The following is a 144179-nucleotide window of genomic DNA, read 5'->3' on the forward strand; positions in this document are numbered from 1 at the left end:
TCTCAACTACTTTCTATTTAAGTGGTTACTTTGCACTAAAATAAAACATTGAATTTATATCTTTAATATTAATTTTAAAATACCATTTTTTAATTGTAAGAAATCATGTGTATTAAATAATTTATTTTAAATTTAGAAAAAAATGTGAACTCTTACCGGGGTATGTTGTTAATGACAATGTCTATTTGTATCATGTTAGCACTATGATTTATTTGTTTTGATTTGTATGAAATTAATTTTCTGACTATCAAATGTTATATATTGAGACATAGTATATATAAAGCTCCAGTATTTATAATGCAAAATCATATTTGAATATATTTTTACGTAGCACAATATGTCATCTGTTTGAGTATCACAAGTGTGATATCAGACACAGCTCTATAAGTATTTATAATACAATTGTTGTAAACAATGCTGAACTTGAAATGAGTTTAATATGCATATTAAAGTTGAAGTCATAGCTCACCAATATAAAGTGAGTAGTGGAAAACACCAGGAACCATAATTCTTGACAAGTTCTTTCACTTTTTTAGGTCCTTTTTATTTTGAGGTCACTAGGTCAAAGGTCAAGGTCACAGTGACTCAAAGTAGTAAAATGGTTTCCGGATGATAACTCAAGAACGCCTATGCTTAGGATTATGAAACTTCATAGGTACATTGATCATGACTCGCAGGTGACCCTATTGATTGTCAGGTCACTAGGTCAAAGGTCAAGGTCACAGTGACTCGAAATAGAAAAATGGTTTCCAGATGATAACTCAAGAATGCTTACACCTAGGATCATGAAACATCATAGGTACATTGATGATGACTGGCAGATGACCCCTATTGATTTTCAGGTCACTAGGTCAATGGTCAAGGTCACAGTGACTCGAAACAGTAAAATGGTTTCCTGATGATAACTCAAGAATGCTTAGGCCTTGGATCATGAAACTTCATAGGTACGTTGATCATGACTGGCAGATGACCCCTATTGATTTTCAGGTCACTAGGTCAAAGGTCAAGGTCACAGTGACTCTAAAAAGTAAAATGTTTTTGGATGAGAACTCTAGAATGCTTAGGCCTAGGATCATGAAACTTCATAGGTACATTGTTCATGACTGGCAGATGACCCCTATTGATTTTGCAGCTCAATAGGTCAAGGTCACACTGACTTGAAACAGTAAAATGGTTTCCGGTTGATAACTCAAGAATACTTAGGCCTATGATCATGAAACTTCATAGGAACATTTATCATGACTGGCAAATGACCCCTATTTATTTTCAGGTCACTAGGTCAAAGGTCAAGGTCACAGTGACAAAAAACGTATTTACACAATGGCTGCCACTACAACTGACAGCCCATATGGGGGCATGCATGTTTTACAAACAGCCCTTGTTTCAATATGTGGTAGAAATGTGGCATCAGTGATATTGCTAAGTTAACATGTTCACATGGTATGTTTTCTATTCCTACAGAACCATTCAATTCTTTGCAAAGAGTAGTTCTACCAATATCACTGTGTAGTGTGCTGATATAAGTTTTTGGTGAAATGTACAAAAAATTATCAGGGAGAGATTTGCAAAATTATGTGCTCAATATCAGAGCTTTTTTCTATAACGTCAATAATGAACAAGACGCCATGAGCAAACAATCTTAGGTAGGAATGTTTTTATGAAATATACAAAATTAATCAAATAACTGGAGAATTTAATAGATTTTATCCATAACAAAACCTGTTTAAGTGAAATCAGTACTGATAATGCGGAAATCACATGGGTTTTGTTGAGGAAGCTCATGATTGTGGTTATACATGTATCAATGTGAAGGGACTTTCAAATGGCATTCTTTATACACCATGCAGTATGAGTAGAAATTACTAATGTTTGGAAAATTTGTCTCTAAGAGCACTAGTCTGGGAACTTGTACAAATGTTTTGAAAACTCATCTAAACGAGTTTGAAAGTTTGAATGTTTTGAAAGTTTCTCTATTACATGTATGGCAAAAACAGGTTTTATTGAACAATTCTTTAGGAGCATTTTAGGTGTCTTGCCATAAAATGCAGTATATATTATTGTTATATGTTCGCAACACTGTATTATGTGAATTTGGAATAAGACATCAAACTGGGAATGGACATCATTTTGGTGATTTTCTCAAACAAAACTATTCATTTCATGATCTGAATTTATTTTTGTATAATTGTATCTATACTTCAAGCTTAATAAGCAATTTTCCATGACTTTTTCATTAAAAGTGATTGCATTTTTATCCTTTTTACTGTACTTTTAAACTGTGTTCATGCGCCGCATGGACACAGTTTTATTTTATGAATATTTTTTTAAAATTCAACAAAAAATCCAGTTTTGTAGTAAAATCAATTTAAATGATGCCATTATATATGGACGTATCTATTTTAATTATAATATGTCAAACTAAATAAATACAACATGTAAAACTGCATATTATGCACTGTTGAAAAAACACAATTTATTCCCAAATCAATGTCTTCTTCCAACTTCACATAATACTGTGTTTGGCTTACTTATACTCGTGCTATATTTTCCGTCTTTGCATTTATATTGTTGTTTATCTTATTCTGTCCATGCAAGTTAAAATGTCACCTAACCATGAACAGAGCTTGGTGCATTTCTTTGTTATGTTTACAACCTAAAAGGAATTGTTTTGGTTTGTTATTTGTGTAGTAGGGATGGGAATTAGGAGAACTTATACCACCTTGCTGTATGAGCTAGCTTTTATAGCGATGGGGTAGAGTGTCTGCCTGATTTGGAACCTTGAGGTCTCGGGTTCAATGCCCATTGTGGTCCCGGATTTTACTAGCTGGGTTACATTACAATGGGCAAGGTTTCAAAAAGTAGCTGGATATTCGTCTTTTTGAGTGCTTCCTGTCAAAAAAGGCAGCATTTAGCAGTCACACTGTCCGTGTATGTGTCACATTGTCTGATTTGTCTGATGTCTTCAGTAACATAACTATACTAATATATTGATGGGTTTTTTAATAATGTGGCACAAAAACAAACCATCATAACTACATGTTGCTAGTAATTCCTTTTTCTACACCTCAATTTTAGGTAAAGATTACAATTCGATGTCAAAGGTCAAATTTCTCCATGAGACAGCTAGTCAAGATTCTACATGTAACTTATGTCTTTAATAATACAATTTAAAATAACGTACTGCAAATGACTACCATGAAATGGCATGTCCACTTTCCATACCTTGGTCAACATCACACTTATAAGCCACAGGTCAAATCTATCTATGAAACAGCTGTTAACCGCTCCTTTCAACAAAACTGTGTTTTTCACTTCTGGCTTATTTAAAGACCAGACCAGACCAGACAGTTTATTCAGACTTATACATAAGTACATCGTCTTCATACACAAATATATACATTGATTTCTGTCACGTAAATAGGTTAACAATATTACATTACATAACATAACAAAAATGGTCATTTAAGAATACAAATATAAATAAACACAATCAATTACAAGAATACGTAAATTCTATCAAAGCGGTAATGAAATTTCTTTTTTAAACATAACATTTAAAGCTGTTGAGGAATGACATATTAAGTCAGGCATATTAAGCTTGGCTGATTCATACAGTGTTTCACTTACATCTTTTGCTTCTTTTTTTGTTACTGACTACAATGTGAGTTTAATCTTATTTGTCAGATTATCTGCAAAACAGACACAATGTTTTGTAAAACACTTGCCTTATACTCCAAGGTAAGACAACTTAATTGCATGAATTAACTGAAATGAAGAATGTTTGCATAAATTATGTGATTTTTGATGCAAATGTTATTTAAAATAAATGACAGAATTATACGTTTGAAAACTATAGATACCGTTAGTATGGGATTTTTTTCTCATGAAATCTTAATCCTGGAATTGTGGTTTTTAAACATGGATGATATCGACAAATTTTGATTGTTGTAAATTGCAAATTTGCCTTGATAATCGTGCAAATGTAATCATTCACATGTTCTAGACACTTCACTTGTTTTTATTTTTAGATTTATTGTTTTTATTATATATGTTTTTAAGCTATAAGATATATTCAGTTCAAATGTGTAATTGTATGATAATAAAAATATAAGATATTAAGCAGAAACATTTATTTGTTGCACTAAATTTGGAACTTTAACCTCTTGAAACCTGTTTTCTTATAGGCCTTTCCCCAGGATTTTGTTTCAAATTGGTGTAGACCACATGTATACTGGGAGTTGCAAATGGGTGCGATGTTTTGGGATGTCCTATATTCATGTTTTATATTTCTCAAGATCTTAAACAAGCACACAGTAATATAAAGAAGTGAAACTCCAGATGCTGGAGCAGTATTGCATTCTTATTATATACAATTATTTGCTCCTTTATTTAAGGCAAGTGACCAATGGCTTAACAGAAAAAACAGCACAATACAAAACAACATGTACACATAAAAAAATAAAACTGGGGTCAGCGCCTTGGAATGGTCAATGCAAATCATTGGGGGTTTAAACCGGTTTTAGAGCGCTCAACCTCACAGTCACTTGGAAATATATTCGGAAATATATTTTGAAATTTGGGTAATGGGATGTTCTAGAATTGAAATTTCAGGTACAAGGGTACCTGTTTTTAAACATTTAGACACAGCGGTTCCCTGAATTGGACATTTGTTGAAAAAAATTGCACAGGAGTTACATATTGCTTAAAGCCTTGGTCGAAAGGCTGTCTAAGTACAAACAGTGCAAAAGGGTCTTAGAAGATTGTGGTGTTGAACAATTATTGCATTTACAGACCTCTTAACAGCCGTTTATTCTTTATCCCGACTTTACTCGCTGCGAATTTTCTAGGTGGGATGACCTAATTAAGCTCCACTAAGATAGTTTGCGGGGAGTTAAGTCTAGATGTACAGAGAATTTTAATGCAAAATAAACGCTTATCACATGTTAACTGATATGGCTTGAAAGTGAGCGTCATTTAAAAATTAAACAAAAGTTATAAAGGGTATAGACCCTTTCAGTTATTCGCATTTACTAGTGTAAGAGTTGTGTTCCTTAGCCGGATGTGACGTACTAAGATGATACAAAATCCCCCAGAGAGAACATTGTACAGTGTCGTTGATGATGAACATGTTTCATTTTAGCACGTTGAAGCATGTAAATACATTAAACATTGCGTTCAATAACTCTGTGTGTCGCAAGACAAATCCCGTACTGTTACTACAGGTGGTTAGCGTGTGGCTATAATATTAATTAGTGAAAACATCATTTTGAATGATAAATAATCATATTATAACGCAAAATCAATGTTTCTGAAAAAAATGTTCACTATCATATATATATATATATATATATATAACAAGGTATTCAACTCGAAATCACTATAACAACGTATTCAACTCGAAATCACCCGAAAACAGGGTGGGTCGCTTTGAACAACCATTGCTTCAATTTTGCAGCGATTTTCACGATCTCGGTCTTATTCAACGCATATCATAGCCACACGCTAACCACCCGTGACTGTTACCATTAAACTTTAAACATATATAGAAAAATATAAGTATATAATATATATATATATATAATATAAGTATATATAAATATAGAAAAAAAAGCGCCGAACGTTTATATTTTAATGGTATTGAGTATCGGCATATGATTTGAGCGTTTTTTTTCCACTTGGGAACATGAACTTTACAATTGAAAATGGGAATTGAAGTGTCAATTCACCCCACCTGCAAAGTTTAGACTCCGCCAACTGGTTGGCAAAAAGAGGTGGAATTTATATAAGCGCATATAGGGAAGGTTGACAAAATTGTCGTTTGTAGTGATAATCATGCAAAATATCAAATAAAATTTACTAGTTATGTTTGAATAAAATATTTATATGCAAAGAAATGCATTTTTGAGACGATTATATTGTTGTTATTATTTGTTTTTACTACCAATGAACTCGGGAGTAGAACACAATATAAGAGCTCGGTATGTGGTTATGACAAAAAAAAACTCCATACTTGGCACTTCTTCGCGACAATTTGGTGGTTAAAAAATTGTCACCTATTGAACTTATTTCAGAATAAATTAAATTTAACGAACGAAAACAAGTAATGATGGAAACAAACAACAAATAGATCGATTTTATGTACGCAACGGATCGTACGCAACATATATATTGTACCTGATTTGAACCTTTATTTGTCTGAAAAAACTTACCTTGTTTCACATAAAATGAATGCTCTTGATAAATGTAATTATTTGATTTAATTGTTCACACCAATGTACACTCTTTGTTGCAGTATTTTTATCCCGGTGTTTTATGTCACCTTTGTTGATCACAACTCGATTATCTCGATATGATCGGATACTGCCCAGACAATTACAAAGAAAACAAGGTGTCATTAACCCAGGGACCTATACTTGGGTCCCTGCACAATCCACATGTTGCAGCCTAGTGTCTGGTTAAACACAATTTATGATACCCCAATGTCATCCCCCATTGGCATATTAAGCAGACATTTTAGCCAAATATTAAAGCCAAAATACTGAACATTTGCTTCAATAAAATATTTTAACATTTAAAAAAATTAAGACATTATCGGAAATGGATTTACAGGAACTAGTGTATATATATATTTTTTTTATGCTTTCCGTTGGTTTATTATAGAGAAATATCAGTGAATTAAGGATCATAGAACTCGTGATCATAGAAAATATATTTTTTCACTCGTGGCTGCGCCACTCGTGAAAATATTATTTTCTATGATCACTCGTGAATTAAAATCGATAATCCACCGAATCCAACAAATACCCTCTCTCTCTATATATATTACACCTCAGAGATATTGTCCTTCTACATCTATATGACCGGTTTCAGTCTGTAAAATGCGATAGAGAAACACACACACACATATATATATATACTAGTTTATATATATTAGCCAGTTTTATGATAATGATACAGTGTTTAAATAATAAAATTTTAAATTTAAAATATTGTGCAATTTAACTGCTACGCAATAGAGGTATTTAACGGGTACCGGCAAATGTAAACTCCGGTACTACATGTATATATTTTTACGTTATTGCAGTGTACGAAACACCATCATGAAAACAAGCAATCACAAAAGGGTAAACAATATTTGCGTTAAATAAATTAAATGTATAGATTTATTGAAAATAAAATGCTAGATTTGTATCACTCCTTATTATTAGTAAAGAGATTTCAATATACACGCAAAGACAGTTCAATTTGCATAATATGCAGAGTTCTTTTCCGTATGTATGCTAAAATTTATTAATATTGTCATTCGATGTAAACGAAACGAAAATCCATTCAAAGGAAAAGAAAATGATAAAATTTAACAATTGTTATGTATTCCGCTTTTTAGGGCTTTGTTTTATTGATTGAATGCATCTCTTACACGTTCGAACAACAACAATATACACACCACTTATAATTGTGATCAAATAAATATATGTTTCATTATTTTTTAAACATCATTTATAAAAGACTTACTATAAGAAAGAATACGGCTTATTTAGTTTGTTTGTTTTGTGGGATTTTCAGTATTTAGTCTTCCAATCACGTTCTCTGGTGAACAATACCGCTGCTCTACAATACCGCTGCTCTATATACAGTATATATCCGAATATCAAAATTTCATTAGAAAATAATACATTATTAACGATTAGGTAAGTACTAATCTTTGCATGCATAATCAGTTCATTTACATCGTTGAAAAAAACATTTTCTAACAAGATCTCTGTTCTCGTTTACAATTGATACACTCGATAATCCTCGAATGACGTCACACAAGGGAGATATTTAAAAACCGGCACTAACTGAAAGGGTCTATAGTTCACCACTGGTACACTTCACTGTGTGTATCTAATCAAAAGTGTTTAACAGCTTGTAAGACGACATTGGCCAGTCTTGTGTTTTTCATTGAAATCTGTACATATTGGCTGATTTCAGGGAAAACGGGGCTTAATGCATGTCATATATGATAAGCCTGTGCACACTGATTAGCATGTGCTAATCAAGGTCGACACTTTCTGATTTTATGGTGTTTTTCGCTGTAAGACAGCCTCTGTTACTGGGATGACAATTAATGCATATGCATTAAGCCCTGTTTCCCAAAATGAAGCTTAAAATATATTTTTTATTTATGATTTGCAAAAAAAAACCGGTTAACCTTCATCTTGACCTGTGCTTTAAAGGGGTCGTCAAACATATTTCACGTTTTTGTAAATTGACAAAATTAAAAACAGTTGTTTCAGATTCGCAAATTTTCATTTAAGTTATCATATTTTTGAGGAAATACTAATACTGACCATTTACCATGCTCTAAAATATCTATTATATGCATCTTTTTATGATTTGAAAACCTGAAAATTGTATATAAAACGTCGTGCGACGCGATACGATTGAATAATTTGGAAAATTCTGTTGTTGTCGTTTTATTTTGGGATACTACTACGATTGCTTATATAGGTAAAAAATACATCCGCTATACATGAGCATGGATGGTCGAGTGGTCTAGGCGGGAGATTTTTTTACTCAAGAAATCCAGGGGTCAGTGGTTCGAGCCCTGTTGAGCGTTATTTTTTTCCTTTTTTTAAATTGTATTCTTGTTTTTTTACTGGAGATTTTTAGTTCAAATGTTTAGATTTATCAATTTAATGCATTTAATGACAAGCTTCAATACATGCCAAAATCTGTTGGACGGCCCCTTCAAGACACACTTTTTATAAATTTGAATGGGTTGTGTTCATTTCAAACTTGCGATATAACATAATTTTGAAAACTGAGTTGCGTCTAAGATTATATAACAGCGAACAACTTTAGTGCCTTCAGCGCTTTGATTTAATATTGACCACGTAAGTATAGTCTGCAAACTACCAAGACCGCGTAACTGGCACTGTATTATAGTATATATATATATATATATATATATATATATATATATATATATATATATATATATATATATATATATATATATATATATATATATATATATATATATATATAGTTATATATATATATATATATATATATATATAGTTATATAGTTATATAGTTATATAAGTAAAATGTAATAATCCAGATTGTGAATATTATATAATAAAAGTAAAAACACGTGTCTGGGATTTTAAATATATATTGATTTAGCCAACGCGTTTCGCATAGCTCATCAGGGCATAATACAATATATTACAACGTCAAAATGTCATGGAGATAACGTCATATCAATTATGACGTCATAACGTCAATAAATATTAAATGAAATTTAATTTGGGTTTAAATACATGTATAAAATGTTGTTCTTTTGCTAATCTAGCTGAAATATTGTTCGAAAATAGCTTATAAAATGGAAATATTTTAAATTTTGGTTCATTATGTGAACATTCATCTAAATGTTTACTTAAAGGCATCTGTCTTGTTGAGGGGTCTCGCATTTGTTGTTCATGGACAGATCGCCTATTTCTAAGTTTATCGCCAGTTTGGCCTATATAATATTGTTTGCATCCATTGCATACTAATACATAAATCACATTTTGTATATCACATGACATATTAGTTTTTATTTTGAACATTTTGCCATTAAAATCAAAAGAATTCCCTTCAATAATATAACCACACAGGGCGCATCTAGGGTCATTACATTTGGATACTCTTAAAAGAACAACATTTTATACATGTATTTAAACCCAAAGTAAATTTCATTTAATATTTATTGACGTTATGACGTCATAATTGATATGACGTTATCTCCATGACATTTTGACGTTGTAATATATTGTATTATGCCCTGATGAGCTATGCGAAACGCGTTGGCTAAATCAATATATATTTAAAATCCCAGACACGTGTTTTTACTTTTATTATATATATATATATATATATATATATATATATATATATATATATATATATATATATATATATATATATATATATATATATATATTTCTTTATTAACAATTATTCCAATTTATATATGTATATATATATATATATATATATATATATATATATATATATATATATATATATATATATATATATTAAACAAATTCCTTGGGGGTTCGAACCACGAACCGTTCAAAGAAAAGGATAACGCTCTACCATTTTGCAACGCATAATTTTTAAGTATCATGCTTATTAAACGCTTTGATAGTTTATTTATATATATTTTATGGTTTTATTATTTTGATTAGTTTATTATATTGTAATTATTTGTCTTCAAATATAAAGCATTGAATCGTTTTGAAACTTTAACGACTTTTTAAAATTAATTTTGTCATTTTGAAAATGTTAGGTAGTCCATTTTATTGCCTTCGATATAAATATGAACATGATATTCAAGCCATCAAATGCAACTTGATAGTGATGAATTACCGAAAATAGTCAATATTAATGTATGCTACTGGTTATACAAACTGTATGTGGTTTCTTAACAATCTGTAATGTAACGTCATGTTTAAAACAAATTGCCGTTATTATAACAATTAAGTGGATGGTTACAAATGACCAAATTAAGAATTGTACGCTGCTACGCATTTTATGATCATGCATTATATTAAGTATTTCATTGTCCGTTATAGTATTATATAGTATATAAATTATAATACTAGTAAATATGCATATAGGTCTGTTGCTTATCAGTAGATAAGCAATAATGCATCTGCATGCAATGGTATTCGTTAAATGTACACTTGCTAATAAATCATGCATTTGAGTCCAATAATTTATCTGAGTTTAAAACATACCCTACTGCATTACAAAAGCGACCCACATTTTCATTCTCCCATTTCAATACATCTAGTAATCACGTATAATTATTTCCATTTTCCCATTCCATTACATTCATTAATCACGTGTAATTATTTTCATTATCCAATTCCATTACATTCATTTATCACGGGTAAGCATTTCCATTCTCCAAATCCATTACATTAATTAATCACGTGCTAATATTTCCATTCTGCCATTCTTTTGCATCCATTAATCACGTGTAGGTATGAAAGCTTTAGCGCTCACTTGTGGGCCATTAAATCAACGTTAACTGAAAAGGAAATTAATTCAGAGTAATAATATGAGCATTGGCCGAAACATTGCATAGTTTAATACTAAGGCGGATATGTTCATTGATTTTTATGATTTTTAAGGGAATGGATTTCAGAAAATAGAGAATGCTCGATATTTTCTTACAGAGAATTATAAGCAAGGCTTAAAGCATTTCCACTTCGAAAAAAGTAATGCATCTTCCAAGATCCTGGAATTTATGTACAAAGCAAGGACTAATGCAACCGATAATAAGCTATATCAAAGTTAAAAATAGCTATTGAGTAAGACAGTTCAAGCAATATGTAGAGTAGGTTTAAAATAAATTGCCATCGAACACAATTCACTTGTGTGGTTGGGTAAGATTGCAATCACATGTTAACCTGTCATGCACATCGTTAGTCTTACTTGTTTGTGCATCAGTAAGTTGAACTTAAATAGAACAAGGTGTTAAGAGTTATGTTTACACTCACATCTTGATATCGGTGTATCATGCTTTGATTACATTAATGTTTAGCATTAAGAACATATGTAAATATGTCATGCGAAAGTTTGCAGCTGCTATTGTGTCATTTTAAGCGATACGAGTAAGCAACAGTGGCGTTAAATATAATACGCATAGAATATTAAATTTAGTTTAAATATATAATGCACTTAAAATGTTATACATTGCATACTGGGATTTGCCGACAAATTGCCCATTTAGTTCCAAATTTTGCAAATGATTTTTGAAATGGGTAAACTTCTGATACGTGCCCCCGTTATAAAGGTATATCGGTTATCAGCAAATTTATGTTGAATGCAATCCTACCTTACATTATATTACTATTTTATTAACATAGTGCTTATTAATAAATGATGCTATTTTATATTTTAATAAAACAATGTAATTTCAAGCATGGTTTATTTCGTACACCTGCATGAATATCTTTGATATACATTCTTTGTGTTCTTGCTTGTTTAATGCAGTTTAATTTATTCATATGGAAATATATTCGCAATTTTATAAATATAAGAAAATAAACGCATCACAACTTGTTTCATATTGTTTTTCTTTCCGACCAAAACGTTTTAATGAAATTATAATTTTTATTTCCGCATACCTCGTGTTAGCGATATGAATCTCACACAACATTACTGTCATGTTAAATAGCTGCTGATTTATGCTAATTATTTCGTTTACAGTCGCTTGATAACATCTCCGTTTATTCTAATGCGTGTCTAAAAACCGATGTGCTTAGTTATCTTAAGTGTAGTTATGCTCTTGTTCACAAGGCATTCACTCAGTAAAAGCATTATTGCGGTGACACTTATATACGTTTAAATTGATCTCTAATGAGATCGGACCATGTTTATTTTTTTGTTTATTTTCGTTTTATATATTCAGGCGGTTTAAACTTACATGCACATCAACACTGTTGTTGATGTTTGTGCAACATTAATGCTGATTAGTTTGCGTAGTTTTTACTAAGACAGCACATATCAGCTTTTAATTTATAATTGTATCATTACATTCATAGTGTTGTTTACACGTTTATTCGATGTCCCAAAAAACTCAAACATTAAAATCAAACTTTAAACCTTTAAGACAACAGATCGAACTAATCATCTGAAACTCTGCTTGACATTTTGAAACACGCAGTATATATATATATATATTAACAATAAACTTAACAGACCTTTAAGCTGACATTCACGTTTGTTAATAGTGTTTTTAATAACCCATTTAAAACTTGAATTGTCTGAGAACTGATCACTTAGCGATTGACAATAACTACTAGGATTTTATAACTAATCAACGATCATTTACAACACATGGTGTAATAACAAACCTAACAATGTACACCACAATAGAAAATCGCAACAATTTACATTTCTAGATCTGGCTTGGAACATATGTCAATATTAAACAGTCATATACAACCAATCTTGATCGAGTAACGAGAGATACTTCTTAATGCAGCTGGAATGTATTATGAAAGAGCTTTTGATTACTTGCACTGAAACATCCTATTAATCTCCCTGATTTTTATTTGATATCCCTCTAACAATATTTAACTCAGGTAATTTAATATATACATATAATTTCAGTATATTAAAGCTCATCAATTCGGTTTTATGTTCATTAATCAATATTATAAGACACAAATAGGGACATAATCCCTGCGAGTACTTTGAGGTATATGTAAGTCAATTTAACAATGTATTTACCATTGAAATACATTATTACAAAATGGAGAATAGTATGTATCCACATGTAAAAGAATAATTGTCCATTTCAATCGGCTATTGGTACCCTTTTAAATTGTGATCTTACGATTGCATTATAAGCATGATTTACATAAATAAACTTATTGTACACATTTGTTGTAGCAAAAAACAATTTTAATAAATGCCAGCTTCAAATCTTTTCGTGTTTCATATAGAAAGAGTAGTATTTGATGCTGTCAACAAAGTTCATGATAAATCAACTGCCACCACCTTGATAGAGTAAACATATATATGCAATTGAATTTTGTTGTAATTAAACTGATTTAATTCATATGAAACATACTATGATAATATTTGTTTATTTGCACGTTTGTGATTTGATGTATTTATTGCATGACCTCTCAAAATTATTTTAGCTCCGAAAACGGCATTTTTTTAATTTGTTCAAAGTTGGTAATTGCACATGTTTATACCTGACAGGGATTAATATTAGTTCTTGTAGTCTGATGTCAGAGTTGTTATTGTTTTTCAAAGCAGAGGTAGAAACTAAATCCTCTTTTAATAAACTTTGTTATATTCGTCTCTTAACTAATTTAGTGAGAATAAAATGTTTTTAATGATACAATACATTTATATGAATAAGAAAAAAAATCCTAAAAACTTCAAATATCGCCGATAAAAAAAACAATATTAAACCATATTAAATATTAACAATATAAAAATGTGGACGTACAGTTAAAATAACCCATGTTATGAGCATCAATTTAATATCGTTTAATTAGTTACATTAAATTGAAGTATAATTGTCATGGTACCCATCCTTGAAAAAATATTAAGAGTGTTTTCACCAGGAAGCTTTTTTCTCTCGAATAATAAGACATCATAACAAATAAATGTCAGCTATACGACTCTACGAAGTGAATGGTTAAGGATTTGTGCCAGGATATTCTTTTTAATGAAATTCAAGTTCACGAACGGCAAAAGATCTGACTTGACATAATAATCATTATAACTTTTATACAAGATATTGAAATACAGTGTAGTGTTCAGTTGATAACGATGTAGATGAATCCCGTATTTATTTTCACAGTTGTAAAATATAATTTAAGACGAACTCTATTGTCTATTGTTTGATAAATGTCATGATCCGACATAATACACAAATGTTGCAATAAATAGCAATGGGGAAATACACAAGTAAGCGGATTTATAGAATAATGCCAGTACAACTTATATATAAGTTAAAGTCTCTTTCCGAAATATCACTGTGATCTTTGTTGAGATTAGGCATACTATTGTTAATATTTGAACATCATTTGGCGCATTAATATTCATAACTTTTCCCAAGAGAATTATAGTTTTTATATCAACGTTCATTATCTTGTTTTCTCAAGTTTATAAAATGCATGAATATGAACGACATACAAGTATGTTAGCTTCTATTTACTGATACAATAAGATAAATTGTTAGTTCTTTTAAAGTTTGGAAAAACAAAGTTTTCACCAATACAAGTTTACTCGTATGTGTTGCATTAACAAAAGACTTGCCAATGTTACGTATGCAATAGTGTGGATCGTTCGTTCATCAACTTCATCATCTGCATGTTTTTTAATGATGAAATAGTGACTTCCTTCTGTACAACCAACGCAGTACCATAGGCAGGTGTAGATACCTTTAGTTTCCTTACTTATTCAGAACCACGTCTTATGAACCGTTTTTATAGTTTTGTTATTAATCAATGTGTGCATTTGTTTTGTTATGACCCCCTTAAACAATTAACCACTGTCATTCCCGTAAGTCTCTTAAATAACATAAGTGTATACTTAAGATATTTGTGTTATACGCAAAAAAATGTTAACACCCTTACGATAATTTTGTAGTTAGAAGGCAGTATCTTATGATACATATAATGTGCCTAAAAGACAATGTTTATTAAACACGATGCAAAACGCAGTGCTATACTGTCAAGTATATTAACTTTTACTTTTTAAAATAATACTCTCAAAAAACGTTAAATCTGTAATGGTTTCGTTAAGGATTTGCGTAAATCATGTATATACATTTTCAATTGTCTGTCTATGAATATGTTCTTGTTTGGTTTGGGTAATCTCCCGTATGCGCATGCGTCTGATTTTGTAATCTTAATTGCACGTATTATAGTTGCTCTAAGAACGAAATGCGTTGATAAGCTTACGATACAAGAAACACACATAGCACATGTTTATAAGTTGACGTACATAAATACGTTTTGTAACCATTGAACAACAACCAATGTTATACATTTCTATCGAATAAATGTACCATACACCCCAGGAAACCCGATACCTTGCGGGTCGTGTAATACCATAGGGTACAGTGCTGTGTATTTTGGCATGAACTTACATAGGGTAAGTAAATTGGACAAATTAAATTTTTCAAAGTCCAATTTGAAACAACTGTGTATTAACATTGATCACAAAAGTATCGGCCTACATGTAGAACAAATTCTGACAAATTTTCTTAAAAAATGATCGAAATGTGGCTCCCTGAAGTATAAGATCGGGCAAAACGGGCCATGGTCAGGCATTTAGGGGAGAAAAAACTGCTTTAATTTGCAAGCCACTACAATAATTAAAGGATTTATACAAACTTTCATATGTCTGCCATAATCTCTCAGCAGGGTTTCTCCAGAAAACTATTTATTGTGGAGAAATTTGTGTTTTTAATGACCATGTTGGGAAAACATTGATACCATCTGGGGTTGACCAGGAAACCATATGTGGGCAGTGACTTTATAACTCTTTTTCAGCCATTTTGTTGCAATTTCTTTGCTTTGTAGAGGCCTACAGTAAGTGTATGTGGGCACATATGCATTCAATTGTACTTTTAATGCCTTATATATGATCAATAGTGCCTTTTCAACATTCTCGAGTTTTATTTTTTTTTACCAACACTATTTTGGAAAATATAAAGAAAGACTTGACTGCTTTGTCTCATAACATTAATTGGTTAGGTACATAAAAATGATGTCTTAATAAATGTATATGGGGTTTTTATGAACAATATTTATGTGGCGTGTTCTGAGACTTTTGGTGATAATTCGGCAAGTGTCATGAGAAAAACTTATGTGAACTGAAGTCGCTAAACCTGCGCTTAATTTTGTTTAGATTGCCTTAAGTTTTCTGTGATTTTACTGTTAAGCGTATTTAAGTTACATTAAAATCGGCACAGACTGGCCTTGGAAAGAATTGTCTATCAAACAAAATATTAGTTGAATTTGACCTTTTAATTTCAATGAGCTGACTTGTAACTCCCCTTTTAACGAATTTGGCCACTGCTTGTTTATAGCCGCAAACAAGACTTCAACACATGACGTTGATACCAATTTTATACATTTAACCACACAAAGTACAGTTGATTAAAAGAATAAGACCTTGTTCACAGACAAGTTTAATCATTGTTATGAATTCTTGAAGGATATTTGCTAGAAAACTTTACAGATAAGTTATTAAATGATTAAACTTTTAGTCATTTGTTTAAACATAATGTTTTTGTTATTGTAAGTGTTTAAATTCTAACGTAATTCTCTATGTGTTCGATAACTGGTTCGTCCACCATATTGTCAATAATAACCGCAAGGGGAGTTTGACAGTATTAATAGATAGATAGATATCTGACCTTCTTGAGAAGAAGTTTGATAAGTTATAAATACCACACCGCCAGAACACACTAAGCATGTTTGCTAAATGCATGTGATATATTAAGAGGATGAAATGGAACACTGTGCAATGCAAAAGCAACTTGTCCTGTCTATCCCACTTAAAGATGTAATAATGTTAGTTGCCAACCAAAATGGGACTAATAAAAGCTCATTTTACAGCTAGTTGCTGTAACAAATTTACAATCACAAGCAGTCTTTGATTTTGTGCAATGACAATGATAGATTTTAGAGTAACAATAGCTCTCATGTTGATATAATATGTTTGAATGTTGAAGACATTTTACCTATACTCACTTTATTACATTATGCATTTTCAATAATTTATATTCCATTCCACCTGTGATCATAACGGTATGTGTTGCGCAAAATTCATTGATGCATCTACATAGGAGGTTTTTAGAACCCAGGAAGGGCCAATGTAATGTTTCTTTATCAGAGAACACAGTGTAGTGTGATAATGTAATACTCAATGAGGTCAGGTGTATCTACATAGGAAGTCTGAAGATTGCAGATGGAAGCATTTTTGTTCTGAAGACAACATTAAAGTTTTCTATTAGAGGTTGAAGTGACATTGATATTTGACCTTGTGATCTGACACTGGATTTTGACCTGTAAAACTCTATGAGGTGCATCAATATATGAATTTTGAAGGCTGTAGGTGGAAGCACTTCCATTATACAGTCTATGATAAAGTTTTCTATAAGAGATTTAAGTGACCTTGACCTATGAACTAGTTACCTAAAAGAAGGTTGGGTGTATATATAAAGCTAATAAGGTTGCATCAACATATGAAGTTTGAATGTTGTATGTTCATTTGTTCAAAATTTATTTCATGAAAAAAATCGGGCGCACAAACGGACAAAAAATTGGGACGGACGTAACATACTGAGACAGGGACGGTCGAGACAAACTGATTCCTATAAAGCTATATAGCCCCCAAACAGACTTTGTGGCGGGTGTAATAATGTGTGTGTGGGGGGGGCAACATTAGCATTGTGATAGCTTTTTTACATATCTTAAGTGGACATTGAATAACCACATTATATATAAGACAAAGGATTCACGTTTCTGAAATGATGTTGGATGAAAGCCGAATAATATCATTGAATGTATTAAAAAGCATTAAAAGTACATGTGTTTGCATATGTGCCCACATACATTTACTATAGGCCTCTACAAAGCAAAGAAACTGCATTAAATTGTTGAAAATAAGGTTTTATGTCACGAAACAGAATTATAAAGTCACTGCCCATATATGGTTTCCTGGTCTTCCCCAGATGGTATCAATTATTTCCCAACATGTTCATTAAAAACGCAAATTTATCCACAATAAATAGTTTTCTGGAGAAACCCTGCTGAGAGGTTATGGCAGACATATGGAAGTTTGTATAAATCCTTTAATAATGGTAGTGGCTTGCAAATTAAAGCAGTTTTTTCTCCCCTAAATGCCTGAACATGGCCCGTTTTGCCCGATCTTCTACTTCAGGGAGCAACATTTCGCTCATTTGTTAAAGAAAATTTGTCAGGATTTTTTCTACATGTAGACCAATACCTTTGTTATCAATGTTAATACACAGTTGTTTAAAATTGGACTTTGAAAAATTTAATTTGTCCAATTTACTTACCCTTTGTAAGTTCATTCCAAAATGCACAGCACTGTCCCCTATGGTATTGCACGACCCGCAAGGTATCGGGTTTCCTGGGGTGCATACGGAAAACGAAAACAAGCAGATGTTATCCATAACACCTTCAAAGTTGAGATTAAATTGTTGTAGTAAAACATTAGGCAAGTGTTTCGGGAACTTTTGAGACACAATGATTAAGTTTGACCTTTCTCACAGTGTCACTCTTAAACACTAGTGCATAACAACACGGTTTCGTCCAACATATTAATGCATCTACATGTATATTACATTTCATATCACGTGAGGATGTTGAATCATCTACTGATGTCCGCAGCAATTCAAAGTGATGTATTAGGACTAATTGAAGTGCATTTCGAAAACTTATGTAACATAATTAGATAGTTACTATTTATTTATGTTTAAAATTATTATGGTTTAAGAAACGTTTTCCTGATATCGTAAAGAGAATTATGTGTTATCTTGAAATGGTAGTTATATCATTAACACTTCGTATGTATATTCAATGCTCAACTAAATATTCCATAGACTTCATATTCTACGTGTTCGCGAGTACAATCCTATAAATAAGAATCACGCGTACGAGAACACACGAGTACAAATATAATGACTTTCCGTCACGAGAACGTTATCAGCAGTTTTAACGTCCCTAACTATTTATAATATATCAGTATCATACAAAAAAAATCAATCATGGAACGAAATATTTGATAAAGTAATGTTATTCAATCGTAGCTTATTTGCTAACAAAACAACAGAAAAATAACAATAACCAGTCAACAAACAAAATAGCATTCAATAGAAAGCACCAAACACCATCTATACGTGTGAGAGGGACAGAATATGGTTAACAGCCGCTTATGTTACATGTATTTAACGCATATAACAATTTAAAAGGGTAACATAACTGTATTAACGACACGAACATGTTTTCAAATTGTCTATGCTGCAAACCAAGTGAAATAAAAAGTTCAAAATGTCGTTCTCAATATAAACCCATGTTTACAAAAAAATAATTTTGCCAAGCCACGATTGTCTATCGTTTTTGATAGTACAGGCAACGGAATTTCGTCTTTGCTTGAGGCAAGTTACCGACTTCCTACGAAAAAAAAGAAAGATGATATCACGTGGAATGTAAGAATGAAGATGATTTTGCTATATACACATGTATTTGAAATGTTTGCTTACAAGCGTTTTTTCAGATAAGTATTTTTATTTGTTGCAATTCAATGGCAGCAATACATAATGAGAAAGAATCCACGAGTAATACTATCGATTAATTGTTGAATAGAAGTTGTGTTCCATTTTGTCTATAATTAAACCTATGTCTATAAATGGACGTTATAAAAACAAGAAAGGTGAACACCGTTTTGAATCGTGAAAAGTCTTGTTTTTGTTATAAGTTCCTAATTCCGTTAAACACTCAAATAAATAACAAAATAATTTACTAATTTCCGCAAAGCCATGATACAGGATCTCATAAGGAGATAATTGGTCATCAAATATATTAAATAAATCATACAAATTAATAACTAAATCTCATGGAATCAACATTTAAAGAATTTATATATGTTTATTATTCCAATATGCATGTAATTTCATCATCGTAGCCGTGTCGTGTCCAGCTATCAAACTCATCAGAACAAATGTATATACTTGTTTGGCATTAGTAAGATGTTAATTGGAAACCGTCCAATATAGTGTACAGATGTGCTGACAAAACACAAGCGTCACGCTTTTGTACTGTAACAAAAACACATTTCCTAAGATCTTTCAAGCGATTGCACAATATTGGTTTAACAAAGGTAATTAAAGGAACGTTTCATATTGTTTAATGTTAGGCTATTTTTCAATTGAATGTATTAATTTGTATTTGTTCATATTTTGATGTTCCTGGACATCATACAATATTGCCATTTAAATGGTACTTTACCTTTTTCCAAGAACTGTGTCTACAACTGGTAAACAAATAAGAAATTTTAAACAGATCTTTTAACAAGCTCCAATATCATACCGTTTTGTTATCGAGTTAGTATGTGCCTAATTATTAAATACGACATTTAATACGGTAAGAGAATGTTTCTTTTTAAGTTGATTACTGTTCAGAGTTCTATGTAGACAATCGTTCATTTCATCCTCTGTTAAAGGGAATGTGTTGCAAATTTAAACTTTTTGATGTAAACGCGGTATGCTGATTCGATGAAACGAAAAAATACACGTTTTTCATTTCCCACTGATTCAAATCCGTTTGCAAATTAAAACGTAAATATTCCATACCTTACGGCTTTTTTATATACACGTTTCCAAATAACGTCAATATTTTGCGTACATCGTATGTGCACTGCGTCGATAGCGATATGGCGTCATAGTTTGGAGGACAATAAATACAACCAAAACTTTAACTAGACAACAACACAAGCGAATAGAAACCCGGTGATTTAAGAAGACTGTTAACAGTAAATGGTATCGTGTGTGTTCTTGAATAATGTTTAACTGCATTTATCGGTGTATGTACCGCCTGGAAAATCGTTTATAAACATGAGGCGTCATTTTTCCGACAGACAGACACCAATAAATGCAAACAAATGATGTTAAAGTCTAACGTTATGACGCTTCGAGTTTGCAAATGACAAATGCTTTTGATCAAAGGAAATGTTTCTCGTTCAATTCCAAAAAGCAATACATAACACACATACTAGATTATACAGAATGGGTCATGAGACAAATTTATAGAAATAACTATGAAAATTAAGTCGTAAGAATGGAGTTTCCAAACAAATCTGAGTAGTAATTTAGTAGTTGGCAGTATCTCAAAAACAAACATGGTGTAAATGCAGCATTTTCATGAATAATGGTAATATGTTCATACAAAATTAGAAAACCGAATTGAAAGATTAAACTAGAGCTTAAACATACATATTAATATCCGATTTTAAATCGGAATCATAGTTTAAGTGATGTAAACATTCCCATCTACAAAATGGCCTTCTCTAGATTAAGTGTACATAGGCTTAAAGTTGACATGGGTAGATGGCAAAAACCAATAGCTATTCCTAATGAAGAAATAAAAATGTACTGTATATACGATTGTGAAAAAAATACTATTCAAACCATATTTTTACATAAGATCAAATTTGTAAAAGCTTATAAATTTATTGACCTCCCAAAATAGAAATATTGTTAAATAGTTAGCTATGTTTATTTATAAAGCATGGAAAATAATAAATACCTATAATACATATTACAAGTAGGGTAGGTTTATATGTATATATGTATGCATGGCCTTTCGCTGTTTATTGTATTCTCTTAAATACCCACTATTTGTTATGTATTTTTTTTACTATGTACCGATTTATTTTTTATGTTAATAATTTGAATGACCTGTGACTTTGTTTTATGTATATTTGACATATCATGCATACTCATGTGCTTATTGCCTACTGTTTTATCAAATAAAGTAAACTTTAAAAAATCACATATTTTAATATTTAAAATGTGTTATTATTATATTTGAAAAAAAATGTCTTTGAGAAAACACATTTTAAGAGTTGTATGTGCATGTGTTGCTGCTATACATTTGCGCGCTAACAACAACGGGTTTTTGTACAAAACAACCTCTCATTGAAGTCTGCTATAAATTTGTTGTACGCGTGCATTTCAGTAGATGCGTGTGAAGATATAGAAACAAAAAGCAACATGATTATTAAGACATAAACACGATTAACAATATTAACCCTAATTAATATTAATTATAAATGCAAAAACATGTCAAAGCAATGAAACATGCACAAATAAACATGATACAAAACATCGAAATGTAGAGGTACGCCATTGACATACCATACTGTATCAATTCCTCAGTTTATATTCATACCCTTTATTTATATATATGAACACATTTTAACGACGTTCCTTTTTAAGGTGCGTGACTTATTCGACACATTTTAAAGCCGTTTTTATTTCTTTTTGAAACGACTGATTAAAAAATGCGTAAATGACTGGGTTCGTTACATTATATACAAAGTAACAATATAACACAATCATGTTCGGGGGAATCAGTTTTGTTGCCATCAACCATCCGGGCAGAAAGGCGACGATGAATACAATAGTCACGATAAGTAAAATCCCAGCAGTTTTTATGTTAGCGATCCGATGTTTCTCACGAACAGACTTTCTGGTATCTTGACGATATACATTACAGCTTGACAGTTTCGGCGATTCTTTGGCATCGGTAAAGACGAACTCCTGTTTATCACCGATGAAGAAAGTGTCTTCCCTAGGTAGGTCGGCATCTTTGTCCGGTTCGGACATCACGGTAAAAGAAGTCATTACCACCCGACCGTTACGGCCGTTTCGATGCTTCCGACTTGCTGAGTGTGGATGTTTTTGATCGTTCAGATTGTTAGATGACAGACATTCTGAAGTATTGGTAAGCTCAATATGATTTCGTTGTTGGTCAGTTGGCAGTAAGTGTTCGTTTTCGTTCTCTTCCCGTATTACACCATTACGGGCAATACGTCCGCGCTGGCTCTCGCCATCAATTATGTTAAGCTTCGAAATAGACTCTATCTCTGTGCTTTGGATGGATTCTAAGCCTGGGGTTGTATCAACAGAAAATTTACTTAAATCTGCTTTATGCGTTACCACGCTTTTCGAATTGGGTCTGGTCGTGGTACGCGAAAAGAACGAGGTCAGTAATTTGTAACGTCGTCCGCTGGACACTAAAGAAGTTTTGAGACGTTTAGACCGACGTGTTAATATTGATCGATATATAAGTGCGTACAAAATCGATACTGTGATAATTGCGATAAGGAACAGAGACGCATACATTTTTTGATATGCTCTTCGAAACGACGTGCTTAGTAGAACTTCATTTGGATGACAAAAGCCGGTAAAATCGAATTCTTCGTCATTTACGTCTGAATATATTTCGTTTACGTTTTCATTTTTTTGACACCCATTGATGTTTGTGTTTCTGTTAAATGAACAGTTAGACGACAAACGCAAATTTATTTTCCAGACGGCATTCAAAGCGTTGTCATGTGTTCCAATATTATTATTAGTGGACTCATTATAAAGGAACGGTTCAGGCAAACTGTTATTTCGTATAATCCGTACAGAGCTTTTGCGATGATATACACCGTATGCGAGACTGGTTATTAATCCTAGAGACAGCGAAAACACCAATAACGACAGTATTATGCGCTTAGCGAGTCGAATGTTAAGAACTTTCAACCACGGGCGGCAAATGCAGAAATATCTATCAAAGGCGATGGCAACCATGATTAAAGCGCTAAAATGGACGTTCGACGTTATCAGAAACTGATAAATTTTGCACGCGATGTCACTATTAACCTTCTTGTAATTGAACTCTACATACATTGTAAAGGGAATTAGTAAAAGGCAAGTAACAAAGTCAATGGATGCAAGTGTAAGAACGAAGAATGTAGAAGTGTTTTTGTCCTTCTTTCTTGAGAACACGTAGAGGACGAAGGCATTTCCAGTGGTCCCTACGACGCTGAACATCGACAGCAGGCAGGTGATGACTATGATCTCGGGTTTATCTGACGGGTTCTCTGTCAACTCGTCACCATTTCCGGTTTGATTCAGCATGACGACTTCCTCTAGCATACCTAGTGGCTTGACTCTGAAATAAAAAGAAATACAAAATACTATAAATAGACGGGTGAGTATAATAATACCGTGACATATAAATCTGTTTATTTAAAATATGCCTTTAAGAGATTTGACATTAGAAAAACATATTCAGCAAACGTTAACTTTACCAAACAAATATTTGTATAATGTAAACGGTGGTGAATGTAATACTATCATGAGCTTACAAAAAAGCATGACATTATTTTTATACAATGATACTTTTAAATTGCACAAGGTGAGCTTCCTTAATAGTAAGACTAGTATACGTCTTATCTGTATTAATAATATTTGTAACGGTCTTTAATTTATAAAAAAAATAATGTATACAAACACATGCATAGCACTATTAAACAAGTACATTAATTATAATATATATTAATCATATTAAACATTGTATTTTGCAAATAAACACAGTGCAAACGCTTAAATACGAACACGTGTATCCTCGTATATCGGAATCACATGTCAGAGCATTTTAAAATATAGGATAATTACTGTCAAATATGGTAGTGTTTCCTTTTGTTCATCAAAAAAGTTCATACGTTTGTTCGTTATGAAAAAAAAATGACTGAAAGAAAGCACCGATATTTTTTATTTTCGGCCTGCATTAACCAGTAACCGAAATAAATTTAAGTTTAAAAGGGCTCCTATTTTCAATGATTTGCAACACTTATGTTGCATATACTAATGTAAAGATATTATTTAGAGAAATTGCCTCTTGGGTTCTCTCTGAGGTAGGTTAGGTATCTTTTATTTGAACTATGCGATGCTATAATTATTAAGAACTCTTTTATAAATAATCAGGGATTTTGTTTCATATGGCATTGGCCGTTTAAATTCGGTAACTACAGCTAGCTGCGCATACACACATTGTGAGCAATGGAAAACTGACTTCGATACATGTACACATTGAATGCAAGATGCGTTTGCGATCCTATTGATTGAAAGGTATAATTATGTAGTTTGTGTCTTTTTATTATTTTTAACAATTTTAAAATTATGTCATTGGCTTTTATAATATATGTCATTGCCGGATTAAAATTCAAGTAATATAGATCAATACGAACAGACTCAGTTTATTAATCTATACGTGTATTTATTTCACGTAATTAATCAGAATAAACATATATATGTGTTGACAGATGGAAGAGAAGATAACCGTTAATTTTGCATCATAACAATCTCAATAATAGTACGATTACAACCAGGCGCCATATGCTCTCATAGCTTGTATAATTGATCATAACTTATATAACATGTTGCCAAAACAGATTCATAATTACGACACTTTACCTATTATAAGTTAGAAGCTTTAATTCACACTGTTAATCCCCATTTTTCTAATTAACCTATGTACAAACAGTACCATAGTAAAAACTTTGTTTCGATCATTTCAACAGTCACAATGCCATGTTATAGATAACAACGAATTGCGTCAACAACAAATTGAAAGTTTTAAAACTAACGATTCGACAGACACGAAGTCTTAAACACATCTACAGTTGTTTCCTCAGTAGTAAACGTCGTCTATCTAATAACTCTTCCAAAGCGTACTTTTTGGGAATTTGATTAACGACTTAATCATTTTACGTTTCGTGTTAATGATCCATTTCAATCCGCCGTGTTTTGGTGATGTACAAACCTTTATATTATGTATTCTAATTGCTTGAACAAATTTGTTATGTAATGAAGAACATGTAATAAGCTTCATTCTGTTTCTACAGCTGTCCTAGTGGCAATGGCAGGGGTTAAACATTATGACTTCATTCCCATTCAGATCGAAATAAACACACACATCTGTTATATATCTGTTTACAATTACGTACTAAGTGCGATAACATATGTATAACTATTAATATAACACCAAACTGCCGATAGTATGCGAACACACAAAACATGGCATAATATACATGCTATTCACAGAGGATTTAGATTGTCATAAATAAAATGTACGATGTGAATCTTTAAATTAGTGCAGTTTCGTCCATACGACACATGAACACTAACTCCGATCCTATTACAACGACAGTTCCGCTCGGCTTAGAGGACTGGGTGAGTCATGTAAAATATTGAATATAATATATATTTTTATAAACAACTGGTAGCAAGACGATATGGAGATAATTGGTCAGTTACCACATTTTTACTAACTCTTTTGACCTGTTAATTCTTTTCAGCTCAATTTAACAGTGAAAAATGCCCATTATATCACTTTAATATTTAAATGGCATTCATACATATCTAAAACAACACAATGATCGTTAATATTATTAATCATACCTCATCATAATCTCATTTCTCTAATCTAATCATGCTAATCGACGCCTAACGAAATTGTCAAGCAACATTTAAATAGCAGAACAACTTCTAAATATGTTTATAACAAATGCAAATTAAGATAATCAACTCAGCCGTAATTGATCATATTGATATGTTTTCAATTGAAATATATTAAAATTATAAAGTTTATCTTAATTTGCCGGTTCTTGAAGCGTAAACAGCTGCACGAGTCGTTATATAATTATTTATACATAGATACCGCGCGCAATTTATTTAAGAACGATTCCCTTATTACTCATAAAATATAATGCCTTTTACAGCGCACACTTCACTGGATTTTAAAATAACACGCTAAACAAGTACAAAGGCCCCATAAAGTTGTTTACTATTTCTCCAATTTATGAGAAATAGAAGAATAGAAGAACATTGCTTACCACGCTGTAGTTTGTGTTAGTTGGACATATCGGGGTACGAAATTAAATACCACTTCCGCTTATAAATACATGGGATTATTGTTAACACCCAAATTATCGTGAAACGCGGCGCAAGAAAAACTAAGTTCACAAGCTCAAAAAGCAATATTCTCAATTTATAGTTATAAGGGAGCTTTTGGAAACTTCCCTATTAAAGAACTCTTTTTACTTTTTGATAGCATGGTAAAGCCAATATTGTGTTATGGCTCACAGATATGGGGATATGAATATGTAAATGCCATTGAAACTGTCCTAAACTGTCCAAAATAAATTTTGTAAACGCATTTTGCATGTAAGAAAAAATACTAATACATGTATCGCCCTTGGCGAATGTGGCCGACTACCCTTATCTGTTACATATTTTGTTAATTGCATTAAATATTGGTGTAAACTGTTAATGATGCCTTATAACAGATTTCCTAAACAATGCTATAATATGTTAATATCAATAGATAACGCCGGGCGTACTTGCTGGGCAACACATGTAAAATCTTTAATACATAGATATGGTTTCGGATTCGTCTGGATCTCTCAGGATATTGGCAACGTAGACTTATTAGTGCGTAATTTTAGTCAGCGTATAATTGATTGCGTCACACAAAATTGGCACAGTGACATAAATAATGCATCTAGAGGTAACCGTTATAAGAACTATAAATCTCTACTTAACACTGAAAGATATTTGCAGTTGAAAATTCCGCTAAAATATCAGATAGCCTTTGCCAAGTTAAGTTGCTCCAATCACAAATTAACTATTGAAATTGGTAGGCAGTTGCATCTTGAATATAATTTGAGGATTTGTAATTTTTGTTTTATCGAGAAACATTTATCTATTATTGATTGTGAATACCATGCGTTTTTTCAATGTAGTAAATATGACGTTGTCCGTAGAGAATGTAATATGTTGACATATTTTAGTATTAAGATGATGTGTTCGCAACTACAAACATGTGTTATATTTTATATCAAATACTGTGTATTTTGGGCCAACGGCCTTTATTTACTTAATAAACTGAGTTGAGTTGAGTTGAGTTGAGTTAAAATAAAACAATGAACATATGAACAATATATGCAATATGTATTGATGTTTGCTCAACAATATCAGTACGTATGCATTTTCGTAAGTTGGAAAATTCCATTTGTGTACATTTTCGCTGCTACAAAATAAGCCTAATAAAACTAGTTCTTACATGATTTAAATTAAGCTATTTGACTGTAACGCCGGAAAAAAACAACACATATACAGTCAAAACTGACCTAACGGTCGCTTGAGAATAACGATCGATTGCAGACTAGGGTCAGATCACCCCCCCCCCCCCCGACGAAAATCAGAATATATTACACTTTAGAATTACGGTCAATTGTCAATAACGTTCGTGGCCAGTGTACTTTACTCCGAAAGTCATGTTTGAACTGAATACAACGGTCATGCGTCAGTCGTTTCGAGTCGCGAAAAGTAAGAACACAAACAAAACAGTTGTACGTAACAATAAAAATGCGTATTATAGCAATGAACGGATGCATTCTTTACGACAAAGCATGAGCGGCTAAGAAAGTCCATATATTGCTATCGCTGATAAAATGTTAAAAACAACACTTAACGAGACTCCATGTTGTTATAAGAAGGCGATACAATGATAAGTGATCGTCTATTAAGGAAACACAGACATTGAAGTTGAACGTTTTTATCAACTCAGTATTTCTAAACAAGAATTTTAGCGTGTTTTTCTTTGAAATAGAAAGTACAGTTATACCGTACTTTCGGATTATAACAGCGAATCCGCCTTTAAATTAGTTTGGACGGGACGTCAATGACACGTGACAATCCTTATTTAAAAATACATCGCAATGAATGTAATGCAAACTTTCGGATTAACTGACTGAACGAGATGCATGAGCCATCAAAAATGTTATCGTAGAAAAAGTCGTTTATTTGGTTTAACAATACTTATAATTAAATCAATTTATAAGATATTTTTCTGTATTATCTAATAGAATTGTTTATGTGTGTATGCTTAGTTATCGGCAATGGGCCTTTTTTACACTGTGTGCGAGCAACTGGGTGGGGCAACGAAATAGCAATACTACCAACTGACCAACCATCTAAAAAGTGGTTATCCGAGAATAGCGGTCACTTGTCGACAACGGTCACCTTGACCAATGTCCTTAACTGACTGTTCTAAGTTTTGGCTGTATGTTTTCATTAATCTAATTTGAGTTCAGGTATGGACATGTATACTAGTTAGCATTCACTTTTGAACGCAGCATTACACATACTAATCTTACAATAAAATTGTTAGTCTGAATTTATTTAACTATATATATATAAATATATATATAAATATATATATATATATATATATATATATATATATATATATATATATATATATATATATATATATATATATATATATATATATATAAACCACAACACTTCTTGTACTATCTTAATGTATCTTATGTTTATGTTCTATATTTCACATACACATTCACAGACCCAGTACTTCGCGGTTCGTTGGATTCATACACGATTGTGATAACGAAACCACAAGTGGTTAGCGTGTTGCTTTGATATTAATTAGTGAAAATACCATTTTGATTGATAAATAATCATATCATAACGACAACTTTTCTGAAAAAAATAATTTCACTATCAAATATATATATAACAAGGTATCCAACTATAAATCACCCGAAAACGGGGTGCATCGCTTTGAACAGCCATAACTTCATCAATTGAGCAGCGATTTTCACGATCTTGGTCTTATTAAACGCAGAAATGAATTTCCTTTCTGGAAATGTACATGTCTTGCAATATTTTTACAAATGCTGGGTCAACTTTTAAGAAATAACACGATACACAACTCGCATGGCCTACTTAACATCGATCAAACAGGTTAAATAAATGAAATCTTCACAGAGTAAAGGGCATTTTCCCTGCAAAGTTCACGGACCTCGATACCATAATACAATAAAACGTATAAAAAAACATTCTTATCGTGCTTGCCGTTGCATTATGCATCAACTAACTGTCCAGCGCCGTTTGAAACCTTTGTTTGCATGCATTTCAACTAACCGACATTTTAAACACACGAGTGATTTCATTGGTACCAATGCGAAGGTGTGCCTTTACAACTGAAAATTTCATTCATTAATTCTGTCTGATCGGTGTCAAGTAGATTACGCGAGGTGTGTATCGTGCTATTTCTTAAAATTTGACCCAGCATTTGTATACATATTACAAGATATATATATTTCTAGAAAGGAAATTCATTTCTGCGTTGAAATAAGACCAAGATCGTGAAAATCGCTGTACTGGACTGGGATTTCAACCCACAATAAGTAGGCTTAATCATCACGTTATGTTATCTATTAAAGTTATAGCTTGAACAGACATTAATAACGATGACAAAGGTTACAAAACAATCATTTTTTTGTATCAAATAACATTAATTAAATATGATTTTTTTACGGATTAGAGTGCAAGGTGAATAATTTTTCATTACACAGAAAACAAATATATATTTATAACAAAGATTCCAATTCTATTTGCGGGGATGTAGGTGGGAATATCGCGGGCAAGGTGTGCTGGAATCCTTAGTGGGTGTTTACAAGTGCCAATGACGACAGGCGACTATTTGTCATAGACGCACACTGGTAGTGGTGCAGACGCCCCAGTGTGTTAACTTGTAAATAAAAATCACGCGTTATCTTGGAAATGACTTCATCGAGAAGTTGATTATATGGTGACCTGCCGGTAGCCCATTGGATTCAACATTATTGTAACGTTTAAATACAAAGTCTCACTAGATTCCGCGAAAAGATTAATTATCGTTTTTGCGTCAAATGAAGTTGGGTGTAGCTTATAGTACATTTTTTTTAACTCGTCGAAAAATGTTGGGAGCGAACGCACCCAACGCACCCCCGGGCTACGGTTATGATTGGCATACTACGCAAGCTACATTCAAAGATCTTTAAATACCGGTACATGTCTATTTATAGATATTTGTTCTATTTACAATTTAATAAAAATCTGGTCTAAAGTGGAATAAGTTATCACACAAGCCGTTAAATAATTATTTATTTATTTATCTTTATTTTCAACAGGGGCCCATACATAGATCCCTGATCTCACAAACTTCCTGTATAGGCATCTGAACACAAACTGCTCTTAGAAGCGTGCTTGATTTGATATGTCGTTTTAAAACAACAAACGGAACAGAGCTTGTAGTCGTTGTGAACATTTCAAGCACTGAATAACCACGATCAGAAAATGATAAGTTATTATTCCACCTCAATCAAGATATATTATTGGGGCGTGTCTATGAATATGACCATGATGTCACTGACAGTTTGTACCTTACATAAGCTGGTATCCGTACGATAATATATGATAGATTATTGGGGCGTATCACATGACCATGATGTCACTGACAGTTTGTACCTTACATAAGCTGGTATCCGTACGATAATATATGCTCCCACACATGTCGTTCATATTAAGTACTCTTGAAACCAATTTGCGATATGATGGATTCACCTCTTTTCCAAGTCACGTGTTCTATAAATAAACTTAAGGTTGCATTAGTGTTGTATAAAACAGTACTTTCGCAAGTTCTGTGATTTATTCAAAAGAGCGTGATATTATTTGTGGGTTTCTAGATATACAAAATGACTAAAACCGCGAAGAAGAAGGAGACTAAGGTATGTGTGGCAGAACCAATGTCAATGCTGTGGCCGTTGGTTAAGTTGGTATATTTCATAGTTAAATTATCGGATTGTTTCAATAGAAATAGTGAGTGTGGGCTATATCTAACTTAAGTATTTTGGGATTGTATTTAAGACGAACATGAATACCATTTGATGAGTAAATACTCTGCTTGATCGGATTACATAAAGTTTTAAACATTTTGCAAATGTGAAAAAAAAAACACAAACACTTTAATTTTAAACACTGAGTCACGAAGACAAGACTTAAATCGTTTGGAAATTTTGCCATTTGATATTGTTGTTGTTTCATTATTGAAAAATCCTATACGAAAGCTTGAACTATTCCCGAAACAATGGACAACTTGTCAACGGTGACTTTCAATACGACTACAACTATCAGTATATTATCGTCCTCGGAGTCTTTTGCATGGACATAGCAATAGTAGCAATTCCTAACGACACTCAATAAACATTATGTTCAATTGTTTACATTTGTAAAGTGCGTGGAATGATTCCATCTGCGTAAATGGGCAATAAAATAGTTCCAAAGAGTTGCATTAAAACTCGCAGGTTTTTGCACGATTTATCGTATATTTAAAAGTCATATTTCTTAATTTAATGCATGCGATCTTGAATATCCAATCAAATATACATTGAATGCGTTTGTTCGGTTTTACCTATTTTATAGACAAAATGGCGTGCTGAGCCTTTCGCAGAGTTGTATGTGAGAGCAAGGAACGGCAACTCTGCGTGGAGATTGGGACGTTGTATTTTTCAATAGGAGCGGTCTGGATTCCGGGGTTAATCTGTAACCTTATTGCGCTAAAATTCATAATACGAGACATCCGACAATCTGTCTCTCCCGCCAATTTCCTGCTTCTAATACTCGTCTGCTGTAATATTGCAGGCGTCATTTTCTCCGCTATGAATCACATCTTTTTATTTCTCATACCCACATTGACGAACCCTTTGTGCATTTTCTTGTCGTCAAATTACACTTTATCGCGTCAGTCGTCTGCAGTTATTAACCTCATTATGGCTGTAGACAGGTACATGGCCATTGCCAAACCGTTTTACTACAAGCGTCCCGTTACCGTCCGAACTTGGAAAGTCGTCTGCGTTATCGCCAGCCTATCGATAGCAGTTTACTGCACGTTTCCGGTAATGGGACTAGGTGACGCCAGAGTAACGATACTCGGCGAAAGCATGAAATGTATATGGCTGAATTACGTGGAACATCCACCCCGACGAGTTTTCGGTATGATATACCCGTTGACTGGGTTGCTGTGTAACAATTTTCCTGTGTAACGTAATTGTTATACGGGAACTTATCCGATTAGACAATCGCAAAGTTACTGTTATACCCCCGCTGGAAGGAAGCAACGCAGTCGGCACTTTCGGTTAAGGCTCATCAACCCCAATGGTGACGCGTTTCGAAGTGGCCTTTGCGAAAATGATGACGTCGCTTACCATCGTGTACCTTGTATGTGGATTGCCTTACCATGTAAGTACTTAACTTTATTGAGTCAATATACAATTATGTTTTTGATTCACACCAATAAAATGTAGTCCATTTTTTTAGTATTTAAAAAACAACAACAAACAATTTATTTAAGTGAAATATATCAGGATAAGGTAAGGTTTTTTCTGTATATTTTAAATTTTATCCCTACTGTATACAAAACTGTGTAAAATAATGAATAATATGAAATATATTAACCCATTTATGCCTAGCGTCTAGAAAAAAAGGCCTTGGCAAACAGCGTAGACCCAGATGAGACGCCGCATGATGCGGTGTCTCATCAGAGTCTGCGCTGTTTGCTTAAAGGAATTTCTGTAAGAAGTATTATAGATATAGAAATAAATATACTAGACCCCCCTAATTTTGGAAATAAATTGTTCCAATTTAGAAGTATGGGAGAGTCCACTAAGCATAAATGGGTTAAGGGCGGGTTAAGGTGAAGCGGCTCGAATAAGAGCACACACTTGGTTAGCTCAGTAGCTAGAGCGTCGTGAGGTCCGTTGGTGAAGGGTTCGGGCGTGGCCTGAAAAGTGAATGTTAGAGGGAGGGTGGTGCGCCGGTAAGAACAATCTACTAAGTAAACGCAGATATTATAGACACCGAAAACTAATCATTCTGTTCTGATATATGTATGCTAATCAGTGACTACACTTTCCGCCTGAACTGGATTTTTGCAAAGATGAGACTTTCTTTAAACAGAAAATGTCATTAAAGCGGAAAGTGGTCGTCCCTGATTAGCCTGTACGCACTGCACAGGCTTATCTGGGACATTTTACGTACATGCATTTAGCCCCATTTTCCCAGAGCAGGGCGCTTTTCCAAAACTACTCAAATGTTTTACTTCTATAAACATTGGACAATTTATTTGAGCATTATTGTCGGCACGTTACACTTACATGTGTATGTTGCAACATGTAGGTTATGCATATCGATAATTGATATGAGGGGTTTTACCCGTCTTAAACTGTGTATTGCTTCCGCTGATGTCAAAGTCATGGTTTATCTTTTTGTAAAACGGAAGATGATCTAATGCTATTTTCACCTCATTTTAAATTATTTGAAGTACCCACAAATGACTGCTTAGGTTATACTACTTCGAAAATGATCTAATATGGAACAATATTTAAATAATTTCAAAGTACAAGTAATGTTATAGCATAATTAATGCATAACTTACAAACAAAATCAATTTTTTCAAGGTGTTATAGCTGTATATGTAAGACTACATCTTAAATGGTCATGAATAAATATTATACACTTTTTTGAGTAAGCTAAATTAAAATGAACACTGTCGGTGAATTTAATAACGTTTTAAGGGTGCAGGCTCAACGGGGTTCACAGGGGTTTACACACGGGCTGGGCATAATCAATGTAAACACACCGTTAAGAACTTAATTTTTGCAAATATCGCAAGTTATTGAAATATATATGCAAACATCTTAAGTGCATAAGAGGCAGTTTTTCTTGCAAGAATATTTTAAGATATAATAATACATTATTCAATACGCATGAAGTCGGTGCCAAAAATTACACCTTCCACGCAGCACAACCGTGTATATGAATTCATTACACATGAATATTTCACCAAGAACACGCGCTTATTGAATAAATCTCGTAGTTTCACAAAATATAACGACAACAATAGAACTCTCCAAATTATTCAATCGTTTCGCGTTGCAACGCAATATAATTTTCAGGTTTTTAAATCGTCAAAAGAGGCATAAAATGGATATTTTATAGCATGGTAAATGTTCAGTCTTGCTGTTTCCTCACAAATATCATAACTTAAAATTTGCGAATCTGAAACATTTTTTATAAATATTGTCAATTTACCAAAACGTGAAAAGGCAACTTTAATCACGGAACGTGGTGGCAGTCACATTAATAAATCCACATTTTGTTTCAGACATTGGTGTTGGTCCAGCAATTTGCCGTTCCGGTAAATCCGATGATCGAAGGTATAGTTCACTTCAATGCGGCCACCATCTACATAGTCGACCCAATTGTCTACATCCTGATTCGCAAGGCCAAACGTCTGAAAAAACTGTTCTGCGGATTGTGTCTGCGTGAACAGCCGCATGGGATTTGAACAATTTCATTAAAGCGAGATTATACGATTTTGTCAGATATTTATTAATTTATATAAAATGTGTAAAAACCTTATTAAACATACATTTCAATATAAATTGAAATAAAAGTTAAGAAGAACATGTGTCGAATAATGCGAAATAAGCCAGATATTTAATTCTGAAATCGTAATATCTGTACAGTCGAATTCGCCAGTATGTAAATCATGCATGCACGATGTGAATCTAAATTTAGTTTAACGGTTCATTTTAAATTCCTGCAACGATATCTATTTAAACGACACACGAACACTAACTAAAAAGACGAATGCTTCGGTTATTGTAGGAAATATGTACGAAATATCTTCGTCACAATCGGCTCGGAGCGCTTATTTGTCTTTGCTGCATTGTATGAAAATCGTCTTTAATGTATATTTTTTTCTTGATTATTTTGTGATATTGTAACATATTTTATCAATATATTTCAATTAAACACATATGCAAAATCTTATAATCTCGCTTCAAACAAATGAAACGCATCCGAGATAGCAAAAGAAGAATCACCTAAAGAGTTTACCAAACCCAAGTTTTTCTAAAATCTTGTTTCTTGCGCCGTTATGTTTATGTTTTTGTGCTGGCTTTTTATTCGAAGTAAAATTACATTACCGTGTGCTTGTTTATACAGTTTGGCTTCGTTTTCCAATGTTTCCGCTTTCTCTTAAAAAGGTGTTCGCTTGTGTGTGTTCAGGATCAGTCTGTTCGTGAAATAGGGTTATATAAAAATCTATGACTATCTCGGATGAAAGACTGAACATGTTTGAATATGTGTGAATTCTCTTCGTATGACCCGTCTTTGACACCGAAGAAAAGTAGTAGTAAAGTTATGGGTTGAAAACTGGAGACATTGTCAAATAGGATTGCTCTTTTTTCATTATAAATTTGGCAAGTGTAGAAAAAGTTGTAGTGTCTTCAATCCCTCCACATTGACGATATGGACTTTCCGAAATGTTTTTCGAGTACAAATGTTCATTTAAGTTGCTGCAATGCATTCGCAGACGTGCGTGAAGAACATTCAGCGTCAGCTCGCCATGGCAGTAATGCGTGGAGACTTTTTGTTCGTCTTTGTTTAAATTTGCTTTGAAGGTAGAGAGATAAGGAGCAAATCTAACAGATTCAGGTAGGGCGTTCCATCAGTGTATCGTTGACGGTAAGATCGGGCGTGAAAAACGCTGTTATTTACCTCGAATGCTGCGTATATTATCGGAATTACGAAGTAAATATGAAATTGTTTCACCCACTCTAGAGGGGATAAGTGCAGACACATATGGGGGTGATAGAGAATTATAAATCTTGTAGAGAGTCAGTTTATGTTGTGTTCTCCTATCATTTAAGGGTTCAATAGCCGTTTCATTATATAAATTCTGCAGTGATGATAGACGTGTCCCCCACTAATTATTCTTGCTGCTTCCTGTTGAATCTTTTCAGTTTTATCCTGTGCGGTTATATTATCCCAGACTACATCAACATATTCAAGAATTGGTCTAATGAATGTCGTATATACAGTTAGAAGGGACATTCTATCGAGGGTAAACTTAAAAGATCTCATTAGATTTATTCTCTGCCATGCTTTGTTTTAATGGTTTCAATGTGGTCATGCCAAGAGCATGAGTTAGAAACGTTCAGGCCTAAAAGTGTATGAGACGAAACCTCATTTACTGTGCAGTCGTTAAGGAAAAAAGGGGGTGGGGTAGGATCGGGCGCTTGAATTTTCTTGATAATACTTATGACTCGGTTTTAGATGGATTGTAGGTAACCAACCACTAATAGGCCTAGGAATGGATTTTTACACGATCAGCGTTGAGTGGCTGCATCAACAGGATTGTCGACAATAATATAAAGCGTAGTATCGTCTGCAAACAGACGAACTGGGCAGAGAATATCTCGCACAATATTGTTTATGTATACAAAGAAAAGGAGAGGCCCTAATATGGAACCTTGGGGAACACCAGCGTTGATAGGCAGTGAGTCAGATTTACAACTGAAAATTACAACACACTGTCTTCTGCCATTAAGATAGTCCTGTAACCAAGATTATAGATTGCCAGAGATACCACTGAGTCTTAGCTTATGAATTAGCCCTGCGTGTCATACTTTATTGAAAGCCTTAGAAATGTCACAAATTACCGCTCTTGCTTGCTTGAGTTGCCGTGTATTGAGTTATATTTTATATCACACGTTTTCTATTCGCCGCGCATGAAAACACTACTATGTACAAGCAGGACAAATTATATCCCACTTCCTGAGCGTTGTGGATGTGAGTTGAATTAATTCAAGTAACCAGAGAGACTTACCTAATACCCTTTTATCTTGTGGCATATCCATAACTCGTATTTCGACTGGCTGTAGCTCAACTCACCACGGATTTGAGTCGCGCTTTAGGTAAAGGGGCTTTATGCATGTGCGTAAAGTGTTCTCAAACATTGGCATGTTCAGTCCGCACAGGCTTGTAAAGGAAGAAAGTTTCAGATTTTCAGTTAGTTTTCGTTCTTAATGAAAATCCAGTCTTGGCTGAAAGTGTTGTCCCTGAGTAGCCTGTGCAAATTTTACAATGCTAATCTGGGAAGGCACTTTACGTACATGCATCAAACCCCGTCTACCCTGCGCGCGGATCAGTTTGGGTTTGGTAAAGTCGTCTATTTTTTGTAACATATTTATCTAGCTTTCATGCTGAGTTTTAACTCCAAATACTGATTAACCGATACTTCCGTTACCACAACACCATTCTTCACAAATTAAGCAATTCTTTGTGACTAAACTGTCTTTATCAACTAACAAAGAAAACACTTCTTCATTCAAGAAATGATCATTAAATACGTCAATTTTCTTCTAAAAGTAAAACTAAACAAAAACTCAAAGAAGACACCATTGTGTCTCTGTTTCGCTCACATGCAGAAATATTCCGCCTCGAACCGTTCTATGTGGCAACAACAGATCAACTTTGGCCAGAGTTTTCCATGAATCAGAACGGTCGCCTTGCTGTGAAGGTTTGTGTTATCTATTAATTAAACAAATGCACTCAATGGTTTATATTTTTCAATCACGTTACACATTAACTTACGGATGTTGATATTTTGTTGCTAAATTGAATAGCAACTAAAATTTCAATGCTCACTTTGTACGGCTCATATTTTATTTGAACGATCAGTCTAAATAACACATTTCAAAACAATACTTTGCTTAATTTAAACATGAGTGTATATAAATAGAAATACGTTTTAGTGACAGAGGTGTTCATAAACATGTATTTCGTAGTTTTTAGCACCATACCTTTGTTGCTACTTTATCAGCTATGTTCTGTTTTGTCTGTTTTGAATGTATTTCTTTATATACCAGGTAATTGATGTAATTGGTTTATATATTGCTATTGCGACGATGACTGTGAGTTCTACAATGACTGCTGCTTCAAAAGCGTAAACTCTAGATATCGATAAGGGATGAAGAGTGTATACATCCATTGTCAGATAAAAAATAAATCAACATTATAATTGATAAGTCTATGTAGCGTTTTACATGGTGGCCACAACATAGTAGTCTGCTATGACCTTCAGCAAAATCCCTCGGACCCTCTCCTGCCAGTGTTTTCGCCAAGTCGTCAAAAAAATCTACTCAAATAAGTAATGCACTAGATGCAATTGGGTTATGGACGGCAAAAAGTGGGATGTTGACGTAGTATTCGTCAATTCTTGTCCGTCGGATAGTGACACAATCTTCTCCGCCCACATAACCTTTACAGCAGACTGTCATGCGCATTTCCCCTTACGATGATACGTACGCGTTGAGAAAATTACAATGCTATAAAAAGGCACTTATAGATTAGTTACATATTTTAATGGTCTATCTCAGGTTAAAATAGACTTAAATGTATAAGGCCTTGATTGGTTGTTTCTCTTACACATTTAATTTAGAACATTGAATTGCCATGTATTATTTTACCAATATATGCTTTAGTAAACGTATGTTTTAATTGTCCAATATAGCCGTGTGTGTGTTTGGACCTGAATTATTCTAGGGTCATCTTGTATATTTATCAAATGATAAAGTTTGGTATGGCATGATATTTTAACGGGTTTTAAATCGTGTTTATACGTTTATCCCAAAGAACTAGTTGTTCACTCCCCTCCAACAAATCATAACAAAACATCAGTAACAACATAACTTTCACATTCCTTGGTAAGACTATTTTTAAGAAACACTATCTTTAAAAATGTTTATCATTATCAAGAAAAAAATCTTGTCTTCGCACATTTAAAATGTAAGCAAAGGAAATATTTATTTTCACGAAATGTTCAACGCCTTTATTGTTTGTTTCTATAACACATTTAATTTAGAACATTGAGTTGCTATGTCTTATTAAACACACTTGAATCGCCTTCCGTATCATATTGAAATGTATTTGCACGATGATGATCTGAACTATTAACGATATGATGCTATCTTTTTTAAAATCTTTTTCTAAAAAGAAGGGATGTAGTTGACACTTGTTCGTAATTTCATTTCATCGTTCCTCAAAAAGTTGTAGCTCTGTTGCTCTGGTCTCTTTCCTACCATTGAGTAATTAAATGGTAATTAAATTGAATGCGTTCTAATTCCCTTTTATTATTGTTTAATTTGAGTTGCAATGCTAAAAGGCTAATTTTTATATACACTTATATGTATCATGAATATTGCTTGGCCAAGTGCGAGGTTGAGCGCTCTAAAACCGGTTTAAACCCCCAATGCTTTGCATTGACCGTTCCAAGACGGTGACCCCAGCTTTATTCTTTATACATGTATATGTGTATGTTTTTTGTTCATCTATTTTTTGAAAAAAAATTATGAGCTATTGTCATCACCTTGGCGTCGGCGTCGGCGTTGGCGTCGGCGTCGGCGTCCGGTTAAGTTTTGCGTTTAGGTCCACTTTCTCAGAAAGTATCAATGCTATTGCATTCAAACTTGGTACACTTACTTACTATCATGGGGGGACTGGGCAGGCAAAGTAAGATAACTCTGGCGTGCATTTGACAGAATTATGTGCCCTTTTTATCCTTAGAAAATTGAAAATTTTGGTTAAGTTTTGTGTTTAGGTCCATTTTATTCCCTAAGTATCAAAGCTATTGCTTTCATACTTGCAACACTTACTAACTATCATAATGGGGACTGTGCAGGCAAAGTTATGTAACTCTGACTGGCATTTTGACAGAATTATGTGCTCTTTTTATACTTAGAAAATTGAAAATTTGGTTAAGTTTTGTGTTTAGGTCCACTTTATTCCTACAGTATCAAAGCTATTGCTTTCATACTTGCAACACTTATTAACTATCATAAGGAAACTGTGCAGACAAAGTTATGTAACTCTGACTGGCATTTGGACGGAATTATGGGCCCTTTATACTTAGAAAATTGAAAATTTGGTTAAGTTTTGTGTTTTGGTCCACTTTACCCCTAAAGTATCATAGATATTGCTTTCATACTTGGAACACTCGCAAACTATCATAAGGGTACAGTAAAAGGACAAGTTGCATAACTCTGGTTGTCATTTTTACGGAATTATGGCCCTTTTGTAACTTTGAATATATGTTTAATTTTGTGTTTCGATCCACTTTACTTCTAAAGTATCAAGGCTATTGCTTTCAAACTTCAAATACTTTCATGCTATCATGAGGTTACTGTACCTGGCAAGTTGAATTTTACCATGACCTTTGAATGACCTTGACTCTCAAGGTCAAATTATTAAATTTTGCTAAAATTGCCATTACTTCTTTATTTATGATTAGATTTGATTGATACTTTGACAAAACTACTCTTACCTGACATACCACAATAGACTCCACCCAAACCATCCCCCGTGCCCACCCCCCCCCCCTCCCCCCCCCGAACCCTCCCCCCCTAGATTTTTTTTAAGATCATCTCACAAATGACCACCACACCCTCACACTTTAACCCCCCCCCCCCACCCCACCCCCCCCCCCAATTTTGTTTTAAACGGTTAAAAAACACAAATATTTATTTTTATTATTTTATTTTTGAAATACCGTCCAACCGTCGCACCCAAGAATCCCCTCCCCCCCCCCCCCACCCACACCCCCTCCACCCCCGAATTTTTTTTTTTTCACATTTTTGGAAGATAATGTAATAAATGTCCACACCCCCACACTAAACACCCCTCTTCACTTCACCCCTCCTTCCTTTGTGATTGAAATTGAGAGTCCCTTCACCTTTTAAAAGAAAATAGATGAGCTCTCTGCACCCGCAAGGCGGTGCTCTTGTTTTGGATTGTGCTGTTTCGGACTGTTTTGACAATTGGTCACTTGCCTTAAATAAAGTACCAACTAATTGTATATAATGAGAATGCAATACTGCTCCAGCAGCTGGAGATTCACTTCTTTATATTTGATATATGTAGTTTGAAATAATTTTTTGTTTTAATATATAAATTAAGTACTGATAAATGTAATATTTGTTGCAAATATAAAACAATGATTGACATTATGTGGTCACCAGGTATTGCCATTCTCACAAAACACGTTTAATTCTTGTTTATGTAATTGATCTGCCTTCGAAATAATGTATGGGTTGTGTTTACTTAAAACGTATGGTGTAACTGTATGTGTATGTAAACAACAACAACAAACGAAAATGGTCTTACAAAAGTAAAGAACTTTTACTGCAGCTTTGCGTTAAGAACTAGAACGATACCCTACATCTATACATATTCAACACTTTATCTAAATTATAACATGTATACATAATTATGTAATACTTTTTCCAAATTATTAGATTTAAGTTCAATATTTTGTAATAAGATAAGACTTATTTGATCGAAAAAAGTATATGGTTCATTACTATTTTAAGGGAAAAGGTACTAATAACGGGCATAAAGGGTGCATACATTTGTTTTAATTAAGGTTTTAGTGATGCATTTAAATATTGTCTCAACGCATTTCTGACTACATGTATACGATGTTTTATTACAGCAACGTATTGCATCGTCTCTAATGCTTTAATTAACCATATATAGATGAAATTTACAAATTTGTTTTATCCGTCAATTGCCTTTGAAAGACTTTGAATGTGATTTACCACCAAGACTCGTCTCGCCTTTGACTGTCATTGGATTGTTTAAGCACAACATCTCTTCGATGTGGTTTAACTTCCACATGAGGATAGGGAATGTATGCTGTAATACAGTCCAGATAATGGGGATAAATCTCACTTTTTCACTATGTGTAATATTTATACAGAATTACGAAACCGCTTTCGATTAGGTTTTATAAATAGACCGTATATGTTTAAATGCATAAAAGATAGTAAAATCCCAATAAATCTTAACTTATAAGGCGTCCTAGTATATCTATTTTTCAATAGAAACCACATATTTAATTAAAAAGAATAAGTTACATGTACTTTTATCGTTAAATGTTGTTATTCATCATACTTTTTCCTGCGATGTGCATGCAACGATTTTCAAAGCAAATGATGCGGTGGCCCCAAACTTATGTTTATAGATTGTGGTCTGTTATAAATGAAGAAGAGAATAATAAATTGCAATTTTCTGCTGATAGATTTTCTTGTAATTGATTGGTTGCAATATTTAAAATCGTTTATTTAGTGTATATCGTAACTTTAGCAAAACTCAAACTGCGGAGACATCATACACGGTGTAGATGCATATCGGTGGCTTTTCTGTCAAAATGCTGCCTCTCTCTTCATTCTCGGCTGCCTTTTTGCTATAAACATGAAAAATGGATGATCGTAATCGGCTGACTTTTATGGCATGGGAAGCCTATTCGTCGGTTAACATTGTTATTTTTCTAAGTAAAATGAGTTTAACACTTGTTAAAAGTATTGATAGTAAAAACTTAAATGTCAGAATATTGGATGCAAATATCAAAGGCGATAGGGGACTTTTAACGTAATTATTTGGACTAACGCTATCGTCTACATATAATCGACGAATAGGCTTTCCGTGCCACAACGAAAGCGAAAGTAGGCATTTTAAGTAAAATTGACGAAAATTACTATATAGCGTACATAGAACGTAAAGTTTTCATCATAAAGATGATATCAATGACATTAGATATTTGACATATTACGAAAAAGCTATGTTAACAAGTCATCAAAGTGGCATGTATTCACGATTGTTCCACCAACCTCGTCATCATTCCATCTTCGATAGAGTTTGTGATAAGTGTTTGGACCTGCGGAATACTGTGAACCTGTAGCTGGATATATGCTTCAACTCATGGACCACCTCTTTTTATGCACAAATGTGCTTACGGGTTTTCATTTTAGATTTTCTTATCTGTTTTGTGCATTACGATCATCCATTTTTCATGTTTATAACAGAGAGGCAGCGAAGAAAGAACAGAGCGGCAGCATTTTGACAGAGAGGCAACCGATATGCATCTACACCGTGTCATAGGAGACTATATGTGGATGCCGGTCTTTTATTCAAGTGGTCAATGTATTTATATTAAATAAAAAAAAAATAATATAACAAACACCGATCTAAACGCACTAAAACATTGAAAATATATATTGTAACAACATCGTGGATGCTGAGCAGTGAGGGCTTTAGCTTGTCGAAAGTCCTGCAAAAGCGAACACTTACCTCCGAGTGTATCACTAACACTAAACTCATTATCTGGATCCTCTCCCAGAGTATTTAACATAAATTGCTATAAAAATACATTACTTATAGTTCAACAACACAATTAGTTAGTATAATATATACAAAGATTAATAAACATGGAAGAAGGTAAACAATTGTTAACTTATTGAGAATAGTTATCTGCTATTGTATGTATGTTATTGACAATTGCATACAAAATTAAAAACCTATTTGAGCCTGCTATGAATACCTGTACAGTTCAGAACTAAACTGATTGCAGTACAAAAAAACAGCAACAGCCTCAAATAAAAATGTATATTAGGAAGTTTAATAATTTAATTGCTCTTGGGTTTATTTCACCACAACAACATAAGCATTACAACGAGTGTTCCAGAAGAAGCTTATGTGAGAACATGTCAATCTCCATATTTTTCAAATCATCCCAGGAATGAAGCCTATCAAATACCATCGACATCAACCATTTGACATTCAAATGTTTCACATTTTGGAACCAGATATCTGTAAGGACTCTACGAATACATGAAAATGTTCTTTGCTCTCATTTATAAAACACTGACACAAGCAGTCACAAAGTAACACATTTTGATGTAATATTAGGAATTATAACACAGAGAAATCATGTTTCTACTAAGTATTAAACTATGACATTTTCCATATGCCAGTTTTAGCTACATCTAACCCTGCTATTATATACTGCCGTATCACGGTTTCTTAAACAAAATAACACCTTTACATGCATTCTTTGGAATTATATAGAGGATATTTGTTGGATTCAGTGGATTATTATTATTTGAATTCACGAGTGATCATAGAAAATCATATTTTCACGAGTGGCGCAGCCACAAGTGAAAATATATATTTTCAATAATCACGAGTGAATTAAAATCGATATTCCACCGAATCCAACAAATTTCCTTTTTATTTTATGCTTTTTTCACAGTTTATATACATTGTTGAAGATTTTTACTAAAGTATTTCGCTGGTATAATGACGTCATTTCGTAAAAAATGACGTAATTTCACAGTAAACAGTGAAAATTATGGATAATTTTCACTGAAAATTTTTATTGTTTGAAAGAGTGAAATTATCAGTTTTAATTAACTGATATTTCTCTATAAACCACCGGAAAAGCATAAAATCAAACACAAAGAAATCATGTTTCCACTTGATATAATACTGTGACATTTTCGATAAGCAAGTTTCTGCTTTGTGTCACCTTGTTATTATATATTGCCGTATATCGTTCCACCAACTAATGAATCAACGAGAATGCCACAAATGTGATTAGCTACAATGGAATGACGTAAAATAGAAGTCCTACTGATGGATTTTTTTTTTCACTTGGGGCTCAGATATTCCCTGCGTCGCAGATTTCTCGCAATTTCCCTCATTTCTCGATTACCCATAGCAACTGTTTTTTCACACTCTTCAAAGAAGACCAGTAATCGTGATAAATGTCCAGCTGTGAAAGGGAACTATTTTCTCGCCCAAAGGAACTATATTTTTGCCCTATAACCTAGCTGTTATTGGCATGGTCAGGGAATGATTACACAATCTGTATTCATGTGTTTGCCCAGCCAGGTTCCAGTAGCTTAACATAGTAACACATTTGCTTCGAAAAAAACAATTGAACTTAAATAATTAATGTCAAGTATTTTCAAATCTTTGATAAAATAACACATCTATTATGCAGTCTACAACTGTTTACAAAATTTGAATTATGAGTTCTATGGTTGCATTAGAACATTTTGTATATATGCATGACTTGTACAGTATACAAAGTCCGTAAATATTGCAACTGTTACATCCTTTCCAGTGGGGTTTTGTTGCTTGATTTTATAGCTGTTTCTGAAAAAAGCCCAAATGGTAAAATGCACCTTACTTTGCAATTTTGAATATGATCATAAACTTCCTATCAATGGTTTGCAAAATAAACGTATTCAAGAAATAATTCTTTTTTATTTCATTCAATTATCATCAATATGTTTTCAATCTTATCAGTTAACCAATAAAAAAAAATTACAGTGTAAGGATGATTGACACTCAAATGCCCATTTGTTTTGGTCTGTATCTTATTGCAAAATTTGTGAAAAAGCTCTGTTAAAAATTAACCCTTTACCACTTAGATACGTATTTTGCGCATTTATAGTCCTTTAGAAAGGTTTATTTAATTAAAGACTTTTCTTACTAGATTCAAGTTTTAAAGGCTTCATTTCCAAACCTACGATACTAATGAGCTGCAAACAGCATACAACCTGAATAGACTGCGACTTTCTCGCTGGCTGTTCTGGTTTTATGCTGGTTGCAAAAGCCATTTTTCCTTTGCTTCTAATGGGGGAAATGCTTAAGAATTCCAATGCTCTTTAGTGTTCACATGTATTTTCATTCCTTATATAACTTAAATATTTCTTAGTTACAGACCTGCGATTTGTGTCTTGTATTATTTCATTTCTTGTAATGCATAATCTTTAAAAGGGGAACTTTAAATTGCCAGATTATGACTCGAGGAAAAAAAAGCAACACTTTAGATACTTCTTTCACTTAATCAAAATCAATACCACCAAAGAAAATCTCTATAACAGAACTAATTTCAGAGGGAAATAAACCCGTTATGACAATTGTTTGAAGCATATAGCTTTCTATCCAATTTGTTTAATTGCAAACAGGTTAGAACAGCAAGTGCCTCAGGTTAATAGCGATAATTATGTTTGAAAAAATTGATTGTGGCTTTAAGCATTTTCCTTCATAAAAATGCTCATTTTCAGAGGATAATTCAATTACAATTTCAATAAATTCTACATTTTAACTTTCTTTTCATACCCCGAAATGCTAAGTTAGCAAATGGTTAAAGCCAAACACATATGACACTTTCAGTTTTACGAAACCCAAAGTAAATTGAAGTTCATTCACTGTATAAGCAAACCTATTGACAAAGTCAAGCTTTCTTTGTAAAAAAAATTAATTAAGACAATCATGTGTGTATACATTTTGTTTAAATACTATACCGACATGCATTCAATTAAACTTCCCTTTCATCGTTCATATTTCCTAAAGAAAAACAAAATCTAGAGGAAAAGAGAAAATGCCATTGGTAGCCAATCCATTTCCATTCTATATACTACTTAAGCACGCTTAATAAAGCCTCAATTGAATGATTTCTCGAGAATATAGGGCAGGCAATTCCAAAAATGTGGTACCAAGTGCTTTAAATTCTAAATATGCGGTACCATTTGCTTTAATTTCCTAGTCTGGGTCACTATGTTCTTTAATTTAAAATATGGTTTACCATGTTCTTTCATTTACAAACATGGGGTATCATGGGCTCAAATTTCCAAATTTGATTTCAACAAGCAAATTCGTTGAATTTATGTCCCCCGCCAAATATATTTTGTTTATGGGTGGGTGTAGAACTAAAATTGAAGGGTTATGCCTTTTGTCAATTATTTTTTAACTCATTTGTACCTGTGATGGGTTTGCAGACAATAAAATGCAGATAGTATTTTTTCATGAATCAACTAACATTGATAGTATCATAACAAAATGAGATATTGCTTGTTATGAGTATTTTCTTACATAGAAATCTTACATAATGAGTTATTGCCCCGAAAAGTAACATACAAAAATAACAAAGGACAATAACTAAAAACTAAGACAGATGAGGATTCTTGAGCGTCAAAATAAAACTCTAAAAAAAAGGGTGATAACTCTGCTATTAAAAGTTGGTGTGAAATGTCAATTGCTATGCCTCATTCAAAAATGTTGGTCTGCATTTGTTGATTATCTATTTATACACTCACACCAAGTTTCATTGAAATGCACACAAGCAGTTCCACAATATGCTTCTGGACACAAAAGTGTTTTGGATGGAAGAACCGATAGATAACGCCAAAAATATCCTAGTTTAAATTCAATAAACCTAAACAGTATTGAAAAAAAGCTCAGAAAAAAATTATCTTAAGGATCAAAGGCTGATTATTCTGCATTAAAAGGTGGTGTGCAACGAAAGTTGGTGTGCATCATTCGCTTATATATACATACACTCACACCAAGTTTGATTGAAATGAACGAAAGCAGTTACACAATATGCTTCTAAACACAAAAGTTTTGTGGACGGATGGACGCCAAAACAATCACTGACAGATAAAAGGACGGATGGACATCGGTAAAACCTAACCTTCCTCCAGATTAAATAATGAGAGAGGGAAGGACAGACAAGTCAGCGACTATATGCTCTCCCTTGTTGGAGCACAAAATCCCTAACCTGTAATTTCTAAGGACACATATATGTATACATAATTCTGGAAAAAATTCTGGTCCGTTTAAGGGTTTAGCGTACGGCCTTACATGAAGCACTTATGTAACCTTTACCCTTGATGTGAATCGTATGACCTTACATGAAGTATTTTGTGTGACGTTGACATTAACCATAGACGTGAACCTTGACCTTAACCCTAGACATGAATCTTATTTATGACACACAGCAAGGAAGAAGATAGAGAATAATGGAAGGGTATTGCAGAAGCCACTGATGCATAGTAAAATAATGGCTAAATAATACATATTTCTACAAATGTGTGACCTTTGATGTATGACCTTGACTTTGGTCAAAAACACATAGGTCTTGCACTGCCTGATAATTAAGAGCAATTATATCAGGACGTTTTGAGCATCAATTTTAGTAAGGTAGAATCCTTACCGAATAATGCATATTTAATCAAAATGTGTGATTGCGATCTTTGTGTGTGACTTTGACCATGACCCTAGCAAACTTGATCTTATATTTGACACTCAGCTAGATAATGGAGAACAATTGTGGACAATTATTACAGAATCCCTTGATGCATAGTAAAGGAATGACTAAATAATGAATAATTCATCAAATTTGTGACGTTTGACCTCAGTGTGTAACCTTTACCTTAGCCCCTAGGATGATGGGTGTTTAATGTGAAGCATCCCCAGATGATTGAGAACAACTATGGTAAGTTTCATGGCTCTGGCTCATGTGTTAATAGATATAAAGCGCTAAGCTTATATTAAAAAACATTTTTCCAAGATACAAAGGGCCATAACTCCGTTATTTACAGATGGTGTACAATGCCATTTGGCGAGCATCATCCTCTTATCCATATATATACTCATACCGAGTTTTAATGAAATCCGCCAATGCACTTCCAAGATATAGCTCCGGACAAAAAAGTGCCGGACGGACGGCTGGAATGACGGACGGACGGACAACATCAAAACAATATCCCTTCGCCTATGGCGGGGGATAATTAAATCAAAGCTTGCCAAAACGTAACAGTTCATGGTGCAATAGACGTAACCACCCCATGATCAAGAGATTGCAGCTTGTGCCAGAAGTAAAATGGCTTTATGGAGAAGTTGATCAAACACATCCTCCATGGCTATTTGGAGAAGTTGACCAAACACCTCCTCCAAGAATTTAGGGACCACCAATCACTGAGTGAAATTTAGCGGACAGAGACCAGTGTGTTTTTTTTTAATTGTTTGACCTGTACTAGGGGACCTATTACCAATGGAAACAATATATATATATATATATATATATATATATATATATATATATATATATATATATATATATATATATATATATATATATATATATATATATATATATATATATAAGGTGTTTTATTCAAGGATAGGTTGCTGACGGTTGATAGAAGTGTTAGAATTTCAGTTCACATTTGGTGAGTTTGAATTTCGACACCATTTCCTAATTAGAGAAGAAAAAGGTCATGAAAGTTCGTATGCGGCCTTTTCCTTTATCTCTGTTTCAGTAGGTCATGAAAGTATTTCTACAGCCATTCCCCCGTTCCTCTGATCAAATTAGGGCAGTTCTCAGTTATGGTTTAGGTAGGTGTGCGTATTACTTGTACTGCTTAGTTTTCGGTCTTTTCTCCGCATCATTTGGAGTATGAAGATGAGGATTCCACCTGTCCTTACAGCTTCTCTAGCATGCTCACAGGTTCCAGTTTGTTTTCATCATTTTGGGAATGGTGCCCTCCCTTTGGATTGGGAAAAATCATTTTGGGAAATTATTTATGCTGTCTTTTTATTAACACATGCTTAAAAATGAGAATAAGGGTGATGTGAATACGAGAGGAGAGAGAGAGAGAGAGAGAGAGAGAGAGAGAGGGGAGAGATGGGGGGGGAGAGAGGGCATCCGATCGCGCTCTCGTCGCTCGATTCATCCTCTCGCTCGCTCGCTCTCCTCTCTCTCGCCGCTCAGCTCTCCTCCTCTCTCTCGCTCTGCTCTCTCGCTACTCGCTCGCTCCTAGAGAGAGAGAGATCTGAGCATGTGTTCAATACCCTTTAACAAGTTACTAAAACTGTCAATGAAAACCATTCAGCACCAATTGGGCTTCACATGTATATATATCGGTGCTTCACCGTTTGCAAACAGATACACATTTTGATCTTGGAGTCACAGACAAAAATATTTGAGCACAGGTTCAATAAACTGCCAAAAAACTCCGAATAAACCCATTAACCACAACTATGAAGCTTCGCACATTTTACAGATTTTGCTTGATCTTTAGCAACCATATACCAGTCATGATCTTGGTGTAAAAGACGGAATGTAATTACTTGGAAGATGACATTTAAGCATTTTCTGTCAAGACAATAATCAGAACAAAGACTTTTGTGAAATAACATGACCTAAAATATTGTATTTAATTCAGTAAAATTGATATATGCGGACTGCACTGGCTTATGTGGGACATCACTTTATACAAATGCATTAAGCCCTATTTTCCCAGAACGACGATTATTTCAACCTATTTGCTTACCATTGCTAGAAATAGTGAATGGTGCTTTATCGCTGACAATGCCATAGCCTCATATCACACTGTTCTCTGGATCCGTGCCACTGTCTATGGCTTTAACCTACATAAAAACAGTTCAATGTTGAGATTTGTACACTGTAAAACTAATTTAACGCACTCTGTTTAAAAACGGAATTTAATGTAACACAGGTAGGTCTTTGTTCCCGTTTTGTCTCAAACTATCCATTTTCTTTTCACATGTTTAAAAGCATACATTTTCCTGACGTAACTACAGGTATGTTCAACGGACCCATTCTCAACGCAAAATGATCCCAATTTGAAAAAAAAATCAAATTATTTTTATATATCAATTTTATTTCAATTACATCTCACAAAGTATATGACTATAATTTATATAATTTAATTCGTATAAATTAATTATTTCTAAAGTTATATCTAAATATGTTTTCCCAATACCTTGATTGTTTCGCAAAAGAAATCCACCTCCAGACTTTGCATATTTCCCAAAATGGCCTCAAAAAGTCCTGAGAGAAACTTACAAAATAGCAGCACTCATGGTCCTGCATTACTCATTTCTCTATTAAATTAATATGAGGCTTACTCGTGATGGTAGCATTTGACATTTAAGTGATATCCACCCCCCGCCGAGCCGTACCCGAGTAATGTTCTATGACAGGACCCCCTCCTGTAGGTCATCGTTGTACGTGGTCTTCTCAAACACAGGGGCAGACCTGTCTGCTGCCACCACCTTACATTAGAGTGGTTATACAGATTTTCTTTTGTACAGATCTTAATGCCTCTATGTATATTGGCAATCAATTGTTCTTTCCTACCTTGACTTTATCTGACTCGACTTATTAACAATTTTAAGAGGCGAATTGGATGTTAATTCACATTTATCAAATCAAGGTATTGACAGTACTGGTGTGACGATGCTTTTGAAGAGGATTGATATAAAAGCATCTATTTGAGTTTATCTACATCACCACAATTGTGTATGTGGGTACGAAAATTTTTGGTAGGAAAAAAATGAGTACGCAAATTTAGGGTACACAAATTGTGCCAAAACAAAATTGGGTACGAAAAAAGATTTGGTTACGTAAAATTTTTTGGGTAGGATAACAATTGGGTACGAAAAAAAATTGGGTACGATCAAAAATTTGGGTACGAAAAAAAATTGGTTACGAAAAAAATTGGGTACGAAAAATCTACGGTACGAATAAACAATTAGGGGTACCGGAAAGTAGTACCCGTGGGGAACTTGATCCATTCGGCGAGACTGGGAGGCGGGTTACATACTCGATCAAATATAACAAGAAATATCTTTAAAAAGATATTCGATGTGAATTTTCTGTACCACTTATCTTAAAAAAACGTTCTGCTACAGTAAAACGTTTGTGGGTTATAACATTACGTTTCAGCATATAAATTCAAAACTTGACATGCTCTTTATTTACACCATGCTCTTTAATTTCACATGTATATCATACCAAACTTTATTTTTTGTTGTTTCGTTTCCTAAGTTAATGATGCTATGTGTACGTACGTGATTTCACATGCTCATGTGCATGAACATATAATTTTTCACTTTTTATTATTGTTTTTTTCTCTAATTCAATAAGCTTAAGCATGTTTGTTCGTTAAGTACGGCAATAATTTCATGACGATTCCCGAAAGTAGGTATGAGCACATAGTCGTTAGAGTACTTGAATACGTGAGTTCGCCCATTAACACATGGTAAAGTTAACTAAATCTCCGCGATATGACCTAATATGTGTTTAAAACAGAAAACAATATCCAACAAAAGAATGAATTATCAAACATAGTATGTGCACTGATGTGGCTCTGTAATTTCTGTTTGAAAAGTTTATTAAATATGCAAAATGAGATAGCACGCACAAGAGCGAGTTTCACAGATATTATACGGCTATTATGCTGTTTATATACCATAGTCGCTACAACGTTTACAAATGGCAGGTTCGAAATAATTCGTTTTCTTTACACTCATGATCGCATTGAAAGTTAATTATACACTTTTTAATTCGCAATTTATTTACTGAATCACGACAAAAGTCAAATACAATACAGAAAATGCATAGTTGTTTCATTGATCTATAAACATATAATGGATTGAATATAACTGATTTAAAATGAACGTTTTCGAACTATTATTAAATCTTTTTCCAAGAATATGCTGTCCTATTTATAGCTGAGATTCCTATACCTTAATCAATGATAATCAGCGAGGTATGCCGATTAGAAAAATCGAGCTATCTCAATCGGACTGGCTCGATCTGTTAAATAGGTCGCCATTGTGAAGAATTTGTTCATGGTATGATAACTTAGACGATGCTTCGCAGCATCGTCAAAAAGTATGACTCCCCTTAAGAGTTTTTCCAGTAAGTATAAAGCACATATAGTTAATTTTTCTTCTTAGTTTGGGTATAATAATTCTAAGCAACTTTCACCTAATAGCAAAACAGAAGGTTTCATATTAATCCTGTGGTTTCATTTACTTATAACAAAGCATGTTTATTTCTCTAACACTTTGTGTATGTCAGTCAATATAAATATTTTCAGTCCTTACAATTAAGAACACAATTATTTACAAAAGATGTTTTCTAACACAAAGTACATTGAGTAACTATAGCTAGGTTATTAACAATACAATGCAAAAATATTTGATGGTGTTTTTGAAGCTGGTATTTGACTATTATACATATGATGTAAGGTGGAAATGTATGAAATTTACCTGGAAAAAGTATTTACACCATTATTATGTTCCAGTGAGTTTCTGGGTAACCGGCGATAAATACAGTAAAACCTGAAACTGAAACATAGAAATAAGCAAGCATTGTATTATAACATGAGCAACCCTTCGGGACAGTGTTTAAAGCCACACACCTTATTTAGCGTAGTCAATTTAAGTATAAATAAGAAACATATTTGGTTGATGCTAATTATAATATATCTGGTAGCAAAAAGGTAGAAATCCGTCTTTTTACGCTTTAAAACTCCAAAATAATCGCGTTTGTCGAAATGGACGTATACGTATAGAAATCCTACTTTCGGTTTTAAAATTTAAAACAATAATAAATTACTTGCTAACTATGCTATAGATTTAATTTTATCTATGCCAATCAGAATATATCTGGTGGTTACAAGGTAGACATCCGTCTTTTTATGTACTTAAAAACTTAAAAATAAACGCGTTGGTCGAAATGGACGTATACGGATAGAAATCCTACTTTCGGTTTTAAAATTTAAAACAATAATACATTACTTGCTAACTAGGCTATAGATTTAATGACAATGTTGCATACTTTCTAATTTCATCTATATGTATTAATTAACATGTGTTTCATTTCAAGGAGTGTGGCTTTAATGAATGTGCATAAAGTGTAAATCAAGACCAGCCTGTGCATTCTTCCTTCGGGAAAACAGGGTTGAATGTAAAGTGTTACTCGAGATTAGCCTGTGCATTTTCCGTAAACTGGATTTTCATGTAAATGTCAAAAACCATAAAAGCACGTTATCACAGAGTAGCCTGTGGACTTCACAGACTTATCAGGGTCAACTCTTAACGCACATACATTAAGTTGCAAAGAGCAAAGCTCACATGTTGAAACTTTTCACTTTTCAGAAAGGTAGCAATATAAGGAATTGACCACTCTAAATAGACAATTTTGTCAATAAATTTGACAATCAAACATATATTTCCTGCCTTCCTTCACCAGGTTACTTGTTAAATATTCTTCCCTGAAATGTTCTGCTTTACGTCTCAATGTTTTTAGTTCAATTACATCTACATCCTTTTAGATGAAGACCTCACTTTATAGCGGCATGTACACATGTTGAGACATATGGTGTCACAGACAATTAACACTTTTTATCCACCAGTGGGACATCGTCTCCCACTGAGGGAATGCTTTCGTTCGTCAATCACAAATAGTTTTTTTTCACCAATATTTTGCTTAAATTGACAATCAGTAGTTAACGAACAGAAACATCAATCATTGAGTTCGTGTTTTAATAGTTAATTTAAATCTTAACTTTTAAGTGAAATTTTAAGAAAGAAATTAATACGTTAACGGAATGAAGAGAACATTATTGGGACTATTTAAGTTTACGTATGGCTACATATGTGTAATGTTGAGCATTTTTATCGAAAATTTAGATTTTATAATAAAATAAAGTTAAGCAAGAAATAAGGGCATGCACGATCTTGTCAAATATTTATAAATGTATATAAAATGTGTAAACAACTAATTATACATATATTTCAATATAAATTAAAATAAAAGTTAAGAAGAACATGTGTCGTAAAAATCGAAATTAGCCAGATATTTAATTTTGAAATCGAAAATGTCTATACAGTCGAATTCGTCAGCATGTATATCATGCATTTACGTTGTGAATATAAATTTAGTTTTACGGATCATTTTAATTTCCTGCAACGATATCTATTCAAACGACACACGAACACTAACTCCGATCCAAATAAAAAGACGAATCCTTTGGTCTTTGAAGGAAAATATGTACAAAATATCTTCGTCACAATCGGCTCGGGGCGCGAATTTGTCTTTTCTGCGTTTTATGAAATTCGTCTTCAATGTATAATTGTTCTTGCCTATTTTGTGTTATTTTAACATATTTTTATCAATACATATTACAATTTATAACATATAAAAATCATGCATACCGCTTTAAGTAAATATTTAGAACAAGACAAACACAGTTTATTCAGGCTATAGAATTCGATTTTAACAGTAAAATGTTATTTAAATAATTATTGAAAAAGCAAAAGCAGATATTTACTTTTCACTTATGAATATACCCTGGACTAGTTCATTTAAAATCACAAAACTCATTTTCGGCTCGAGGTTTTTGTTTAAGCTTGTAAACGATTTTTTGATAAAATATATTTAAAAAACTAAAGTTTTAGACTAAAACATATACTTTTAAATTACCAAAAAAATGCCTCTACATGAAATCTTACAACATTTCGATTATAAATATAGTTCAAATCACAAACTTAATTACGGCTATAGATTTTTTATTACCTTAAAAATGATACTTAAATAATAAATAATAATAAATCTTTAGAGAAAAAAGATATGTACTATTCAATAAAAAAAGTCTGCCTCGGAATTGAATCTTATACATTTTCTTAATGAGTATATTTGCAATTATAGAAGTTTTTATAAAGAAATAATAATGTTTTAAACAAAAGCAGATATCTGGTTTTCAAAGAAATTGTATATCTCGGCCATAAATCTTAAAAAATTTCCGCCTATAAATATCTCCGAAATTGTTAACGCTTAAAATCACATAGTTTACATCAGACTATATGCGGACATGACTTTTATAATTATCTTCGAATAAGAACATTCAATAATGAAAATATTGTGTTTTATTGTACACGAGGTGATTATCAGCAAGATTTCTGGCGTATACTAACCTTTTTATAATACAAACCAATTTTAATATCTGGTGTAGAATTTCTTATGCTTATATACCAGTCAATAGTTCTGAGTACTTTTGTTTTGTGCGTGCAAAATCGTATAGGTCACTCGGAATGGCTCCTTCTGGCTCAACATTTTCTGTAGCCAAATTTACCTTTTTATGTATTAATTCTTATTATTTAAGTTTGTTTTTTTTTGGGGGGGGGGGGTGGGTATGCAGAAATCCTTGTAGCCGAATTGATTTTTTGTAGCCAAATTTTCTTTTTTTAGCCATTGGCTAATTTGGCGGACGCAGACTGAGCCCTGACTCTCTGCAAACCTTTCATTTTACACTGAAAGTTTACTAGTTTCATAATTTATATTTACCAAAGCATTTGTAGCATTATCTTTGCGGAGCTTTCTAAAGTAACTCATTCAAACATTAAATATCATCATGGAGAATTTTAATAAAAATCTATATAAAATGTCTATATGTAACGGCTGGTATATTTTGTGTCTTGAATTTGGAATCATTAGTGATATTATAGGCATTTTTCACTGTTGAACAAAATTGTGTCTTTTTGTCGTATGAACAAATCTGCATGAAAACTACATTTGGACTCAAATCTTACATCAAATAATTTCTGTCGTCAGTTGTCAAAACACCTATATACTGTTTGATTCCAATAATGTCGCTTTAATGGAATTACTATTTTTATATATTTGATTCTTAAAATTTAATCAACTAAACTTGTTTTATTAGGGCATTTTTCACTGTTGAACAAAATAGTGTCTTTGTGTCGTATGAACAAATCTGCATGAAAACTACATTTAGACTCAAATCGTACATCAAATCATTTATGTCGTCAGTTGTCAAAACACCTTTATACTTTTTGATTCCAATAATGTCGCTTTAATGGAATTACTATTTTTATATATTTGATTCTTAATATTTAATCAACTAAACTTGTTTTACTAGTAGTACAATTTTGCAGTAGTCCCCCATTAATAGTTTTATTATTACTTTACAGTACCGCCCCTGGATTTTTTTCACGTCATTGTGTCTTCGCCTGTCAATTACGTCATAACTCTTTCTCTGTTCCTGTGTACATGGATTTTTTGACGTCATACGATCAACTTTCCAGTTGTAAGCTACATGCATAGGTCATTGGGTTTATAACGTTCAATTTTATTTATATTTTCTCTCTGATAGGCGTTTCTTTTTTGATTTAATTATTATTAATTTAATTTTTAGCAGTCACATAAACAACCAAGCAATGTAATATGGAATTTTTACACCCATTATTGCTGCTTCTTCCTGTATTTGCGCGATGATAATCTGAAATATTAACTTAATGACGCTATATTTTTAAATATTTTTCTATAAAGAAGGAATGTAGTTGACACTTGTTTGTAGTTTCATTTTATCGTTCGTCAAAAAGTTGTAACTCTGTTACTCTGGTATATTCAATACCATTGAGTACTTAAATTGCAATTAAATTGAATGAGTTTTAATTCCATTTTATTATTGTTTGATTTGAGTTACAATGCTATGACGTTAAATTTTATTTACACTTAAATGTATTATGAATATTGTTGGGCCAAGTGTGAGGTTGAGCGCTCTATAACCGGTTTAAACCCCCCAATGCTTTGCATTGACCGTTCCAAGGCGGTGAACCCAGCTTTATTCATATTTTGTGTTTATGTTGGTTTGTATTGTGCTGTTTTGTACTGTTTGGGCAATCGGTCACTTGCCTTAAATAAAGGACCAACTGATTGTTTTTAATGATAATTCAATACTGCTCCAGCAGCTGTAGTTTCACTTCTTTATATTGAAAGTGTGCCAGGATTTTAGTCCATATACAAATGCTGGTTCAGAACCTCATTCCAACATACCAAAACTCCGTTCTAAATTACGTTTTTTATCCCACTTTTACAGCGAAATCGGTTGATTAAAGCCCCGTTTATTAAATTTCATCTATAATCAACGGCAAGGCTATAATCAATGGCACGAAATGACGTCATCAACTGCCGAACCGGGACTACTTTTTCACACGCACCTCGTCACCTGTGTTTGCCAAGTGCATCAATAATAAAAACAATCTCAAATGTTTGTCAATCTTAATGACCTTAAAACAAAGGAAAGTAGCAAAAAAACGTGTTTTTTGTCATTTATTTTTATTAAAACCTCAAGTATTAGGTAAATTTAACACTATGCAAATAGGTTCTGTTGTTGCTCCCCTTTGAAGAAGTCAGTGCGAGTTGCTCCCCTTTGACCGTAGAAAACAATCGTCTGGACCAAGAAATCCTGTGTTAATTTACAAGCTGTACTTGGATATGCATCCATCTGATTTTTCTTCAAAGCATCTTTTCTACCTGGCAATACGCACAAATGACACTGCATCCCAGTGATTCTTGCGTCAACAATTGGGTGTCAACAAGTTAGGTCAGATGCTGAAGGCCATGGCAAAAGACTCCTGCTTTCTCAAGCACAAGAGAATAACGAACCACTCAGTTCGCAAATTCTTGGTCCAAAAATTTCGAAATACAAATATCCACCCACTGAAACCATGGCAATAACAGGGCACAAAAATGTCCAGTCCTTAACCAATTATTCCAACATATCTGTTGAACAGCTGCAAAAGTGTTCATTCTTGCTCAGTCCAGTAAATGTAACAATCCAACAGTTCCTCTTGTACACCTTCACGCACCGAAACTATGGCCGAAATGCAGCCTAGACAACCACTGTCTACTGTCGAACAAGTTGATCTTGATGTTCGCCCCACCCAGTCACTTCACGGTTCACCAGCGTTCGAACAACTTTGCCTCACAATTCTTTGGTGCCACTTTCAACATTCAAAATGTTAATGTATATAATTAGCTTAAATCCAAGTTATCTTTGTTATTTCGTCACGAAATAACCACATATTATAACAAAGAAGCAAATAATGTGCACCTCGTGATCGACTCGATAGTTTGATATCGAAAGTGAATTGTGTGTGGTGTTAGGCTACGTTGTAAACAAATGTAGTTCCTTGTATATAACAACTTAATGTCATATTGATATCATAAAACTTAAAGATTTGCAATTCAATATGATTAAAATTGTAATTAATAACGCTCGACACTTTGTTACAGAACGATATTCTGATTTAAAAAAATGATTATTTGATCAGCGGTTATTTTTGGAACGCGGAGTAATACACTGACCTTGGTTACACTACAGTCATTATCAAAGTACGACAAACACTCGTGAAAACTTATTTTGTTTAAATAAAAAAAGTTTACTGAATAAAAGTGGGATAAATAGAATAATAGGTCAGTGTTGATTATAGATCAGGTTTATCATGCTCGGCACGAAAACGAAAAAGCACTCGCCAAGGCTCGTGCTTTTTGTTTTCTAAGCCTCGCATGATAAACCTGATCTATAATCAACACTAACCTATTATTCTCTATATTTCACATGACATTGAGCCACATCTTATCAAAGTATGCGTCACCGTGTTCACAGAATGAGCGTATACATTGCCACTAACAGAATGATCTATTCACACGCGTTTGGAATCGGATAGGGCGATGGGAGCATAAAAACAGTGCTCCTTTATACTTACATTGTCACTATCGGTGGGAGTGTCTGGGTCTGTTTTCGACGTGGCCACAATAACCGAGATTAAATATCTCGTCAGGAAGTCGCTCAAATGCCGCCACGTGCCCGGAATGACGTTGAGCGTTGTGAAAGGTAATTGTGTAACGAACCAGCAACAGTACCCTTATATTTTTGTTTTATTGCGTTTGCATTTTCCATAAATGTCGATGGCTTTTAAAATGTAAAGATACTGTGTAATCGAATATTTTATCAATTTGATGAAAACAAATTATAGTTGGTTTGGAAAATCTATATGATTTTGCCTCATCCGATATTCAAGTTGATGGAGCTAACCGGAGTATTTATTTGCCAAATATGAAACCGGGTGTAAACGAACAAATATTAAAATCCCAAGAGATAAATCTTAGTATATATTATTATATTATTATTTTATGTGTGTCAATTGCAGGAGATGATGTGTGGGCGCGTGGTTTCGGCAGCGCGGGCATCTCGGCTGGTATTCCGGTGGACAACTCCACTCTGTTCGCCATTGGCTCCGTTACCAAGTCCTTCACCATGGTACTGCTCGGTATTCTACCCTCCGAGAAAAAGTAAGTCTCACTTAAGATTGAGAAAATGTAAAAATAATAGCATAGATCAAGTGTAAGTAACTAATTTTGCCAAATACAACCAAACAAACACATATTTCATGACTAAAGACTGTACGACACTAATGTTTAAAAGTAAAATTGGTCCTAAATAAAAATAATTGCTTAAAAAACTAACATAGCCGTTGCTATTCACACTATTTTTATGTTTGGACAATTTATCAGTAGCTGTGTTTTAGTACATTGTCGCATTTCGACGATTTAAATATTGGTACTTATTTACACATTTACCCAGTCCTTAAATATGTATATTTCAGCATCGAGTTACGCGCGATTGTCCTCACACGCGCCTCAGAATCATTTGCACTATAACACGCCAATGCTTTAACATAGCCCTAACATTGTAGTCACATGTACTACTTTATATGCTTTTAATATAGTTCATAAAATTTTATATCATAAATACAATAAAAAAAATAATTTGCATTCAGCGTGATAAACGCGCTCTTTTCCGCAGATTTTAAGTACATGGCGGTATAAAAATTGATTATGTGCTCTGGGTTATGCCGTATCCGTAATAAAGTAAGGTAAAGAGGGGTCACCTAGCCATTGGAATGTTGACATTACTTTCCTTATGAATATGCAGGCTAGCTAGCATAAGAAGAATAGCAGTTGTTAAATGATGCAATAATTGTAATGGCATGTAAATGACTGATCATCCATCTTCTTTAACTCCAGACTGGACTGGACGGCCAAAGTGATGGACATTCTGGGTTCCGAGTACGGCTTTGTGGACGATTATCGAACACGGGAGAGCACACTGAAGGACCCTCTCTCGCACCGTACTGGATTAATCTGGGCTTTTTTGGCGGGCATTTCAAATGTTACCAGAGAACAATTATGCAAGTTCGTAAATGTAAAATATCACATTTCAAAAAATAAAAGAAAATAAGAAGGGTTAAAGTAATGAATTGAATAGGCAATGATCGTATAAGAGGTTGCAATTAGTATTGTATAAGCACTTTCACACCGAAAGGCTTAATGAACTTACACCTTACAACTTTCAACAAGCCTTACTAGGAAAACATTATTTAATGAATGACACTTTCATACATGATATTTCATTACTTATTATTTAACTTTTTGCTAGAAATATAAAGTTTGTGCCAGAAAGTATGCCGTTTATAGATACCTTCATCCACAACAACTTTATGTACATGTTGCTCGGTCACGTGGCAGAGAAACTAGACGGCGATACGTGGGAAAATCTCTTGACGTACCGAGTCCTTCAACCAATTGGAATGACGTCATCAAAACTGATGTTGAAGCCTGCGAATGCTTACCAGATGAAGACTGCGAGGCCATTTATTTATAAAGACAGGATGTTTCAAAACGGGACTAAGGAAATTTACGAATAGGTTATGTGAACATAGTATGGATTTTATTGATGTTGTTTTTTATAATAAGGGACAATAAAACTTCCATTGTTTTCCAAATGATGTGCGAATTTCCAATCTGTTTTAGATCGAAACACAGAGTGAACCCCTTAACAATGTCAAAGTTTGTTGTCACCAATTCTAGGAATTTATGATCAACAAAGGTAGCTTATTAATAATTAATATTTAAAGGTAAAAATATATTCATTCGTTTGCAGATGATCAACAATGAATATGAATAATTACGTGTTTTAAGATATCACATCAAAACGTTTATAAAAGGTTTAATTAACATGTGAGAAAAATAATGTGAATATTAATTTGCGGGAACGATTTTCCTCATTTTATTTTATGTGTACGTAAGACTTACGAAGATAAAAACAGCATCCGCGACAAAAGTCGGCACAATTTTCTTTAGTTTCATTAATTTCACTGACGATCTTCTCTCACGAAGTACAAACATTAACACAGTGTATCGTTCTACAGACATTTCTCGTAACAATTGAAGCGCTCACCCTCTGGAGCCAGCAGGCGCCATTTTGTCAAACGGTGTCGATATGGCCAAGTACATCCGGTTCATCATATACATGGGAAAGACTGACAAAGGAGATCAACTACTTGATCCGGAGCTTTTAAAACGATCTTTATTTGGTAACCATGTGTTGCCGAATGCTCAAATGTTAACAAATAAACTATAATATTATTTCCGAATAAAAAATATAAACAATATAATAAATATCAAATATGTCCGATCGATGAATGATCAACTACAATAGAAGACCATTATACGAAATGAATGTGTAAAATGTCGTGGAATGTATTTGTGAAGTCGTCTTAATTTTATGTAATGTATTACTTTAGCTGTGATCCCTGTCGACGGAGGAACCAATCTCAAGCGTCCAGAATTTCCCGTGAGTGACGTTGACCTGGGTTACGGTCAAGGCTCATTCTATATATAGATGGTGACGTCACTTCGTTATTGTCACCTGTACGCTAAGACGCATCACATTCCCCTGGTTTGGGGAATTATGCTTCCGCCAAAGTAGTTCTGCGTAGGAATGTAAATGTTAATAACGAAAGAAAAATATTTTTGTGTGTTTAAAACGGAATGTTGTTTAAAGAAATGTTATTTAATTATGTTTAAATGTGATTTTGAATCTCTATTAAGACTGATAGAGATAATCAGAAGCACGATTACCTGACCTACTTTCGCTTTCACTTTTAACTCGTAAAAGAAGTGCTACCCACAATTCCTTTCGCGTTTGTACACAGGTCAGTAAGACCGGTGTGTACACAATGGTCAAGGCTGGTTGGAGTCTGTCAACAGAGGTAGTTCAAACAAGACAGTGTAGTTGTGTTATGTACACGTAGTTTGATTTTTACGGTTGCATATATGAGCTCTTCCATGATAACAACTTCTTTGGATGTCCAAACATCATATACTGTAAACGTATAGAAATTAGTCGGTATGAAATTTCGTGGTTTAATAAAAAAAAAACTAATTCGTTGACACATAATTTCGTGGATTTTAAATAAAAAAACTACTAATTCGTTGATACGTCATTTCGTGGATTTCAAATTTCCGTGGAAGACTGACCGTCATAATAATTAAACTTTTATTAAGACAACCAGAGTATTAAAGAAGCATAATCTGCTAATCTGTGTTGACAGCAAGACTTGAGGTTAATGTGCACTGAAGCATGAAAGTGTGGCCGATAATTGACGAAAAGAGTGATAAAGCGGCGCACTTGTGGGTCCCCGCTCGTTAATTGCCATCAATGTTGTTTTGACAATCGGTCCCCTAATAACAATTGAGTAATAAAGTCCCCAACATACACGTGTGAAAAGCGTTATTTCTCTTTCAACTTTAATTGGCACTAATTGACACATGTGATAAATCTGCAAACTGTTAATTTGACGACTTCACGTAAAAGAGAACAATCGTTTATGTACAGTTTAAATCACGTGCTTGATTACAAAAGTAAAACTAGCATATCTCAGTTCAGACACGGTCTCATTCATAGGGAAGAAAGTGAGCGAGACAACGATCAGAAGTATGAGAGATCAGTATGTCCTACGAAAAAAATGAACTTCGAGAAGACATGAAATCGCTTGCCAAGTACCCCAGAGGCGCCCTCACCGTGTTAGGCGAATGTGATGATCAAACAATGTCTCTTTCAAAATGATTGAAACGGGAACAGTTAAGACACCGTCTCCTACTAGCAGGATGACGGATTTCGGATTAAAAATGTATAAATCATCGTTGGTGCTTGAATTCGTGGTTCAGCGGCCCAACGAAAGCCACGAAAATTCGTATCACAAGAAAATTAATGGTTTTACAGTAATATATTGTACTTTATAGTATTTTTTATGAAATACATGTATCATTGTTAAGCATTGCAGATACAACAAGTACGCGCTCCAACCTAAATTGTGATATTGAAGATGTATTTGTTTAAGGTCATCAATTATTAACACCGGTTTTGTATTGGGTTGGCTCAGATACCATTACAAAGGTTTGTTTCACGGATTTGTAGTGCAAATAAACGTCCACACTGGTAACTGTATATTTAAGTTACATTTAATGTTTTTCTTTTCTACGTACCAAGAGTCACCTGTTAAATAAATGATGATTTACTGATGTTTTAAATCACGTTTATCTATATAACATATTGTATTGCTATACATGTACATGCAAAGTAACCCATTGCTTGGTTACCACCTGATACGGCATAGCGGGGGCGTGTTTTCCTACATCACTGATTTGCTGATTTTCACTGAACACAATTTTGTGGGTAGTGCAAATGTGTATTAATTCAACACGAAATTAAGATTGTAATTTTGTTGTAAATATATATGGTAAATATAACCGAAACACTTCATGCATTACTAAAGCAAAACTCTAGTCTATATACCTTATATAGTAGTATAGTAAAAATACATATAATCGTTATAATCGAATCGACCACTTCCTGCATTGAAACACATTAATTTCAAGCGATGATCGATATAGCAATTATTATATTGGTCGGTAACAATTTTGCAACAGGACTCTTCGCCAGCACGAACGGTCCAGCACTCGATTCACAAGTAATTGCCTTGAGCTCAAAGTTTTACCACGTGACCGATCGTTTAATGTGAGTGGAGCCGTGGATAAACACCACCAAAGCGTGTACATTTCCCCAACCATGGCGTACCGCTTACGATTCGGATATTCCTCCAGTTGAGAACGCGGCGGTTTTAACGAATGCCAAAAGATACGAAGGGTTTAACAGCAGTCCGATTTTGTCTGATTTTCGTATTGAATTAGACGGCACCGGTAACACGAGTTTGCGGTTCAAGATGGGAAAACTCGGAGGAATTCTGTACTGAACTGCGGACAAGGACCGATTTCTGATGGGGATCCGGACACCATGGGAATTATACGTACCTTTAATGGATAAAAACAATGTAACGGCTAAGACCAACGTTACGTTCATATGGTATGTGGACCACGTTAACACGTTACAAACGCACTCTCTGGACCCGGTTAATTTTACGAGGCGAACATGGCTTATGCTGGTGAGGAAGCTGCAAATTTATGTGACCCGCTTTTACATCAAGTATGCATTTCCATTGTCGGAGAATCATTGCAACGCTACAATATTTATTGTTCAAACGATGCTATGTCTTTTTAAAACGATAGTACATGCATCAGCGTGTTTCACATGTATTTTGACATATAACATTTGATTTCAGTTTTCCCGTTTGAAAAAGTCCATCATTAAAGTAGATCTGATTAGTTATTATTGCCACCACAGGTAAAATACATGTATTTATCTGTATGGTTGTGTTCAGTTAAAGGAGATATTGCTTTAAATAAAAAAGCAAGTTAACTTATATTGACATTGTTAATATCGGGATGTATTATTTCTCACCTGTTCATCATCTTGGACACATATATCATGTATGCGTATTATATAATGAATTGCAAAATTACCGGCCTCTTGAAATCACCATCCTACTATATTATAATCCACTATTTTGTTAATATGCGGACACGATTATTTTCGATGTACCATGGCATCTGCGGGACATTATACAGTGGTAAATCCAACGGCGCAATGCAAGCAAACTCGACACCAACAGTTGATCGAACACGATTTCAATGTAAACGCTGTGCACTAAATCTACGTGAAAGCACGGAGGTTTAACTATCCATTATGGCCGTCTAAAATTCAAAGCATTACGTTGATGACATGTGTGCAACGCTGGTGAAAGTAACGTACCCTGGATAGTATATGGGACCAGGAGCCCAATATATTCAAATAAATATATTAAAACACGTTATATGAGAGAAAAAGATCCATGAAAAAAATCCCCGACCCTCTGATATTGGAATAATAGGCAATTCTTTCTCTCATTTCTCTCATATACTATCCAGGGTTCGTGCCGTGGTGCGCAACAATTTACACTGCAGACCTGTAGATCTCTTGCTGATTGCTTTGCTGAAGAAAGACGATGAGAGACAAATCAGACATGGGAATGGGTACAGAGCTAGGTGTAGTGTTGATACATAAATCGGTGTTTCTCTCTACCCTAAAATTCTATTTTCCGAGTTTGGTAGAAAAGTGTTCATGATGCTTTTTTAGAACTTATGGCGAGAGAGTTGCAAAAAGTCATAACATGCCTGTACATCGTAGGAAAATATTAAGCGAAGGCTTGACTGAAGAGAAATTCGAATCATATTTGCATCAAATCACATGATTAATGGAAAAATATATCTATTGTTAGAATAAAATCTTTACTAAGTTTAATCAAGATAGTTTAAACAATTCCATAATTAGAAGAGAAATACTTTTTTCACAAAATGGGCCATAACTGCTGTTTGCCCGTTCTGGCAGATTGCCGACTTCAGCTTTGACTGATTTCTGTGCAAGATTGGTCAATATCGGAAGAAACTTTGAAATATTGATTATGGTGTTGTCTTGCAATATTAATGATACATGAACAATAATTTGTCAAGATGTCAAGAAAATTATTAATGAACGTTAACGGCATTACTCGCACTTTTAACACAATTATGAAATTGTTAATCTGGTGCTTTAATCAAATCCTGAAATTATTAATATAAATATCCGTTGTTGAGTTTTAATACTGGTTGACTAGTAAATACACTAACGTGGTGTTGCTTTTGTAGTTACCAATATCCTGATGCTATTGACTATGTACAATAAGCCACAAATTGCACAAATAAATATCTATAAATGATCTTGCTCGTTTCTTTCGTCTTTTTAATAGCCAGTATTTTTTTTATAAATCACAATCAATCCGGTTATGTCTGACGAAAAACACATTTCAAAACACGAATTTACCCATGTTCAAATACTGGTTATATGTGTAAGAACTATTTACTCAGTGCATCAAACAAATAATTCGATGGACGGACAAAAAGGCAAACACGTGCGGGCATTAAATCAAAGCGATATAAATGTTTATATGGTATGGTTTGCACTTCATGTGTCTTGAAAATGTGTCAAGTGAGTTAACCTCCGCGCAGAGATATGACTGGTCCCGGACTTAGCTTATCCAAAGATTTATACATACGGTACACATTGTTTATTGGCATGTCTTATACCTCTCGCCGTACATGAAATCTTATGTTTGTGGATTTAAATATTATTATTTTATTATTTCTGGTTTAAATGCTACATTTGTTATTTTCTCTCTCGTTTTCGATAGTGAAACAAATATCAAATGCTCAATCAAGGAAACAACTCCTTTCGTGTCTGGAAGGATGGTACTTGTTAGTTCGGTGGATATCTTAACCCCGTTTTCGAAGATATATCCGCTTAAAGGAATTGAGTCCACCACCAAAAGTTGGTTGAGTACCTCACACTATACCAAAATACGTCGGCCAATCTATTTGCACAATTTTACGTTACCTGTTGTAACAAATATTTTTGATGATATCTGTTATCAAAGTTTTCGTCATTGTGTACACAAAATGAGAGTCTACTTAAGCCTACATGAAGGGCTTTTACTCAAACACTGCCTGAATCGCGTACGAAGATGTTAGAATTAAAACAGTGCGTCTTTATTCTTACCATTTTACTATCAATGGAAGTGTCTGGGTATGTTTTAGACGTTGCCACGGAAATAGAGATTGAAGAGCTCGCAAGGAAGACGATAGAATGCCGTCATGTGCCTGGGATGACGTTAAGTGTTGTTAAAGGTACGTTTGAAATGAAGTTCCAATTATTTAATCCATAACAAATATATATCAATTTTGTCATTCTGTTTGAATTTTCCGTGAATTCTTGTGCTTTCTTTGTTGTAAATGTACTATATTGCATTGCATTTTATCATTTGAAAAATCATTTATCATTCGTATAATAAACAGCTGGATGTGTTTGAGTCTTCCGATGTACAAAACGTTTTAGGAGCGTAACGTCAAATTCGATACATTAGACTCAGAGTTGGCGCAAATAAAAAAATAAGGGATAAGTCTTTGGAAATATTCTTTCTAACTTTTTTTCATTTTCAGGAAATGATGTGTGGACGCGTGGTTTCGGCAGCGCGGACATATCTGCCGGTGTTCCAGTGGACAACTCCACACTATTTGCCATTGGCTCCGTAAGCAAGTCATTCACCATGGTGCTGCTCGGTATTCTACTAACGGAGAAAAAGTGTGTATCAATTAAGATTCTCGAATACATAAATTAAAGTGATATTATGGGCATCTAACAGTTTAAAGGTGTCTTTCGCAACAGTTGTTTATTTTTGGTGTTTTCACTTCATATACACTTATATTTGTTAATGCAGCATCAACATACTAAAACAATATCCCGAAAAGATAAAAAATAATGCATTTGAATATCAACCGTTCTTTCGTTTGAAAACTGATCATGCATGTACGATGTAAACCTAAATTTAGTTTTAGTGCAGATTCGTTCATACGAAAGACACAATTTTGTTGTACGGATCATTTCGACTTAGAGGACTGGGTGAGTCACGTAAGAATATCGAATATAAAATATATTTTTATAAACAATTGGAAGCAAGCTGAGTTGCAGATAATTGGTCAGTAACCACATTTTAATTAACTCTTTTGACCTGTCAATTCTTTTCAGCTCAATTCAACAGTGCAAAATGCCCATAATATCACTTTAAGTCAACCACAAACGACGAAAATATAAAGGTTCTAAAATACCGCATTTTTTACAATTATTAGTTTATATTGATTAAAATATCACGACTGGTACATTTATTACTTGAAAAAATGTTCATATTTTCAGTATATTTGGTAATAAAATTTCGCGATGTGAAATAGAAAGTACATCGAGAAAATATGTGACATAACGATATACACACAATAAATAACGCAAGTAGATTGATCATTATATATATATATATATATATATATATATATATATATATATATATATATATATATATATATATATATATATATATATATAACAATTGTTATATACATTTCACCACGCATGCACAATTTTCATTCACGGATTTACCACGTGACGATGATGATCAATCTACTTGCGTTATTTATAGTTAACTGGTAGTTACCTTACCTGTACCCAGTAAAATTTTATTACCGTATATACTCGTGATACTTTTATTAATATAAACTAATCATTGTAAACAAAATACTGTATTTTAGAACTTTTATTTTTCGTCGTTTGTGGTTGACGGTCCCTTTAAGAGTGTTATAAATAGCAAATACTTTTCTCCTTTATATACGCAAAAAGACGTGAACATAGTTGATGAATCCCCACTAATCTGTGGAGAGTTTTTCATACGACACCGTGTCTGGTTCTGCAAAAAATACGATTGGCAATGTCGGTGTCGGCATTCATTTGGTCGTTATGAATGTCCTTGAAGTAAACCACAAAGAAGAATTGGACAATTAAAATATGATGAATCAATTCTGCATTGTCAGCATTGTTGGTCCATAGTACCGGTATGTTTGAAATTTGCAAAATACAATGTCACCTTTGCAAACGCTTGTAATGCAATTATGATGATTACAACCAAATGAAATCGTGTTCCAGACTTGACTGGACCGCCAGGGTTATCGACATTCTGGGTCCCGAGTACGGCTTCGTAGACGAGTATCGCACTAGAGAGAGCACGCTGAAGGACCTCCTCTCACACCGCACTGGTGTTGATAGTATTGATGTGGGCATTCTAGCAGGTTATCCGAAAACTGTTTCCAGAGAACAACTATGCAAGTTCGTACATATGTATTTCATATTGTAAAACATTATTAGAATTGACATGTGCGATAATTACAGTTATAAGCACTATCGCGATAAAGCTTTGAGTAATCAGTTCTAAACCACTGTGAATTTAAGCGTTATTTATTCAAACAATTGCGAACACATTCATAGATAATAAAATAACATGGCGAGCAAAACTGTTTTAGGGATTTGAAAATGGTTCCAGAGCGTATGACGTTTAGAGATACCTTCATATACAACAACTACATGTACATGTTGCTCGGTCATGTGGCAGAGAAACTAGGCGGCGACACGTGGGAAAATCTCGTGACGTCACGAGTCCTTAAACCAATCGGAATGACCTCCACGAAAATGATGCTGAATCCTGTAGATGTGTATGAGAAGAAGGCTGCCAGACCATACACTTACAAAGACGGGATTTTTCAGAACGGGACTAAAGAAATTTACACGTGAGTTATGTTAATAGGAAAAATGTATGGTTTGCGAACATACTTGTCTTGCAATCGCACTAATATTATCTTTCAATTCGTTTATGTCAGTTGTAGTTAACATGCATTTTTTCGGCGTAGCTGTATTAAGCCAGCTTTTCACCTTACCTGACCTTTGTAAGTGTCCAATAACATTCAAATAAAATTTCCCGCGGCTAGGTACGAATGAATACACTTCATTTATTCCATTGGCTGATATGAGTATACCACCAGAACATTGGACACATATCCGCGTCTTTGCAACACTGTTTTACTGCATGAAACAATTTTATCTCTAATGAAAAGGCTTAATAGATAAAACAGTTTTACACTCTCAATTCTCGACATCAATACAGTTTGTGCGTGCTCCTTTTATTTTCAGAGAATTACCAGCGCAATAGCGTTTATACTTAAAGGCTATGTTCTCATATTTAGTACTTACTTCCATATTCCTATAAAGAGCAGTGGAAGCAAGGCCTCGCTTTAATGCATTGCATTTGAACCCGCGAGGTATCGGGTCAATTTGCGGCCAGTGTGTGAGGTCAGAGTTTATATACAGGTCATCACCGGAGTTCGCGGCCAGTAAAATAATCGTTATATAATAAAGACGCTATCCGTGAACTAGGTGACCTGGAATTTTCTTTAGACCAGAAATATGTTAAATGAAGATATTCAGCAATATAATTATGGTATGTCAATAATAGATTCTTAATGTGTTTTCAACAATACAATGATAAATATTATTCTTGATTAATTTAACAATAATTATTCCACCATATTGACTAATGTATTAAGCATGAGCGCGATGCGATAAATTGTTGCAGAGATCTTGATGACTTTAAGCATAGCGACGATGAAAACCAAATGTTTTCGAACATGAGTTTTTTGTTGGAACAAAAATTATAACTGTACTTTTGTCTCATTCTTTTTTCTCGGCGATTTGTATGTTTTACATTTATGTCAAAACACGCGAAGTTAGACCCACAAAAGAGGAAATATTCGTTGTCATTTGGAAGTAAACTATTATTAAATAATATCGTCGATAAGTTACTATACACTGCTGTTGATTTAAACATGCAAACACATGATAATTGTGATTTGTTTTAAATATTATTTTATCCGCATTTATATTTGTAGATTGAGACATAAACATGTAATAAAACTTGAATCATACCCATTATAGTCACATAGATGAAGGTGAAATAACTTTCTTATATTCTTTATTTTATATTCTCGCTTTGAAGCCATGTATTGATCATGTATGGTTGAGACTTAAACTATAATACTTAGTTTATTTTCACTCACAATAACAGTCTTAAGGTTCTGTTAATGATATTCATTTTTATTGGCAGAAGTTTCAGTTTTCTTAAAACGGTAATGAAAGCGTTTGAAACAAATAACAAAAAAACGCACAACACGTTCAATATTGAGTTCTGTTCAAGTATTCACCCGCTGGAGCCAGCAGGCGCAATTTTGTCAAACGGTGTCGATATGACCAAGTACATCCGGTTCATCACCAACACGGGCATGACAGACACAGGGGAACAACTACTGGACCCGGAGCTTCTGAAGCTATCTTTAAGATGTAAAATAGTTTAGCCACACATTAGGAACGCAAAAAGTACCCGATTCTCGCTATTGCAAAAAATAAAAATATTTTTTTGGAAATAAAATTACATATTAAAAACATCTGATTGAATGCGTGAGAAACCGTATGCAATACTATTTAACAACGTTAAGGTTTAATCTTTTTGAATCGATTTAAAATCTACATCTACATTGTAATTTATCAAATTTTGAGATTTCTTTTATCTGGTATAATGTGTTCTTTAGCTGTTATTCCAATCCCTGACGATATGATAAAGAAAAGGTCTCTCGCACGTCCAGAGTTCCCGGTGTCAGATCTTCAACTTGGATACGGACAGGCGTGGTTTGAGGCGTTCTACAGAGGTAGTAAAGCTAGCTTAAACAAGGGCTGTTTGTAAAACATGCATGCCCCCCATATGGGCTGTCAGTTGTAGTGGCAGCCATTGTGTGAATACGTTTTTTGTCACTGTGACCTTGACCTTTGACCTAATGTAAGTTATCATCCGGAAACCATTGTACTATTTCGAGTCACTGTGACCTTGACCTTTGACCTAGTGACCTGAAAATCAATAGGGGTCATCTGAGAGGGGGTAATAATGTGGGGTGTGGTTATTTATTAGAGGTTTTAAAAAAAATTGGGGGGGTGGGGAGGTGGGGGGGGGGTAGGGGGGAGTGAGAAGGGGTATACTAGTAATGTGGGGTGTGGTAATTTATTAGATGTTTTTAAAAAAATTGGGGGGGGTGGGGGTTGGGGGTTGTAGGGGGGTGGGGGGTAGGGGTGAGAGGGGGGTGTAATGTGGGGTTGTGGTAATTTATAAAATGTTAAAACAAAAATTGGGGGGTGGGGTGGGGGGGTAGGGGGGGTGGGGGGTAGGGGGGTGAGAGGAGGGTATAATGTGGGGTGTGGTAATTTATAAGATGTTTAAAAAAAATGGGGCGTGGGGGGAGGTAGGGAGGGTGGGGTAGAGGGGGGTAATATTGTGGGGTGGGGTAAGGGGGTAGGTGGGAGTGAGAGGGGGGTATAATGTGGGGTGTGGTAATTATTAGATGTTTAAAAAAATTGAGGGGGGGTGGAGGGTGGGGGGTGGGGGGTAGGGGGGTGGGGGGTAGGGGGGAGTGAGAGGGGGGGTATTATGTGAGGTGTGGTTATTTATAAGATGTTTAAAAAAAATTCAGGGGGTGGGGGGTAGAGGGGTGGGGAGGTAGGGGGGTGAGAGGTGGATATAACGTGGGGTTTAATGATTTATAAGATGTTTAAAAAGAAAATTGAGGGGGTGGGGTGGGGTGGGTAGGGGGGTAGGGGGGGGTGAGAGGGGGATATAATGTGGGGTGTGGTAATTTATAAGATGTTTAAAAAAATTGGGGGGGGGGTGGGGTGGGGGGTGGGGGGTAGGGGGGGTGGGGGTGAGAGGGGGGTAATAATGTGGGTGGGGTAATTTATTAGATGTTTAAAAAAAATTGGAGGGGGTGGGGGTGGGGGGGGGTAGGGGGGAGTGAAAGGGGGGTATAATATTGAGTGAAGTTATTTATTAGATGTTTAAAAAAATTGGGGGGGGATGATATCCCCTATTCATTAAACATGAAATTTTAACTTATTCCATTTGTTTCCCCTGTATATAAGAAAGATATAATAGTGTATTACCTCCACTGTCCTGCTTATATTTATATTAATCAACAAAATTAAACATTAACACAATATTTAATATACAAAATATACAAAAAAATCATATTCTGATAATATTTTTACTGATCCACTTTATTTTACTCAAAGGATGATGTTTCATTGGACTGATAATTATAGATTTAGGATTACAGACCAGTTGCTTCAGTTATATTGTTCAGAGTTTGCACTGTTGGCCGCGTATGCATTCTTGAGTTATCATCCAAAAACCATTTTACTATTTCGGGTCACCGTGACATTGACCTTTGACCTAGTGACCTTAAAATATATAGGGGTCATCTGCGAGTCATGATCAATGTACCTATGAAGTTTCATGATCCTAGGCCCAAGCGTTCTTGAGTTATCATCTGACAACCACCTGGTGGACGGACCGACAGACCGACATACCGACATGAGCAAAGCAATATACCCCCTCTTTTTCGCAGGGGGGCATAAAAACTTGAGCGAACATTTGTTACAGTACTGACCTGCCATGAGGAATCAAAAAGAATAAAAGAATTAGAAATTACGGAAGCCAGACCTACGGTCAAACAAGACAAAATGTATGCGTTTTATGCAGGGAATATGATTATTCGGGATAATAGTATCCGTTCCACGACGTTACCTTTATGCATGACCAGCATGATTTGTTAGATTTATAATATTTAGAATATTATATCACAATATAATGTGTTATTACACTTTGCCATTGCAACAAAACGAAATGGCTAAATTAAAAAGATATGTCGTTGAAGAATTTTCCAGCTTCATAAGTGATGCCACTAATCAACAGTAATAAATGTTTTATCTTAGAATGACTCGTATACCTTTCCAGTGTTTGTCACACTGAGTTGCAGAGCTGAGTAGCGCCAATATTATTTAAATGTCATAATAAGATTTTGACGGCTACATTTCAGTAAGTTGCCTTACATAACGTATATGTTGACTGTTGATAGGTTACCGACGGATATGGCACAGCGGGGGCCTATTCTCCTACATTACATTGCTGTGGATTTTCCCAGAGCAAAAGATTGGTAGGTTTTATTGTTTAAACACAAAATTGTCAAAACATAAAATCGAAAACGATTATTATAAATAATAATACATGAACGTTTGTTCTATGTACAATTTTACATTGTTAATAGGTTATAATCATATGCAAAATTGGAGCTTGTCGAATCGAATCTTATTCTGAAGTGTGTTAGGTAGCAATTAGCGAACAAAGTCATTTCGGCCTTGCATAAAGATGGCGTAATGATTCGTGTTTATCATACTAATGTAAATTCAACATGGACGAAGTGTATTTTTTCTATCTTAGCACTGGCTCTACCTGTATTGGAACATAGTGATATCATGCAAATATCGATACGATTTGGTATTTACCATAATTATAAAAGTCTATGAATATTTTACAACAGGACTCTTCGCCAGCACGAACGGCCCTGGGCTCTCTGAGTCCCAAATGGCGGCAATGAGAACGACATTTTACCACGTCACCGATCGTTTGTTGGGACTGGAGCCGTGGATAAACACCACCACTTCGTGTACATTTCCCGAACCATGGCGTACTGCTAACGATACAGATTCGTCTACTGTTGAGGACGCGGTGGTGTTAACAAATGCCAAGAAATACGAAGGGTTTTACAGCAGTCCATATGTGTCTGGGATCCATGTTGAAGAGGACGACACCAGTAATACGAGCATGCGGTTTAGGATGGGCAATATGGGAGGAGCATTGTACGCAACTGTGGACAAGGACAGATTTTTTATGGAGATCAGGACACCGTGGGAGTTGAGCGTGATGTTTATTGATCAAAATAACGTCACGGCTAAGACGAACGTTACGTTTATATGGACTGGGGACCACGTTAATTCGTTACAGGCGCACTTTCCAGTACCGGTTAACTTCACGAGGCGCACACATGCAGGCGAGACAGCTGCCAATTCTTGTGATCCGCTTTATGGCAGTGTGTGTTTGATCAGATTGATAAATATACCGTTGTTGTGCATTTTCTTATTGCTTCCTGTAGGTTTCAATTGATGGACGACCATTCGAGGATTGCTTGCCAGACATGTCGACAATATGTTGCTAACCAATAAAAACGTTTTTGTCCCCTACCGGTTTTACCGGAGGGAACTTATGGTTTGCACTTCGACTGTCTGTCCGTCACACTTTTTTGGATCCTGCGATAACTTTAAAAGTTCTGAATATTTTTTTCACAAAACTTGAAACATGGAAAGATGGCAATATGGGAATTATGCCCGTCATTTCATTCTGTTCCTATGTCACAAATTCTGGTTGCTATGGCAACAAATGCTTATAAAATAATCTGACAATGGTGGAATTTCTGACAATGGTGGTGCCGGTATTGCTTGGCAATAGTCTTGTTTTATATCTTTTAATTTTTCGAGACGTTTTAATCGTTCCATTCAAGTATATTTATGCTTTTGTTCAATCATTAACCCATTTATGCATAGTGGACTCTCACATCAATCAAAATTGGATCAATTTATCTCCAAAATTTGGGATGTGTGGTTTATTTATTTCTATATTCCTTTAAGCAAACAGCGCAGACCCTGATGAGACGCCGCATCATGCTGCGTCCCATCTGGGTCTACGATGCTTGCCAAGGCATTTTTCTATGCATAGGTAGCTAGGCATAAATGGGTTAATGCTTTCTAATGGAACATCGATGGTGCACTTGGAAAAAATAATAAACGTGGTCCATAATTGTATTACAGATGGTTGAACCGTTCAATATTGTTATTGGAAGTACATATCAGATCTGTATAGCAACCGATTCATTGAGAATGGTGGATAACTCTCTAAATATAAAATTGCTGTACAAATAAAGCATAATTTGTTCCTTAACGTTGGTAGATATTGTAGTTGACAAAATTAGTTTCGAAAATAACGTTTTTAAAGATGTTTGTAATCAGTTTTCGTGAACAAGTGGCTTAAAGGGTCCTTTTCACAGATTGTGGCATGTATTGACGTTTGCCATAAATTGCTTTATATTGATACATGTAAACTATGGATCTAAAAAGCTCCAGCAAAAAAAAAACACAACAACAACAAGAAAACAATTAAAAATAGAAAAAAGTATCCCGCAACTGGGCTCGAACCACTGACCCCTCGAGTCCTAGAGTAAAAGTTCACCACTTAGACCAATCGGCCATGCGTGCTCACACAATGACGGGTGTATTTTATACTTTATATAAACAATCCTCGTAGTATCGCAAAATGTTACAACAATAGAACTCTCCGAATTATACAATCGTTTCACGTTGCAACGCTTGATAATTTTCAGGTTTTTAAATCATCAAAAGATGCATATAATGGGTATTTTAGAGCATAGTAAATGTTCAGTATTACTTTTTCCTCACAAATATCATAACTAAAATGACAATTTTTTAATATGAACCAACTTTTTGTAATTTTGTCAATTTACCAAATCGTGAAAAGGGGGCCTTTAACGAGTTGTTCACTATAATCAGTTTTATTGAACAAGTGGCTTTACTTATTTCCTATAGTCTCGCTTTATTATCTTGACACTTAAGCAGTTTTCGTTCCGCCCAAATTATGCCAATATAAGTTCATGCAGTTGAAAAATATTATGAAGTGCTCAAATAATCAGACTGTGACACATTGACCTAATTATAATGTGTTTTTTAACGATGTTAATTTAAAATAATATCTTTGTTTAACAAAATACGCTGCCGGGTGATCGACTTGAAATTCTTGACAGTTGACATGAGCGGGAAAAGCAGTACACGTGATATAGAAAATATTGACCCAAAGAGTGTATAAGTAGCCCCAGTACGCATTTGGATTTTCGTGGTAAAAGACTCTCAATGATAGTGCTGGTCGTTCCAAATATGTTGTCGTTAATTAGTTTTATTTAAAAGCTAATGGGTTGTAAAGTTTGTTGTAGGAAAAGGCTGCGAAAATATTCGCAAGTATTTTTAACGGGTACTGTAAATGTTTAGTAGTTCATGTATTTGCAAATAAACAAAAGAAAAGGATATATATGTTTTCCTACACCGTCTTGTTTCTAACGTATTAAATATGAAGAAGTGAAACTCCAGCTGCTGGAGCAGTATTGCATTCTTATTTTATACTTACTAATTACTTGGTCCTTTATTTAAAGGCACGTCAAATAATGTAAATAAAATCAAAAGGATAATACTCTAAGGTTTTAATGATCAATAAACAACGACGTTTTTGCTCATAGATGCTTAAATAAATGCATTTATATCAGAGCTCGGTTCTTCTGATCACTCAAACCAATGTTATATTTTAGACCTTTCGCATAATCTATGTTCAGTGCCGATAGTTTTACATCATCATATCCGTATAATAAATCGTGTAATTAATAAACTGCACGATATTGTTTTGCGTTTTACAATCATAAGTATTGCTTCTTCCGACCCGTTCTGTAGTAGACACTTGTTATGGTTTTATTTTGTGTCACAGAGACCTAAACTTGTGCTCTAATTCCATAATAAAGTGGTCAAACGGTAACCAAATTTAAATGTGTTTCATTTTCTTGCTTTTCAGTTTGAATTGTAACGTTAATATAATAATTTTGATAGTTAACTGAAGTTCCTTAAAACAAAATTAAACCCACTTTGTTTCGTTGTTACCATTTCTATTTGGCTATTCCACTTTTATTTTATGTTCTGTTGCATTGTGTACACACCGGTCTTACTGGCTATAACGTAGTGACGTCACCATCTATGTATAGAATGTGTTTTGTTGTGTTATGTGCGCGGTGTGTTGAGTGTTATTGTATGAGTGTTGAGTTGACTGTTATTGCGCGTATCGCACTCTTTGGCAATTGGTCAATTGCGAAAAATAAAGGCGTGAAACAAAACGATTAATAGTGACCAGCTTCGATTTGCCGCCCATTAAATATCACATTAAGCGCGAAAAACAGCATCTGTTTTAATATTATATATGTATGCATTAACAGATTGAGTTGACTTTCAAGCGTGTGAAAATAATTGCGAAATATTCCAAATTTTTAAGCTGTGCCTACTGAATAATCTATATTAATATAATATGGAAATGGAATATTAAAAATACTTTGAGCCAGTCGTGCTTTCGAAAGAAAAAAAGTACCTACCCCAGATAATTGAATATAAACTCAGAAAGAAACTGCAATACAGTGTGTGTAAAGACAAATTATGTAGTTCAGATGAAGATGCTGATACAAGTATACACAAACAATTGTATGATATATTAAATGCATCAGCTGTTACTGTTTTAAAGCAAAGAGTGCTGACTCCCGACGACCCCCCCCCCCCCCCCCAAACTTTACTCATGTCAGACCGCTGGTAAACACTTAGATACTTTTCTAACGCAATATTTTTCAAACTTTAATATTTCGTTTTTATTGACCACGGATCCCTTTTTATCATGTTACCGCATTGATATCTGCCTGATGTAACGTTGTCTGATATATTTTTTATATCATGGTCAACATGAAGCTCTTATATCAGTCAATGTTTGGAGTTACGTGGGATTTGCAATAAAGTCAACAATTTCTATCAACATAAATCATGTTCAACAAAACAAACAATTTGATACCAAGATCGTAAATATTTTATTTTATTTTCTAGTTTAAAGTCATAAATCACAAAAACGTTTATTTTTAAGAATTACCACAGCCCGCGCTACAGAAGTTCAATGACGTCATCAATGGGACAATAAATCTTAGATATCGATATAGTCATTGCACTCGCAAGTGTTGCAAAGAAAGTCAAGACCAATGATAACTGTATGCTAATCCTCAACTATTTAAACAAACGATTTAACACGCTTATGTCAATATTGACACCATCATCAAATTGTCAATTTCAATACACATCTCCAAAATTGCGTCTCCAAACTATTCGGTGAAGTGAGTTCTTTGAATAATTTTGTCGCTGCAGTCCATTCCTGATATCCAATTCAAGACTTTTATAATTAAAGCGGGTGTACTCTTTTTTTTTCTCTATACAATATTTAAAATAAGCGATTATTCGTGTCGTCTTTTCGAACGCGTACATTTATGTCAACGTGTAAAAGCCGGATCAGCAAAATCAGCGTACATTTTAAATATAACAAAAATGTTTGTTTTGCAGATTTTTAGGAAAATGTGGTATGATTAACAGAAAACAGGTTACTGTCCCATTGTTTTGTAATATATCAGGCTCGGTACGAATAAAATAACGGCTCGGCAAACCTCGCCGTTATATTATTCTAAGCCTCGCCTGATATATTACAAAACGATGGGACAGTAACCTGTTATTCTCTATATATCAATTAACGCACTGAGAAAGTGCAAGCCGTTGTGGCCAATGATATCACATCATAAAATACGAGTTTGACACATACTTAGTTAGTGGATCAGTCTGAAAATGTGTAAACGTAGCAGAAATAAGTTGATTTTGATGTGAACACGTAATATTCTGCGATATCCAAAACTAAGGCCGCTTAAAGGTTATAGTGTGTTGAAACAACTTAGATTTGCACACATTACCTCTTAAAAAGCATATTGATTTACTGTAAGACATGTTGTCAGTTAACGATACTCGTTTTGTAATAATTTATTCGACCTATATTCAGTGAAAGCACTGGTGTTGACCAAGTAGTCACTGTTATATTTTAAGATACGAGGCTACGTCGGAATAATGGCGCAAAGTCGGGTAACACTCAATTAAAAAGTAGGCGGAAAAAAGATGAAATACAAACAGTGAATTTTGATTCGTGTCAGGTTCTTTCTTACATATCGCAGTCCACACCTATTTATTCCTTAAATGTATTCAGTTTAGAATGATCTTTGATAAAATCTGAATATTTTTCCGTATGTGCAAAATGTTGACTTCATATTTTACTCAATTTGAATGTTTTACATTATATTACTCAAGGACTTGAATTGGTATAGTATGACCTTATGCATTAATTCGTCTGCTGATTTCACACCTAAAAGTATTTAGTATACTGTTACCTATAATTATTTTCTCGTTACACCGACCAATATTGTCTTTATTGAGTGTTTCAGTTGTTATCTTTATATAATTGATTGGAATACTATGTGGATTGCTTTTAAAATCGTTAAATGCACACAATATTGCTTCTGCCCGGATGGTCGAGTTGTTAAAGCGATAGTTTTTTTTATCCAAATGTCAGTGGTTGATGTAAGCACTTTCGTTTTCAAATTATCAATCTTAGTACAATTTTTACACTACTAAGTACATGAAATTGCACAAGGGATGTCAATTAAAATGTATTAAGTATCTGATACTGATACCATTAGTCAAGGCGATAAAAAACGACTAAGTAGTAAGTTTAGAACATAAATTTATATATGTGGCGTATGAATAATTCTTGAAAATATTGGGGATTTCCCATAAGTGTACATCTACATGTCTTGTGTACTTCAGGGACTTTAGCTACACTTTTTCTAAATTTTAAGTTAAGTAAATGTATACTGTTGTTAGTATGTTTTGCATGTTCAGGCCTCGAAGAATCCACTCGACCGCTCGCATATGCGAGTGAAGTTGATGGTCGGGCAAGTAAAGTTTGTTAAATACTCCACTAACCGGGCGAGTGCGGTTTTTCAAGTTGAGAAATATAAATTCAGTTCCAGAACTCCTGCCACATCGATACAAATTGCGAACAATTTTTCGAAAGAAAAAAAAAGGTTTAGTACACAAAGAAACTGCACTTTCGTTTTGACAATGAAAAATGACGTCATGGGCACAGTTAAAATAATTCTCGAAATCGGCTGCGCTCTTTTCGTAGATGTCAGTGCTCTTAGCTTATCGATTAAAGAGAAAAAAAAACAGTTAAATATATTGGCCATTCCGTGAAGAATAAAATTTCATTTTAATGTAAATATCAATAAAAAAATAATACATAACTGGTTAATTATAATATTTTTTATTTTTAATTAAAAATAAACAAAAAAAATAATTATTAATAAACAAAAAGTTTACAAAAAGGTTCTGGTTGATCATAACTATAAATATAGATATATATTTTTTTAAAGGCAGGGCGAGTAAATTAAAGTGAAGGGCGAGTGGATTGTCAGGCCTACTGGCCCTGCAGGGTGAGTGGCTCTGGAAAAATTCTTCAAGGCCTGATGTTCAATGATTCACTGTATTTTGGTAACTTCAGACATAAGGTTACATTCCACTTAGTCATTTTGTATCTTAACAAATCTGATAAAAATAAATTAAGCAATCACATATATTGCTTTTGTGGTAATTTAGTGTGTCTGCAACATTTCACTGGAGTCAAAAGATGAACATTTTTTGGATCATTTTATTCCAAGGAGGTACTTGGCTTTCTGTGATTTTTTGAAGGAGGACTAGGACAAATTCCAGGGGTCTTGCAAGTGGGCGTAGTGGGTGATTTGTTCGCCCAGGAAATATTAATTTCACACATTAATTTTATGAAGGCGAAGTAACATCTCCCCTTTAAATGATTTGTTTGTGCCCCACATTGACCGATTAAAATTAATTTGATGTGGAGAATTGGACACAGGAGGATTCGCAGCCATAAGTTGCCCCATTTACAGGTCATGCAAAGTTGAACATTCAAATGAACAGTTGGGAGCTATGAGACTTCTTAAAATTGTTCATAGATCTATGATATCTTGCTGAATTGCCTTGTGCTGGCTACATATAACTATGCATAAGCAAAGTTAAATGGCCCATTATAAAAACAATACTCAAGAATGATCAAATATGAAGAGGTAACCTAGCACTGGCAATAAATATGGGACTAATTTACAGGTCAGATTTGGAATCTCTGCTGTAAAAGGAGATTTTAAATGAATGTTTAATTTAAAACAAATATTTTTGTTACAAAATATGAATTTGATTTAATGTTGAATTGTTTAAAATTAACAAGGAAGTAAAAAGAATCTGAACATTACTGGTTTGTTACAATTGAAGTTTATTTGATACGCCTGTTCAGGAAAAAAATAATTAAAAGTAACTGTATCATCATATCAACAATCAATGAAAAATAAGAAAAATGTAGGTTTTATGCACTTAACATGTCTTATTGCATGAAACAAGTGAAGAGTTGATTGAACGCTGAACAGAAACCACTTATCCTTTAAGTTGCCGCAAAATATATGTAAAACTAAGATATATGACGCAAATGTACGGTACTACCATTTCTCCCAAAGATGTTACCAATTCTCCCTCAATTTTGAGCCTAGCTAGACCCCTGTGGCCAGGAAAAGGTCTTATATATCAATATTTGTTGATAGATAATCCAAATTTGATCCATTTTGTTGATAAAAAAATCCAAAATTTGCAATTTTATCGATTTAAAAATCTTTTTTTAACCAGACTCCTTTTCCCAAAATGGCTAGAAAAAACCTGGTTTTATAATTATTTGAAATAGGTTACACCCTATAATACAGTAGGTTTCACACCACCATTAAAATAATGTGTGTTGCTTGTTGTTAGTTTTTTTTTATTGGGATCATTTCCATATGATATGCAGTGTTGTTTTTTTCACCATTTTGGGAATGAGAAAATTTACGTAATTGTTAAAATTTTAAAATTAGGAAATTAGTGTTATTGTTTTGCTAAATGTGCTTCAAAATTGAGAATACAAGTTTTTTCAGTATTATATAAACTACAATTGAACATATATGGATGGGTGATGAACAAAATATTGATATCTAAAAAAGATAATCTTTTTTTATTTTGGAAACCTTCCATTGGGAATTTTTAGCTCCGATTTGTGGAGAAAAAAATTCCATTGGGAATTGGCCGATTAACTGACCCAATTTTGAATGAAAAACTACAACACTGCTATGGTTTACTAAATGAAACAAAATTAATGTTTGTAAATTAAAGGAAGAAATGAAGGCAATAAAAATTGTTAAAAAACAAACTATTTTCATTTTCAGAGGTCCATCTGCATGATCTAGTGCCTACATCTACTAGTAATTGTCTCCCAAAAGAAATCTTCATCATTGAAATATCACGGACAGCAATAATTGGACAAAGTGTATTAATGTAGCAGTCTGATAATTGCAATGTTGGCAATCGACAAGTCAGTCTTTTATGATTGTCATGTAATACCTAAGGAGACAAAAGACAATAAGTTGAAAAAAGGATGTGCCATAATTTCATTCTGGGATTCCCTGAAAACTGCATAAATTTAGCCATAAAATTAATAAAGTAGGAGTGCTTGGCCATATGCCAAGTCCTTGCATGAAGACTGAGGGACAGAGGATCTCATAAACTTTGAAATACACTGTCACATACAAATTGAATGAAAATGTGATAAAGGCTGTAATAACTGATGAAAACATCTAGCTATAACAGATTTATTGAGCAAAATAAAGGATCCGAAACAATTCACAGTGAACACACTTCTTCTAGATGTCGGCATGTTTTCAAGAACTTCCTGGTTTATATTGTCATTGTGGTTTACTAAGTCAAGCAGCTGACAGCAGCATGTTTCTACCAGGCAGGTCTAGATGGACTGTTGCTGGGATCCTGGTAAGTGTGCTGGGAAATAATAGGGGGAAAAAAAAAAGGTCTGTTTCTGGTCGCCTGACCGTGTCTCCCGAATCGGTGCCAACCCTCATCTTTTTATTGGGGTCACACAAAAAAACACAATAATAATAATTTTGTTCATTTTGTTCATTTCGCATAACTTTCCACTCCCATTTCCATTCTAGTACCCGACAGACAAAACAAATAAAAATATATAAGAATTTAAAGAATCCCTTCCTAGCAACCCTGTTTTTTTCCAAAGGACACCAGAAACGGACCTTCTTTTTTTTGCCTCTTGTATAAGTGTATGTATATTTTGCGTTATCAATTAGTTACCCCTTATGTCAAGTCCCTGTTTTTAGAGTCAGATTTACAACAGATTACATAAGCTGTATAGATATTTGACAGGGTGCTTAATACATGTGCGTTAAGTGTTGTCCCAGATTAGCCTGTGCAGTCTGCAATTATGGCATATGGAAAGGTCACTTTGTGCTTAGACTGATTCAGAACAGATTTCTTTTGCATGAAACTTACCATAAAAGCCAAGAGTGTCATCCCTGTGGACTGCACAGGCAAGCCAAGAGTGTCATCCCTGTGGACTGCACAGGCTTATGTGGGAAGGCACTGTACAGACTTAATCTGGTACAATACTGTAAGCACATGAATTAAGGCTCATTGGGTCATTGTGGACCTGAAATAGCCCAAAAGTCAACGGGGGGTGACCAGAAGCCAATTCATGTCACCCATGCATCGGCTTCTAGTCACCCCTGGGTGACTTTTGGGCCATTTCAGGTCAACAATGACCCAATGAGCTGAAATAAGCCCCATTTTGTCAGAATTGGGCTCAAATCTATACAAAGCTGTTGTTTTTCAAAAATTATGATGTTTTAATTTTCCAGTATTTAGCAGAATAGAAAGTTGATGTTTATTTCTTCATATGAGAAGGTTTGATAATTAAACAAACACCAGAATGAGGATATCAATCATTTCAATTTTACATAATGTTATATAATGCTGTTTAAAATTGTTGAATCATCATGATCAGATGCTGCTTGCATTTGCCTCTGGGGGACTGCTACCTAAAAGTCATGACAAAAGAGCCGTTCCGGACAGGAAAAACCCTGTAAGTACCAAGGTAGACAACTCCACCCCTCCATCAGACCCTGTGGAATTCTGGAAGCAGCACAATCATGGGTTGTGTGACATGGGTATGGTCTCACAGAGGAACAACACTGTATGCTGTCTGCCCACTAGCTGCAAGCCTGGTAATGATGATGTTTGTTGCTTTTATTAGGGGTTGTTTTTTGTTCTCCCATCTAAAGCAGTGGGCCTGTATTTACGAAGCTCCTTTGGGAATATCTAGGAAAATCTCTTATATTAATAAAATTCCTAAAGTCTGTGGCTATTTTGAAAAAAAAGACATATTTTGACACACTTGTCCCTTAGAAAGTTAAGTTTAATGAAAGACCTTTCTTACTAGATACAAGTTTTAAAGGCTTTATTTCCAACCCTTAGATACTGATGAGCAGCAAACAGCATAAAATCTGAACAGACTTAGAGTAATACTCGCAGGCTGTTCTGGTTTTATGCTGTTTGCACATGGCCATTTTCACTTTGCTTGAGAGTGGCAAAGGGTTAATTGATTAATATTTTATCATTTTGTAAGCAGATAACATGGGATTCAGTAAAGTAAAAATACCTTAATAAAATTCACAAGTACTACTGTCAACTGTTAAGATTTCCCAAAGAGCCCAGGTAGTAGTTTGGCTTAAGCAAGAGTTCATGAATTATTTCTAAAGGGCAAGATTATGATCACGAGTGAATTAAAAACGATAATCTGTTGAATCCAACAAATTTTCATTTTATTTTATGCTTTTTTCACCGTTTATTTACATTGTAAAAGAGTTTAACCGGAGAATTTCGCTGGTATAATGTCATGAGGTTATTTTGTGTATTGAAATGTATTGAGGCACGCGGCGGGAGAAAAGGTAACTTTTCAGCGAAAAGGAAACAGTTGTTAATTATTTTCTTGAAAAAGGGGCATAAAAGAAACAGAAAATTTGTTCATGTCAGTGTAAGATCGTTTTTTATTTCACTTGTCATCATAGAAAAATTCTATTTTCTATGATCACTGGCGAAATAACAAACGATCTTACACTGACATGAAGAAATATCCTCTATTTATTATTTTATTTTTGAAACCATCCCACTCAAGAATCCCCCCTCCCCCCCAAAAAACAAAATTATTTTTTTAGCTCACCTGTCACAAAGTGACATGGTGACAGAGCTCCAGATAAGGATTTATGAAAAAAGTAACGGTACTGCCACTGACAGAAAGAAAAGAAGTAGCGCTGAAAATCTATTAGTACCTGTACTACCATAGCCAAAAATACAGGTAATACTGTACTTCCGGTGTTCTTGGATATTGAAGGGTGTATAACTGACTTTACAGAAACATTTGCAGCAATTATAATAAATATATTTAGCTTCTTAAACAGTTACTTTTTTAGGGTTTCCATTCTGAATTATGATAATACAACTAAATATTAAAACGCATGACTAATACTTTTTCTTCATTGTTCTTGACAAGAAAACACAAGCCAACTAGTAAGCTAAGCCTAAGTAAATGAACACTTATGTCACTGTCTCATCCGTTTCCCATCGTGTTTTCTAACGTTTTTAGCCACCGATGCAATCAAATCGTTTAATATCGGGGCGACAATATCTTTTTCTGGGTTTACAGATTAAATGTCAAGATGGTTAGACGACACCGTATGTAGCCATTATATGACAACAAAGTGTTTTGAACCGCTTTTGGTTAAGCCAGCCTTCCATGGCGTGCAGACATATTGGTTTTGACGGGTTTACGAGTGACATGGAATCACGCGACAAAATAGACAACAATACCGGAACCCAGTGTACAACTTTTCAGTAATTTAAAAAAAAAGAAAAGCGCCGTTAGGTTAGAGACCAACAAATCACGCCGCACTGACGCGGTCGTATCGGTACGGCCAGATGTTTTTTTGTAAATGCGTAAAAGGTATATTAAAGTCGTAATTGTACGTCCAGTTTATAAAAATAAATGCGTAAACCTTCATGAAAAAGCCGTATTTACAGCTGTACGGCCCTTATCTGGTGCTCTGATGGTGAGCTTATGTGACCGTGTGATGTCCGGCGTCCGTTGTGTGTGCGTGCGTGTGTGCGTGCGTGCGTCCGTTAACAATTTGTTTGTGTAGACAGTAGAGGTCACTGTTTTTATCCAATCTTTATGAAATTTGGTCAGAATGTTTATCTTGATGAAATCTGGGTTGGGATTGTATTTGGGTCATCTTGGGTCAAAAACTAGGTCACTGGGTCAAAAACTATGTCAAATAATAGAAAAACCTTGTGTAGACAATAGAGGTCGCAGTTTTCATCTAATCTTTATGAAATTTGGTCAGAATGTTTATTTTGATGAAATCTGGGTTGGGATTGTATTTGGGTCATCTGGGGTCAAAAACTAGGTCAATAGGTCAAAAACTAGGTCAAATAATAGAAAAACCTTGTGTAGACAGTAGAGGTCACAGTTTTCATCCAATCTTTATGAAATTTGGTTAGAATGTTTATCTTGATGAAATCTGGGTTGGGATTGTATTTGGGTCATCTGGGGTCAAAAACTAGGTCACTAGGTCAAAAACTAGGTCAAATAATAGAAAAACCTTGTGTAGACAGTAGAGGTCACAGTTTTCATCCAATCTTTATGAAATTTGTTCAGAATGTTTATCTTGATGAAATCTGGGTTGGGATTGTATTTGGGTCATCTGGGGTCAAAAACTAGGTCACTAGGTCAAAAACTAGGTCAAATAATAGAAAAACCTTGTGTAGACAATAGAGGTTGCAGTTTTCATCCAATCTTTATGAAATTTGGTCAGAATGTTTATCTTGATGAAATCTGGGTTGGGATTGTATTTGGGTTATCTGAGGTCAAAAACTAGGTCACTAGGTCAAATAGTAGAAAAACCATTAATAATTTGTTTGTGTAGACAGTATAGGTCACAGTTTTCATCCAATCTTTATGAAATTCGGTCAGAATGTTTATCTTGATGAAATCTGGGTTGGGATTGTATTTGGGTCATCTTGGGTCAAAAACTAGGTCACTAGGTCAAAAACTAGGTCACTAGGTCAAAAACTAGGTCACTATGTCAAATAATAGAAAAACCTTGTATAGACAATAGAGGTCACAGTTTTCATCCAATCTTTATAAAATTTGATCAGAATGTTTATCTTGATGAAATCTGGGTTGGGATTGTATTCGGGTCACTTGGGGTCAAAAACTAGTTCACAAGGTCAAATAATAGAAGAAAAACCTTGTGTAGACAATAAAGGTCACAGTTTTCATCCAATCTTTATGAAATTTGGTCAGAATGTTTATCTTGATGAAATCTGGGTTGGGCTTGTATTTGGTTAGTCAGGTGAGCGATTCAGGGCCATCATGGACCTCTTGTTGTTGTTTTTTCTCATTTTTGAAAGATAATGTGATAAATGACCACACCCCCACACTATACACCCATCTCCACCTCCACCCCCACCCCCTTTTTGATTGAAGTATTGAGATAGGTCCCTTCACCTTTAAAAAGAAAAATAGATGAGCAGTCGGCACCTGCTAGGCAGTGCTCTTGTTACGTATGTCACATTGAAATCAAATCCACTGCATTCTCCTGATTGCCAATTAAGCAGTTGAATCATTGACCCATTTGTATACCGGTAGGTAAAAGAATGACTTTTTCAAAATGACAATACTACTGAATTGCCTTATCCTTATTCCAATAAAGATCTTTATTTGTTTCATTTTTCAAAAATTTATGTCAATGCAATAAACATAAATAAATATAAAATATAAATAAATAAATATATAATTCCTAAGACCTATCGATACTGTATAGCATTACATTCTGTGGAATGGGGCTTTAAATGAAGGCCAATTTTAAGCCATACAATACACAAAGTCAATTATCTTAAAATACCAGGAATTGAGCCTGTCTTTAACTTCTATTGAGACTTAGCCTTATTTTAATTGTGTGACTTGACTGTCTTAGTTGCACTGTTGGTTGAAAGAAAAAAAATATTGCAATGAATAGTGTTTTTCCCAAGAGGGCAAAGGGGCATGGCACATTACTTTAAAAAAATGCATTTTAACGCGCAGTTTAGGTAAAAAAAAGGTTAAATTTTTTCAGTGAAGTGGTTTTGAGAGAAACATATAAACATAAAAATATAAACAAGCACATTTAATGGTTATTGGTGTAACTTACTTTAGTTAATAGTAATCTATTAACCTTGCTATGTCTTCCATTTCAGTTGCATGCTGTTTCAGTTAACTGTACAGCATGACAAACATAATAAAGCAATATATGCATATGAATCTGATTATACACAGTTCCACTAACATACTAGAAATGGCACGGCAGAGGCTGAAGCGTATCCCCACGCCACATGTTTGACCCAGGGGCGCCCCAGGGTTGGTAATGGGGCCATGCATAGTTGAGATTTACCGTATTGTCATAAGAGATGTTCAGCATAAATTTGAAGAAATTCGGTGTAGAAATGAAGAAGTTAATGTAAAATAACCCAAAAAATGAGTGAAAATCTAAACCCTAATTTCTCCTCCTCATCCTGCTCTCCTAACAAATCTAATACTGAATCAACTTCACTGACGTCCATTTTGTACATGTCATCCTCATTGGAATGACTTATGAGATGGCTGAACATGCTCTCTTATAGCCAATCTTCTTGCTTCTGTTTTGGAAAAGTTATGTTTTGAGGTTAAATGGTTGACTAAATAGTAGCGTCTCAGAAACTTTCTATCACAATCTTGTACACAACAATGAAAATGTTGAATTTCATGTCTGTCTTTGATGTGCCTGTTCAAAGTCCATCTTGCTTTAAATTGTTTCTCACATTTTTCCCACTTGAACATTTTACAGATTTTCAGTAAAGAGTCTAAAAGTGTAATTGAATGAATTGAAAGTTTCATCCCTTTTATAGATTCTTGAGGCTCTATTCCATGAGTTTCTCATGCTTTTTATGCTTGACTGCATTCTATCTCTTCTCTCATATATACAGGTGTCCCTTTGCGCCAATATCTTATAATTCCTTGCATAAACATTAGATGGATGAGCTAAACCATTTCACAGATGAGTTAACACAAACAATTGACTACTAAATACATCTCTGCGCCACTACTGTGTAACTCTATATGTGTTTTCAATACACAAGCTTCATTGTTGCAAAATTCCTTTGTCCGATGAAAATGCTTGCACTTCTTCTGATTGGGTAGATAACCACATAATAGATTTCGAAATCTAAACGCGGACCCTAAAATCAAGGTCAAGGTCACAGTGGTAAAAAAATTCATGCGTATGGAAAGGTCTTGTCCAGATACACATGCGTACCAAATATGAAAGCAATATCTGAAGGGAGACAGCAGGTATAAGCCTTTTTCGAATCGCAGTCGCAGATTTCGAAACGTGAACGCTGACCTCAAGTTCAAGGTCAAGGTCATAGGGGTCAAACATTTTATGGGCATGGAAAGGTGTTGTCCATATACACATGCATACCAAATATGAAAGCAATATCTGAAAGGACACAGAAGTTATGAGCGTTTTTCGAATCGCGGTCACAGATTTCAAAACCTGAAAACTGGCCCCAAGTTCAAGGTCAAGGTCACAGAGGTAAAAATTTGTATGCCCATAGAGTGTTGTCCAGATATACATGCATCCCAAATATGAAAGCAATATCTGAAGGGACACAGTAGAAATGAGCCTTTTTCGAATCGCGGTCGCAGATTTCGAAACCTGAAAACTGACCACAAGTTCAATGTCAAGGTCATAAGGGTAAAAAATTGTGTGGGCATGGATAGGTGTTGTCTGGATACACATGCATACCAAATATGAAAGCAATATCTGAAGGGACACAGTAGTAATGGCCTTTTTCAAATCGCGGTCGCAGATTTTGAAACCTGAAAACTGACCCCAAGTTCAAGGTCAAGGTCACAGGGATAAAAAATTGTATACGCATGGAAAGGTGTTGTCCAGATACACATGCATACCAAATATGAAAGCAATATCTGAAGGGACACAGTAGTTTTGAGCCTTTTTCGAATTGCGGTCGCAGATTTCAAAATCTGAAAACTGGACCGAGTTCAAGGTCAAGGTCACAGGGGTCAAAATATTTGTGTGCATGGAAAGGTGTTGTCCAGATACACATGCTTACTAAATATGAAAGCAATATCTGAAAGGACACAGTAGTTCTGAGTCTTTTTCGAATCGCGGTCGCAGATTTCAAAACCTAAAAACTGACCCAAAGTTCAAGGTCAAGGTCACAGGGGTCAAAAAGTTTATGCGTATGGATAGATGTTGTCTAGATACACATGCATACCAAATATGAAAGCAATATCTGAAGGGACACAGTAGTTATGAGCCTTTTTCGAATCGCGGTCGCAGGAAAATCTCTGACCCGGCCCCGCCCCAACCCCCATAACTTTTGACCCAGGGGTCAGATCAAAATTCCGTCACTGTCACCGTCGTACATATGCTCATAGCTACCATGTATGTAAGTTTCAAGGTTCTAGTGCTAATAGTGTAGGAGGAGCAGGTGGCCAGGACGGACGGACAGACAGACATCACCACAATAATTAGAAAACGTAACAGTAATTCTTTCAATAATTAATTATCTAAAAGACCATATCAATAATGAGACAACTTCTTTGTTTTTATTTTTAAATTTAATTACGCATAGAAATAAATGTTTTGATATTATTGTATTATGCATGAAATGCACATTTTCCACGAGGAAAATCTAGGTTTTCAATAGAAGTCTCCGAAGTAACTGTCCACGATTTTATCGTGGACGAGTACACATTACCGATCGATTAGTGGTCTTCGTATAAGCCACTGAAATTATCGATAAATATTGACACGGGGTTATTCACGCATGACTTATTCACAACCGAGCGAATCTTCTCGGCCTTGGGGCCATACTCTGATACTAGTCGGCAAAGTAGTTTGGAGAATGGGCAATTAAGATGTTATCAATAAGGGCGCATGGCGAGCAGAATTATCGATTAAATCTTGCGATCAAGCATACCGTAACAATAGAGGACGGAAAACAGCGGGTGCTCATTAAAGGGCAGGGCGGCGGCCTTTGGAAATGGCAGGGTGGCGCTCAATGGCTTTGAAAGGCGCTACAAAAAAGGGCATGGCGCCCCGCCACGCTAAAACGGCCTGGATAAAAAACTACTGAAAAACACGAGTTCGAACTGCTTCCGGGTATTTAATTTTGAAATACACTGTTAAAATTCTTAATTTAAAAAGAATTGAGATTCATAGAATATAATTTAACTTTGTTTTTAATTTCATTTTTTTTTTTTCATGGAATGTAACCCCATATATATCCACGGGTCTACTTATTGCATGTTATTTCCTTTAAAACTTAGAGGATTATCTGCAACCTTTTCATTAGGCTATTTAAACCACTTGACAATGGTTTTCAAAGGAAGATATCATATTGCTGTTGTCACATGACCTTCTTTCATTGTATGCACATGTACATATTTTCTGTCAGCAGTTAACATAAATAATATTGGCACACTTTTGTAGTGAAATATGCCGAGCATATAAAATGAGACGCACTCTAGGAAAATCCTACTTAATGCACAGTGTTTTTTTCACCATTTTGGGTATGGGGCCGGGTCTCTTTGAATTTGGAAAATTAGCAGCATTTTGACTCAAATTTGGAATTAAGTTTTGTAGCTTTTTTGCTTAAAAAAGCTTCAAAATTGAGAATAGAAGTACTTTATTTTTGGAAACCTTCAATTGGAAATGTGTAGGTCCCATTTGGGAAAATATATATACTTTTTTCCATTGGAAATGGGGCCAAAAACACCCAATTTTTAACGGAAAAAAACAATGGTATTGTCCTAAATGTGCCTCTGCAAAGTTTAATCAGGACAACAATGTCTGCATTTATTGAAGTTTTCTTTTAAAGTAAGTCTCTTTGTAACGAAAATTCAGTTAAGGTGGAAAGTGATGTCCCTGATTAGCCTGTGCAGACTGCACAGGCTAATCTGCAACAACATATAATGCACATGCAGTAAGCAAAGTTTTTCCAGGACTTGGCGCAAAAGATTTTCTGTCAATCACAGATAAAAAACCTTTGTTAACCCTTTACCACTTAGATACATATTTTCATGCATTTGTAGTCCCTTAGAAAGTTACATTTAATTAAATAACTTAATAACTAGATTTAAGTTTTAAAGGCTTCATTTTAAAGCCTTAGATACTGATGAGCAGCAAACAGCTTAAAGCTGGAACAGACTGTGAGTTACTCGCAGGCTGTTCTGGTTTTATGCTGTTTGCACATAGCTATTTTCACTTTGGTGCCTCTGAGTGGAAAAGGGTTCAATTAAGCATATAACCTTTAGTGGATTCAAATTTTGTTTCTGTGCATTTGTTTTTCAATAATTGTATATTATTATACATTGAATTTATTCTTAATAATGAATTTGTGTTATAATTCATTTAAGTATTTATCTCATATCTTATGACTTTGTGATGTTTCGGTTAATACAAAGTGCACTAAGAATTATTCATTTTGCACTTAGAAATACTATTCAAAATATCTTGATAACCATCAAGTTAAAAACATTCTGCACTAGAGAGCTGTAATAGATACAGGTGTAAATAGATAACCTTTACAATGGTTCAAATATTTTCTGAATTCCTTGAACAGCAGACAACCAGGAAGTAATAATATTTCCATTAATAATAGTAAAACGAGGTTAAAGTGATATTATGGGCATTTTTCACTGTTGAATTGAGCTGAAAAGAATTAACAGGTAAAAAATATTAGTTAAAATGTGGTAACTGACCAATTATCTACAACTCATCTTGCTACCAGTTGTTTATAAAAAATATATATTATTTTTGATATTTTACATGACTCACCCAGTCCTCTAAGCCGAAATGATCCGTAAAACAAAATTGTGTCTTTGTGTCGTATGAACGAATCTGCATGAAAACTACATTTAGACTCACATCATACATCAAATCATTTCTGTCGTCTGAGTTGTCAAAACGAAAGTACGGTTGATGTTCAAATGTATTATTTTTCTCTTTCTGGGATATTGTTTTAGTATGTTGATGTTGCATTAACAAATATAAGTGTATATGAAGTGAAAACACCAAAAATAAACAACGGTTGCGATAGACACCTATAATATACTGTTAAATGCCCATAATATCACTTTAACTGCATGTGAGGTACAGTCATGTACATGTAAGTGTGGCCCAGTTGACACTTACCCCATAAACTGGATTTTTTGCTAAAAATAGACTTCTTTTAAACCGAAAATACCATAAAAGGGAAAGTGTCGTCCCTTATGACAAATGCAGAGTGCACAGGCTAATCTGGGATGACACCATGCACTGAATTTTCTATAGACATAAAAAAAACACAGTTCAAATAAATTTTTCATTTAAAATTTTTAAATATGTTTAAAAAAAAAGCAAATGCTTAATTCTGAAAAATTAAGTCTTGTAAAAATGTAAGTTTTTCATATTTGAATAAATAAAACTTTTTGTTGGATTTGTTAGAATGTAAATAATTATGTCATTTACATTATACTGTATATCGGCAGTTAAACTACTATTTGCTATTATTGTCAGAGTCTAATGAACCATGCAGGCATAACTAGCAGAACATTCATTTATTGTTTATTAACCTTTTTATCTGTTTTCACATAATATTGAGAAAATAAAGATATTTTATTGAGTTGTTCAAATTGTGCAAGTCCAAAATATTATATTTACTTTTACTCTTAATTTTCTGTAGAAAAATGAACAAGTTCATTTTGCGTAACCCGTAAGCTGGCGATACCGCCTTCGAAGGCGGAGCTTCTAAAATTGGACCAATGGTTTCAAGACGCTGACGCATAGTTATACAGTGACCAGTACCGTTACCGCACTACTTTTGTAATTATAGTAACAAACATGAATAAACATTACCCATTTGTTTACTTTTGTTTCTTTGATGTTTCATTTCTCGATGTTTTCGATTTATCCCATCAATTGTCTTAGTTGTCAAATATTTCTGTAAAAATATATTACCGAACCAGTTTTACGTATTTTATTTTCATCACTTGAATACGCAATTTATGACGTATCTTGTGTGACGTCATTTCGGTGACGAAACATTTTACGAAAACAATATGGACGTGGTGTATTTTTTACAGTTAAATATTTGTTTAAAGCATCGAACGAATCCAAAACGTATTTTGGATTGTGTGTTTGTCATCCATAACACCTTAAGAACAGACACTGGAAGTGTATATCGTTGTAACTTATTAGCATTGGATTTAAGTTGCCATTGAGGTAAGCGTGTCCTTTATACTAAATTTAGTTTTTATGACCTCTGTCAAAGCTTAAATAATGGCATTAATCTATTCTACAGCACAATTTCAGCTGCAATCGATGTTTTAATTTTCCAAATAATGTGCTTTTATAGTAAAACTTCAGAACTCCTTTTCTTCGCGCAGGAATAATGAATAACAAAATCTTAAGGGGCGGGTTCTAGCTGTTCCCAAAACTAAGATTACAACATGTGTTGCCTCCCTAAAAGCAAACAATTATGAGTTGTTTTTTTATGCTCAAATATGTTTTAATTGTTTCAAATCAAAGGACAAATATTAATATAAGGATTGATTCTTATTTTTCAGGCTTTTATGTAGTATGAAAGCTCAGGGCGAGTATTGAAAATTTACGAGAAGCGCTAGCGCGCTTCACAGAATTTTCATAACTCGCCCTGAGCGTTCAGACTGTATTAACGCCCGAAAAATAAGAATCAATCCTTAAGTAACCAAAGCATACATATTTGGAATACAGTAACAAAAAGACGTAGCCCATGGCTTATTTATGTACATAACATTTTTATGTCCCCCAGTTTATACTAGGGGACATATATTTTTTTTGCCCTGTCTGTTTGTTGGTTTGTTGGTTAATTTGTTTGCGTCAAACTTTAACATTGCCCATACTTTTTGCATTGAAGATAGCAACTTGATATTGTGCATGCATGTGTATCTCATTGAGCTGCACATTTTGAGTGGTGAAAGGTCAAGGTCAGCAGGGGGTTTTCCAGCCATCTTGGGAAAAGGAGTCTGGTCAAAGTAGGATTTTTTAATCGATAAAAGTGGCAAATTTGGGAATTTTTTTATCAAAAAAGACCAAATTGGGATATTTTTTTCAACAAATATTTACACAACAGGTCTTTTCCTGGCCATTTTGGATTAAAATCATAAATTATGGTTATATATATGGTAGGTTGTTTAAAAAATACAATTTAGATATAGAGTCTAATAATCATAACTCATAAGACACTTCTTTCAACAACAAAAAATTGCAATTGGGAATGTTTTTATGTCTCCCACCACTATAGTGGGGGACGTATTGTTTTTGCCCTGTCTGTTGGTTGGTTTGTTGGTTGGTTTGTGTGTTTGTTTGCCCAAACTTTAACATTTGCCATAACTTTTGCAATATTGAAGATAGCAACTTCATATTTGGCATGCATGTGTATCTCATGGAGCTGCACATTTTGAGTGGTTAAAAGTCAAGGTCAAGGTCATCCTTCAAGGTCAAATATATGGGTCAAAGTTGCTCATTTAATGTACACTTTCGCAATATTGAAGATAGCAACTTGATATTTGGCATGCATGTGTATCTCATGGAGCTGCACATTTTGAGTAGTGAAAGGTCAAGGTCATCCTTCAAGGTCAAAGGTCAGGTCAAATATATGGGGACATACAGTTCACTCCATGCGTTTTCCCCAATTTCCCTCCATACTCCGCGGACAGTATCTCCGAAGGAGATTAAGATAATTTCGCAATACGCGGCGTTTGCATGATTTGGGACTCCGGGTTGAACGATCGGCAAAATTGATTAGCCGACGCTGTGGCCCTCGGCGTTGGCAACGCGGGGGATAATCTGTGTTTAACGAGATAACAATCAATTTAACTTTGTTTGACTTCCTGATTTTCAAATAAAATTACATTTATTACAAGTACATATATATATTTATTTATATATATATATAATATGCAATAAAAAAAAAACAACCAAGATAGATCGATCCCCATGTGGTTGTAGAAGTAGTTGTATAGAAAACTCGTTGATTTACGACAAACAAAACGTCGTCTTTAAACTGATACTTACCAATTAATATAATCACAGTTTGCAACATTGTTTTTATTTTGATAATTTAATCCAAAGTTTTCATGTAAGCAGGTGTATTTTCTATACTGAACATGTAAACAAATGACCAAGGACCCTAAAAGTCTCGCAAATCTGTGTGAATTGACAGTTTGACGTTATCAAAGGAAAGCATAACTTACTCAAGTAAACACGTTCAACGAATGCATAAGGAATGGTTTTAATTGTCGGAACAAAGTCAATTCTCTGCTCGCTAATGCATTTATTTTCTCTTTGTAGGTAGGTTATTCCATTGATTGCTAAAAGAAGGTGGTAACTATTGAGTTGATAGATGCAGTAAATATTCACAGTTGTATTCTTGTTGCGTCGACATTCAAAACAATGTTTACCAGTAATTATGGACCAAAGCGGCAGAGTGACATTCACACATGTTTATCCCTTTTGTCAAAACACCGCAGACAGCAGTCTACACAATAGGTCAGTAGACAAGCTTTGCGTGTTTTCATAACGTCAAACACTTAAAATCCAGTTCCGCCCAGATGTCTTCTTTAATCAGTTTACAGTAAAATTACTGTTAAAATAATTACTCTACTAAAATATTGTAACGATAAAGATTCGGCATGTTCGATTTGAAATTATTTTGGAGGAAATATCAACTTATTCGCGATATAATTTTGTTAAAAATACCAAAGAAACTTTAAACCGAAATCAACAAAATTCAATATTCTCTGCGCTACAAAGTTTGTATAAAAAAATCAATACACGCACGCTTTGCAGGAGTATACCTTGACCTTGTACATTGCGGCATAATTTTCGCACGCTTTTGTCGGGAAATATACATGATGACTGTATATTGGAAGCATTTGTAAACGTTGTGTTAACATTAAAAATCATAATGTTTTTCGGATTACTAATTATTATTCTCATTTGGAAATTTTACGGAACATTTATTCTTGTGTTATATGTGTTATGATTTAAATATTAATTTGTCAAATGTCTTATATTCATTCATATTGTAGACGTACCTGTGAACTAAAAAACATAATTTTTATACGTATTAATTTTCTATAGAATTATCTTTATTTTTATATGCCACAGTATTTAAACAATTTTAATAACAATGTATTTATTTTTTGGCATGCCCAGTAGCACACTGCTAACGCGGTGTTGCGCGGCGGTCGCTGATAAGAACGGAAATTGTCTGCATTTACCGACTAGGCTAAAGTAATACACGCCGCGGGTATTAGTGAACTGGGCAGAACGCTGCGTTTTACCTGGCTTTCAAACTCCGCATAAACACTCGCTAGCAGGAAAAAAAACGCAGAGTGAGCGCGTTTTTTGGGGAAAACGAGTGGACTGTACTGTAGTGTTTCACAAACACATCACTTGTTTATTATTTTGGTTTGGGATCGGGTCTGTTTGCTTTGTGAAAGGGTCGCTTTTACGGCCTTTTTTACATATCAGAAAAAACCCCTGGTCAAGGTCATCCTTCAAGGTCAAAGATCAAATATATGGGGAGGGGACATAGTGCTTCACAAACACATCTTTTTTCAAATTTAAAATTTAAAACAGTTACTGGTCCTGATACTATGATCTTGAGGTTTAATTTTAATAACACAATTCCTGTGTTAGTCTTTTTCTATTGAACTGAAAGTGACAGATATTTCATACAGTGTTGTTTTTTTTCAAAATCGGGCCCCTTTCCCAATGAAAAAAAAGAATATATGTTACCCAAATGGGACCTAAAAATTCCTAATTGAAGGTAAAAAAAAAATATATATTTTATTTAGAACAACATTTAGTTAATCTCCCATCCAGCTCTACAAGTAACACTTTATTAAATTTAATATTTTAAACACTTTCCTCATTTTTGAAGCATTATTTTGTTAGCAAAAAAACACTAACACTAATTTCCCACTTTTGGTCAAAACGCATCGATTTTCCCGATCCAAAGGGACCTGGCCCCATTCCCCAAATGGTGAAAAAACACACTGTATTTGGGGTTTGTAAACTGGATCTCTATAAACATTGTTTAAATTATGCCTTGTGGGCTCAAACACTGGTCTTGCCACAGAGGTCATGTGGTGTAACTCTTTCAGTGCTGGAACCGAATTTTGAAGGCCTTTGCAAACAGTTTGGATCCAAATGAGACGCAACAGAACTGTTTGCTATTCTGATAGGATTCTTTGAAAAAAAATCTAATTTTAGAAATTCAGCAGACGACATTTTAGCAGACGACGAATTTCCCAGCATGCAAAAGTCTTCAATAGTAAAATGACTTCTCTTCTTAAGTTGCATGGTTCGATCAGACATTTCACATTGTGTACATTAATTTCATTTATATTTGTGGGACATTACTTTTTGTTGATTTGGTGAGTGACCGTTCCACGAAACTAACACAGATACATCGGAAAATGAACAGTGCGAATTCCTCTTTTCCTTGCAGGTTATGGATTAGTGCCCTGCAATGTCAGTGGTACTGAAGATATTTGCCAACAATGCAGCGAGGGCTACATACAGCTACTGAATGTGTCGTCTTTGGATATTACCAATACAGACTGCTTCAAATCGAATCCATATAACCATGGGAAATGTCCTCTAGGTAGGCGTGTTTGAAGCTTCAGTATGTAGTGAATTTAATTGTCTTAGATGAGCTCAATTGTATAATAACTAGGGATGGCAACATTATTCGAATATTTGATTGAATGGTCAGCATTCGAATAATAAAAATGATATTCACATATTCGCATTTTTTTCCAAACGTAATTTCACCAATATTTAATGACCTGCGAACCGCTTACTAAAAGCAACCGAAATCACCTGGGAGTAACATGTTTGACGTGACTTCGTGTCAAACTGATAACGCGGCCCGTATCAGTGTTGATTGCACAATGCAATATACACGCTCTAAGAAAGGCCCCGACTGTTAATTGTTTGCCAATGGGGTGCCAATTAACGGTTTCAATTGACTGGCGAATAATAATTAAGTTTTGTGATCACAGTATGTACAGCCATTAAAATGTGTGAATTACTCAAATCGCGCAATGCAATATACTTACTATAAGAAAGGGCCCGAACTGTTGTTTGTCAATTAGGTACCAATTAAGGTCTTCAATTTACTTGCGAATAATAATTTAGTTTTTGTGATCACAGTTTGAACAGACATTTAAATACGTGAATTACTCAAAAGTAACAGATGATATAAATTAAAAAATCATCAAGGAATCATAATTCAAATCTGAAAATGCCACCAGCCCCTTCTGCAGTATGGAATACTTTACACGGTCTGTGGATAAGAAGACCGCAACGTGTAATGTGTGTAAACTTAGTTTTACATATGCGCCGTCTGCTACAAATCTGTGGAATCATTAAAAAATAAAATTATATGACACGATGTTTTTCATTCTATTTGTGCCTGATCACAGTATCGGTCATAGTATTAGTCGACAGCGATACAATTATTCGATAGCAACATTAATAAACAGCCTCGTATTTAGCAAACGGATATAACTTACAAACCAATGGAAATTAACACATAACAAGGAAACATCAATCCAGCCGTTTTATGCGAATATTCGAATATTCGATTGAATGAATTTGGGAACATTCGAATACCGATATTGGTATTCGATGCCATCCCTAATAATAACAATAACTTTGAAAACAATAACTAGATAAATACTTTATAACTAGGGTTAACAAGATTAAACCTATTTATTTTAGCTTGATTGCATAGAAAGCTGAAGGCTTATTTGGTCCGTTTCCTGGGACTAGAACCAGTTCTTGGTGTCTTTGGGGAAAATCTAAAGAACAACGCCCACAATGGGGATGAAACCCGTGACCTACTGATCGCTAGGCAGACACCATAATCCACTACACCACTGCGTCTCATGTAACTAAATAACTAGGGTTACACTCACTTATGATATTACCCTTATAAAAACAGAAAGGCCCAAAGCTGTCATATTTAGCATATAACATTTTATGGAAGCCCTGTACCATGTTTTTTTATATCATTACCCTGGGTTCAAAGTTTACCCAGCCCAGTGAAAACATCTGAAATCGCAAGGCCCAGAGGTTTGGTAATTGGCATGTAACATTGCATGGTGGTCTTCTAGTGGTTTTGTTCAAAGCAAGGCCTTGGATGGAAATAGTTAAGGCTGTGGGGGTTACTTGTTTCCTGTATACATGTATGTATTTATTGAAATCTTACACATCTATAAAACAACAAGGCCCATAGGTGTAATATTTGGCACATATCATTGTTTCTTGGCCCTCTACAGAGTGAGTTCAAAGCATGTCCCTGGGGTCAAAATTGCCCTCACCTTGTTATTTGTTTCCCTTATATGTATACAATGTATAGTGAAAACTTAAAAATATAAAATGAAACTGCAAGACCAAAAGTTTTGGTATTAAGCATTTAATTTTTTAATTGTAGTTCTTTACCAAGTTAGTTCTCTTTGCAGATGACTTCCATGCTGTAAAGGAGGGTTCCTATTCCAAGTTTTGGCCCTACTCGTGCGAATGTGCAGTTGAGCGATGTTTATGGAAAGAGCCCCATTACAGCAGTGTAGGGACATGTGAGACGGTGACCACCTGTCCTGCTCATCAGCAGTTGAACAAGTCGACAGGAAGTGAGTTACATATATGACAGTTTTGGATTAACCCTTTACCACTTAGATACATATTTAACCCTTTACCACTTAGATATGTATTTAACCCTTTACCACTTAGAGTTAGATACATATCAGCCATAAAATCATCCAAAACAGGCCCTATCATATCATAACAAATGTTCTGTTGTAGATGCTATAAACTTCCAGTATTAATTAGAATGATGTAGCCAATATTTTGTAATTTAAAAATTTTCAGATTTTAGTTGACATTATTTATGCCTCCATAGCTATAACAGATATTCAACTTTGGCGTAAATATAACAAGTGAAATATAACACAGAAAATGTTCATTATAATATTATCAAAGTGGGGAAGAAGTCAAGCGTTCTGTCTTAGGACAACTTGTGTTGAAAAAAAAAGCTTATTCAATAAAAAAAATATTTAAATATTTAAATGTTTATTTCTCCCTGACAGAGTGTGAGCTGTGCCCCTGGTACGCTGACAAGGACCAACCTGGCTGCTGGCCATGTGTCATTAATGTGACTCTGCTCAGGTAAGGGGGCCTTTTAATGTTTCTTTTGAAAAAAACATTTCATAGCAGTTGCACTGTCTATGCGTCCTATGGGTCATTGCTTCAAACAGAAACTCCCTGTCTTTGCTATAACTTTGCTATTTATTGATAGATTTTTAAATAACTTGGAACAAATGTAAGCCATGTAAACAAATGTAAAAATGTAAACAAAGACAATGTTTGGCCTGTAAAACAGGTATCTCAAAAGTCAAGGTCACACTTTGAGGTCGAAGGTAAAATCAGACCTGAACACTTCTTGTCTTTGCTATAACTTTGGCCTGTATGTTTTTATGTCCCCCACCACTATAGTGGGGGACATATTGTTTTTGCCCTGTCTGTTGGTTTGTTTGTTGGTTTGTTTGTTTGCCCCAACTTTAACATTTGCCATAACTTTTGCAATATTGAAGATAGCAACTTCATATTTGGCATGCATGTGTATCTCATGGAGCTGCACATTTTGAGTGGTGAAAGGTCAAGGTCATCCTTCAAGGTCAAGGTCAAATATATGGGTCAAAATCGCTCATTTAATGTATACTTTTGCAATATTTAAGCTAGCAACTTGATATTTGGCATGCATGTGTATCTCATGGAGCTGCACATTTTGAGTGGTGATAGGTCAAGGTCATCCTTCAAGGTCAAAGGTCATATATATGGGGACATAGTGTTTCACAAACACATCGCTTGTTTTTAAATAACTCTGAGAAAATATCAACCGTCATTAAACAATATTTTGCAATTAAACCCGTCTACCTCAAGGGTTAAGGCCACACCTACAGGTCAGTTTTCAAATTTGATCATTAAAGTGCTTTCTTATACGCCCGTTTAAAAAAAAAAACATATTATAGTTTCACCCTTGGTGGGCGGGCGGCAGGCGGCGTCCACAGCAGTGTCCGCTCTCTAATTCAAATAGTTTTCATCCGATCTTCACCAAACTTGGTCAGAAGTTGTGTCTAGACAATATCTAGGTCATGTTCGTATATGGGTCATGCCGGGTCAAAAACTAGGTCATGGGGTCACTTAGTGCATTTCAAGGATTAAGCATGGTGTCTGCTCTCTAATTGAAGTATTTTTCACCGATCTTCACCAAATTTGGTCAGAAGTTGTGTCTAGATGATATCTAGGTCAAGTTCAAATATGGGTCATGCCGGGTCAAAAACTAGGTCACGAGGTTACTTAGTGCATTTCAAGCATTTAGCATGGTGTCCGCTCTCTAATTGAAGTAGTTTTCATCTGATCTTCACCTAATTTGGTCAGAAGTTGTGTCTAGATGATATGTAGGTCAAGTTCGAATATGGGTCATGCCGGGTCAAAAACGAGGTCACATAGTGCATTTCAAGCATTTAGCATGGCGTCCGCTCTCTTATTGAAGTAGTTTTCATCTGATCTTCACCAAATTTAGTCAGATGTTACATCTAAATGATATCTAGGTCAAGTTCAAATATGGGTCATGCCGGGTCAATAACTAGGTCTCGAGGTCACTTAGTGCATTTCAAGCATTGAGCATGCTGTCCAAAACCTTCGAACAAGCGTAACTTGTGACAGTTTGGCACTCTTGTTTGTAACATAAATTGAGTTTTATGAAAATTTCAATTTAGGTGCATCTGTGCCCTATGGACTCAGCCCTGTGTTAAATGTAACGAATTTTCCCCATCTCTAAGGTAACTGTTACAGATAGCTGTCAAAGGGCAAATAGACCATAAAATTGTCTGCCTTTGCTATAACTTTGCCATTTATGAATGTATTTTTATGCCCCCAGAACATAGGTTCTGGGGGCATATTAAAATGGCACCGTCCGTTAGTTAGTCGGTTAGTCCGTTCGTCTGTCCGGATTAGTTTCTGCTAAATAAGTCAAGCAAATGTCATCAGATCTTCACCAAACTTCATGAAAATGTGTAAGGCAATAACATCTAGGTCAAGTTCGATAATCAGCCAAATTGACCCAGACACTCTTGAGTTATGGCCCCTGAATCATCGTAAAATTGGGAGTTTTCTCGTTTCCGCTCAATTACTCAAGCAATTGTCATCAGATCTTCACCAAACTGCATGAAAGTGTGTAAGGCAATAACATCTAGGTCAAGTTTGATAATTGGCCAAATTGACCCAGACACTCCTGAGTTACCGCCCTTGAATCATCGTAAAATTGTTTTTATTCTCGTTTCCGCTCAATGACTCAAGCAAGTGTCATAGGATCTTCACCAAACTTCTTGAAAATGTGTAAGGCAATAACATCTAGGTCAAGTTCAATAATCGGCCAAATTGACCCAGACACTCCTGAGTTACGGCACTTGAATCATCGAAAAATTGCCTTTTTGTTTCGTTTCCGCTCAATAACTTGACCAATTGTCATCAGATCCTCACCAAACTTCATGAAAATGTGTAAGGTAATAACATCTAGGTCAGGTTCGATAATCAGCCAAATTGACCCAGACACTCCTGAGTTACAGCCCTTGAATCATAGAAAAATTGTGTTTTTTCTCGTTTCTGCTCAATAGCTTCAGCATTGTCATCGGATCTTCACCAAACTTCATAAAAATGTGTAATGCAATAAAATCTAGTTTAAGTTTGATAATTAGCCAAATTTACCCAGGCACTTCTGAGTAACGGCCCTTAAATCATAAAAAAATTGTGTTTCCGTTCGAAAAATGCTCATAACTTCTATGTTGCTTCAGATGTAACCTTCATATATGATATGCATGTGTATATGGACAAGGCCTTTCCATACGCACACAAATGTTGACCCCCTGGACCTTGAACTTAGGGTCAGCGTTTAGGTTTCAAAATCTGCATTTAGGTTTTGAAAAAGCGTTTTTCGGAGGCATATGTCTTCCGATGGAGACAGCTCTTGTTCAATAACTCATCGCAAATGTCAACTATCTTAAGACAACTTGTCAACTGTCTTGCTACGTCAAATGTCAAGGTCACAACTTATGGTCAAATGTCATTATTTTTACCATCTAAAAGTTTGTTTTTATCAAAAATTGAGTTTTTAGATAAAAGTAAAATGTGGGGGCATCTGTGTACAACCAAAACATGTCATTTTTGTCTTATTTCTCTTAGTATAGCTTATATGTTTGATTTTGTGTTAATGTTGGTTAAAGCTTACTCTTAAATAGCTTGAAGATGTTGATTCAAAGTGATGTGGGACTTAGGCTTGCAATTGCAAGCTGAAGTCAGATAAAAGTATGTTTTTGATTTTTTGTCAGCTTTACTACTTATCTTTTATAACACATTATAAAACTGTGTGTACATTAATGTGTACTGGAGTAAAGATTGCAGTTAAACTTGTTAAAGTTTCTTTTCTTCCCCAGAGTATATGTAAATAACATGAAGTGAAGTCCATTCTATAGCCGATAGGTGCCACATAGTGTGTGTTAACCCTTTACCACTTTGATATGTATTTTGACGCAAATGTAGTCCCTTAGAAAGTTAAATTTAATTAACAAACTTTCTTACTAGATTCAAGTTTTAAAGGCTTCATTTGCAACCCTTAGATACTGATGAGCAGCAAACAGCATAAAATCTGAACAGACTGCAAGTTACTCTGTTCAGGTTTTATGCTGTTTGCACATAGCCATTTTCACTTTGCTTCTGAGTGGGAAAGGGTTAATAATTTGATATGTGCTGACTGATAATGACCCTCAGTGGAAGAAAATATACCAGTGATGTTTAAGTTGTGCTGTATTGTGTTGACAGACTGGGTCAGCCTGACCCCAATTCACCCAAGAGATGGACCACCACCACCACTACATCCGGGCCGTCCCCTGAGTTGCCACTTGCGTTGTCACAGCAAGTCAAGTCTGGTGTGTATTTCTTTAAAAAAATAGGGGTTTGTTGAATTCTCTCCGCAATGTGAGTTTCTTTAGTTGTCTGTTTTTCGTGGTCTGAGTGTCTGTTCTTAACATTTCATAGAAGCATTTTCATGCAAACATATAATCCTGCCAAGCTTATTTTTATGATTTTGTATTAAAAACGAAAGAATAACGTCAATATCTCCAAGGTCGAGGTCACACTTTGAGTTCAAAGGTAAAAAAATGGCCATAAATGAGCTCGTCTGGGTCATAACTATGTCATTCATTGTGAGATTTTAAAATCATTAGGCACATTTGTTTACCATAATTGGACGGTGTGTCGCGCGAAAGAATTACGTCGATATCTCCAAGGTCAAGGTCACACTGTGAGTTCAAGGTCAAAAATGGCCATAAATGATCTTGTCCGGGCCATAACTATTTCATTAATTGTGAGATTTTAAAATGACTCTGTACATTAATTTTGTTCACAGTCATTGGACAGCATGTCATGCGAAAGAATTCAAGAGTTCAAAGGTCAAAATGGCCATAAATAATAATGGCATAATAATTCTTAAAAATCGCCATTTAGATTCTCTTGTTTTGTGAAGACAACATGCAAAATAGTCTGTGTCGATGCGGCACGTGGGGGTATACGTCACGTCTGTGACAAAGCTCTAGTTGTTGTGAACTTGCTATGTGAAAAGAGGGTTTAATTCATGTGCGTAAAGTGTTGTCCCAGATTAGCCTGTGCAGTTTGCACAGGCTATTCAGGGCTGACACTTTCCATTTTTATTATATTTTTCGTTTAAAGAATGTCTCTTCGTAGCAAAAAATAAGTTTAGGCGGAAAGTGTCCTCCCTGATTAGCCTGTGCGAACTGCACAGGCTAATCATTGTTGATACTTTAAGCAAATTCATTAAACCCCCTTTTCACAGAGCACAGCTTATTTATGAAAGAATTTACCATTTCAGACTCGCCTGAGTCCCCATTGGGTCATACAACTACGCACATTGCTTTGTTCTCTATCGCGGTAGTGGTGGCCTTGTTGTAAGTATTTCATCTTCAGTTTTGTTAACTGGTAATTAGGTTATACTGAAATGAGGGTTCAAACATGGGACCCTTATTTATTAACCCTTTACCACTTAAATACCTATTTTGAGGTGTTTGTAGTCATTATGAAAGTTAAATTTAATTAAAGACCTTTCTTACTAGATTCAAGTTTTTAAGACTTCATCCCCAACTCTTAGATACTGATGTGCAGCAAACAGCATAAAACCTGAACAGACTGCGAGTTACTCGCAGGCTGTTCTGGTTTTATGCTGGTTGCACATAGCCATTTTCACTTTGCTTCTTTTAGGGGAAAGGGTTAAACTGGATTTATGTTCAGAAGAGACTTCCTTTCAACAAAAAATACAATCAAAGCAGAAAGTGTTGTCCCTGATTAGCCTGTGCACACTCCAAAGGCTATTCAGGGACAGCACTTTACACAAAGGCTATTCAGGGACAGCACTTTACACAAAGGCTATTCAGGGACAGCACTTTACACAAAGGCTATTCAGGGACAGCACTTAACACAAAGGCTATTCAGGGACAGCACTGAACACAAAGGCTATTCAGGGACAGCACTGAACACAATTTCCTTGAACTCTGTTTTCCCAGAGCAAGACTCGTATAATATTGATCTCCCCCTTAATTAACCCTTTACCACTTAGATGCATGTATAATTTTGATCTCCCCCCTTAATTAACCCTTTACCACTTAGATACATGTATAATTTTGATCCCCCCCCTTAATTAACCCTTTACTACTTAGATGCATGTATAATTTTGATCTCCCCCCTTAATTAACCCTTTACCACTTAGATACATGTACATATTTTGATCTCCCCCCTTAATTAACCCTTTACCACTTAGATACATGTATAATTTTGATTTCCCCCCTTAATTAACCCTTTACCACTTGGATACATGTACATATTTTGATCTCCCCCCTTAATTAACCTATTACCACTTAGATGCATGTATAATTTTGATCTCCCCCCTTAATTAACCCTTTACCACTTGGATACATGTACATATTTTGATCTCCCCCCTTAATTAACCCTTTACCACTTAGATACATGTATAATTTTGATCTCCCCCCTTAATTAACCCTTTACCACTTAGATACATGTACATATTTTGATCTCCCCCCTTAATTAACCCTTTACCACTTAGATACATGTATAATTTTGATCTCCCCCCTTAATTAACCCTTTACCACTTGGATACATGTACATATTTTGATCTCCCCCCTTAATTAACCCTTTACCACTTAGATGCATGTATAATTTTGATCTCCCCCCTTAATTAACCCTTTACCACTTGGATACATGTACATATTTTGATCTCCCCCCTTAATTAACCCTTTACCACTTAGATACATGTATAATTTTGACCTCCTCCCTTAATTAACCCTTTACCACTTAGATACATGTACATATTTTTATTTCCCCCCTTAATTAACCCTTTGCCACTTAGATACATGTATAATTTTGATCTCCCCCCTTAATTAACCTTTTACCACTTAGATACATGTATAATTTTGATCTCCCCCCTTAATTAACCCTTTACCACTTAGATACATGTACATATTTTGATCTCCCCCTTAATTAACCCTTTACCACTTAGATACATGTATAATTTTGGTCTCCCCCCTTAATTAACCCTTTACCACTTACATACATGTATAATTTTGATCTCCCCCCTTAATTAACCCTTTACCACTTAGATACATGTATAATTTTGATTTCCACCCCTTAATTTACCCTTTACCACTTAGATACATGTATTATTTTGATCTCCCCCCTTAATTAACCCTTTACCACTTAGATACATGTATAATTTTGATCTCCCCCCTTAATTAACCCTTTACCACTTAGATACATGTATAATTTGATCTCCACCCTTAATTAACCCTTTACCACTTAGAAACATGTATAATAATGATCTCCCCCCTTAATTAACCCTTTACCACTTAGATACATGTACATATTTTGATCTCCCCCCTTAATTAACCCTTTACCACTTAGATACATGTATAATTTTGATCTCCCCCCTTAATTAACCCTTTACCACTTAGATACATGTATAATTTTGATTTCCGCCCCTTAATTTACCCTTTACCACTTAGATACATGTATAATTTTGATCTCCCCCCTTAATTAACCTTTTACCACTTAGATACATGTATAATTTTGATCTCCCCCCTTAATTAACCCTTTACCACTTAGATACATGTACATATTTTGATCTCCCCCTTAATTAACCCTTTACCACTTAGATACATGTATAATTTTGATCTCCCCCCTAAATTAACCCTTTACCACTTAGATACATGTATAATTTTGATCTCCCCCTTAATTAACCCTTTACCACTTAGATACATGTATAATTTTGATTTCCGCCCCTTAATTTACCCTTTACCACTTAGATACATGTATTATTTTGATCTCCCCCCTTAATTAACCCTTTACCACTTAGATACATGTATAATTTTGATCTCCCCCCTTAATTAACCCTTTACCACTTAGATACATGTATAATTTGATCTCCACCCTTAATTAACCCTTTACCACTTAGAAACATGTATAATTTTGATCTCCCCCCTTAATTAACCCTTTACCACTTAGATACATGTACATATCGAGGGGCTAAAGCCAGAACGTGATAAGTGCACTTTTTATCAAAAATCACTTGTTTGCACTTTCATAAAGTTATTCCAACGCTCTACAATATGCACTATTCCCTGGATTCACATCATGAATACAACATAGAAAGAACCAAGGTGCACTAAGTGCTTATCGACAAATCTGGTGTATGCCAGAATGCTTCAAGTGCACTTAAGTCATTCTGGCACAATAAGTTTTCATACATATTGAGAGTAAAACATGTGCCAAAAGGATTTAAGTGCACTTAAATCATTTAAAAATAAGCCATTTGTGCATATAATTTAAGGTAAAAACAAAATATGAAGCCCTTACCTTGTTAAGAAATTATAGCATCTTGTTTATTTAAACAGGAATACACAAACTATTGTGCTAATTTGTAATTAGATAGGGAGAATATGCCTTTATTGGTGCTTATCTAAAAGACATTATTCTCCCACTAAGATGGTAAAATAAGATTTTATCTAGAGGCTGTTTTACCGATTCCATGTTCTCGTGTGAGCCAAGTTTATTATAAAAGAAAAAGAAAAAGTTTCAATATTTTCTTTTACTGTTTACAAAACACAAGTTTGACATGTTTATTGTGGAACGAAACTGAAGGAAAATGCGGCTGTGAAGTGGGAACCTGTCTTTTGACTTACATGAAATCTCTTCCCATGACAGAAAATAATGTCTGTTTTTATTCTGACTGTTGTAGTGGTCAAAATCAAAAATAGGTTATTACTGTTGCATTGAAAAATGTAAAAACATAGACACCATTGAACAAAAGTATTTAGAAAGTGGACATACCCAGATGGAGTGTGATAGTGTACCTGCTTCCATAGAATGAGCAAAGAAATTTACATTTGTATATTTACTAATGGGAACCAATTGTGAGGGTTACACCAAAGAGAACTCCGTATGTTGTAGTGCCTATGAAATATACTATGACGCTTTTTATATCATGCATGTAGCTTTAACTGTAATGCCGCCAAATATTGTAAATGTAAGTGGACAAAAGGTTATATGGACAAAAATAAAATTGATAAAACTACAATTGTGATCCGGGTATGTGTTTTTTTAATTGCAGTTTTGATGACACCAGTTTTCAGTGTGGTAAACTCATATCCTCTATAAAATCAAATCAAATCCTCTATTAAAGGACCTTCTATAAAATGTGACATAAAACACTTGTAGATTCCAAACTTCCAATTACAGCAACGAAGAAGAAAGACCTGCAATCACTTTGCTCTGAAGGGATAATTCCTTCAGAATATCACCAGTATTTCAAGAATATTCCAGACCCAGATACAATAAAAGATAGATAAGATGCAGATGTGGAATAGAATATCTGAATCTTAACTTTCTTCCATTGTTAAGGTTGGAGACACATTTGCACGTCCTGTTGAAATCTAGAATGCAAAAGAAAATAAGTATGTACTTCTACAAAAAGAATTACCATTATGATTATTAAAATAAACTTGTTTTAAGTGCACATGTTTCGTTTAGTCTCGTAAAATAGATGCATAGCACAAGGCTGTTTTGCTTTAATGGCACTAAGTCCTGTATGGCATAGGAAAAGCAGCGTTCAATTCTTATGCAAAAGAGCACCAAGTGCACTTAACACAGTTGTACTCTGAAAATATATGTTTTACGTTTATGCCAGAATGAAGTAAGTGCTATTTTGAAGACAAAAGCATTAAAATATTTTATGCAATCATATAATATGTTTAAAATGTCATAACAATACTATTACCTATCTTATAACCAAATATTATGCTGATATTCATATTCATTTAAAAGTTGTAGTCTGTCAAACCTTAATTTTGCGTTTTTCTCCACTATTTGAAAAATGGAGTTATCACGTTCTGGCTTTAACCCCTCGATATTTTGATCTCCCCCCTTAATTAACCCTTTACCACTTAGATACATGTATAATTTTGATCTCCCCCCTTAATTAACCCTTTACCACTTGGATACATGTACATATTTTGATCTCCCCCCTTAATTAACCCTTTACCACTTAGATACATGGACATATTTTGATCTCCCCCCCTTAATTAACCCTTTACCACTTAGATACATGTACATATTTTGACGCATTTGTAGTCCCTTTTAACGTTAAATTTAATTAAAGACCTTTCCTACTAAGTTCAAGTTTTAAGGGCTTCATTTCCAACCCTAAGTTGCTAATGAGCAGCAAACAGCATAAAACCTGAACAGACTGCAAGTTTAATGCTGGTTGCAAAAGCCATTTTCACTTCGCTTTTTATGGGGAAAAGGGTTACTAAAGGGATTATCACTACTTAGGATGATCAATTAATCAAACATTCTATATTTTCAGAAACAATTCAATCTTAATTTTATTTATTTTGAAATTCACATTGTGTGAAAGCTTTAGTATTTTTACAGTATCAAAATTAAACACAAGTTATTTAAATACAAATGTTAGAATGTAGATTGTGATGTGTTTAACCCTTTCCCACTCTGAAGCAAAGTGAAAATGACTATGTGCAAACAGCATAAAACCAGAACAGCCTGCGAGTTACTCGCAGTCTGTTCAGGTGTTATGCTGTTTGCTGCTCATCAGTATCTTAGGGTTGGAAATGAAGCCTTTAAAACTTGCATTAAGTAATAAAGTTATTTGATTAAATTTAACTTTCTATGTGACTACAAATGTGTCAAAATACCTATCTAAGTTGTAAAGTAAAGGGTTAAATTGTATTTTTCAGGTTTATTGTTGTCTCTGTGGCCATCTGCAGAAAGTATCAAAGCAATCCTTCAGCTTGTCCGAATTGGATTAAGGACATTTCCAGTTTGGTGAGAGGTATGTGGACAACTTATTTTATTACATACTAAGTTTATCTCTTTACCATTTTGATACGTTTTTTTAGGCATTTGTTGTCCCTCAGAAAGTTAAATATGACTAAAGATCTTTCTTACTATATTCAAGTTTTAAAGGCCTCATTTCCAACCCTAAGATACTGATGAGCATCAAACAGCATAACACCTGAACAGACTGCGAGTAACTCGCAGGCTGTTCTGGTTTTATGCTGTTTGCACATAGCCATTTTCACTTTGCTTCTGAGTGGGAAAGGGTTATCAGGAGTTTGGTGCTTTGTATTTTGAAGTTGAGTCTTTATTGAATGTCAGGTGTAGTGTTATAAAAAGACATACCAAAACTTTTTTTATAATTGATGAGTGCAACTCCTTATTTGGTAGCAAGTCCATGAACTTAAATATGAATATCTCAAACCAATAGCTTCTCAGTCGGGGAATGTTCCCAAATAAGTGGTGAATTTAATGGCTGCATTTTAAAAAAGGAACATAAATCTGTAAAGGGTTTGCATTAACCCTTCCCCCCATATGAAGCAATGTGAAAATGGCTTTTTCAAACAGCATAAAACCAGAACAGCCTTCGAGTAATACGGAGCCTGTTCAGGTTTTATACTGTTTGCTGCTCATCAGTATCTAAGGGTTGGAACCTTTAAATTTGAATCTAGGAAGAAAGGCCTTTAATAAAATTTTATGTTTCTGAGGGACAACAAATGTGTAAAAAAAGGCATCTAAGTGGTAACGGGTTAAGACCTGTTAAGTGGGGAAATAACCTTAGTATTTTTTCCAAAATGTGAAACAAGATTGTCCCACATTTTAGAGCTTTAGTTAAAATAATCTTAAATTCCCGTTCTGATTTTTAAACCTGTCTTCTTCATAATTGAATGATCCCCTTGTATGTTGCCCTTTCTTGAACTTTAATTACAATAACTTGTTTGCAAGTAATATAAACATTTTGAAAATCATGACCCCATAGAAGCAAAGTGAAAATGGCTTTTGCAACCAGCATAAAACCAGAACAGCCTACGAGTAACTTGCATTTTTTATGATTTGGGTTTTATGATGTTTGCTGCTCATCAGTAACTAAGGTTTGGAAATGAAGCCTTTAAAACTTTTATTTAGTAAGAAAAGTATTTAATTAAATTATACTTTCTAACGGACTTCAAATGCGTCAAAATACATATCTTAGTGGTAAAGGGTTAATCAAATAAATGCATGGACCTTTTGATGCAAATTTTAACCCTTTATTTTTGTTTTATTTTCTCCCTCAGGCCCATCCCAAGGTTCAACAAATGATGTGCTGTCTACACGAATATTACCACAAACCATTCCTTCAAGTTCTAGTGACAGAAGAGCTAGTCATTCACCAATTGAAGTCTTCATTCCATCAGACACTGGTGGTCTTCAGACCAGAGGAGCTCAATCTTTACTGATTGACCCCAGACCAATGGTCCATAACTCAACCCATTTTCCAACTCCATGCAGAGGTTCTCTAATTAACCAAGGGCAGATAAATGGTGTAAGTGCATACATGGGAGACAATCAGGATAAAAGTTGTGCAATGGAGTCTGATACAGAGCGTGAACCCTTGTTACCTTCGACCCTAGCCGAAACCCAACTAATTTCAAGACTGTATAAGGAACTCTCAAATATGAAAAATACCAATGGTAGTAGCAGCCGCCATGGGCAGTCTGCGCTTAGCATACCGGAGGAGTTAAATGAAATGTATTGCACATTGAATAGTGAGATTTCTATGGAAGAAGATATCATGGGTGTGACTGCACGCAGCTCCGCTGGTGAATTAGCGGTACATGAAGCCCATAGTAGCGATGGGTCAAGATCAAGTAGCACAAGAGTCGCAGCATTATTTGACGATGTTAGCACAAACAGAACAAAGGATCTGAAAGCAATAGGTGTTGAACCAAGCAGAGAGGAGACTGTTCTTGAGTCCGAGTTTACCTCTGGAGCAGAGTGTGTTAACAAGAAATGTAAAGGTAACAATGCTAATAATGGAAACGACAATTCAAGAGCTGGTGGTGGTTCGACAATTAACTTCAACGCGCCTATAAACTACTCGGTGATAAACATTAATATTGACGGTGGGGCAGTAAGGATAGGTGGAGAAGAGGAATTGGGGAGGCGCCAAGATGAATTGCAGAGATTGCAAGGCAGAGCGGTGGCTGCCAGAGTGTCAAGTAGCACGATGAATGAAACAGTTGGAGCTGCTACCACATTGCCTTGTAACGATATGAATGCAGGAATCAGTGCATTGATGAGTAGTAACGAGAACGGCGAGAGCTGTCAGTTGGTCAGTAAGGACATATTACCGTACAACATCAGTTTAGACAAGAAGGACAATAAGTTGCTCTCCGATGTAGATGAGGAGAGTCATGATGAGAAATCCTGCAACGAGTTGAAAAAGGAATCATGCCATGAAGTTGAGGGGGAAAACAAGGCAAATAGTGATGAGGCTGCATCACAAGGCGTTCCTGCTCGACCTGTTGTGCGTGTTTGTAAGTAATTTTTGATTGTTGGACCTATGAACGTGGTTATGTAAGTGTATTAGGGGTTTTATTTGATGCCTAGGTTGTTTTTTGTTTTGACATTACATTGTGACATAAAAAATTTCAGAAATGCATCACTTGAAAATGTGTTTATACACATATTAAAAACATCTTTTAAGTTAGTTAAAATAAGTTCTTATAAATGTTAATCAAGTAAATTTAATTATGGCTATCGTTTGCTTATGTATGCTGCACACAAACCTATTGTTATTGCTTCATGAGTGATTAGATAGCAGTGCATAGTACAGTGGAAACCCTCTAAACCGGATCCTCTCTTTACCGTAATCCTCTCTAAAACGGACAAATTGTCCGGTCCCATTTTTTTCCCTATAAAACTATGCGTAAAAGATCTCCTCGAGACTCGAATCCCCTCAATGCCAAATACCGGTCATTCTTTGGATCATAATTGGGTCATTCCATACGTAATTGTACCTCTCTAAACCAGTCAGGACTGGTTTTTGCACCTCAGACCTATTTTCAAAAACATGTGAATAGCAGATTTAAGACGCGTGAAATTAATAAAGATGGTCGAAAATTTTGCAAAATGTAAAAATTGCTAAACAATTTAAAGAGACTTGGCCTGTGATGTACATATAGATCAATAGAAGTGATAATACTGATTATAATTACTGCTAACAAACAAAGGGTTCTTGAGTGTGGCACTGTAATGTAAGTAATTGTTCAGGAAATGATCAACAAGGTGAGGAAGACTATTATGTGTGGTAGATGTTTGAAAAAAAACAACACCAGGTCGTCATTGACATGTTTTTCAATCTGAAAAGTCATCTAACACATGCATATAACATTGTTAGTTTTTTCAGGGTGCACTGTTTGATCTATGTTGTGACTGATAATATTGCTTTTGAATCAACAGATTAAGTGATATGTCTTGTTCTAATGTGATGCAATATGAATTAATGTTATATAAAATTAAACTTTTACAATTTGCTGAAAATGTGTGTTTTTCCACATTAGACTATGAAATTTTCCTTTTGAAAGTAAAATAGTCAATTTCTCCTCTGAACCGGAATTTTCTCTCGGTCCCCGGGCTGTCCGGTTTAGAGGGGTTCCACTGTAAATGCAATCATTTAACATTTTCTCTTGCAGCTCCAATGGTTCATAGCAACAGCAGCAGAAACAATATTAACCATGGAAATAGCTACAGACACAATAGCGGTGATATGGCAGTTTCAATAGACAACTCTTCCATTTCATCCGGTTACATGCAAGCGCACATGTCTGAGCCCCATTCAAACACCACCCAGGCCTTGACTTCAGAGCAAACTATGGGGACCCCTTCCAGTAACCGTGCCAACGGCGGTTTAATGTCACCAAGTACAGCTTTGCAAATGGAGGAACTGAAATACTGGAGGCAGGTCAGCCAGACAGTCCCGAAAACTATCGATTGTGATGCAGGCAAAAGGGAGACTACTGTGGATTTGGACGCAGACCAAAGGGAGACTACTGCAGTGAGACCAGGACAAGAGGAGTTTCCCGACCCTGATCAGACGGAGACTAAAGAGTTGGCTGCTGATGAGGATTGTTAAGAGCAGACTCATGTAAAACATGTGACTGGAATTTAGGACGATTGAACATGCTGTGATTTCTGTTTTTCTTTTAATTGAAAAATTTGAGCACAAAGTTCTCTGTTTTATCATCAGCTGTATTGTTCAAGTCTTTGCTGATTTAGTGTTCACTAAAATTGTCATTATCATTTTCACAGGATGTCATTCATTACACTCCAACATTAGTATTATGGGAAAACCCGTGGTGAATGGATTTGTGAATGGATGGGCAGATTGCTTTCCGTTCTCTAAATCATACACTTTTCATACAGCAGTTAGAATGATTTCTCTTTTTTTCTACAAAAATGCATAATTCTCTATGTCTTATCTTTAAATAATTTTTCATTGAATCTTCATCAAACTTTTAAGATAATTTTGCTGACCTGAATTATGGGCCAGTCTTAATAACCAGCCAATTAGCAATGGGGTCTTAACCCTTTCAGTTCTGGAACCGAATTTTGAAGGCCTTTGCAAACAGTTTGGATCCAGATGAGACGCCACAGCGTCTCATCAGAATCCAAACTGTTTGCTATTCTGATAGAATTATTGAAAAAAAAATCGAAGAAAATGCTAATTTTAGAAATTCAGCAGACATCATTTTAGCAGACAACAAATTACCCAGCATGCAAAGGGTTAAAAGTTATTGCCTTTTATTAATGCAAAAAAACAGATTTCATTGTTTCAACACCTAACTTTCTGGATTTTTGTTGTTGACATTACATTTAAGCAGACACCTCACACCAGGCACTCTAGAGTTATTGCCAATTGTGTATTCAAATCAATACACAATTCTGTGTTTCAGCTTTTCATTGATTCTTCATCAAACTCTGTAAAAAAGTTTGTTGATATGAAAAGCAAAAGCAAAGTTCAGTGACCTGCCAATTTTTTGCGCACGGCATTTAAGAATGTTTGTAAAATTTGCAGTTTGAGCTGTCTTTTCACTAAATGTTTATTACTCAATTAGACATTCCAGATATGTTTGTTCCCATTAAATGGAAGTAGCATTGAATAACCAGCCAAAATAGAATATTTCATCATACGGTGTCCAAGCGTACATTTCTGTCCATGACCTTGTGATTGTTTTCAGTTATTGATTTTATCTGGAATATTTCAGTTATATAAACCCATAACCACTTTGTTACATATTTTTACGCATTTGTTGTCCCTTAGAACGTTTAATTTATTTTAAGACCTTTCTTACTAAATTCAAGTTTTAAAGGCTTTGTTTCCAATCCTTAGATACTGATGAGGAGCAAACAGCATAAAACCTAAACAGACTGCAAGTTACTTGCAGGCTGTTCTGGTTTTATGCTGTTTGCAAATAACCATTTTCACTTTGCTTCTTTATATAGGGGAAACGGTTAAATGTTATCAGGGTGAGTTTTTTTAAACTGTTGAGCTTAAAAAATTGTTCATTTGAATCGAAACTCAACAAGACATCTTCAGACTCTAACTCATGTACTGCCTTATGTGGCGATGTAAATAAAATAACTTATTTAATTGATTTAAATATTTAGATATTTTCTTTGCTTAGAAACTTTTATAAAGTATTTAAGATTCATCTTCTGATACGGAACTCAGTGTTTTTAAACAGATTCTGGTTCGCCGGAGTAAAGTGGATATGGTGTCCGACTAGCGACCGGAAAGTCATGGGTTCAATCACCACTGTGGGAGCAATCTTTAGATCTCCCCCATGGACACCAAGTACTGGTTCTTGTCCTAGGAAGCAGACTTGAGAGTATTTCAAATAAGCCTTAGGCTTAATGCAATCAAGCTAACATAAATAGGTTTAAGCTAAACACATTCTGTACTCGTGTATGCATTTATGAATATTGAAGACATTACTTTCAGATATTATGTATCCTATGATTATTGAATCCTATAATGAGGTGTAGTCATATTTATATAACCAGAGGTTATGTGTTTTACTTATGTATATTAATGCTGTGTGACAGCTTTGTTACATTTTGGCCTAGCTCTGTGAAAAAGGGGTTTAATGCCTGTTGTGACTTTCTGCCTTAACTAGATTTTTGCTAAACGAAAAATATCATAAAAGCGGAAAGTGTACTTAATGCACATACATTAAACCCCTTTTTCACAGGCAAGGCTCATTTATATTGTTGCTCCCATTAATCAGAGAATTAATCTTTGAAGTTAACAACTAGAGCTTTGTCACAGACATGACGTATACCCCCACGTGCCGCATTAACACAGACTATTTTGCATGCTGTCTTCACAAAACAAGAGAATCTAAATGGCGATTTTTAAGAATTATGTCATTATTATTTATGGCCATTTTGACCTTTGAACTCTTGAATTCTTTTGCATGACATGCCGTCCAATGACTGTGAACAAAAAAAATGTACAGAGTCATTTTAAAATCTCACAATTAATGAAATAGTTATGGCTTGGACAAGCTCATTTATGGTCATTTTTCACTTTTGAACTCCAGGTGTGACCTTGACCTTGAAGATATGGACATAATTCTTTCGCATGACACATTGTCCAATTATTGTGAACAAATGTACCATGTAATTTTAAAATCTCACAATGAATGACTTAGTTATGGCCCAGACAAGATCATTTAGGCCATTTTTGACCTTTGAACTCACAGTGTGACCTTGACCTTGGAGATATTGACGTAATTCTTTCGCGCAACACACCGTCCAATGATGGTGAACAAATGTGCCAAATTATTTTAAAATCTCACAATGAATGACATAGTTATGGCCCGGACAAGCTCATTTATGGCCATTTTTTTACCTTTGAACTCAAAGTGTGACCTTGACCTTGGAGGTATCGACGTTATTCTTTCGCGCTACACACCGGCCAATGATGGTGAACAAATGTGCCAGATTATTGTAAAATCTCACAATGAACAACATAGCTATGGCCCGGACAAGCTCATTTATGGCCATTTTTGACCTTTGAACTTGAAGTATGACCTTGACCTTGAATATATCAACGTTATTCTTTCGCGCGACACACCGTCACATGATGGTGAACAAAATGCCAAATGATTTTAATATCTCACAATGAATGACATAGTTATTGCCCGGACAAGCTCATTTATGGCCATTTTTTATCTTTGAACTCAAAGTGTGACCTTGGAGATATCGACGTAATTCTTTCGCGCGACACTTTCAATGATGGTGAACAAATTTGCCAAATGATTTTAAAATCTCACAATAAATGTTATGGCCGGACAAGCATTTGACCTTTGAACTCCAAGTGTGACCTTGACCTTGAAGATATTGACGTACTTTTTTCACACAACACACCATCCCATGATGGTGAAAAATGTACCAAGTTATTTTAAAATCTAATGTTACATGACATAGTTATGGTCTGGACAAACTTTCAGTTTAAAACATACTAAGTGACCCCATGACCTAGTTTTTGACCCGGCATGACCCATATTCAAACTTGACCTATACATCATCTAGATACAACTTGTGACCAAGTTTGGTGAAGATTGGATGAAATTTCGGGACAGACCGACAGACAGACCGACCGACAAAGTGACTCCTATATAGCCTCCATTACCAATAGGTAATGGGGATATACTAACTTGCTTACACCTTCATTATTATGTTAATATGTGCATGTATATTACTGCATATGTTTGTACAGCTTTGTTTTGTCTGTGAATGTTAAGGTTTCTGTGGGTTCTTCTGTTTTAACAACATTTTAATCTGATTCTGCAGGGAAAATTCCCAAGACTCGTATGCAAGTTTAATGCTTCATGTGTTCTTTAATTTGTTTCTGGATTAACATAATTGTCACAAACATGTAAATTTTATTCCCCCCTTCGAAGAAGAGGGGGTATATTGTTTTGCTCATGTCGGTTGGTCCGTCCACCAGATGGTTTTCGGATGATAACTCAAGAACGCTTAGGCCTAGGATCATGAAACTTTGTAGGTACATTGATCATGACTGGCAGATGACCCCTATTGATTTTCAGGTCACTAGGTCAAAGGTCAAGGTCACAGTGACTGAAATATTAAAATGGTTTTCGAATGATAACTCAAGAACGCTTAGGCCTAAGATCATGAAACTTCATAGGTAGATTGATCATGACTGGCAGATGACCCCTATTGATTTTCAGGTCACTAGGTCAAAGGTCAAGGTCACAGTGACTCGAAATAGTAAAATGGTTTCCGAATGGTAACTCAAGAATGCTTAGGCCTAGGATCATGAAACTTCATAGGTAGATTGATCATGACTGGCAGATGACCCCTATTGATTTTCAAGTTACTAGGTCAAAGGTCAAGGTCACAGTGACTCGAAATAGTAAAATGGTTTCTGGATGATAACTCAAGAATGCTTAGGCCTAGGATCATGAAACTTCATAGGTACATTAATCATGACTATCAAGATGACCCCTATTGATTTTCCAGTCACTAGGTCAAAGGTCTAGGTCACAAGGACTCAAATTAGAAAAATGGTTTCCGGATGATAATTCAAGAATGCTTACGCCTACGATCATGAAACTACATAGGTACATTGATCATGGCTAGCAGATGACCCCTATTGATTTTTAGGTCACTTAAGGTCAAAGGTCAAGGTCACAGTGACTCGAAATAGTAAAATGGTGTCCGGATGATAACTCAAGAATGCTAACGATTAGGATCATGAACCTTCATAGGTACATTGATCATGACAGGCAGATAAACCCCTATTTATTTTCAGGTCACTAGGTTAAAGGTCAAGGTCACAGTGACTCAAAACAGTAAAATGGTTTACTGATGATAACTCAAGAATAATTAGGCCTAGGATCATGAAACTTCATAGGTACATTGATCATCACTGGTAGATGACCCCTTTTTATTTTCAGGTCACTAGGTCAAAGGTCAAGGTTAGTGACAAAAACCGTATTCACACAATGGCTGCCACTACAATTGACAGCCCATATGGGGGGCATGCATGTTTTACAAACATCCCTTGTTTATATACTAGACAACCAGGTAAAGTTTTGATCTTGATTTATACACATATAAGCAAATTTTAAGATTGTAATTTTGTACACACTTCATACACAAAATTATGCATAACAAATTTGAAGAGAGATTACTATTCTTGATATTTTTGTTGTTGTGATGCACCATCAGCGGTTTATGGCTTTTTTATTTTAATTACTGATCAATGGACAACAGTTATATTAAGTGCCTGTTCTTTATTTATATGGTATTAATACCAGTGTTTATTAGCAATCTTTTATATTGTACATGCATTTGTAAAATGACTTTCAACTTGTTAATGCATACTTTTAAACAAATAAAATGTGTGTATTTCTGTTATATGAAGTGCTCATAAAATAGGATAGCTATTATCTGTTTGTTACAGTTATATTTGCTTACAACAAACCTTTCTCATAAAGTTTAGATTTTAAATAGGGTCATCATTTTGCTACACTGCTGGTCAGAGTTATGGGCCTTGTTTAGTGGGCATAATTATCTCCATGCCACTCCAAGGTAGTTTAACCCTTTCCCACTTGGAAGCAAAGTGAAAATTGCTATGTGCAGACAGCATAAATCCAGAACAGCCTGCAAGTAACTAGCAGTCTGTTCAGTTTTTATGCTGTTTGCTGCTCATCAGTATCTAAGGATTGGAACTGAAAGACCAGCATCATGCAAAAATGGGTCTTATGCCATATGCGTCCAAGTTATTTTAAGAAAATATTGTTTAGTTATTTTTTTCGTGCCGAGCCTGATATATTACAAAAATATCAGGCACTAACCTGTTTTTCTGTTTATCATACCTCTACGTTCCCAATTTTAAAGAAATAATGATTCTCTAAGTATTCTTTATACTTCTGGAAATGGCGTATGCGTATGGTTGTGTTTATGAATTTCTTAAACATATTTATTGTCATAAATGTTCAAGATTATTATATTTTAAGTGATGTTGTAACTTTATTGGATTATTTGATAAATGTGCACATTAGAAATCGGTATGTATACTGTTATCGATACAATTCGGTTTATATGCATGTATTTGCGATGCCAACACAGCATGGCAATACACAGGACTTATATAATAGACTATACTATACTTGTTTTTATAGCCCCCTGCAATAAATGAGCTCAAAACTTATAACGTGGATCTGTTTATAACCCTGTTTCGCGGCTTGGACCCTATCGACCGCACTATATTGGAGTTACAGTGTATACTCTCTGTTCAAAAATATTTCATGTATCACCACTATATTCACGTTTCATTTGTGAATGAATATAGTTGAAGAACCCAAACCTCTTGCATAAATTAAACAACTGTTTCTCAGCGCGGATGCGGCAGATGTGGCAGTTATCAGGTTTATTGTAGTTAGGAAAACTGGCTTGAAACACGTGGTATTAACCTTACTTGTTCGCAAGCGTACAACTAAAAAACAACTTAAAAAGGATTTCTTTAAAATTCACCTGGTGACCTAGTTTTTGGACACATTCCACCCAGATTTGAATTTGGCCTAGACTTTATTCTGATAAACATTCTGTTCCATCAAAATTTGATGAAAAAGGGCTTGGTCTTAGTAAGGTCTTGTTTATAAAGTCGTCAACACTGGTTTAAATATTTGATGTCATTAATTGCCGAATCACATAATTATGTATAGTTAACAATGGACAGTGGTTGTTCACATATTAAAACATGATGTTCAATATCTCACATGATCAAGTTTATTGTCATTACCACAAAAGTGTTTTATACATGTACATTTTTATGCCCTTTTAAAGCACAAAGCATTTTTCATCAGTACGTACATAAGTGCGTACATATTTTGACGGCTGCATGTACTAGTATTTGCAGATTTATGGCCCATTGTCTTTTTTTTCACTTTTCGGTAGAATTCGCATCAACTTTTGCACCTGAAGCCTTTAATATGCAGGTGATTCTTAAAAGAATATTTTAGATGCAATAAGAGATGTGCTTGTCAGAAACACATACCCCCTATTACGCCGCTTTGAAGCCATATATTTGACCTTGAAGGATGACCTTGACCTTTAACCCCTGAAAATGTGCAGCTCCATGAGATACACACGCATGCCAAATATCAAGTTGCTATCTTCAATATTGCAAAAGTTATTGCAAAACTTTAACCAAGGTTAAAGTTTTGGGACAGAATGACCTACTGACAGGCCAAAAACAATATACCCCCGATCATTAGATCCGGGGGCATAAAAACAGATACAGGTATTTAATTATGTCTGTAAGTATTATTATATACAAATATTGAGTATTATGTAAAGATGATTTTTTGAAAGTTTAAATCGTCTTAAACTGTCTGGTGCGTTTAACAGAATCCAAACATGTGTCTTCATAGACTACAGTGTCTATTTAAGCAAATGCGGGTTCCATAGTTGATTTGGGTGCGGTATAATAATAATGACACTCCATTCTATAAGAAATTTATTTATTAGTAAATGACACATGTAAATAGAAGCATCTATAACCAGAGAGCAAATGGCCCTAGGTCGCTCACCTGAGACCTGTAGGAACTGAACCGTTCTGATCAGCTATTGCACTGTATCAAGAGCCATATAACACTTTACCACTCAGAGAATGGCTATGTGCAAACAGCATTAAACCAGAACAGCCGGTGAGTAATTCGCAGTTATGCTGTTTGCTGCTAATCACTATCTTAGGGTTGGAAATGAAGCCTTTATAACTTGAATTCAGTAAGAAAGGTCGTTAGTTATATCTAAGTGGTCAAAATAGGTATCTAAGTGGTCAAAATACGTATCTTAGTGCTCAAAATACGTTTAAGTGGTCAAAATATGTATCTAAGTGGTCAAAATATGTATCTAACTGCATGGTCAAACTACGTATCTGAGTGGTCAAACTACGTATCTGAGTGGTCAAACTACGTATCTAAGTGGTCAAGGGTTAAGGGCTTGGCCTTGGTTTCATAAGAACCAATAGCATGAACAAGTTGTATGATGATTAAGCAAAAAACGCTACATCTATAGTTATGCAAGCTCTTTAATTAATTTGACCTAGGGGCAATGTTTTTGATACCATGTGGTCCAGTTTTAAGCAAATTCAAGATATAATTGAGACAAAATTTGCTGACAAAATTCATTAAGATTGGAAGATTATTGTGGCCTCTAGAGTACATGCAAACTTGGTTATTTGACCTGGTTGCCTAGTATTTTTTTAAATCTCAAATTGGCAAGTTTGGAACTGGGCAACAATAAAATTCTTTAAAAATTTAAATTAAAATTTTATGAAACAAATGTGGCCTCTTTGAGAGGATTCATGCACAAGCTTTTTCTTTAATTAGATCTAGTGACCTTGGTTTTACCTATATGTGACACAGATATTGATATGGTAGACTTATTAGGAAAAATGTTCTTACACAGTTTCATAAATTTTGGGTTATAAATGTTGCCTCTTAAGTATTTTTACAGGCTTTTTCTTTTATTTGTTGTTGTGACGTTGTTTTTTTAACTCATGTACCCCAGTTTCAAGTCCGAATAAAATATTTTCAGGACAAAGGTTCTGAGGAGTGTCATGCAGTTTGGGCAATAAATTATACTTCCACAGCGCTCAGATTGTTTTACCAAAGCCATATAATGAAAACTTCTTCGTCCCTTGTTGTCCGAGTTTTTCAATGGTAATGAACCATTTCTGAAACATGCTGAAGGGGGGGGGGGGGGGTAATTAGGTTTTGAGCCCGCATGAACCAGTTTTCAAACTATGCCAATTTATCCTTGGCGAAAATGTATTGATCATATATGATGATTGGGCAATAAACGTTAACTCTGTAGTGTAAACAATTACACATTTGACAACGGCCAGCAAAAGAAAGACAAAAGGTGATCACAAAATCTCACCAAAAGCACATTGTGCTCATGTGAGCTGCAATAAATGTGTGATATTTGCACAAAATACATTCTGCAACAAACATTTAAGTATATTATATTTTTTTTATTATCTATGAACTTCAAAAAGTAATTTTGATTTCAGAAATCAATTACCAACAGTAAGCTGATAGGAAATAATCTGTTGTACAGTTAGTATAATACTTTTCTTAGAATAGAATCCATATTTGCATTAATGACAATATTCATCTATGCATCTTCTGCCCATGCAATGCCAAAACGTTGCAAATTATATAATACACAAATACCATACATAACTATATACATAAATCATGCATGTAAACAAGAACAATACTTTCATACAAAAAACAAAACTGAAACAAAGTTTAATGGACCAGCCACAAACATATCACAATAATTTTCAAATATCCTTTACAAAACAAATATTTTAAAGTCACGCAATTCTATTCCATAAAAAAAGAACTTTGAATCCAATATTAATCGTCTCATACACTTTTTTTGTATTTTGTGAGGGCATGATCAACCAAGAAATAATTGTTTGCGTCCCAAGTCATACACCATTGCAGTCATAAACATTCATGATCTCAAAACCCAGTAAAGATATCTGTTATAAACAATCAGCCAAATTTCATATCAGCAAAATTAAATGAGACCACAGTATGAAAATTTGCATATAGAGCAAGAAGAAAATTGTACTCGTATTGATAAGTATTTATAGAAAATAAACTATAATTTCTTTTACATGAAATAAAATTTAAAAAAATGTAAATTTTCCATAAATATTTCCCAAAGTGTTCTTGAACACTATATATATAAAAGTTTCTTGAAATGTAAATCATTCAAACCTTCTTTTATGATCAAAATTTAATTATGGACACATTTTTAATATTTATATAAGATTTTGCTCATGCAAAAATTGGACATCCTATTTTTAAGAGAAAGAAATGAATATTCCTTGAAGACTTATAACTTGATTCTGTCTTAAGTTGCTGACCTGTTCATGTTTTAAATTGTTAAAAAGACATGATCAATGCCAATTATGAAATAAGTCAAAATAAGTCCAAAGATCATATGATAAGAAAGTGATTTGACAGTAAGATATTTGAATTTCACAATATTAAGAAATAACAAGGGACAAAATTGTCACAAAACCAGGTTTTCAAAAAAATAATATTTATAATAAAAAGGGAGGTAACAACCAAAGTATTAATCTTAGTACATGTATGCTAATTATTTCCCTTTGCTAAGGACACGTTTATTAGGATTAGCAAAAGTAACCCTGACCTTGATCAACATGACCTTGGACCCCAATAAAGTGTAGATGTTAATGTGAGGTATAAACATACTTAATTTTGAAGAAATTGATCCTTCCGAAACCTGGCAAATTAAATTAATACTGTTAATATCGATAAACCATGTGCATTATTTCATGATCTTCATAAATCGGTAAATAAACTTGCATTCATTGCGTATTCTTTCTTTCCAATCTTCTTAATTAAGAAAATATGTTAATTTAATATAACATTTTACACCGCAGACCAAAGCTGCAATAAAATGTACACTCAAAATATTATAAACATATATAATGATTGCTGAATGTAATACATTTATTATCACAGATAGGCAAACATGAATGCACAATAATCAGTATAAATGCTACTTGGTAATCAAGATATCAAAAAGTGTTAAAGCAAACATGCTTTTATATACAAACATCAGGCATAAAGTCAACTATTGGAAAAATAATATTGTGTTTGTTTTTTTAATAATTCAAAAAATGTTAAATTAAATTCACGGACAATAACAAAATTCATATATAACCCTTTTCTCTCCAATAAAAATATAAGACACCAATGTTTCCTTCAAATTTCTGCAAAAATTTACAAAATTGAAGTCTATACAAATACTTTGTTATTCCTTGAGAAAAACCAATGAAATAAAACAACTTAAACAATACCTAAATAAGTAAACCTAAAATACCCAGTAATAGTGCCACATACATGCTGCCTTGTTTTATTTTGGATCATTCAGCTTCACTTGATTGTATTGTAACTTATATCGATAGATTTGGTTTAACTGATGTTTAGTGTTGCAGTAATGCGCCTCAATGCTGTCATCATTTCCTGATGACATCAAGAACCTTTGCATTTGTCAAACTAGTTGCATGTGTACATTGTGCATAAAAATGTTTAAAAAAATAGTTTACAGTTCCACAGTAATAACACAGTTTTCTCCGGAAAAATTTGTGTAGCCAGTTATATTTTCAAAGTAGCGGGCATGTATATATAAGCAATAAAACAGGTGTATTAATGCGCCATTTGAATTGATATGTTGAGGAAAAGTAGCCCGCATCTAGATTGAATGTAACACTGAAATCGCTGGCTGTCTGTGTTTCTGGAGAGCACTAATAACACAGAAACCTTGTAATTGTATTACATGATTTGATAACAACTTAGCAAAACATTATTGTCAACTACATAATTGTGCGTAATGTAATTGGGCTACAACTGGGGTAGACATAAAGACTCACATATGTGCGCAATCAAACACCAGTTCATACAAAACAGATGTTATTTATGCATTTAGTATTCAAAATTTGAATACAAGTCTAAATAGAATGTTAGTAAAACAAAATAAAATTAATTTAAAAAGTATTTCTTTTCCTAATTAAATGCATATTTAAAATACAACAGTGCATTCTGGTTGAATCATTCTTTCTATTTAAATACATGTAGCAGCACTGTATTTTAATTTATATGTTCAAAAACTGCCAAGAGAGATGCAATATGACTTAACGTATACACTTATGTTTAATAACTTAACTGAGGTATTCTTTCTGAAAATATAAACTTCTTGTTGTAAGATTCCGAAAACTTTGCAACATAAAGAAATATCATTAGTCATACAAAAACCTAGATTACATATGTAATGCTAAATGCTATAGTTAATAAATGCATTAAGTAAAATAATCTAAAACTTCAATAATTGTAAATGTGATTGAATACATTACTACTAATTAATATACAAGTGTAGAAGATTATCTGACCAAGGTAATTACATACATTGAATTGCTTTTCAAAGTCAACAAACAATATTTTACAGCATAATAAAAGGTTTTCAAAATGTGTGCATTCTGTTATGTCATTAATTTTTTTTTTGGTTTGAGAAACATTCTCTGAATACGATCATTTTAGTACTAACAAAATAACATTTATTCATTATTTTTTCATATATAAATGAAACATTAAGGGGTTGATTACCGAGCCATTAACAACACTAGTTCATTATTTATACTGGGCAAAACACTTGTATAAAATTCTTACAAAAAATAACATGCTTTACAAAATATTGAATTTAAGTTTAACACAAATTATTACGCAATTTTTTTTATTTCAAACATTGTGCGCATTAAATTAGTGAACAGATAAAAATTTATCTATTATGTCCAACAACTTCATTAAAAAAAATCATAATCTAATTGAAAACTTCTGTTGTCTTTTTTTGGTTATTTAACTGAACTTTATGGATTGAAACAAGAACATTAATACAAGTTTTTTTAATGATATTCTTCACAAAATAACCCATATTTCAATTTATTAAATTTATGATAATTTTTGCGAAACACTATATAGTCCTTAAATCACAATATTTTGCTGCAAACAAGGCATTTAATAACATCCATTAAGCAGCAATTAAATGATTGTCAAATTGAACTAAACTTTTCAGTTAAATCCTTCTCAACCTTCACAAAAGACCATAATTAAAGTTCAACTGACACTGCCCCCATAATTCCCCATGATTCTTATATTCCGACCCCTCTCAAGTTTTCCCATAAACCCCAACATTTCTCCCCATGTCCCTTATGCCCTCCTCCACGTTCCCATCTGCCCTCCTCTCCAATGCCTCTTTTACCCCTCTGCCTCTGCCACCCCTACCCCTCCACTATCCCCCTATCCCACCCTTCTCCCCTCTCTCTCCATTCCCCCCATCCCTCTCCCCTCCCCCTCCACTATCCCCTTACCCTCCCTTCCCTCTCTCTCTCTCTCCCTTCCCCCTAGGCCCTCTGGCTGCTGGCGTTGCTAAGGGAGGATCTTAGGGAGGTACGCGACCCAAACAGTCCCTCCTTGCCTCCCATACTCAGCTTCTCCATAGTGCTCAGTGACGGCAGTGTGGGGAACGTGTCCTCTGTTGAGTGGATCACTTGCAGCCCTTCAAAAAAGAGACACAAAAAATGAGCCCCGCTCTTTTAAAGTGGGCCTAAATGCATGTGCATGAAGGGTCTTCCCTGATGAGGGATGACACTCTCAGCCTTAACTTGATTTTTGCAAAGAAGAAGTGAAAAACATCATAAAAGCTGAAAGTGTCGTACCTGATTAGCCTGAACGGACTGCACAGGCATATCTGGGACAACACTTTACGTTTACCACAAAAAGCTTTAAAAGTCCCAAGCTTTTTAGTTGAAAGGCAAATAACTCGGGAATATGTTGGTCAATGGGGGTGGACAAACTTAATTTCATTGCGATCAAGGTGGTTTAAATAAATGATGGAGCATTAAAACCCTTAAGATTAACATGTCTATGTAGTAAAGATGGCACATTTTTGTTGATTTTTTTCGAGCAAGCGGTACATTTTCATTCAGGAGTTATTTATTTTTAATGAATGAATTTTTAGCATGACTTTTACATTACCACATATTTTCTGTGGCATGAAAGTACTGTTTATTGACAATAAAACACACTTATCAAAAAGTAATTGAAGGAAAACATTATCGGCTGAGGTTGATATAATTAATGTTACACAAGAAATAAGAAATAAGTTCGTAAGGCACGGATGCCCTTCATTTCACTTCCATTTGTCACTTTACACATTATATGTTACACTAACATGTACGAAAACACACCAAAAATATGCCATATCTACTCCATCTACATCAAAATCTTGCTTAACCCTTTTCCGCATAAGAAGCAAAGTGAAAATTGCTATGTGCAACCAGCATAAAACCTGAACAGCCTGCAAGTAACTCGCAGTCTGTTCAGGCTTTATGCTGGTTGCTGCTCATCAGTAACTAAGGGTTGGAAATGAAGCCTTTAAAATTTGAATCAAGTAAAAAAGATCTTTCATTAAACATAAATTTCTGAGTGAATACAAATGCATCAAAATATTTAAGTAGTAAAGCATTAACACTACAAGAGGGCCATGATGGCCCTGAATCGCTCACCTGACTCATTAAGATCAGATGAAAACTATGACCTCTATTGTCTACACAATGTTTTTCTATGATTTGACCTAGTGACCTAGTTCCTGACTCTAGATGACCCAAATACAATCCCAATCCAGATTTCATCAAGATAAACATTCTGACCACAGTTCATAAATATTGGATGAAAATTGTGACCTCTATTGTCAACACAAGGTTTTTCTATTTATTTGACCTAGATTTTTAGATGGCCCAAATACAATCCCACCCAGATTTCATCAAGAATTCTGACCAAATTTCATAAAGGTTGGATGAAAACTGTGATCTCTAATGTCTACACAAGGTTTTTCTATTATTTGACCTAGTGACCTAGTTTTTGACCCCAGATGAACCAAATAAAATCCCAACCCAGATTTCATCAAGATAAACATTCTGACCAAATTTCATAAAGATTGGATGAAAACTATGACCTCTATTGTCTACAGAAGGTTGTTCTATTATTTGACCTAGTGACCTTGTTTTTGACCCCAGATGACCCAAATACAATCCCAAACCGGATTTCATCAAGATAAACATTTTGACCAAATTTCATCAAGATTGGATGCAAACTGTGACCTCTACTGTCTACACAAACAAATTGTTGACGGACGGACGCACGGACACACGCAGGCACGCACAACGGACGCCGGACATCACACGATCACATAAGCTCACTGTGTCACTTCATGACAGGTGACCTAAAAATATGTGTTGGAGATAAACATGAACAGTTGTGGTTAAAATCCCATAGAAACAAGGGCTGTTTGTAAAACATGCATGCCCCCCTATATGGGCAATAAGTTGTAGTAGCAGCCATTGTGTGAATACGTTTTTTGTCACTGTGAATGGTGGTGGTGGTGGTGGTGGTGGTGGTGGTGGTGGTGGTGGTGGTGGTGGTGGTGTAGTAGTAGTAGTAGTAGTAGTAGTAGTAGTAGTAGTAGTAGTAGTAGTAGTAGTTGTAGTAGTAGTAGTAGTAGTAGTAGTAGTAGTAGAAGTAGTAGTAGTAGTAGTAGTAGTAGTAGTAGAAGTAGTAGTAGAAGTAGTAGTAGTAGTAGTAGTAGTAGTAGTGGTAGTAGTAGTAGTAGTAGTAGTAGTGGTAAAAGTAGTAGTAGTAGTGACAGTAGTAGTAGAAGTAGTAATAGTAGACGTGGTGGTGGTGGTGGTGGTGGTGGTGGTGGTGGTAGTAGTACTAGTAGTAGTAGTACTAGTAGTAGTAGTAGTAGTAGTAGTAGTAGTAGTAGTAGTAGTAGTAGTAGTAGTAGTAGTAGTAGTAGTGGTGGTAGTAGTAGTAGAAGTAGTAGTAGTAGTAGTAGTAGTAGAAGTAGTAGTAGTAGTAGTAGTAGTAGTAGTAGTAGCAGTAGCAGTAGCAGTAGCAGTAGCAGCATTACAAGACCAATACTTAAGAATGATCAAATGGGAAAAGGTAACATAGCACCAGATGTAAATATGGGGCTCATTTACAGGTCAGATTTGGAATCTCTGCTGTAAAATGAGATTTTGAATGAATTAAAGGGAGGCAAATCTGTAATAAAAAGAACATGCATAAACCGTAGTTGTTTCCCTTGTTTGAACCATGCTAAATCCTTACAAGTTTGGAAAGAATTGGATGAAAAATTTGGACTTTATTGCATAAACACCATTTTCTCAATTCAAGGGGAGGTAATTCTGTACTTCATGGACCAATAATGCTCATTTTTTGTAGGGTTCGTGTCCTCATTGATATAAAGACACTGTGCAAATTTGGAAAGGATCGGACAAAAAATGTGGAAGATTTTTGAAAGTTTTCACAAAATAGGCAAAAACGAATAAACATGCAAAGTTCAACGAGCTCCTGCGGCCATGTTTTTTGACGAATCAAATTTCTTTGAACAACTTTTTCAGGGGAGCCCTCAAAGGTCATCCCTGTGAAATTTTTTGAAAATCTGATGAGCGGTTTCTGACAAGAAGATTTTTAAGGTTTTTACCATATATGGTCATGGCGGCCATCTTGGTTATGTGACCAAATTTTTTTTAACAATTCTTTTGTCCCATGACCTAGGGATGCTCCACATGAAATTTAGTTGAAATTGGCTCAATGGTTTAGTAGAAGAAGATGTTTACAAATTGTTTACAGACGGACGGACGGACGCCGGACGCTGAGTGATCACAATAGCTCACCTCGAGCTATCGCTCAGGTGAGCTAAAAATGCATTCTTGAAAATTTGACGTCTGCTAAAATGTTGTCTGTTGAATTTCTAAAATTAGCATTTTCTTCATTTTTTTTAAAAGAATACTATCAGAATAGCAAACAGTTTGGATCCTGATGAGAAGCCACGTTCTGTGGAGTCTCATCTGGATCCAAACTGTTTGCAAAGGCCTTCAAAATTCGGTTCCAGCACTGAAAGAGTTTATACTTACTAATACATAGTTTATACCTGGGTAACGACGTATTTCAATTTTCAATATAACAAGAGCTTGTCACAGTAGTGCCAAATCCCCGCCGAAATGTGTTTGCTTGTATGACAACATTTTTTTTAGAGAGTAGAATAATATTTGTAAAAACAAATAAAGGGAGATATATAATTCATTATGCTCCAGACAAAAATTTACTTTGAAATTAAATAAAGGGATATAATTCAAACACTAAGGTAGATAGAGTTATGGTTTGTAGTCACTGCACTTCTCCTACTGTTTAAGCTTCAAGTTTCAGGTAAATCCCTTCAGTAGATTTAGAGTTTTGCTCCGGACAAAAAAAATTCTTTAAAATTATATAAAAGGGGATATAATTCAAAACCTAAGGTAGATAATGTTATGGTTCTTGGTCACTGCACTTCTCCTAGTTGCCATATGTTAATATTTCAAGTTTCAAGTAAATCCCTTTAGTTGATTTAGAGTTATGCTCCGGACAAAATTTACTTTAAAGTTATAAAAAAAGGGGAGATAATTCAAAAACTAAGGTAGATAGAGTTATGGTTCTAAGTCACTGCACTTGTCCTACTTGCCATCTGTTTATATTTCAAGTTTCAAGTAAATCCCTACAGTAGATTTAGAGTTATGCTCCGGACAAAAATTTACTTTAAAGTTATATAAAAGGGGAGATAATTCAAAAATAAAGGTAGATAGAGTTATGGTTCTTGGTCACTGCACTTCTCCTAGTTGCCATCTGTTTATATTTCAAGTTTAAAGTAAATCCATTGAATAGATTTGGAGTTATGCTCCGGACAAAGTTTCAGCCGGACAGACAGACGGACGGACGGACGGACAGGACCAATTACTATATCCCCTCCGAAAAAAAATTCGGCGGGGATAATAATGCCTGAGAGATATGGTAGTAGTTAGGGTCACAAATGTATTACAGACCAACACATCCACAGGGGGAATCCAATGTTACCTTTCCTGTTGCATACATACAACTAAACATGCAATCATTAGTGATACAATAAATGCTTGTTTGTTTCAGCTTATTTTCAAGCAGGTGAGTAACAATTACTGCTCTTATGGAAAATCAAAGCAGTTGACAAGCAATGTTTGAGCTTTTTGTGTTTTTATTTGAAACCTATGGCGCCTGCTTCACCATTCACCACTCAGGTACAAATGTTGATGCTTTCGAAGCACTTTTAAAACCAAATTAAATTGAATACCATTCTCACCATTCTCAAGTTTGACAGGCTTCAGATACTTATGAGCAGCAAACAGCATAAAATCTAAAGAGCCTGCAAGTTACTCCCAGGCTGTTCTGGTTTAATACTAGTTGCACATAGCCATTTTCACTTTGCATCCGAGTCGGAATTCTTAACACAGTAACTCACCTTGGTCGGCCATGTCCCATACGTCACGGTCAGCATTGTTGTCCAGACAGTATGTGAGAACCTGGTCCAGTCTGCGGACTCGAGCCTGCTCCCTGGGAACAGTGACAGCATCAATGATAGGAGTCTAATTCTGGGAATTGTGGGTTTTAATGCATGTGCATACAGTCTTGTCACAGATTAGCCAGTGCAGTCTGCACAGGCTAATCAGAGACATCACTTTCTGCTTAAGGGGTGTTGCTGCAGTTTTGCTGTTGTTTTTTTTCAACAAATAGATTTTGTTCAAAATTATATTCAAGTAATACATACAAATACTATATGAAATATGAAATAAAAATATAGGGCCACCGGCCTTGTTTTGATTTTATTCACCATTTTATAACATGTACTTTTTCATTTAAACCGGAAAATCTCTAATTGCGTCAAACCAAATAATTACCTATGAAAAACACAACATATAGATTATATAAGCTGAGATACATAATATACCATTTAATTAAAAAACACAATGCCAAAAAATGGAGAAGATAAGTTAAAATTTTATGTCACCCCAAAAAACATCAATTTTTTACAATTTTTATTACCAAAATGTAATTTAAAAAAATTCTGTCAAATAGAATTCTGCAAAACTGCTCAAATATGTTCATCTACGTGTTGTCATCATAAAACACAAATAACAAAAGGGGGTCACAGCACTTTTAACCGAGATTTTTTGTTTTAACTATCCCTACCGTCTACGCCAAATTTTATAAAAAGACATCAATTAGGCAAAACGCAAGTACTGGTACATACATGTAGATTGTAAGAAATATGCATAAACATTTGAAATTGTTTACAATCTTAACTGGGATCACAACAGCATACCAAAAGACATTAATAAAAAACAATATTTAATCATAAACATAAGACCATACCGTATCAAACTCGATCTTAATCATTAATAACTTACATGTACTTGTTCACAGATTTCAGCTTGTTTTGAAGTTTGTGACTAAATGCTTTTAATTGATAAATTTAAACGACATGACTAAAAAATTCCAGTAAAAAACAAGAATGAAATTAAAGAATTAAAAAAAAAGTAAAAAAAAAAGTTAACCCTACCTGGGATCGAACCACTGACAATTAAATTATGAACCAACTCGGTCATTTCTGATGATACTGATAACAAAAATATTGCGTTGTGATAAAAGCATCATCGCTGTTGCTATAAATATATTCTCTGTTAAATAACCTGCTGCAACATCACTTAAACTGGATTTTTGCTTGAAAGAGACTTCCTTAAAACTAAAATTCTATAAAAGAATATAATGCTAGTCTATTGACAATGTCATAGACAAACAAGAGATGTGTTTGTCAGAAACACAATGACCCCTAATGCGCTGCTTTTTTTTTTTTACCTTTTACCTTGAAGGATGGCCTTGACCTTTCACCACTCAAAACGTGCAGTTCAATGAGATACACATGTATGCCAAATATCAAGTTGCTATCATCAATTTTGCAAAAGTTATGAACAAGGTTAAAGTTTTGGGACACACACAATGAATGACTGACACAAAGACAGACAGACAGGCCAAAAACAAAATACCCCCAATCTTTCAATCAGGGGGCATAAAAAACTTAGAAATTTGATTTAAATTTATCAGCTGTTTCAATAAACTTACCAGCTAATTCTATTTTCTTATCTTATTACCTGATTCTTTAGTTATCTTTTTATTTTATAAACATATCTGCTGGTCCTTTACACAAATAAGATTAAGGAAGTAATACTTTACAATACTTTACTTTTTTTTAGCAGAATTTAATTATTTTTTACAAAACCTGTATAGACTACTTCTATTGTTTAAAATTAAATAAATAATTAAGAAAAAGGAAAATCATAGACGTGATTGTTTCCATGACACTTGAGACATACTTGAGTTGCTGGGAGTCCATCATACAGAAGATCACCTTGACAACGACCTTCTGCAGGATGGGGTCCTGGGTCTGGGCAAAGGTCATGAGGTAGTCCTTGAGGTCAACAAGGTCAAGCATGGCCTCGCGAGACTAAAATGGGCAGCAAAATTGTACATTACATGTGTTTACTTGAAATATGCTTATTTTAGCTCGATTGCATAGAAAGCCTAGGGCTCGTTGAGATGCTAAGGAGTGTACCCCCTGGTTGCTATGGAGTGTACCCCCTGGTTGCTAAGGAGTGTACACCCTGGTTGCTAAGGAGTGTACCCCCTGGTTGCTAAGGAGTGTACCCCCTGGTTGCTAAGAAGTGTACCCCCTGGTAGAACCAGTTCTTCATGTATGTAGCGAAGATCCTAGGTGGGCTTCAAAGGATGGGATCAAACCCTGTACCTCCTTATTGCTAGGTAGGCACTTATTCCACTATACCCATTGCAATTTAATGGTATTAAATTCCAAAACAAAATTCCAATTTTGCATTGATTACTGAATGTTATACAATAACCACATCAGGAATAAGCTTTCACACATTATCACAAGAAGCTACACTCCAGGACTTAAATGACCACAGCTTGAAATAGTTGCCCTTCTATAGGAAGTCAGCATCTTTGTAATAATTCAGCTTATACTTACAGCCCAGAGGGTTGTTATTATTTAATCTTATTTAAGTTTATTCTATCTTAATTTATTCAATCTTTACATCGGGTTATAGAAGTATAGCAAGTAGGAAAGCACTAAATTCTGCTTGTGAGTGCAGTGTATCCTCCCTGGTAGGGAAGTGCATCCTCCCTGAAAGTACAGTTTATCATCTGAGACAGTGCAGTGTATCCTCTATGAAAGAGTGGCGTATTCTACATGTGAGTGCAGTGTATCCTACCTGGTTGTTCTCTGCAAAATAGAGCAGTATCTTGCCGGCCAGCAGGTTGAGTTTCTTGTCCATCATGCGGACTGGGATGTCGAGAAGTATCTCTAGAAGTTCCTCCTAGACAGATAAGAGATATGTCTTTTTGAGAGGGTTAACCCATTTATGCCTTGTGGACTCTCCCATCCTTCTAAATTGGATCAATTTATTTCCAAAATTAGGGATGTCTAGTATATTTTAGAATATTTCTTAAAGAAATTCTTTTAAGCAAACAGCGCAGACCCAGATGAGACGCAGCATATTGCGGCATCCCATCCGGGTCTATGCTGTTTGCCAAGGTCTTTTTTCTAGACCCTAGGCATAAATGGGTTAAAAAAACACGCATCAACGCCTAGCGATTCTGATTGTTTGTTAATTATATACGGTAAAATAGCATTGATAAAACAGAGGGACACAAAACAAATGATCTAGACAAGAGATTGAGGTTTGCAAAATTCACCCCTGCTTTTTCCTAAAATGGTGCATCTAAACATGAGGTATGTTAAAGAATGTGTGTTCAAATGTTTTGTTGACCTCACCTGAATCACCCATTAAATTTATTAAGTTTGCTAATTGTGTGTTGTTACAGCACAACAATAAAAAGCAAGATGTGTTTGTAAAACACTATGTCCCCCCCCATATATTTGACCTATGGCCTTGAAGGATGACTTTGACCTTTCACCACTCAAAATGTGCAGCTCCATGAGATACACATGCATGCCAAATATGAAGTTGCTATCTTCAATATTGCAAAAGTTATGGCAAATGTTTGACGCAAACAAACAGACAGGGCAAAAACAATATGTCTTTCAGTATAGACTGGGGGACATAAATATGCAATAAGTTCTGTCTTTTTAACTGTTTTACTTGAAGCATAATCTTGAGTAGGCATGACTTCAGCAAATCATCTCAATGATATCAACAATTTATCCAAGTTCCTTCAAAATCCTCTAAAAAATCTAGGAGATACGGAGCAAACACACAAAAGGACACTAACCTTTGACCTTTAAGTAAAACCTTGACCTTAAGCAGGCAGGACTGACCTATGCCTACTGCGCATCTTTTCAATACCTTTAACATTTGAGGCAAGTTTTATGAAAATCTTTTAAAAGGTATACATGTAGCTGAGATGATGCTGAAAAAAAAATGGAGACTCAAACTTTTGACCTTGAAAAGTTGCCTTTATATTATGCAGGCTTGACTGACTCACCCCTTCTGCATATGCTCTCAATGACATTAACTCTTTCAGTGCTGGACCTGAATTTGAAGGCCTTTGCAAACAAATTGGATCCAGATGAGACACCACAAAACGTGGCGCCTCATCAGGATCCAAACTGTTTGCTATTCTGATAGTATTTTTTGAAAAAAAAAGTAGAAAATGCTAATTTTAGAAATTCAGCAGTCAACATTTTAGCAGATGACAAATTTCCCAGCATGCAAAGGGTTAACATTTACCGGTAAGCCAAGTTTCCTGAAAATCCTTCAAATAGTATAGGAAATATGCTGCAGACACAAAAAGGGAGGCCAAAACTGTTTCCTTTTAAATATGCCTTCTGCAAATCACTTAATACCCTTCACATTTGAGCGAACATGGAAGGGTTACAGACAGACTTACTGACAAAGTATCAGACTATTGGACCAATGAAGATCATTCCTATAATTTCCCTCATACTGCTTTGCGGTGGGGATATAATACAATGCTCCAAGGTCTAAAGACAATCTGCTTTTTGAAAAGTATCAATTTGGGACTCGAAAAAAGCAGTTTACACTAAAAAGTGAAATGATTCATGTTTTTCAATAACAACTTTCTGGGTAGACTGGGCTTAATGCATGTGCCTAAAGTTGTGTCACAGATTAGCAGTCTGCACAGGCCATTCTGTCTTGAGTGGATTTTTTATTTAAAAAAGAAAACAGGACTGGTTTCTGACCTGTGCACAGACAACATCGGAGCTCTCGATTGCCAACAGTTCAAGGGTCAGAAGGGCAAAGCGCAGGGTCTCAGGGTCGTTACTCTTGCAGAGGTGCACCAGGGCTTGGGCTGCAATGGAGAAGGTCATCAAATACAGATGTGCCGCGCTCTGTGAAAAAGGGGTTTGATGCATGTGCATAAAGTGTCGTCCCAGATTATCAGTGACAACACTTTTGTTTTTATGGTATTTTTCGTTTACAGAAAGTCTTTTTTTTAGCAAAAATCCAGTTAAGGCGGAAAGTGTCGTCCCTGATTAGCCTGTGCAGACCGCTTATCTGGGATGACACTTTACACACATGCATTTTTATACTTATGTTATTGGGACCTTTTCACAGATTTTGGCATGTTTAGAAGTTTGTCATTAAATGTTTTAAATTGATAAATGTAAACATTGGAACTAAATAGCTCACATATAAAACAATAATACAAATTTAAAACAAGAGCTGTGTTTGTGAAAAACAATGCCCCCTATAATTGCGCCGCTTTGAAGCCATAAATTTGACCTTTGACCTTGAAGGATGACCTTGACTTTTCACCACTCAAAATAAGCAGCTCCATGAGATACACATGCATGCCAAATATCAAGTTTCTATCTTCAATATTGCAAAAGTTATGACCAAGGTAAAAGTTTTGGGGCACACACAATGAATGAATGAATGAATGTATGAATGACAGACAGACAGGCCAAAAACAATATACCCTCGATCATTCGATCCAGGGGCATAAAATGAAACAAAAGAAGACCTCAACTGGGCTCAAACCTCTGACCCTTGTGCTTTTACCACTCGGACATCCGTACTCACATAGTAAGTGGTTCATTTTGTACTTAACACAAGCAATCCTCGTAATGTCAACAAGTATAATGATTATGACAGGTCTCCCCAAATTATTCAAATGTTTCGGGATTGTAACGCGTTATAATTGTCAGGTTTTTATATCATCAAATTATGCATATAATCAATCTTTTAGAGCTTGATCAATGTTCAGTATTCCCTTGCAAGTATCATATCTACACTGCAAATTTGGAAATCTGAAACATTTTTTTTATAATTTTGTCAATTTGCCAAAACATGAAGAGGTCCCTTTAATGTATAAAATACACTTTTTTTCAAAAGAAGTTGAAGAATTCTAAAATGCTCAAAACCCTTTATTTAATATGGTATTTGAGTTTGGTAACAAGGCGCTAAGTTACACAAGGTAGAAAAAGTTCAAATTTTGAATCACACATCTAAATGCTAGCCTCATATTTTTCAGCGTAGTTTTCACACGTCAAATGTGTGCAATACATGTATATACAAAAATCAACCAGAATATTTGACCTAGGAACAAAATGAAATGCTGTGCATAATGTCCATATTGCCATCTATCCATGTTTCAAGTTTCATGAACACAAGAGGGCCATGATGGCCCTGTATTGCTCCACTGTTGAAAAAAAGGCTGAAACAAATATTCATGGCATGTGCAAATACTTAAATATATGCCCTATTTAAGCACATGTACACTTTTGTGACCCTCTGGGCTGGGTCAAATTTAACCCCAGGGGCATAATTTGAGCAAACTCTGTAGAGGACTACCATATCTCACTACATACAAAATGTGGTAGTCCTAGGTCCTAGAGTTAAGCACAAGAATATTGTAAAAGTTTTCACAAAATAAGCAAGATATAGCGTATATAATGTTCAATTTTGTGACCCGCGGGTCAGGGGTCAAATTTGACCCAAAGGGCATAATTTGAACAAACTTGGTAGAGGAATATAAGATATTACTGCATACCAAATTTGGTAGCCATAGTCTGAATGGTTTTCGACAAGAAGATTTTGAAAGATTTCACAAAATAGGCGCTTTATAGGCGTTTATTCAATTTTGTGACTCCCCCCCCCCCCCCCCCCCCCCCCCCCCCCCCCGGGCAGGGTCAAAGTTGACCCCAGAGGAATTATTTGAACAAATTTGGTAGAGGTTTAAAAGATGTCACTACATACCAAATTTGGTAGCCCTAGGCCCAATGGTTATGGACACAAAGATTTTTAAAGTTTTCACAAAATAGGCCCCATATAAACGTATGTTCAGTTTTGTGATCCCCCGGGCAGGGTCAAATTTGACCCAAGGGACATAATTTAAACAAACTTGGTAGAGAACTATTAGATGTCACTACATACCAAATTTGGTAGCCCTATGCCTTATGGTTAAGGACAATAAGATTTTTTAAGTTCACAAAAAAGGCACTATATAAGCATATAATCGATTTTGTGGCCCCAGGACAGGGTCAAATTTGACCCCTGGTGCATAATTTGAACAAACTAAGTAGAGGACTATACAATTTCACTACATATCAAATTGTGTAGCCCTAGGCATAATGGTTGTGGACAAGATTTTTTTTTTAAGTTTTCACAAAATAGGCATTATATAAGCATATTTTCAATTTTGTGACCCCCGGGGCAGGGTCAAATTTGACCCCCAGGGCATAATTTGAAAAAACTTGGTAGAGAACTAAAAGATGTCACTACAAACCAAATTTGGTATCCCTAGGCCCAATGTTTATGGACAATAAGATTTTTAAAGTTTTCACAAAATAGACCCTATATAAGCGTATGTTCAATTTTGTGACCCCCAGGGCAGGGTCAAATTTGACCCAAAGGGCATAATTTGAACAAACTTGGTATAGGACTATAAGATGTCACTACAGACCAAATTTGGTAGCCCAATGCAAACGGTTATGGACAATAAGATTTTTAAAGTTTTCCCACAATAGGCCTTATATAAGCATATGTTTAATTTTGTGACCCTTGCGGAAGGGTCAAACTTGACTCTAGGGGCATAATTTGAACAAACTTGGTAGAGGACTATGAGATGTCACTACATACCAAATTTGGTAGCCCTAGGCCCAATGGTTATCAGGAAAGAAAGATTTTTAAAGTTTTTACAAAATAAGCCTTATATAAGCATATGTTCAATTTTGTGCCCTTGGGGTAGAGTCAAACTTGACCCTAGGGGCATAATTTGAAAAAACTTGGTAAAGGACTATAAGATGTCACTACATACCAAATTTGGTAGCCCTAGGCACAATGGATATGGACAAAAAGATTTTTAAAGTTTTCACAAAATAAGCACTTCATAAGCATATATTCAATTTTGTGACCCCCGGGGCAGTTTCAAATTTGACCCCAGGGGCATCATTTGAACAAACTAAGAAGAGAACTATTACATGTCACTACATACCAAATTTGTTAGCCTTATGCCATATGGTTATAACAATAAGATTTTTAAAGTTTTCACAAAAAAGGCCTTACAAAAGCAAATGTTTAATTTTGTGACCCTCGGGCAGGGTCAAACTGGACCCCAGGGGCATAATTTGAACAAACTTGGTAGGGGACCATAAGATGCCACTACATAAAAAATTTGGTAGCCCTAGGCCCAATGGTTATGGACGAGAAGATTTGTAAAGTTTTCACAAAATATACCCTATATAAGCATATCTTCAATTTTGTGACCCCCAGGGCAGGGTCAAATTTGACCCCAGGGGCATAATTTGAACAAATTTGGTAGATAACTATTAGATGTCTCTACATACCAAATTTAATAGCCCTAGGCCCAATGGTTATGGAAAAAACATTTTGAAAGTTTTCATAAAATAGGCCTTATATAAGCAAATTTTCAATTTTGTGACCCCCGGGGCAGGATCAAATTTGACCCCAGGGGCATAATTTGAACAAAATTTGACCCCAGGGGCATAATTTGAACAAATTTGAAAGAGGTTCACCCCAGGAACATTCCTGAGAAATTTCATCAGAACTGGACCAGTAGTTTAGGAGAAGATGTTTAAAGGAAAAGTTCACGCACGCAGGCACGGACAGACGCACACACGTACTACGGACACAGGACCATGACATAAGCCCCGCTGGCCTTTAACTCTATAAGTTTTACACATGACTGTGCCTTTAGCTGCAATCAAAATGAAATACATGACAAATCAAAGTATGCAAAAAAATTGTGGCAAGGAATAACATTTCTACCAGGAATATTGCGCGTGGTTAGTTGGACACGTATTTCAGGGTTGAAGACCAGCTCCAGGAAGATGCTGGCAACCAGTCGCTGGGTTTCCATGGAGCCATTCCTGGCAGCATGGGCCAGGTCAGACAGTCTGCAATAAAATATGAACATATGGACCAGGTCAGACTGTCTGCAATAATATATGAACATATGGGCCAGGTCAGACAGTCTGCTATAACATATGAACATATGGGCCAGGTCAGACAGTCTGCAATAACATATG

At 34.7% G+C, this 144179-nt stretch overlaps 5 protein-coding genes across 11 annotated transcripts in view; 4 read left to right on the top strand and 1 right to left on the bottom strand.

Moving 5' to 3' along the window:
- LOC127830974 (uncharacterized) overlaps positions 1 to 536 on the top strand; it is a 357196-nt gene extending 356660 nt beyond the window's left edge. For all 5 annotated transcript variants that reach the window (XM_052355926.1, XM_052355923.1, XM_052355925.1 and 2 more), the window contains one exon: positions 1 to 536. This exon is cut by the window's left edge and continues 852 nt beyond it. The gene's annotated coding sequence lies outside the window, so the exon portion shown is untranslated.
- A 59340-nt stretch (positions 537 to 59876) lies between these two features.
- LOC127831244 (uncharacterized) lies at positions 59877 to 61410 on the top strand. The gene is made up of 3 exons (XM_052356227.1): positions 59877 to 60003; positions 60320 to 60461; positions 61197 to 61410. The coding sequence occupies exons 1-3, from the start codon at positions 59982 to 59984 to the stop codon at positions 61408 to 61410; spliced, it is 378 nt and encodes a 125-aa protein (XP_052212187.1). The 5' UTR covers positions 59877 to 59981.
- A 6482-nt stretch (positions 61411 to 67892) lies between these two features.
- On the top strand, positions 67893 to 77879 carry LOC127831750 (uncharacterized). Its single transcript, XM_052356786.1, has 8 exons — positions 67893 to 68108; positions 68421 to 68562; positions 69949 to 70128; positions 70323 to 70586; positions 72047 to 72189; positions 72438 to 72554; positions 74808 to 74885; positions 75270 to 77879. Exons 1-8 carry the CDS (start codon positions 67946 to 67948, stop codon positions 75890 to 75892), a joined length of 1710 nt encoding a protein of 569 aa, XP_052212746.1. The 5' UTR covers positions 67893 to 67945; the 3' UTR covers positions 75893 to 77879.
- A 2956-nt stretch (positions 77880 to 80835) lies between these two features.
- On the top strand, positions 80836 to 118364 carry LOC127881844 (uncharacterized). 3 transcript variants are annotated; one of them, XM_052429992.1, is made up of 11 exons: positions 80836 to 81036; positions 83775 to 84372; positions 85415 to 85634; positions 100051 to 100206; positions 102071 to 102238; positions 102695 to 102773; positions 106485 to 106591; positions 107551 to 107626; positions 112997 to 113091; positions 114371 to 115612; positions 116771 to 118364. In XM_052429992.1, exons 2-11 carry the CDS (start codon positions 84253 to 84255, stop codon positions 117208 to 117210), a joined length of 2703 nt encoding a protein of 900 aa, XP_052285952.1. In that variant the 5' UTR covers positions 80836 to 81036; positions 83775 to 84252; the 3' UTR covers positions 117211 to 118364. The 3 variants fall into 3 exon arrangements, with proteins under 3 accessions (XP_052285952.1, XP_052285953.1, XP_052285954.1); XM_052429993.1 differs by lacking the exon at positions 80836 to 81036 and adding an exon at positions 81039 to 81181; XM_052429994.1 differs by lacking the exon at positions 80836 to 81036 and adding an exon at positions 81851 to 81950.
- An 11732-nt stretch (positions 118365 to 130096) lies between these two features.
- Positions 130097 to 144179, bottom strand: part of LOC127832502 (uncharacterized) — a 54064-nt gene continuing 39981 nt past the window's right edge. Inside the window, exons 11-16 of the mRNA XM_052358005.1 lie at positions 143920 to 144047; positions 139869 to 139978; positions 137917 to 138021; positions 137002 to 137132; positions 135093 to 135184; positions 130097 to 130277 (exon numbers count right to left, since the gene is read on the bottom strand). Of these exons, the coding sequence (XP_052213965.1) occupies positions 130123 to 130277; positions 135093 to 135184; positions 137002 to 137132; positions 137917 to 138021; positions 139869 to 139978; positions 143920 to 144047 (721 nt within the window). The 3' untranslated portion in view covers positions 130097 to 130122. The remainder of the gene's footprint in view (positions 130278 to 135092; positions 135185 to 137001; positions 137133 to 137916; positions 138022 to 139868; positions 139979 to 143919; positions 144048 to 144179) is intronic.

The sequence above is a fragment of the Dreissena polymorpha genome, chromosome 5, assembly GCF_020536995.1.
Source record: "Dreissena polymorpha isolate Duluth1 chromosome 5, UMN_Dpol_1.0, whole genome shotgun sequence".
NCBI classification, from domain to species: Eukaryota; Metazoa; Mollusca; class Bivalvia; order Myida; family Dreissenidae; genus Dreissena; species Dreissena polymorpha.

What these genes read in the sequence shown, in the direction of transcription:
- LOC127831244 (XM_052356227.1), top strand. Translation starts at nt 59,982, where the DNA reads ATGACGTTGAGCGTTGTGAAAG. An exon ending in GACGTTGAGCGTTGTGAAAG is followed by an intron (nt 60,004 to 60,319) that starts GTAATTGTGTAA and finishes TGTCAATTGCAG; the next exon opens with GAGATGATGTGTGGGCGCGT. An exon ending in ATTCTACCCTCCGAGAAAAA is followed by an intron (nt 60,462 to 61,196) that starts GTAAGTCTCACT and finishes CTTTAACTCCAG; the next exon opens with ACTGGACTGGACGGCCAAAG.
- LOC127831750 (XM_052356786.1), top strand. Translation starts at nt 67,946, where the DNA reads ATGTTAGAATTAAAACAGTGCGTCTTTATTCTTACCATTTTACTATCA. An exon ending in ATTCTACTAACGGAGAAAAA is followed by an intron (nt 68,563 to 69,948) that starts GTGTGTATCAAT and finishes ATCGTGTTCCAG; the next exon opens with ACTTGACTGGACCGCCAGGG. An exon ending in GGGACTAAAGAAATTTACAC is followed by an intron (nt 70,587 to 72,046) that starts GTGAGTTATGTT and finishes GTTCTGTTCAAG; the next exon opens with TATTCACCCGCTGGAGCCAG.
- LOC127881844 (XM_052429992.1), top strand. Translation starts at nt 84,253, where the DNA reads ATGTCGGCATGTTTTCAAGAACTTCCTGGTTTATATTGTCATTGTGGT. An exon ending in GCGGTAGTGGTGGCCTTGTT is followed by an intron (nt 107,627 to 112,996) that starts GTAAGTATTTCA and finishes TGTATTTTTCAG; the next exon opens with GTTTATTGTTGTCTCTGTGG. An exon ending in CATTTCCAGTTTGGTGAGAG is followed by an intron (nt 113,092 to 114,370) that starts GTATGTGGACAA and finishes TTTCTCCCTCAG; the next exon opens with GCCCATCCCAAGGTTCAACA.